The sequence below is a fragment of the Sus scrofa genome, chromosome 2, assembly GCF_054392235.1.
Source record: "Sus scrofa isolate SSC_HxYL_T2T_F1_AM1 chromosome 2, Sscrofa_HxYL_maternal_Yorkshire_Landrace_v2.0, whole genome shotgun sequence".
Lineage (NCBI taxonomy): Eukaryota > Metazoa > Chordata > Mammalia > Artiodactyla > Suidae > Sus > Sus scrofa.
In genome coordinates this window covers 87,000,654-87,116,191 of record NC_139384.1, presented here as the reverse complement: position 1 = coordinate 87,116,191, position 115,538 = coordinate 87,000,654, and the positions used below count along the sequence as shown (strand labels likewise).

Genomic DNA, 115,538 nt, shown 5'->3' with positions numbered 1-115,538 from the left:
TCTGGGACCCCTCTCTATGCAGGGGTCTGAGGACAGGTGGGGCGGAAATCACAAGCACAGTCTGTGTACAGAAAGGTGCCTGCCTCTCTGGGACCCCAGAGAAGTCCTGGTCCAGATCCGCCGCGGCCACTTCCACACCCAGTACTGTCTTGGAAACAGGGAGCCACCACCCTCCCCTGGCTCACTCTAGGACCCGAACCCCAACCCTCTTCTGTAGGGAGAGTAACCCGATACCTGCAATTGTGCTGAACTTTCCTGGGGGGTTGTGGACAAAGTCCAGAGCTTGCGGAGCCCCAGGAAAAGCACACTAAAGTCAAGAAAGGGAAAGGAACTTTAAAATTTTTAATCTTTAATTTGTTTTCACGTTTTTCCTTCGTTTTGCTTCCAAAAGGAAAGGAGAGCGTAGCTCCGTTGCCTGTACATTGTCCACGCCCCTGGATGAGGGGCAGGTCCCAACGCCTGCCTACCGGCTGCCTGGAGGGCAGTGCTTGGGGAGCCCGGGGATTCACATGCAGCCCCCAGCGCCGGGGCGAGGTCCGGGCGCCGCCTTATCGCTGAGGTCCGTTAGGCTAGGTGCGCTGGCTGGGCAGCTCCTGGGAGATGAAGCGGCGTAGGCGCTCCAGGTACTGGCTGTAGAGCTCGATGTCGTTGTGCCCAGCGCCCTCTACCCATAGGGGCTCCACGGCCTTGGGGCAGCGCTCGTAGAGCGCCAGCCCATGCGAGAAGTCGATCACCTCGTCCTCCGTGCCGTGGATGATGAGCACCGGCGACGTGATTTTGGACACCTTCTCGATGCTGCGGGGCGGGGCACGTTAGGCCTCCGCGCCCCACCCCCGCCGAGGCCCCACCCCTGAGCTCCGCCCCCCGCCCTCAGATCCCGCCCCGCGCTCACTTGGGGAACGCGTCAAAGCAGTAGGTCTTCTTGGTGTCAGGGAAGGCGACGCGCATGCCCGAGGTGAGCGGGGAGTGCAGCACCACCGCGGCGCACTCGTAGCGCGAGGCCAGGTCCACAGTGGGCACAGTGCCGATGCTCTGCCCGTACAGGACGATGCTGTCCGGGCTGATGCCGTACCTGGCAGCGGTGGGGTCTGGATCAGCTGTGATGCCACAGGCACACACCCCTCCCACTGCCCGCCCATTCTCCACGCAGGCTCCAGGCAATAGGGTCAGGCCCAGGGACCCTCCCCTGCCCCCAACACCGAGGCAGTCCGCTCATTTGGAAGGCAGAACCCGGACAGGAGTGAGGGAAGCTGGCCGATCACCACCCCAGGCCGCCTGGCTGTACCCTCAGTTGCCACAGGTCACACCTGGCCAGTGCCCCTGTGAGGAGAGTTGAGAGGCATTGAGGTGCACTGCACTGTAGTTCCTGGGAGCGGTCCCTAGGGCCTCGCCTGCTCCTCCTGGCCACCCCCCACCCCTACACACACTTGGCCAGGGCCACATGCAGGACCTGCTTGGGCCCTTCCTGTTCCTGCTGTGCGGAATTGGCCAGTCCCTCCTGGTGGCCCTGGAAGGGGGCACATCTTCCTCCCAGCACCCGCACCCTCACCCATCCCTGGCCCTGGGAAATAGAGGCAATCATGTCCTCTGATGTCTCAGCCAGTTTGCAGCCCCTCAGGTGCTCAGTACAACACTGAAGGACAGGAAGAGCTGCTCCCGAGGGAACAGTGGGTGGCCACCACCTCCTTCTCTGGGCACCTTCCCTACAGAGTGGCCAGGTTATAGGCACGACTCCCATATCCAGACCTTCCCTCCCCTGGTACAGCTGATCCAGCCCTACGACTCCCATGTGCCCTTTCCTGACACAAAGACCCCCCCTCACTACCCTCCCAGCGCAAGGGTCCTCCCTGGCCTACCTTTCACACACCCACAGCCCTGACCTCAAAGGGCATCCCCTCTTCCCAGCGGCCAGGGAAGGTCTGCGTCTCACCTGGGCAACCCACCTGGGTACTCGGGGGCCATCTTCACTGTTTCCACTACCAGGCCTTGCAGATGCCACCTGGCCTTGTGCCCACCACCCTGGCCACTCTTCCCCGGCCTGCTTCCAGGTTTGCAATGACCACCACTGTGCTGGGCACCAGTGCAGTCCTATCAGTCAGCTCCAGGCAGGGACCCCCAGCTGCCACCTGGCTCTCTCCCCCTGGATAAACTCAACAGCTGCCGGATGGCATGGCTCTTCTTTCCAGACCTTCCCAGCCCCAGGTCACTTCTTGGACCCAAGTCTCCTATCCTCCTGCTGACTCTGGCTGTTGGGGATGAGAGACCAAGTCTCCGGAGGTCAATGCTGACAGATGACAGAGCTCAGAACCCTCACCTACCAAGAGGTAAGATTCTGCCATCCGGCATTCCCGTCATGGCTCAGCAGAAACAAATGTGACTAGCATCCAAGAGGATGCAGGTTCAATCCCTGATTTCACTCAGCGGGTTAAGGATCCAGCGTTGCCATGGGCTGTGGTGTAAGTCGCAGATGCGGCTCAGATCTGGCATTGCTGTGGCTGTAGCATAGGCCAGCAGCTACAGCTCTAATCAACCCCTAGCCTGGGAACCTCCATATGCTGCGGGTGCAGCCCTAAAAATAAAAAAAGATTCTTCCATCGACTCCCAGACAGTGGGGACAGGCTGAGGCAGCTGAGCGTGGACACATACCTGCACAAACCCACCAGCATGGGTCCCCAGTGTCAGGGCGGTGCCAGGAGACCCTGCTCTCAAGGCCTGCCACAGGGACTGCCTGGTGCATCACTACAGCAACCATGCCCCGTCTCCCCAGGGCAGGCTGGCTCTGGTCCCCGCAGGAGCTGGTTGCCCAAGTCAGCCAGGCAGGCCAAGATGGGGCTATGCCGAGCAGGCAGTGTGTGCCACCTCCGGGAAGTGGGGGTCAGGTGATCTCCCTACAGATCAGAATAGGTGCAGGGCCACACTGCACTATACCCAGGGAGGACCCAACTTCTGCCAGTTGACAATCCCACCAGCTACCAGGGCTGCGCTGGGTAACGAGCTGCCTAAAAGAATCTTCCAGGCCCAGAGGAGCCCCACCCTCAGGATAAGGCCAAGTTCCACAATCAGAAGCCTGAATCAGAGGCCTGGCCCCACCCTGCACCCCAAGTGCTCCCTCAGCCTCGGCCTCCCAGTCCTTTTACACAGCCTTCACACGCCACCGCTGGGCCCAAGTCCTCTGCACACCACTCCCTCCAGGCAGAGCCTCCACCCCCAGAGGGATGCCTCCAGGCCCTGTCCATGCCCCTGCCCAGGCAAGAGGCTCCCAGGAGGGGCCAACCCCAGGGAGGTGAGAGGACAGCCAGCCTGCCTCCCTGCACACCAAGCACGCCTGTCACCATGCAGGGGAACATAGGTCAGGCCTCACCCTGAGGTCCAGTGTGGCCACAGATAGGGTCCCTCTCCTGCAGGGCCACCGACCCAGGCTTCCTCCCTCCCTGGAAGGCAGCCCCAGTGCCAGTATGGGTACCTTCAAACCACCAGTTTCACCCAGTCCAATCACCTGTGAGGAGCCGTGCTGCTTTCCCCCCCGCCCCCCGCGGTGCCATGCTCACCTGGTACGCAGGGCCTGCCAGGCAGCATCAATGTCGGCGTAGAGGTTCTTCTCCGAGGGCTTGCCAGAGCTGACGCCGTAGCCGGAGTAATCATAGGAGAAGATGTTGCAGTTGATGCGCGTGCCCAGGCCGATGTAGAAGCTGCTCATCTGGCCCAGGTCCACTGCATTGCCATGCGAGAAGAGAACCGTATATCTGCGGGTGGGCGGTGGAAGCACAGGTCAGGGGGCAAGGGAGCAGGGGCGGGGGAAGAGGTACCCACCAGGAGAGACAGAAGGGCATCAGGCTTCAGCCCGTGAAAGAAACCACAAGGACCTAGTCAGGTTCTCAGCACAGGTGGAGCGCCAGCACGAGCTCAGGAAGCCACAGTGCCCATCACAGCTAAGATGCCTATGCCCCTGGGCAGCAGCTGCCTCTCCTCTGGAATCATTCCTTTCGAAGGGACTCTGACAGCCCTGAGGAGGGCGGGCACCTATGTCTGCTGCACAAGACAGCAGCTTTCTGTCACCAGGACTGCCCACAAGTGAGGCCAAGCCCTGTTCAGAGGGCTGAAGCTCCCCTCCTAGAGAATGACCACGCCCTCATTTCTGCCTTGGGGCCCAAGGCAGCCCTGCAAGGCCCGCATGCCCAGGGCAGGTAACCAGGCTGGTCCTAGCCGATGGACACTTCCAGAGTCTTCCTCCTCTGGTGCCACTGGCCCCCACCCAGCCGAGCCCAGCCCAGTCCAGCCGAAAGGTAAAAGCCTGCCCTTTGGACTCAATCCAGAGCCAGAACCCGGCTGGTTTGAGGGCAGAAGCACCTGGAAGCCCCCACCTCTGCCCCACAGTAGGAACAGGGAGTCAGACTTGGCCCAAGCTGCCAGCCAGGCTACAGGTGCCCCAGCCTCAAAGCAGGTGCTGAGGCCTCAATGGGGACCAAGAGCCCTGGAGACCATCCCTGGGCAGGTAAAGACTGAAACCCGGAAGCAGGAGGCTCTATGGTGAGCAAATGGCATGACTCAGCCACTAGAAGCCACTTTGCTATGGGGTCTTTTCATCCCAAGACAGGCTGCCTGTGGCAGTTCCTTGGTGGCCAGGGGCGGATCTCATCCACTGCCCCTTGAGCAAGAAAAATCCTGGGGGCATCCACTCCGCCAGATGGGCTCATGCAAGCTCTGGTCCTAGCAGGGCACCAGCCAAAAGGAGATCCCTGAGGACGGAGCATATCCCGGGCCTGGATCTCACCTGGCGCCTGGCACGCAGCGCACGTACATGCAGGAGATGCGGTTGCCGCGGCTGCTCTTGGTCAGGAAGACCTCGATGGTGTCCAGCTCACGCTGGCTGTACTGGAAGTCAGCGCGCTCCATCAGGTGGAGCTTCCAGCGCCCAGGGGTGCCAGCTGAGGCCCGCAGGGTCCCCGAGGGGGCGGCCCCAGCCCCGCCGGGTCCAGGTTCCGGCTCAGGCATCAGCGAATAGGTGGGCTCCGGAGGCAGGAAGGCGAGCTTGGCAGCAATGCGGCCAGGACAGGGCGGGCAGCAAAAGAGGCAGCAGAGCTCGGTCACTGACAGGCCATTCATGGTGGGCACCAGGCCCTGGGGCAGGCCTCACCCGGTGGGGGACGGGAGAGGGTGCTTGGAGACAAGGGCAGGGGGCAGGGCACCCCCCAGCCACCGCCCCAGACAAGAGCCCCGTTAGGAGGCTGCAGCCCAGCCCCATTGCGGTCCAAGCTGAGCCCTCAGGAGCCTCGCAGCCTCGTGTGTCCATGTTGTGCAGAGGGAGAACCTGCAGAGGAACAGAAAGATGTGGGGTCCCTGGGGTACCACTGGGAAGGCAGAACATGTCCCAAGCCCTCAGCTTCCCCACAGTGCAGTCTCTGAAGGCTCCGCCTGCCACCACAGACCTTGGGCCCAGCCTGCCCTCCTTAGGGCACCAAGACCTCCCCAGCAACCCCTTCTGCTAGCTTTCCTCATCATCAGGCACCAATGCCTGCAGGCTGTGCTGGGCCATCAGACCTCCAGGCCACCCAGCTCTCCCCAGCAAAGGCCATGCTCCAGGCTCAGAGAAGCCCTATCACCCCCAAGGTCCCTCTTCATCTGCCACCCCCGGGTGACGCAGCTCAGTCGAGGTGAGGACAGACTGCTGATCAGAGGGACCCTGGAGCAGGCTCCCAGTGCCAGGCCTCATGTCCACAGACAGGAGCCCAGGCGGAGGAAATACAACAAACAAAGGCTCTGCAAACAAAAGCAGGATACATCTCTAGGCTGGGAAGGCCCAGAGCTCAGACAATGGCTCTCTCCTGTGCTCGGGGCCAGGCCTGGGGGTCAGCCGGCTGAGGTAGATCATGGGAGCCTGGGACTCCTTCCCAACCCAGAGGTCTGTGGCCTGGGGCAAGTGGCTTCACCTCCCTCGGCCTCAGCTTCCTCAGCTTCCTGGTCTATCAATGCAGACACCACTCTTGTCACAGAAACAAGGAACAAGATGAGGGGTAAGTGGTGGAGAGGACATGGCTCAGAGGAATGTGAGTCCTCCCTTCTGCAGAATGTTGTGAAACACTGTCTTAGACTACAGCTAGATCACAAAGGGAGCTGGCAGCATGAGACTGGAAGAAACTACAATGATTTGAGAAAAACCTACTCATTTACTCCGTTTTCCCTGCAGGCTGGAAGAGAGGGAGACACGCTCACAGCTCAGCACCAGCAGCAGAGCAGCTGAGCGCACTGCGTGTGGGGGCCATAGCGTTAGAAAACCACTGGACCAGGGCCCTGGGAGTCAGAGTAGGTCCGTACAGTCTGAAGCCCAGAAACACACCTGCTCCGTCCAGACCTGTGATCTGAGACCAAGGGCTGCACAGAGCCACATCCCACAGTCGCCAGGACTCCAGGCACATGGAGGGGAGTTGGCGGGGGAGGCAGCAAGAGCCACAGCGAGGACACGAATGGCCTCCTGGAATCCCCAGACTCCCAGGGGGATGCTGACTTTAGATGCAAGTACTTTCAGAAGGCAGCATCCATCATACTGGTTCCCAGGCAAAAGTGAGTTGGCCCCCTGAGGACACATGCCAATGCCAAGGGCATTCTGGGTTGTGACAACTGGGAAGGCAGGTACTAGCATGGAAAGGGTGGAGACCAGGGATACTGCTCAACACCCCACAGCACACAGGACACCCTCCCTCCCGCTCCAGAGAGTCAACCAAACTGAGTTTGCTCAAACATATTTTCAGAGGTCCAGGCCCCAACAGGTGACACTCCACAGGTGCTTTGGTGGCTTGGTCTAGAGTTTGGGCAGCACAGAAGGCTCGTTCTGAGAAGAAGGCCTGGCTGAAAGCCAGTGCACAGGAAGGGGGCCCCCAGCAACCTGAGGATGAACAGGAACACCAAAGTGGACAAGGCCCACTGACCAAGCCACAAACCCAGGTGTCAACCTTGACAGCTCCCTGCACCCTCAGATCCGCCCATCACAGGGCCTGCTGACTCCATTCTCCCCCTCCCACAGTCACCTGGTACATGCACAGTCTCCTTTCTCGCTGGTCCACTCCTTGGCCACCATCACCCCCACCAGAGCATTCTCCCCCAAACAGCCAAAAGATCTTTTCACAACACAAATGTGATCATGCTACCTTCTAGGGTGGCCCAGTGGCCCCACTATTATCAGGATAGATATCAAATCCTTCTCCACTGACCTGCCAAGTCATCAAGGGGCTTGGGGCCGACCTCCCCAGCCTCACTCATCTTGTACCTTACTCTCCCCAGGTGAGCCCCACTGCCCCCTCCTGCCTCAGAGCCACAGCCCACCTGGTTCCCCAATCTCACTAGACAGCTCTTGCCCCTTGTCCCACCCACCATTCAGATCTCCCTGTCAGCGCTGCTCCAAACAGGGTCAGTACCCCTGCACACTGTCATGGTTCCAGATCTCTCTCTGCAGTTCATATGTTCATGTTCAACCATATGCCCCTCAAACCAAAGAGAAACTCCATGAGGGCAGGGCCACTATTTGTTCTTGCTCAATGAAATGGCCAAAGGACCAGGGCAAAGGGGAAAACTACAGTACAGTACACCACGTCTGACAGAGAGGAGGAATGGTCTCTTTAGCCATGCAGACCTGGGACCAACCTTCTGCTGTCTTTTATGGATGTCACTGACTGCGCCTCAAGAGCCAGGCTCGGGCTGGACAGAGCACACTCAGGTGCCTCACTCACTAGGTAGGCATCGCTGGCACCCAGAGCCTAGCAATTCCATCCCAGGTGGCAGTGTCATAAGGAACAAGACAGAACCAGACAACTGCAATACTTCAGGCCGACCTAAATACGGACGACTGTGATGGCACCTCACCCAGCCAGTCAGGGTGGGAAAGCTGCAAGGAAGAAGGTGCCCTCTGAAAAGCACAGGGCAAATGCCAGGTGACAGAGAGCAGGGCTGAAGGCAAGACCCAGTGGTAACAGCAAGTTCTAGGAACTGTGGCTCCAGAGCTAGAAGGACACTGGGAAGAAGAGGTGAGCAGGGGAGTCCTGGAGAGAGCCAGGGCTGGGTCAGGCCGCACCCGTGAGCCCTGCTGCAGTTTGGACTTCATCCTGGAGTGATGAGGAATCCTGAAGGAGTCCTAGGTGGAGAATGTACCCCATGGATTAAGGGCTGTGAACGTGCCCTGGCTGCATCCTGGAGACAGGAATGGAGCAGAGGCTGGGAAATCTGCCTAAGTGTCACTGCCGGCCAAAAGACGCCTGCGAAACGGCAGAGGTGTCTTGGAGACGTTAAGGAAGCAGGGCTCCGCTCCCGCTGATGGAGAGGGCCCGGGTGTCGGGCTGGGGGACCGGTTCGCGGGCAGAGGCAGAGTCCGCGGCTCGGACGGGGCACTCCCCGAAAGCAAGGTAGCGTCTCCAGGACGGTGGGCGCACACCGCAGGTCGGAGGGCTGAACGGACAGCGGACCGGGCTCTGTCGGACTCTGTCCCGCGATTCTCAGGCCTGATCTGAGGGTCCTCCTCCCGGACCGCGGCCGCCCAGTGAGTGAAGGCTCTCGGGGGCGTCGGGCCGGGCTGCCCTGGCCTCGCGGCCCGCCCCGGCTCCCCAAACGGCCGCAGGAGGCACTGAGACCTCGCTGCACCGCCGCACCCGCCCCTGCCTGGCACTCACCGCTGCGGCCCGCGCCCCCCGGCCCCGGGGCCGCGCTCCATGGCTCCCGGCCGCCCGCCCTTCCGTCAATCCCTCGGCGCCCCGGCCCGGTTGCCTGCACCGCCACGGCCGCCGCTCCCCCGCGGGCGGAAGTGAGCCTCACTCCTGCCACCGCCCCGGAAGTGACGCGAGGTGCGCGCGAGGGACAGGGGCCGGGGGCCGCGCGGGGCGCGGGCGCGAGGCGCGCATGGGGGGAGGGGCCGCTTTCCTGGGGAGCAGGGCAAGAGTAGTGGGCGGGGACCTGGTGGGTGGGCGGGGACCTGGTGGGTGGGCGGGGACCTGGTGGGTGGGCGGGGACCTGGTGGGTGGGCGGGGACCTGGTGGGTGGGCGGGGCCGGGCAAGTTGGACAGGTTTCCGGTGGAGACACAATTCACTGGTTCCTTTACTCATTCCCAGGCCAGTACTAGGGTGAGGCAAGGGAGGCACTCGTCTCCGAAGCAAAATTTACAGGGTGCCAAAAAACTTCTTAAGATGAAAAAATTTTTTCTTTTTAGGGTTGCACCCGTGGCAGCAGAGATGCAACCGCGGCCTACGCGACAGCAACACCAGATCCAGATCCGAGCTGTGTCTGCGACCTACACCACCGCATATCCTTAACCCACTGAGCCATTCCAGGGATCGAACCCACATCCTCTTGGACACTGGTCGGTTTCCGTACCACTAAGCCACAAGGGGAACACCGAGATAGAGGAGTTTCTATCGTGGCTCAGTGGAAATGATTCTGACTAGTTTCCATGAGGATGCGGTTTGATCCCCTGCCTTGCTCAGTGGGTTAAAGATCCAGTGTTAACTTAAAATAGATTTACAAGGAGATCCTGCTGAATAGCATTGAGAACTTTGTCTAGATACTCATGTTGCAACAGAAGAAAGGGTGGGGGAAAAATGTAATTGTAATGTATACATGTAAGGATAACCTGACCCCCTCGCTGTACAGTGGGAAAATAAAGAAAATTATTTTAAAAAAATTAAATACATTAAAAAAAAAAAAAAGATCCAGTGTTGCTGTGAGCTGTGGTGTAGGTCACAGAAACGGCTCAGATCTGGCGTTGGCTGTAGCGTTGCTGTAACATTGTTGTGGCTGTGAATGTAGCCAGTGGCTACGTCTCCAATTGGACCCCTAGCCAGGGAACCTCCCTATGCCGCAGGTGCGGCCCTAAAAAGCAAAATAATCATCATCATCATCATCCTCATCCTGGGAATTCTTGTCGTGGCTCAGAGGTATTGAATCCAACTAGCATCCATGAGATTGGCCTCGCTCAGTGGGTTAAGGATCCAGCATTGCTGAGATTCAATATGAGTCACAGACATGGCTCAGATCCCACGTTGCTGTGGCTTGTGGTGCAGGCTGGTGGCTACAACTCCAATTCTGATACCAGAAAGATGATAACAGAATCCGGGTTCTTATTCACGGCAGTGGAAGAATGAACTCCACGAACAGAGGCAGTAAGCAAGCAAAGTCTTTATTAAAGGAAAGCAAACAGCTCCCAGGGTTTCTGGGAGGGGGGAGAGGAGCCCCCTTTCTCTATTGTCCTATAGATTTTTTTTTATTCCTTAAAGATGGGGGGGGGTACCAACCTTGGGTCCAGAAAGATGTGGTTTTCTCCCATTGGCCTTGTTTAATTACCTGCAGCAGTCCTTGTCCAATAGGGTCTTAGGCGTGTAAATATCCCATAAATCTCGTAGTTTCTTTGCCCTTTTCTTCCCGTAAACTGAGTCACAGGGGATTAGGGATTAGTGTCAATCCGGGCGTAGGTACACTCCCTATAGCAAACAAGGCCTGTGGGGATGTTACTCCCTGGAGTCCTTAAGCCACAAATGTTAATCAATGGCCATATCAAAGAATGCATCAAAGCCCATGTTCCTACACTGACTACCTGAATTAATATTCTGCCTCAATTTGACCCCTAGCCTTGGAACTTCTATATGCCACAGGTTCAGCCCTGAAAAACAAACAAACAAAAAAACCAAAAAAACTTGAAGGCGTTCTTATTGTGGTGCAAGGGGAACGAATCCCACTAGTATCCATGAGGATTTGGGCTTGATCTCTGGCCTTGCTCAGGGGGTGGGGGATCCAGTGTTGCAGTGAGCTGTGGTGTAGGTTACAGACTCAGCTTGGATCCCACGTTGCTGTGGCTGTCATGTAGGCCAGCAGCTGCAGCTCCAACTAAACCCCTAGCCTGGGAACTTCCATGTGCTGGGAATGTGGCCCTAAAAAGACCAAAATGACATTTTGTTCACCATGGATTCTTTTGCACTGTTTTTTTTTGACTTCCTTATTTGTTGTGCCTGAGGCAAAGGCCCTGTGCTCCTCACCCAGCCCCTCCCACTCAGCTCACCCTGCCGGAAGTGAGGCAAAGGTAGAGCTGAATGAGGATGAGGGTTGGGAGCAAAAGAGCAGTATGATTGAAGGTGACCCAGGAACTGAAAGGATGAAAATGCAACCTGACTCTCCCAGAACCCAGGAAGTTAATAAGAAGCTCTAAATGCCCTCGAATTCCAGACCCTGTTCCCTATAGGTAAAAGATCATACTTTTTGCTGTTTTAGGGCTTGCTTTCTGCTCTGTACAAAACTTTGTGGAAGGGGAAAAACAGGCCCCTGAGTATGTGCCTCTATGCTTGAAACTTCTTGAAACTACTTGAGATAACAGGGAAAGGGTTCCTAACTGCTTGTTTGGCTTCTGTAAACCTGCTTGCATAAGATAAAAAGAGGAGAAGTCAATCGCCTAACCGACCCCAGTAAGATCGGGCGTGCCACAAAATGTTGAAAATTCTGATAAATATATCTTGGCGACAACATGTCTCCCCTGCCCAGGAACAGGCACAAACATGTAACTCCAAAACAATTTAAATTAATTGGTCCACAAAGCGCAGGCTCTCGATGTTTTAAAATGATTGGTTTGTGAAGTGCGGGCTTTGTTGTGAACCCCATAAAAGCTGTCCCGACTCCGCACTAGGGGCCACAGTCCTCTACCCCTGCGTGGCGTATGACTGTGAGCCCCAGCGCGCTTGGAATAATCCTCTTGCTGTTTGCATCAAGACCGCTTCTCCTGAGTGATTTGGGGTGTCGCCTCTTCCGAGTCCAGACGAGGGGGATTTTCCTTCTGCTGGCCTTTCATTTGGTGCGTTGGCCGGGAAACCCCGCGACCACCCCTCACACCCAAGAACCGACTTGGAGGTAAAGGGATCCCCTTTGGAATGTGTGTGTGCGTGCCGGCCGGCGTCTCTGTTCTGAGTGTCTGTTTTCGGTGATGTGCGCTTTCAGTTTGCAGCTGTCCTCTCAGACCGTAAGGACTGGGGGACTGTGATCAGCAGACGTGCTAGGAGGATCACAGGCTGCCACCCTGGGGGACGCCCCGGGAGCTGGGGAGAGCCAAGGACGCCTGGTGGTCTCCTTCTGTCGGTCAGAGGACCGAGTTCTGTTGTTGAAGCAAAAGCTTCCCCCTCCGCGGCCGTCTGACTCTTTTGCCTGCTTGTGGAAGGCGCGGACGGGTCGCGTGTGTCTGGATCTGTTGGTTTCTGTTTCGTGTGTCTTTGTCTTGTGCGTCCTTGTCTACAGTTTTAATATGGGACAGACGGTGACGACCCCCCCTTAGTTTGACTCTCGACCATTTGGACTGAAGTTAAATCCAGGGCTCATAATTTGTCAGTTCAGGTTAAGAAGGGACCTTTAATTCTGAGATTATCCTGGCTGTTAAAGCAAATATTTTTCAGACTGGACCCGGCTCTCATCCTGATCAGGAGCCCTATATCCTTACATGGCAAGATTTGGCAGAAGATCCTCCGCCATGGGTTAAACCATGGCTAAATAAACCAAGATAGCCAGGTCCCCAAGTTCTGGCTCTTGGAGAGAAAAACAAACACTCGGCTGAAAAAGTCAAGCCCTCTCCTCATATCTACCCCGAGATTGAGGAGCCGCCGGCTTGGCCGGAACCCCAATCTGTTCCCCCACCCCCTTATCCGGCACAGGGTGCTGCGAGGGGACCCTCTGCCCCTCCTGGAGCTCCAGCGGTGGAGGGACCTGCTGCAGGGACTCGGAGCCGGAGGGGCGCCACCCCGGAGCGGACAGACGAGATTGCGACATTACCGCTGCGCACGTACGGCCCTCCCATACCGGGGGGCCAATTGCAGCCCCTCCAGTATTGGCCCTTTTCTTCTGCAGATCTTTATAATTGAAAATCTAACCATCCCCCTTTCTCGGAGGATCCCCAATGCCTCACGGGGTTGGTGGAGTCCCTTATGTTCTCTCACCAGCCTACTTGGGATGATTGTCAACAACTGCTACAGACACTCTCCACAACCGGGGAGCGAGAGAGAATTCTGTTAGAGGCTTAAAAAAAAAAAAAAAAAAATGTTCCTGGGGCCGACGGGCGACCCACACAGTTGCAAAATGAGATTGACATGGGATTTCCCTTGACTCGCCCCATTGGGACTACAACACGGCTGAAGGTAGGGAGAGCTTGAAAATCTATCGCCAGGCTCTGGTGGTGGGTCTCTGGGGCGCCTCAAGACGGCCCACAAATTTGGCTAAGGTAAGAGAGGTGATGCAGGGACCGAACGAACCTCCCTCGGTATTTCTTGAGAGGATCATGGAAGCCTTTAGGTGGTTCACCCCTTTTGATCCTACCTCGGAGGCCCAGAAAGCTTCAATGGCCCTGGCCTTCATAGGACAGGCAGCTCTGGATATCAGAAAGAAATGTCAGAGACTGGAAGGGTTACAGGAGGCTGAGTTACGTGATCTAGTGAAGGAGGCAGAGAAAGTGTATTACAAAAGGGAGACAGAAGAAGAAAGGGAACAAAAAAAAGCGAGAGAAAGAGAGGAAAGGGAGGAAAGACGTAATAAACGGCAAGAGAAGAATTTGACTAAGATCTTGGCTGCAGTGGTTGAAGGGAAAAGCAATAGAGAAAGAGAGAGAGATTTTAGGAAAATTAGGTCAGGCCCTAGACAGTCAGGGAACCTGGGCAATAGGACCCCACTCGACAAGGACCAATGTGCATATTGTAAAGAAAAAGGACACTGGGCAAGGGACTGCCCCAAGAAGGGAAACAAAGGACTGAAGGTCTTAGCTCTGGAAGAAGATAAAGACTAGGGAAGACGGGGTTCGGACCCCCTCCCCGAGCCCAGGGTAACTTTAAAGGTGGAGGGGCAACCAGTTGAGTTTCTGGTTGATACCGGAGCGAAACATTCAGTGCTACTACAGCCATTAGGAAAACTAAAAGATAAAAAATCCTGGGTGATGGGTGCCACAGGGCAACGACAGTATCCATGGACTACCCGAAGAACAGTTGACTTGGGAGTTGGACGGGTAACCCACTCGTTTCTGGTCATCCCTGAGTGCCCAGCACCCCTCTTAGGTAGAGACTTATTGACCAAGATGGGAGCACAAATTTCTTTTGAACAAGGGAAACCAGAAGTGTCTGCAAATAACAAACCTATCACTGTGTTGACCCTCCAATTAGATGACGAATATCGACTATATTCTCCCCTAGTAAAGCCTGATCAAAATATACAGTTCTGGTTGGAACAGTTTCCCCAAGCCTGGGCAGAAACCGCAGGGATGGGTTTGGCAAAGCAAGTTCCCCCACAGGTTATTCAACTGAAGGCCAGTGCTACACCAGTGTCAGTCAGACAGTACCCCTTGAGTAAAGAAGCTCGAGAAGGAATTCGGCCGCATGTTCAAAGATTAATCCAACAGGGCATCCTAGTTCCTGTCCAATCTCCCTGGAATACTCCCCTGCTACCGGTTAGAAAGCCTGGGACCAATGACTATCGACCAGTACAGGACTTGAGAGAGGTCAATAAATGGGTGCAGGATATACACCCAACAGTCCCGAACCCTTATAACCTCTTGTGTGCTCTCCCACCCCAACGGAGCTGGTACACAGTATTGGACTTAAAGGATGCCTTCTTCTGCCTGAGACTACATCCCACTAGCCAACCACTTTTTGCCTTCGAATGGAGAGATCCAGGTGCGGGAAGAACCGGGCAGCTCACTTGGACCCGACTGCCCCAAGGGTTCAAAAACTCCCCGACCATCTTTGACGAAGCCCTACACAGAGACCTGGCCAACTTCAGGATCCAACACCCCCAGGTGACCCTCCTCCAGTACGTGGATGACCTGCTTCTAGCGGGAGACACCAAACAGGACTGCTTAAAAGGTACAAAGGCACTACTACTAGAATTGTCTGACCTAGGCTACCGAGCCTCAGCTAAAAAGGCCCAGATTTGCAGGAGAGAAGTAACATACCTGGGGTACAGTCTGCAGGACGGGCAGCGATGGCTGACGGAGGCACGGAAGAGAACTGTAGCCCAGATACCGACCCCAACCACAGCCAAGCAAGTGAGAGAGTTTTTGGGGACAGCTGGGTTTTGCGACCTTAGCAGCCCCACTCTACCCACTAACCAAAGAAAAAGGGGAGTTCTCCTGGGCTCCTGAGCACCAGAAGGCATTTGATGCTATCAAAAAGGCCCTGCTGAGCGCACCTGCTCTGGCCCTCCCTGACGTAACTAAACCCTTTACCCTTTATGTGGATGAGCGTAAGGGAATAGCCCGGGGAGTTTTAACCCAAACCCTAGGACCATGGAGGAGACCTGTTGCCTACCTGTCAAAGAAGCTCGATCCTGTAGCCAGTGGTTGGCCCGTATGCCTGAAGGCTATCGCAGCTGTGGCCATACTGGTCAAGGACGCTGACAAATTGACTTTGGGACAGAATATAACTGTAATAGCCCCCCATGCGTTGGAGAACATCGTTCGGCAGCCCCCAGACCGATGGATGACCAACGCCCGCATGACCCACTATCAAAGCCTGCTTCTCACAGAGAGGGTCACGTTCGCTCCACCAGCCGCTCTCAACCCTGCCACTCTTCTGCCTGAAGAGACTGATGAACCAGTGACTCATGATTGCCATCAACTATTGATTGAGGAGACTGGGGTCCGCAAGGACCTTACAGACATACCGCTGACTGGAGAAGTGCTAACCTGGTTCACTGACGGAAGCAGCTATGTGGTGGAAGGTAAGAGGATGGCTGGGGCGGCGGTGGTGGATGGGACCCGCACGATCTGGGCCAGCAGCCTGCCAGAAGGGACTTCAGCACAAAAGGCTGAGCTCATGGCCCTCACGCAAGCTTTGCGGCTGGCCGAAGGGAAATCCATAAACATTTATACGGACAGCAGGTATGCCTTTGCGACTGCACACATACATGGGGCCATCTATAAGCAAAGGGGGTTGCTTACCTCAGCAGGGAGGGAAATAAAGAACAAAGAGGAAATTCTAAGCCTATTAGAAGCCTTACATTTGCCAAAAAGGCTAGCTATTATACACTGTCCTGGACATCAGAAAGCCAAAGATCCCATATCCAGAGGGAACCAGATGGCTGACCGGGTTGCCAAGCAGGCAGCCCAGGGTGTTAACCTTCTGCCTATAATAGAAACACCCAAAGCCCCAGAACCCGGACGACAGTACACCCTAGAAGACTGGCAAGAGATAAAAAAGATAGACCAGTTCTCTGAAACTCCGGAGGGGACCTGCTATACCTCAGATGGGAAGGAAATCCTGCCCCACAAAGAAGGGTTAGAATATGTCCAACAGATACATCATCTAACCCACCTAGGAAATAAACACCTGCAGCAGTTGGTCAGAACATCCCCTTATCATGTTCTGAGGCTACCAGGAGTGGCTGACTCGGTGGTCAAACATTGTGTGCCCTGCCAGCTGGTTAATGCTAATCCTTCCAGAATACCTCCGGGAAAGAGACTAAGGGGAAGCCACCCAGGCGCTCACTGGGAAGTGGACTTCACTGAGGTAAAGCCAGCTAAATACGGAAACAAATATCTATTGGTTTTTATAGACACCTTTTCAGGATGGGTAGAGGCTTATCCTACTAAGAAAGAGACTTCAACCGTGGTGGCTAAGAAAATATTGGAGGAAATTTTTCCAAGATTTGGAATACCTAAGGTAACAGGGTCAGACAATGGTCCAGCTTTTGTTGCCCAGGTAAGTCAGGGACTGGCCAAGATATTGGGGATTGATTGGAAACTGCATTGTGCATACAGACCCCAAAGCTCAGGACAGGTAGAGAGGATGAATAGAACCATTAAAGAGACCCTTACCAAATTGACCACAGAGACTGGCGTTAATGATTGGATAACTCTCCTGCCCTTTGTGCTTTTCAGGATTAGGAACACCCCTGGACAGTTTGGGCTGACCCCCTATGAATTGCTCTATGCCCCCCCCCCCCGGCAGAAATTGCCTTTGCACATAGTGCTGATGTGCTGCTTTCCCAGCCTTTGTTCTCTAGGCTCAAGGCGCTCGAGTGGGTGAGGCAGCGAGCGTGGAAGCAGCCCCGAGAGGCCTACTCAGGAGGAGACTTGCAAGTTCCACATCGCTTCCAAGTTGGAGATTCAGTCTATGTTAGACGCCACCGTGCAGGAAACCTCGAGACTCGGTGGAAGGGCCCTTATCTCGTACTTTTGACCACACCAACAGCTGTGAAAGTCGAAGGAATCCCCACCTGGATCCATGCATCCCACGTTAAGCCGGCGCCACCTCCCGATTCAGGGTGGAAAGCCGAAAAGACTGAGAACCCCCTTAAGCTTTGCCTCCATCGCTTGGTTCCTTACTCTATCAATAACCACTCAAGCTAATAGTAAACGCCTTGTGGACAGCCCGACCTCCCATAAACCCTTATCCCTCACCTGGCTACTTACTGATTCCAGTACAGGTATTACTATTAACAGCACTCAAAGGGAAGCTCCCTTAGGGACTTGGTGGCCTGAGCTACATGTCTGCCTTCGATTGGTAATCCCTGATCTTAACACCATGTCCACACCCCCCGATATACTCCGTGCTTACGGGTTTTATGTTTGCCCAGGACCCCCAAATAATGAAAAATCTTGTGGTAACCCCAGGGATTTCTTTTGTAAACAATGGAGTTGCGTAACCTCTAATGATGGATATTGGAAATGGCCAACCTCTCGGCAAGATAGGGTAAGTTTCTCTTATGTTAACACTTATACCAGCTCTAAACAATTTAATTACCTAGATTGGATTAAACAGAAAACTACCAATTGCTCTCCTTCAGACCTGGATTACCTGAAAATAAGTTTCACTGAAAAGGGAAAACAGGAAAATATTCAAAAGTGGATAAACGGTATGTCTTGGGGAGTAGTGTACTATAGAGGCTCATGGGGAGGAGAAGGATCTATTCTAACTATTCGCCTCAGAATAGAAACTCAGATGGAACCTCCGGTTGCTGTAGGACCGAATAAGGTATTAGCCGAACAAGGACCTCCAATCCAAGAACAGAGGCCATCTCCTAATCCCTCTGATTTCAATACAACCTCTGGATCAGTCCCCACTGAACAGTTGGGCCTTGCTTAATTAATAGGTTTGTTGCCTTTGTTAGAGAATGAGTGAATGCAGTCCAGATCGTGGTACTTAGACAGTAGTACCAAGGCCTTCCAAGCTAAGGAGAAACTGACCTTTAGCCTTCCTAGTTCTAAGATTAGAACTATTAACAAGAGAAGAAGTGGGGAATGAAAGGATGAAAATGCAACCTGACTCTCCCAGAACCCAGGAAGTTAATAAGAAGCTCTAAATGCCCTCGAATTCCAGACCCTGTTCCCTATAGGTAAAAGATCATACTTTTTGCTGTTTTAGGGCTTGCTTTCTGCTCTGTACAAAACTTTGTGGAAGGGGAAAAACAGGCCCCTGAGTATGTGCCTCTATGCTTGAAACTTCTTGAAACTGCTCCTAACTGCTTGTTTGGCTTCTGTAAACCTGCTTGCATAAGATAAAAAGAGGAGAAGTCAATCGCCTAACCGACCCCAGTAAGATCGGGCGTGCCACAAAATGTTGAAAATTCTGATAAATATATCTTTGGCGACAACATGTCTCCCCTGCCCAGGAACAGGCACAAACATGTAACTCCAAAACAATTTAAATTAATTGGTTCACAAAGCGCGGGCTCTCGATGTTTTAAAATGATTGGTTTGTGAAGTGCGGGCTTTGTTGTGAACCCCATAAAAGCTGTCCCGACTCCGCACTAGGGGCCGCAGTCCTCTACCCCTGCGTGGCGTACGACTGTGAGCCCCAGCGCGCTTGGAATAAAAATCCTCTTGCTGTTTGCATCAAGACCGCTTCTCCTGAGTGATTTGGGGTGTCGCCTCTTCCGAGTCCAGACGAGGGGGATTTTCCTTCTGCTGGCCTTTCAGAACCTCTTTGAAGATGGTTAGGGCAGAACTTGCTGGGAGGAACAGAAGCAGAGGCTGGACCAGCCTCACCCTTGCAAGCCTCCGCCCTTTGCAGGGTGCCTTTCCTTTGGCCTGTAAGCCTAGTCCAGCTCAACCTCTCCACCCCCCACCCCTCCTCCACCCTGTAGGCAGCCCCAGCCCCTCCCCTCCCCAGGGAGTCTAATCTTCAGCTTCTTTGCAGAGATAAGCCTCCCAGGCCAGCCCTCCCCTACAGCCCCATTCCTGGGTCAGCTGGCTAGAGAGGACTCAGTCTCAGGAATGGACACTGTCCAGGGGTGGTTTCCAGCCTGTTTCCTCTGGCTGCTTGCCTGGGACCCAGCTGCCTCCTCCCACAACTATGAGCCCTAGGGGGCCGTCGTGGGATGTTCCAGTCCCCCCCAGCCTGGGCTGCCCCCCTCTAGGCTCCCGGTATCAGCTGTTCTGCTGAGGTCCAAAGGTCACAACTAGGGCAAGCTCCTTCCAATTTCCTTGTGCCAGAGCAGGAAGAGGCCTGTCCACAGTCTCCTTCCCTGGCCCCTTCTCCATCTCCAGCCCCTTCCCCTGGACTAGAAAGGGCCAGAGATGTGGCTGCACCAGAGCTGAGCTCCACCAGGACTGAAATGCCCCAAAGAGAATATCTGCAGACCTGCCCTGAGCAGAGTAGGGGGCAGGTGGTGGACCCAGGAGGTGGGGGTAGGCCCAAGTCTCCACTCAAATATGACTTGCCCTGCTCTCACCTAGTTGCCCCACTGACCAAAGGCGCTGCTGTGAATGTCCCAAGGTCTCAGAAGGTCAGTAACTCCTCTCTCCTCCCTATCCCAGAGCCCCTGCTTGGTGTTGGCCCATTTTTTCCCACCTCTTTTGCCCCTGTTCTCTGCCCCAGCCCAGCCAACCTTGCCAAAATTGTTCCTACCCCAGGGCCTTTGCACGTGTGGTGGCCCTAATAGACACAGGGCTGGCTCCTCCTCCTCTTCAGACACTCACTCTAATATCACCACCTCAGAAAGCTCTCCCTGACCACTGTTAGAAATTACAATAACTCTGGCTCCGGTCGTCAGTGTCAGAAAGTGAGACAAATGGAGTTCCCATCATGGCTCAGTGGTTAATGAATCCGACTAGGAACCATGAGGTTGCGGGTTCGATCCACAGCCTTGCTCAGTGGGTTAAGGATCTGGTGTTGCCATGAGCTGTGGTGTAGGTTGCAGGCATGGCTCGGATACTGTGTTGCTGTGGCTGTGGTATAGGCCGGCGGCTACAGCTCCGATTCGACCGCTAGCATGGGAACCTCCATATGCCGCGGGAGCGGCCCAAGAAATGGCAAAAAGACAAAAAAAAGAAAGAAAAAAGAAAGTGAGACACGTGGACAAGGAGAAATCTCGACAAGGCTCTTTACTTCTGCAGAAGAGAGCGGGCACTCCAAAAAGTGTGTGTGCTAAAGAAAGGATGCTCCCCTATTTATCCCTAACACAGGTGATGTACCTGTCCCCTTCCCACTGGTCAGGTTAGGGTGCACACTCTTCCCCATAGGCTAATTTGAAACAAATTGTTACTGGGAGAAGAAGGAAAGGGGAGGGGTGGGGGTCACAGGAAGGTGAAACCAGAGCAAATTAGAGTAATCAAGATTTCCTTTGATAGAAAAGACATTATGTTACTTTCCATACCACCCCCCACACAAAAGTCCCCACCACACACCCAATTTATTTTCATCATAGAACTGGCTATCAGGAGCTGCTGCCATGGCTCAGCAGGTTAAGAAACCAACAAGTGGAGTTCCTGTCATGGCTCAGTGGTTAACAAACTGGACTAGTATCCATGAGGACACAGATTTGATCCCTGGCCTTGCTCAGTGGGTTAAGGATCTAGTGTTGCCATGAACTGCGGTTTAAGTTGAAGACGCAGCTCGGATCCTGCGTTGCTGTGGTTGTGGCAAAGACCTGGGGCTACACCTCCGATTCAACTTCTAGCCTGGGAACTTGCATATGCCTGCATATGTGGCCCTAAAAAGACAAAATACCAGAGTTCCCATCAAGGCTCAGTGGTTAATGAATCCAACTAGGAACCATGAGGTTTCGGGTTTGACCCCTGGCCTCGCTCAGTGGGTTCACGATCCGGCATTGCCATGAGCTATGGTGTAGGTTGCAGACATGGCTCGGATCCTGTGTTGCTGTGGCTCTGGCATAGGCCAGTGGCTACAGCTCTGATTCGACCCCTAGCCTGGGAACCTCCATATGCCTCGGGAGCCGCCCTAGAAAAGGCAAAAAAAAAAAAAAAAAAAAAAAAGAACCCGACTAGTATCATGAGAAGGAAGCTTTGATCCCTGTTCCTGCTCGATGGGGTTAAGGATCATGCGTTGCCGTGAGCTGTGGTATAGTTCGCAAATGTGGCCTGGATCTGGCGTTGCTGTGGCTGTGGCGTCTACGTCTCCAATTCCATCCCTAGCCTGGGAACTTCCATAGGCCGCACATGCGGCCCTAAAAAGAAAGAAAAACAAAACAGAAAAAGAATTTGCTGGAGTTCCCATCATGGCTCAGTGGTTAACGAATCCAACTAGGAACCATGAGGTTTCGGGTTCAATCCCTGGCCTTGTTCAGTGGATCAAGGATCTGGCATTGCTGTGAGTTGTGGTGTGGGTCGCAGATGCGCTCGGATCCCCGCGTTGCAGTGGCTCTGGCGTAGGCCAGTGGCTACAGCTCCGATTGGACCCCTAGCCTGGGAAACTCCACATGCCACTGGAGCGGCCCGTGAAATGGCAAAAAGACAAAAAAGACAAAAGAAAAAGAACTTGCCATCACTTTACTGTTTCCTTGTTTATCATGTCTTCTCCATATTCCATGGGCTCCAAGTTCTCCGGGGCAGGAACCGAGGTTCTTGTCCACCATGGGCCCAGCTGTCCCCATGCTGCCTGATGAATCAATGGATGCATAACACATGGGAGAGGGTTAATTCCCAACCCAGAGGACGGCTCTTGAGAAGGTGGAAGGGGGCTCCATGAGCTTTGGGGTGTTGCCGGCAAACCTCAAGCCAGGGTGAGGTGCTGTGCTTTTCCTCTCTCCTGTCCTGAGACACTCAGCCCAAAAGGAAAATAACTTGATGACAGTAACCAGTGATCTTAAAAACAGTCCCACCTGGGAGTTCCCGCTGTGGCGCAACGGGATCAGCAGGGTCTCTGCAGCGCCAGTACCCAGGTTCCATCCCTGGCCTGGCACAGTATTAAGGATCCAGCGTCACCACAGCTCCCATGTGAGTCTCAGCTGTGGCTGGGATCTGATACCTGAACCAGGAACTCCACATGCTGCAGGGCAGCCAATAAATAAACAAATAAAACAATCCCACCTGGAGCAGTGAGTTCCAGCCCTGTGCTGTCCAACTTGGAGGCCAGCAGAGCTCTCACACCTATTTCAATTAAATTGAAGGAGTTCCCCTTGTGGCTCAGCAGAAATGAATCTGACTAGTATCCATGAGACCGCAGGTTCAATCCCTGGCCTCACTCAGTGGGTTAAGGTCCAGCATTGCTGTGAACTGCATTATAGGTCGCAGGCAAGGCTTGGATCTGGTGCTGCTGTGGCTGTTGTGCAGGCCAGAGGCTACAGCTCCAATTCGACCCCTAGCCTGGGAACCTCCAAATGCCCTGGGTGCGGCCCTAGAAAGATAAAAAATTAAATAAAAAATAAATTAAAATGAATTAATTCCCTGGTGCCTCAGTGGGGTCATCATTACCACTTCTGTGGCTCAAGTTCAATCCCTGGTCTGTCATTTCCAAATGTACAGGCAGGGCCAAAAAAAAAAAAAAAATGCAGCCCTGAGGTATGCAGATAAATACAAGGCTGTTAGTCTTTTTATATGACTTTATGGGTTTTTGGGTTGTTGTTGTTGTTTTGGTTTTTTTTGATGTGTTTGTTTGGCACAGAGATTGAATTTGCACCACAGCAGATAAACAAGTCACAGCAGTGACAACTCTAGATGCTTCACCTGCTGAATTTGACCACGGAACTCTCGATTTATGTTTTTACGGGCAATATATTTACATAGTTCAGAATTCAAAGAATTCTTATGAGGATGTAGGTTCGATCCCTGGTCTTGCTCAGTAGGTTAAGGATCTGGTGTTGCTGTGAGCTATGGTATAGGTTGAAGATTCGGCTTGGGCCTGGCTTTGATGTGGCTGTGGTGCAGACCAGCAGTTGCAGCTCCAATTCAACCCCTAGCCTGGGAACCTCTATATGCCAAGGGTGTGGCCTTAAAAAGACCAAAAAAATTTTTTTTTCAAAGGATTCTAAAATGCCATGCATACAACATCTTTCTCCCAGTCCTATTCCCCAGGAAATGGACAACCTAATTTCAAAATAGCCAAGATTTCCAGTTGCTCCTGTTTCAGTGCCGAAAGTCTCAGGCATCTTGGTCTCCTGTGAGCAGGTGTAAAGAGACCTTCCCCACTTTTCTTTTTTTTCTTTTTAACACACAGAGTGGCTTTCAGCCACACTGCACCGATGGTCCCTTCTTCCACCTTGCAATCACCTCATGCAACCCCCAGGGACTGGCCCACTGACCATATACTCAGTTCCCTTTTAATGGACGTGTAGGTTGTTTCCACAGTAGGTGAAACAAAAACCACGTGGGGCACATCCCACTCGTGGGCACGACTGGCAGGGAAGATCCCAATAAGAAGGTTCACAATCAGAGCTCCTGTCGTGGCGCGATGGAAACAAAACTGACTAGGAACCATGAGGTTGAGGGTTCAATCCCTGGCCTCGCTCAATGGGTTAAGGATCCGGTGTTGCCGTGAGCTGTGGTGTAGGTCACAGATTGGGCTCAGAGCTGGCATTGCTGTGGCTGTGGTGTAGGCCGGCAGCTACAGCTCCAATTTGACCCTTTGCCTGGGAACCTCCATATTCCACAGGTATGGCCCTAAAAAGACAAAAAAAAAAAAAAAAGATTCATAACGATGCCTCCAGGAAACAGAGAAATGGTAGGTTCCTCCTCTAAGAAAAACACACCATGGTGGGGATGGGAGGACACTGGGAAATGAGGTTATGGGTGATTTTTTTCCTCTTCTTCACATTTGGATGTGTCTTCTGAGTTTTGCTGGGCAAAGGATGTTTCACTGTTAGGATTAGCCAGAAGCTGAAATACAACTAGATGGGTAAACAAAGACTGTCTATTAAAAATTAATGTTTGTGGGGAGTTCCCTGGTGGCTTAGTGGGTGAAAAATCCGGTGTTGTCACTGATGTGTTTCAGGTTCATTCCCTGTCCAAGGAATTTCTGCATGCCATGGGTGTTGCCTCTGGGGGGGGGGGCATTTCTAGGGCTGCTTCTATGGCATATGGAGGTTCCCAGGGTAGGGGTCTAATCAGAGCCGTAGCCACCAGCCTACACCAGAGCCACAGCAACGCGGGATCTGAGCCACATCTGTGACCTACACCACAGCTTACAGCAATGCCAGATCCTTAACCCACTGAGCAAGGCCAGGGATTGAACCTGCAGCCTCATGGTTCCTAGTCAGATTCATTAACCACTGAGCCACAGTGGGAACTCCGGGTGTTGCCTTAAAAAATTTAATGTTTGTGCTTCTTGGTAAAGATCCAAAAGAATTGAAAGCAAGGACTCAAACACATACCTGAACATGAATGTCCATGGCAGCATGATTCTCAGCTGCCAAATGTAGAGGCAACACAAGTGGACCAAGGGATGAACAAATGTGGTCCATCCACACAGATTATGACTCAGCCTTAAAAAGGAAGGGGATTCTGACACCTGCTTTAAGGTGGCTGGACCTCGAGGACGCGATGCTCAGTGAGAGAACCCAGACACAGAAGGACAAAGACTGTTGGATTCCACTCACATGAGGTCCCTAGAGGAGTCAGATCCACAGTGACAGGAAGGGGATGGTAGGGCAGCGGCTGGGGGAGGGGTGGGGGAGTCAGTGTTTCATGGGGACAGAGTTCCAGTTTGGGAAGATACGCAAGTCCTGGAGATGACAGTGGGGATGGTGGGGCGACAATATGCGTGGGCTTGATGCCACTGGGCTGTGCACTTAAATGGCGGAGATGGTGAATTTATGGTGTGTGTATTTTAGCACAGGAATACATGATAAAATACATGAATAAAACTTTGTGAAACCAGGAGGTGGGGGGAGAGCTTCAGGTGGTTGGGGCAGTGCCGGCGTCATGCACTAAGACCCATGCTGTTACCCTGGGCCCAGAACTCAGAAGGGCCCCACCTGCACTTTACCGCTCTCTGACTTGTGTCTTGAAATTCCTAATCGTATTTGAACAAGGACATCTGTATATTCATTCTGAGCTGCGATCTGTACGAGGTGCAGCCAGTTTTGGTTTGGGGTACAGACAGGGAGGCAGGCCCAAAGTCAGGGTCTGGGACCCTGGACTTGATGGAGAAACACCCCAGGAGGCAAGTTTGTCCTCGCCCCAACCCCAGGGGAGAGAGTGAGACAGAGTCAGGAAGTGGGCTTCTCACATAGCAAGGAAGGAAATGGGGGGGGAGGGGGCTCCTGAAAATAGCACCACTGCTCACCCAGCTGATTGGGGGTGGGGGTGGGGGAGGGGAGCTTGGCCAGAGATAGGAGACCCAGGGGACTTTTCAGAGGAAGCCCCCTCCCAGAACCCAGCCCCCTTCTATACAGTCAGACCTAGCACCCACCTACCCAGCCTCAGAAGTTGGGTTTCCAAGCAAAGAGATGCCAGAGAGCCACCCTGGCAGCTTGGATTAGGGTTCTTCAGAGAAATAGAACCAGTAGAATATATGTGCGAAATACAGATAAACGGTTGTACAGAAAGAGATGTAGGAGTTCCCGCTGTGGTGCAATGAGATCTGCAGTGTCTTGAGAGCACTAATTTGATCAGTGGAAGCAGGTTCAATCCCTGGCCCCACACAGAGCATTAAAGATATGGTGTTGTAACTGCTGTGGCAAGGGTTCAATCCCTAGCTTGAGAACTTTCACGTGTCACTAGCACAGCTGGAAAAAAAGAAAAGAAAAGAAATGCACACAAATATATACAAGCCCGTACTCTGTGACCTCCTTCCAGTCCCATTCTTGGCACCCTCTTAAGAGGCTCCCTTCTGCCCTGTCCCAGTTCTTCCCCTCTGAGAGGTCACCAGTGGCTGAATTTCATCACCATTGACGCATTTTGCCTGATTTTATACTTTGTGTGAATGGAGTCCCACAACTGCTTCCCCCCTACATGCTTCATCACTCCACACTGTGGCCCTGAGGTGCAGTACAGAGTTATGTGCTGCTGGCACTCGCCTTTTTCTTTGCTGCATAGTATTCCACCATGTAAGCACATCACCAATTCTTTTTCTTAAACAAAAATTGTTTTGACTGTACCTGCAGCATGTGGACTTTCTGGGGCAGAAGGTGGAGCTCCTGCTGTGACAATGCCCTCCTTAACCCGCTGCTCCAAAAGAAACTCCAAGAATCTGCATTTCTAAAGGACCTCAGGTGATGCAGGTGCTGCTGCTGGTAGGGATCCCTTTTGGAGACACTGCTGTCTCGCCACCCCGCCTCAAAGAGAGCGGCCTGGAGACAAAAGCTGCCTCCTTCTGATGCTAAAAGCCAGAGATGGTGAATGTGGTATTTGGGGGAGGCATTAAATAACTGCAATTCCTTATCTGGCCTGAAGCCAGGGATTCAGACCTTGCGGCCTTTGGTGGGTAGGTGGCGCCAGTGCTCACTTGATCCTTGGAGGGTTGCGAAGGGGTGCCCGGCTCACTAGAAGTTGCCTGGGCGATCCCATCCCACTTGCCCACTGAACAATAATAACGTGGGCCATTAACATGCATTGAGCTCTCACTGTGGGCCAGGCAACGGGGATATCACCATAGACAAAATTTCCAGCCATTGTGGAGCACTCTAGATAAATGAGATATCACCAGCTGATACAAACACTCGAAAGATAATAAAATACAAAGTGGGCCAGAAAAAACAGCGAGTACTAGAGATGGGGGTTTGGCTCTGACCCTCCCACTCCATGTGGCCAGGGATTTGGGGAGGGTCATTGGGAATGTGTGCCTGGTGGAGTGCATTTCCAGCCTCCTGTCATGAGAAGAGTTGCAAAACTCAGAAACAAAGGTTTGTGGTCTTCCTAGCTGTGCCAGGACCTACTTTTGGCTAAGCTGGAGTCCCAGTGGACAGCTAGGCAGAACAACTTGGGATGTGAGTGGGGGAGGTGCACACAGAAACCTATCCTATTATTTTATCAGTTAAAATAATCAAAAGGACATGGTTGTAATGCAAGAGAGAGAATTGGGTGGATAGGAGACTGCATCTTTAGACTGGGTTACCAGCAGTACTATCTTATGGAGTTTTGGGATTTTTTTTTTTTTTTTTAGGGCCACATCTGCAGCATATGGAAGTTCCCAGGCTAGGGGTTGAGTCAGTGCAGCATCTGTGACCTACACCACAGCTCACAGCAACACCAGATCCTTAACCCACTAAGCAAGACCAGGGATGGAACCCACGTCCTCGTAGTTACTAGCCAGGTTCATTACCACTGAGCCACCACGAGAACTCCTAGAGTTGTTGGAAGGACTAATTGAGATGACATCAAGAGTTTATTTTATTTTATTATTTATTTATTGACCATGCCTGGGGCATGCAGAAGTTCCCAGGCTAGGGATCAAATCCATACCATAGCAGCGACAATGTTAGGTCCTTAACTGTTAGGCCACCAACTCTTGATATACAGTGTTTAGAAGTGTGTGTGGTTCCAAATAAGTGCTTAGTAAATATTAACTACTCTTCATTATTATTGCTATTTCAGCATCTGAGGCCTCAGAATGCAGAGAACCAGGTAGGTTATAATTGTGTATAAACTAAGGGTTAAAAGGTTGTGAGCAAAGAGGTTGGGTTTTAGAAATTTGTGACATTTAGGTTTGCTTTATAGAAACAAATGGTTTCCGGTCTGGGGGAATTGCCAGGTGACAGATGGTTGGCAGCCGATCGTGCGGGCGCGCGCGCCATGGAGCCCTCTTAGAGTCTGGGTAGGTAGACAGGGACTCACTTATTGGAAGTGTCCTGTAACCTCCAGGAAGCAGAAGACAGCAACTTTCCCCTGCTTGTCAGGCTCTAGCAGCCTTTAATCTGACTTCCCTGGGCAGTTGAAGGAAGTCCCCCCAAACCCATTTACAGGAAGATCTCCACAGAGGCGGGAAACACCTGGGGCCCATACAGCTGCCCATAGCAACCTCAGAAAGTCAACAGGATGAAGAACCTAACGGACAAAAGCTACACAACTTGGCTCAAGGAATGTTGATTTTGGCCCCAGCCCTGGAAGATAGCAGACACTTGGAGGGCAGCCCACTTCTCTCAGGACTCGTTTTCATTTATTGACTGACGACCTTGCAGCCCAGGGCTTATGGCTGGCAGCTGACCCAGGCTTCTAACTGACTCCAGCACTCTTTGCTGCTCATCTTACAATCAGGGGGGACCGATTCCATCTCTTTGCTGCCTTTTGGTGCTGGACATTAACCTACCATCATGAATTTTGAGGGTCAACATTACTTGTGAGAGGTGCTAGATGATGAACAAAAGGGACAGTATGAGTCAAAACTCTTGGTCTATAAAAGACACAAGTCACAGTTGCTGTTGTGTCTCAGTGGGTTAAGAACCCGACATAGTGTCCATGAAGTTGAGGGTTAGCTCCCTGGCCTTGCCCAGTGGGTAAAATACCCAGTGTTGCCCCAAATTGTGGCATAGGTCGCAGATGTGGCTTAGATCTGGTGTTGCTGTGGCTCTGGTGTAGTCTGGCAGTTGCAGCTCCAATTCAACCCATAGCCTAGGAGCGGCCACAGGTGTGGCTCTGGGAAAAAAAAAAAAAAAAATGCTGAAGTCATGACTCAAATTAGCTTAAACCAAAACAGAAAACACAAGAAAGCCCAAGGGCTATCTGATTCTGGTATGGCTGGATCAAGGTGCTTAAACAATCCTGTGAAGCCACAGACTACTCTTTCTTTTTTTTTTAGGGCTGCACCTGTGGCATATGGAGATTCCCAGGCTAGGGGTCTAATAGGAGCTGTACCTGCTGGCCTAGGCCACAGCCACAGCAACGCAAGATCTGAGCCACACCTGCGACCTACACCACAGCTTATGGCAACGCCGGATCCTTAACCCACTGAGCAAGGGCAGGGATCAAACCTGCATCCTCATGGATACTAGTCAGATTCATTCCGCTGAGCTACAACGGGAACTCCATGGACTACTCTTTCTTTCTGTGGTCTGTCCTCTTCTGTTTTGGCTTCATTCTCAGACAAGCTCAACTGTTGGGTGACAAGAAATGACTCCTGGAAGCCCCAGGCTCCCACCTTATGGCACCATGAGAGACTCTGCTTTACATTCAGATAAAGTCCTAAGACTTGACTCTCATTGGCCCAACTCAAGTCACATGTTCATTCCTGAAGCAATCACTGTGGCAGGGTGGAAATTCTCTGATTGATGGGGCTAGCTGATAACCTAGAACCACAGGCATTCAGAGTGTGAGAGAGATAGTTCTCCACAAACACTGGGGTGCCCTGTCCAGAAGGGTGTACAGGGTCATAGGTGGGTAGAACACAGACACCACTTACAGGTGCCCAGCCTTTGTGGGACTTCCAGGAAGGAGATGTCAATCCATTTCTATTCCCACTCCAATCCTAGTCCTGGAAACATAAGCACAGACAGCTCCCACATCATACTAATCTGTGACTGATGCTGAAGAACATGGAGGTGTTGGAAGGCCCCTGCCCTGTTTATTGACTCATCCATCATTGGCCACCTGGGTTGTTGCTTCCAGGTCTAGGCTACTGTGAGTAGAACTCCTATGAGCATTCCTGTGAAAGTTTTTTTTTTTTGGTCTTTTCAGGGCTGCGCCTGTGGCAGATGAAAGTTCCCAGGCTAGGGGTCGACTCAGAGGTGCAGCTGCTGGGCTATGCCACAGCCACAGCAACGCCTGATCCAAGCCTGCTGATGGGAGCCACATCTGTGACCTACACCATGGCTTGCGTGGATCCTTAACTCACTGAGCGAGGCCAGGGATTAAATCCACATCCTCATGGATACCAGTCGCGTTCTTAACCTGCTGAGCCACAATGAGAACTCCTTCTGGACAAGCAGTTGAATCCCTGTTTGTTTTTTGTTTTGTTTTGTTTTGTTTTTGTCTTTCTGCTATTTCTTTGGGCCGCTCCCGCGGCATATGGAGGTTCCCAGGCTAGGGGTTGAATCAGAGCTGCAGCTGCCAGCCTACACCAGAGCCACAGCAACGCGGGACCCGAGCTGCGTCTGCAACCTACACCACAGCTCACGGCAACGCCTGATCGTTAACCCACTGAGCAAGGGCAGGGACCGAACCCGCAACCTCATGGTTCCTAGTCGGATTCGTTAACCACTGCGCCACGACGGGAACTCCTGAATCCCTGTTTTTAATTCTTTGGGGTATATACCTGGGAGTCAATGCCTGCCTCCAGTTTCACCTCCTCTGCTGTATCTATGCCCATGGCTAGGTGGTACCAGAGCACAAGTGATGCCCCTGTACTAAGCAAACAGTTGTTCTGTGTTGTGCGCCCGGCTCTGCCCCCTCCACACTGCCTCCCCTCTCCCAGACTGCTTCTCTCCCCCACTCAGCGCTGTTCTTTGGATGCACTGACTTGGTGCATGACTTCCTCAGGAAAGATTTAGTGGGCCTTTGTTGCTTTTCCTCCCCAAGGTGGAGTTCTTTGTGTTGGCACAGATATGCACGTTATAGGATACTGTATGGATAGCATGACAGTAGGGTCCCTGGACTAGGGGAACTCATAGGCAGACGGGTGGGTTGGGGGCCTGCCAGCATCTCTCAGTCTGCAAAGAAAGGATTTCAGAAATCTTGTCCGTTCCTGTCCTGAAAGGAGATGAAGGCGGCAGGCAAACAAGAGGTAGGAAGAAAAGGATCATTTCTTTTCTCTCCTTTTCTTTTTTTGGCTAAGACCTCAGTATACAGAAGTTCCTGGGCCAGGGATTGAACTTGGGCCACAGCTGTAACCAGAGCAACAGCAGTGAAAATGCTGGATCCTTAACCCACTGAACCACATGGGAACTTCATGAGTTTTTCTTTTCTTTATTTTTTTTCTTTTTCTTTTTTTTCTTTCTTTCTTTTTTTTTTTTTTTTTTTTTTTTTTTGGTCTTTTTGCCTTTTCTAGGGCTGCTCCCTCGGCATATGGAGGTTCCCAGGCTAGGGGTCTAATCGGAGCCGTAGCCACCGGCCTATGCCAGAGCCACAGCAACACAGGATCCGAGCCGCGTCTGCGACCTACACCACAGCTCACGGCAACACCGGATCCTCGACCCACTGAGTGAGGCCAGGGATCGAATCCACAACCTCATGGTTCCTAGTCGGACTCATTAACCACTGCGCCACGACAAGAACTCCCAAGTTTTTATTTAGAAAAGAAAAAGTAGGAGTTCCCGTCGTGGCGCAGTGGTTAACGAATCCGACTAGGAACCATGAGGTTTGCGGGTTTGATCCCTGCCCTTGCTCAGTGGATTAAGGATCTGGCATTGCTGTGAGCTGTGGTGTATGCCAGCAGCTACAGCTCTGATTAGACCCCCTAGCCTGGGAACCTCCATATGCTGCAGGTGTGTCCCTAAAAAGACAAAAAGACCAAAATAAATAAATAAACAAACAAATAAATAAAAGAAAAAGAAAAGAAAAAAAAGAGAGTGACCAGCTTCAAGCAGTATGATTTCCTGGAGTGCTTTTTTACACAGGAATAGATGGGCATGCCAGGCAATGCTTTGCAAATTAAGATGAGAAACACATGGGGTTGGACTCTCAGAGGCCTGCAGGGTTGAAGAGCTGTGCTGCAGTGGAGACTCCAGGAGAGGTCTCCCGTCCAGCCACTCTCTTCCAAGGGTAGACCTTTGTGGGATCCTGGCAGGGGCACTCCTAGGTTCTTGCAGGAGTGGAATAGGGAGAAAATGGAAAGGTAGAAAAATTTCCCTCTTCAGGGTCCTTTTAGACCTAAACCTTTCTTCTTGCTTAGCAGTGGGGTTAAACTGGGGTCTTCCTTACAGTGGACATTTGCCAGTCTGTTTCGAGGGTGCCTTATGCATTGTAGGGTGTTGAGCAGCATCCCTGGCCTCCAAGTTTTGCTGTCAGGAGCACCCCTAATCCTAACAACCATAAATATTCCTAGACAGTGCCCAGGGTCCCTTGGGAGTGGTGGTACCTATTGCTCCTGGTTGAGATCTGGCTTACACCTGTTTAACTAGGATGAATAACTGAATTTGCTGATAAAATAAGCTTGTTTTGCCTTGGAGTCAAGAGGTCCCCTTTGCCTACTGTACAGATGGAAAAATGAGACTGGAGTCTGCGGCCCTAGAGGATAATTGGAACCTGACCGCATCCAGGTATCTAGGGACAGCCCCTCTGGAGCCACGTGGCAGCAGCAAACTGGACTCAGGGAGTGACTACAGCGGGTGTCGTGTGCCCCTCTGACTCAGTCTCTTCACTCTGCTGATTTCCCAAAGGGCCTCCAAGGTTCGACTTTTCCCGGCCGTCCAGTGGGTCTCGAACCCTCGAAACAGAGCCAGCCCCGCTCTAGCGGGTCACCTGAGCGGCGCATAGGGGAGAGGCGGAGCGAGGCGGCGGCGAGCGCGGCCTTGTGGGGATTGTAGTCTCGGCCCCGCCTTCGCCTCGCGCCGACCCCGCCCCTGGAACTACGCTCCCGTCGTGCCCCGCAGCGCCAGGCGGTGGTGGAGGCGGGGCAGGTGGGCTGGTTGCTAAGACTTGGTGAAACGCCGCGCTCCTGCCGGTATCCTCAGGTAAGCACCGGGTCTCGGGCTCTTGCGACCCAGGCTTCCGAGGAGGGCGAGCGGGGGGGGGGGGGCGGGGGGCGCGGCTGCGGGGACATCGTTTGCGCGGGGAGCGAGTGGGTAGCCAGGCCCTGTTTCTGCGCGCCTCGGGCGGGAGCTGGCAGCGACGCGTGTACGCGTGCGCGGAGGGCCGTTGGGCCGCGGGGACGCGGCTCTCCGCGCGCATCTACGTGTTGCGCGTGCTTCTGCCCCTGCGGTTTGTTGTGAAGACCTGGTGCCGCAGCTGCTTTCGGTGCGCCCTTCCCTCGTGTCATCGCGGCCAACCCTCTGCCTCCTTAACAGCTTCCCACCTTCCTTGGGTGAAAGGCCTCAGTCTTTCTGAACGTCCTAAACCGTGACAGTCCTTCCTGTTTCTTACGGAATGTGTGAGCGGGCAAGGCCTTCTTAAGTTCTAGCCTCGCGTCTCTCCCACACGCCACATGCCCGAGGTTTTTGAACTTTCCTGCAGAAGCCTGCTTTTAGGGAGGCGATTGTCCGCAGGTAAACACGCAAGTTATCCCATTAAATTCGAGTTTTGCGTTAATAACGAATATATGTGTATATGTTTTTTAGTGTATTTCCTAAAGATTGCATGGGACACACTTTTGATAAAAATTATCAGCTCAGTGACTGTGGCATAGGCCAGTGGCTATAGCTGCGATTCAACTGGGAGCCGTCGTATGCCATGGGTGTGGTCCTAAAAAGAAAAAAAAAATTATCAGCTCACTTGGCATTTGAATTTATCAGGGTGAGACCCCCACCCCCACCCTGATAAATTGTTTTCTGGAGACGCTATGCAGACTTGGTGGCCTTCCACCAGTGGGTGTGGTGGAGACTTCAGTACTGGATGTCTCCAGCACCCTCTGCACAGGACTCCCCACCCTGCCTCATCTGCCGTCCAGGCCCAGCTGTGGGTTACTCTCTCCCAGGAGCCTTCCTGGAGTCTGCCTGCCACAGTCAGGACTGGGCCCCTGAGGAGCTGTGCCCCAGAACAGGGCCATGCCTCGCATGGATTTTTGCACTTTCTGCCCCTGACGGCATGGTAGTGGTGGATCCTGTTTCACTGAGTGGGAAGCTGGGTTGGGGTCAGGACAGGTACCCTAGGTCTTAGCCAGGAAGGTGCGGACTTGGGGAGGACGTGAGGCAGGGCCCGGACACAACTAGTGGTGAGATAAGGCCTCTCTCTGGGATTGGGTGTCACCTGCAGAGCCTCAGCTCACTGAATAAGCACCCTATCCCTACTCCTCCTGGAACCCTGGGTGCAAGTGCCACAGGAATTCCTGAGCACTGGATGAGGAGACTGGCTCTTAAGGGCCTGGCTTGCTGGTCCAGCAGACCCTCCAGGGGCTTCCCCAATGCAGTGAGCCCTCCCTGGCAGTCCATGCCTGCAGCAGAGGCTGCAGCTGTCAACGTAAACTCCCTAGCTGTAGGCAGAGGGAGTTGGCCAAACCCAGGTCAGGGCTGAGCTGGGCAGGACCAGTAGAGAGCGCAGCAGGGAGGGGTGTGGGGTTTTGAGAACAAAAAGAGGAACAGGTCAGCCTCGGACCATGTTTAGGTATCTGGAGGTGTTTAAGCAAGTCGTGGATGTGGGTGCTGTTCCCAGATGGGCTGCTCCCTTTGTTGAGGGGGGGTCACTCTCTGCAGAACCTGCTTCTCATCTGTAAAAGGGGCTCAGGACACCGATCGTACAGGGCTCAGAGGGCAGAATCAGGGAGCTCTTGGCCACCTGGCCGAGAGATCAGATCCTGGCTCTGCCCTCCTAGCCAGTCCCTTGGCCAGTAGGAAGCCGATAGCCCTAGTCTCCCTCTGGGGTCACTGAATGGAGTTGGGGAGCCCAAGCTCAGAGGTATGAGGACATGCTGTGGGTACAGCACCAGCCTTGGTCAGGAGGTGCTGGGCCTTGTTTGGGGTCTGCTGACCTAGCAGATGTCCCCCCGTCGCCAGGAACAGCAGCTTTACTGAGATACGATGCACACACATTGTGTGGGTTACCCACTTAAAATCTATGTTTTAGCATTTTTAGTATATTTATAATGTGTGACTATCATCTAATTCCAGAACATTCCACCACCCCAAAAGGAAGCTCTCTTCCCCCATCACCAGTCACTCCCCTTCCTCCTCCTCACCAGCCCCTGACAACTAGGAACCCACTCTTTGTTTCCGGATATGCCTGTTCTGGGCATTTCCCATCCATGGAATCCCACACTGTGTGTCCTTCTGTGTCTGCTTCTCTCACTGAGCATCGTGGTCTCCAGGTCTGTCCACGTGGTAGGAGTGTTCGTGCTTCTCTCCTTTTCAGGCTAAGTGATGTCTCATTGTGTGGAAGGACTGCATTTGGTTTTTCCATTCATCTATCAGTGGATGTTTGGATTGTGTCCACCTTCAGCAAAGCAAGCTGCAAGCCACATCTGTGACCTACACCATAGCTCACGGCAATGCCGGATCACTAACCCGCTGAACAGTGCCAGGGATTGAGCCCATATCCTCATGCGTACTAGTCGGGTTCGTTACTGTTGAGCCATGACGGGAACTATTGTTCACCTTTTGCTGTTGTGAATCGTGCTGCTGTGAATGTGCGTGGGCAGGTTTCCGTGTGGATGTGTGTCTTCACTTTTCCTGGGCACATACCTGGGAGAGGAGTGGAGTTCAACTGGTGCCCTCCTGGGTTTTCATTCACCCTCCCCTAGGAGCTGGCGTCCTGGCCAGCAGTGTCCTGGTGGCAGCCTCCTTTATCTGTTGCTTGCTTTGTTTTAATCAGATAGGGGTTGCACTCTTGAAGGGACAAATGGGACTGTGTCTGTCTTTTGCCTGGGAGACAGTGGGAGCTTTTGTGGTCTGGAGCCGGCCATAGCCTCCCCGGCACAGTGTGTACCGGGAGCAGATTTGGAGCTGCACTGTGGACCCTCCTGAGGGCCCCGCCTGGCACAGGGGTCATGGGTGCCCGAGGGACCTCTCCACGCTTGCTACTTCTCAGAACTGCCACCAGCACCCATTCCTGTGTTCGCCAAGCTTGTATGGCGAGCTTCAGACAGGTGGTGGTGGGCAGGGACCTTGTGTGCCCTCTGGGGAGCCATGGGTCAAGGAGTGAGACAGGAGCATCTCAGCAGTAAATCCCCAGTAAATAGGAAGTGATCTCAGCACTTCCTAGTTCATGGGGATGAGACGGCAGGGGCTGGTCCGCTGCCAGACGCCACCAGGGTGCTCTAGTTGGTGTGGACGGGCAGTGGCCCCCAGGTTTTCTGCGGTTGTGTGAAGATGATCTGTCGTTCATCTTTGATGCCAGCCAAGGCAATCCTGGCTGTAGGAATGTAACGCCAGGCATGAACGTAACAGGAATTTTTTAGAAGACACATTTTTTTTTTGTCTTTTTGCCTTTTTCTTCTCCTGGAGCATATGGAGGTTCCCAGGCTAGGGGTCCAATCAGAGCTGTAGCCACTGGCCTACGCCAGAGCCACAGCAACGTGGGATCTGAGCCACGTCTGCGACCTACACCACAGCTCACGGCAACACCGGCTCCTTAACCCACTGAGCGAGGCCAGGGATCGAACCCGCAACCTCATGGTTCCTAGTCGGATTTGTTAACCACTGTGCCACAGTGGGAACTCCCAGAAACCATGTTTTTGAAAAGTGCGAAGAAAAACAGGTGGAATGAATCTCAATAATGCATTTCTTTATCCCGACACCTGCAGAGTATACCCACTGTAGCAGGTAGTCAACACAATCGTCTTGGTTTCCGTGGGGAGCTGATTCCAGGGCCCTTTGAGGATAGCAAAATCCGCCGATGCTCCAGGCCCTTGTGTAAGATGGTACAATTGGTCCAGCGTGTCCATGGATTTCCTGTGGATGCAGAGAGCCGAGAGCTGACTGTGGGAAAAAACCTATGAGATGGTTTACATTTTTCTTGTACTGAGTCTCTGAGGTCAAGTGTGCATTTTCACTCATGGCACATCTCAAAGAGAAAGGGGAAAAAGCCACCTAAGCAAGGGTGAGTTAAGCTCCGTACAAACCAAGCGTTAGTAGGACGTGAGTAAGAGCATGACCGCTGCTGCATAGCACTTGGGCTGGAGCTCTCGGACCACCCTCCAGACGCAACACGCTCCCGGACCCACCCCTCCAGCTGACCAGGCCTCCCACAGCCGAGGATGATGCTCTGCTCCGGTCTCTGTCTCCCACAGTCAGAACCATACCGAGGATGGACCCCGCCCTGGGCATCATGGAGCTGCGTGGGGATGTGAAGGCCGGGAGCCCTGAGGGAGAGCTGGCATCGTGGGAAGCCCTCCCAGTCCTGTCTGAGCAGCAGTCGGGGGACGTGGAGCTGGTACTGGCCTACGCTGCACCTGTCCTGGACAAGCGCCAGACCTCACGCCTCCTGAAGGAGGTGTCAGCTGTCCACCCGCTGCCTGCACAGCCTCATCTTAAAAGAGTGCGTCCCAGCCGAGACCCTAGCCGCCCACACACGCTGGAGATGCTGCTATGCCTGGCGGGGCCAGCCGCAGGCACACGATCGCTGGCCGAGCTCCTTCCGACACCAGCCGTGGACCCCTGCGGCCTGGGTCAGCCCTTTCTCGTGCCCGTGCCTGCCCGGCCGCCGCTGACCAGGGACCAATTTGAGGAGGCGCGCACCCACTGGCCCACGTCCTTCCATGAGGACAGGCAGGTGACCCGAGCCCTGGCCGGGCAGCTCTTCTCAGCGCAGGAGCGAGCTGTGATGCAGGGCCACATGGAACGGGCTGTGTGGGCGGCACAGCAGGCGGCCTCCAGGGGCCTGAGGGCTGTGGGGGCAGTGGTGGTGGACCCGGCCTCGGGCCGTGTGCTGGCCACAGGCCACGACTGTAGTGGCACGGCCACCCCCCTACTGCATGCCGCCATGGTATGCATTGACCTGGTGGCGCAGGGCCAGGGCCGTGGCACCTATGACCTCACACACCACCCTGCCTGCTCCTTTGCCCCAGCTGCTGCCCCCGAGAGTGTCCGTGTCGGCTCTGTGCGCAAACTGGAAGAGGACATGGATGGCCTTCCCTATGTATGCACCGGCTATGACCTGTATGTTACCCGTGAGCCCTGTGCCATGTGCGCTATGGCCTTGGTGCACTCGCGTGTGCGACGCGTCTTCTATGGGGCACCCTCGCCCGATGGTGCACTGGGCACCCACTTCCGCATCCATGCCCGGCCTGATCTCAACCACCGCTTCCAGGCCTTCCGCGGTGTGCTGGAGGCCCAGTGCTGCCAGCTGGACCCTGATGCGTAGGTGCCTGGCTCTGGACTTCCTCAGCCTCCCTTGCAGTCACCAGGGGCTGCTGTCCCACCACAGTTTAGAAACACTTGCCTCCCAGCCTGGAGCCCACACGCACTGTTCCAGCTGGCTCATGGAGCGCATTCCTGCCTGGATGAACCCTTCCCTGGGTGTGAGCATGGCAGGTGTCCCGCCAGGCCATGTAGCTGGGCGCCTTCAGACTGGAGCCCCCGGGTCCACTGGGATCGTGTCTTCTTTTCTCAGGTGTCAGGTATCAGCTCTTATGTGTGAAAATAAACAAGTTAAAACCAGGTTGGTGTCTGTTGACAGAGATGTGAGGCCGTGGTGGCTAAGGGTCCCTGGGTTCGCTGGTTGCTTTGCTGACAACTGGGTTTGTATAGTAGGCGGCGAGCTTCTGAGCCGAGTAGGCAGAGCAGGGCCTCCAGAGTCTGGAAGGCTGTGGCTGGACTCCGATGAGAAGTCCCATCACCCTGGACCCAGCTGACTAAGGCTCCCTCCAGGCCACCCACTTCCCATCCTTCACAGAGGCCAGAGGGCCAGGTGGGGGTCTGCCACAGCATGGTTGGTGCTGGAGCCTGTGTATGTGTGAGAAATTCAGGGCAGCCATTTGTCCTCCCACCAGATGTGTTTTGACTGACCAGGTGCGGCAGGGCCCTGAGACATCCCTGTGCTGAGCCATCCTGGAGCCCCAGCCAGAGGATGCTCATGTGGGCAGGGCATGTGGGGGGCTCTCCCAGAGCTGGGATGGTGGGCAGGCCAGTGAGCTACTAGGCCTGCAGTCAGCAGGGCAGGGCTGGGCTGAGGATCCCCATGGGGCCCTTGCTGAGCAGGGGCCAGGGACAGGCCTGAGGAACTCCTGGTCACTGGAACCTTCTCACCTGGACCACCGCTAGGCATGGCTTCCTCACTCCCTCTGGTGCCAGGCATGACCATGTTGCCTGGCCCATTTCCTGAAGCTGGCATAGTCTGCCTACAGGTCCCTTGATTAACTGGTGAATCCTGCTCAGTTACACACCATCGTGGTACCTCTGTGAGAGGCTGCTCTGTGACACCAAGCTCTTGGGCTCCAGGGCAGGGCTGCTGGGTGCGAGGCCTGTACCTGGGCATTTCACTTGGGTTGTGATGGGGTCCTTGGCCCTGTAAGACCCTCAGGAGTGAAACCCGCAGGCCAGAGAGGTTGTGTGATTTACCCGAGGTCACACAGCGTTCGTTGAGTGTGGACTTAGTTCTTGGTGACTCAGTGACTCCTCGTGGCCTTAGGAGGCCCTCAGAGCCACCCATGGATAAAGGGGACATTTGGGGGCCGGGAGGATGAGAAGGCAGGGGGTGGTGGTGGGAGGAGTGTCTCTGGGATCCTGGAAACATCCTAGCTCTGGCCCGGTGCCTCTTCTCCCATTGGTGTACAGGCTCCCAGGAGCCCTGAGGTGAGGAGTTGATTAGGGTCACAGATTTGGGGCTGGGCTGGTGTTTGGATCAAGAGCCCAGACACCCCTGTGAATGGTCTGGTGGTTAGGATTCTACCTGCAACAGCTGCCTAGTCCTGCAGCTTGTGTTGGGGTCACCAGCAGCCGTGGGGACCCCCTGACTGTGTCTGTCTCCCCTCCAGGTGGCAGCAGGCTTCCACTCCGCCCTGTCGTCACTGTGGAAATGTCAGGTGAGTCTTTCCCCTGACTGGCAGTGGGGGGATTACCAGCTTCTTGGTCCCTCTGGGAACTGCCCAGGTGGCTGGATGCACTGTGGCCCCCTGCAGGCACAGCCTCGCTCTCCTCCAATTTGGGTGTTGGGGTCTCCCTGGGCATGGGCCAGATGACAGGGAGACACGTCTTCACGGTGATCATCTGGCAGCAGAGAGCCTGTGGGGTGCTGCTCAGAGGCCAGGAAGAGGGTGGCTCTGGGGAGCCAATGGTGCTGTGCTGTGTGTGGGTGGGGCAGTGGCCCCTGTGGGTCTGTGCAGGTGCTGCCATGGCAGCATGTACGCCAAAATGGAGCCACACGGAAACACCCACGGCCTCTGTGTGGGGATGGTGTGCACAATATGACGTTCCATGTTTCAGAGCTTGAAGTCCCACTTCTGAGACCTGGGAACATGACCTTAGACCTTATTAGAGATTTTATGAGGTCACGTTGGTCCTAAGACAGTGTGACAGACGTCCTAAGAAGGACACCTGGACACAGACACACAGAAGCTGTGGAAGAGGGAGGCAGAGGTGGGATGTTTCCACAAGCCCAGGACTCTGGGGTCCCAGAAGCTGGAAGGGGTGGGAAGCACCCTCCCCTAGAGCCTCCGGAGGGAGCGCGGCCCCACCACACCTGGATCTTGGTCATCTGGCCTTTAGAATGGGACAGGATACATTTCTATTGTGTTAGTTTAAGCTCCCCAGTCTGGTCATTTTTGATGCCACTTTCCCCACTGAGTGCATGCGTTCCGAGTGCCAGGACCTTCCCTGGCCTTACAGGTGTGACTGTTCCAAGAAATCGCCACGAATGCAGTGATTTACACAGAATCAATGCTCTCACAGTCCTGAGGTCAAGGGTCTTATTTGGGCATCACAGGGCTAAACCCAGCCCTGGGCAGGGCTGGCTCCTCTGGAGGCTCCAGGGGAGAGTTGGTTCCTCTTTTCCACCTTCTGGAGGTGCCGAATCCCTGGCTCTCAGCCCCTTCCTCCATCCTCACAGCCAGCAGCTTGGCATCTCTTCCGACTCCTCCTCCAACCCTCCTGCCTCCCTCTTAGGAGGACACTGTGTCAACACTGGGCCCCCAGCAAATCCATGGGTCACCACCACCTCAGGGGCCTTCACTTAACCCCACCTGCAAAGTCCCCTCTGCCATATGAGGTGACATATCCACAGGTCCTGGATCCAGATGGGGATGTCCTTGGGGGTGTTACAAGCTGATCATAGCCTGAGTTTTGTCCCTGCTCCCTGTCCCTGCAGGAAAGGAGAACAACTTCCCCCCGCTGCCCAAGTTCATCCCGTTGAAGCCCTGCTTCTACCAGAATTTTTCTGATGAGATCCCCATCGAGCACCAGGTCCTGGTGAAGAGGATCTATCAGCTGTGGCTGTGTAAGTGGGGGGGATGGGGGGTTCCCATACTACCCCAAGACCCAGGCCCTGGAGTGGTCCAGGCCAGGATGCTGCTTGGGCCCGGGTGCTGAGAGGGTTTTGTAACAAAGCTCCTTTCTGATAACTCCTGTTCCTGGGTAGCTGGGTGGCTGGGCGGGACCCCTGCCCCTTCTCTGGCCCTGCGCTCTTGGGAGCAACTCCCCAGGAATGGGAGGAGTGTCCCGGTTTAGCTTTCCTCCTTCCCCCAGTCTACTGCGCCACCCTGGGCGTCAACCTCGTCGCCTGCCTGGCCTGGTGGATTGCTGCCGGCTCTGGAGCCAACTTCGGCCTCGCCTTGGTCTGGCTGCTGCTCTTCTCCCCTTGTGGCTACGTGTGCTGGTTCCGGCCCGCGTACAAGGCCTTCCGGTGAGTCTGGTGTGGGCAGCCCTCAGGGAGTGTGCATGCTGACAGTCACCTCAAAACCCAGGCCACTACTGTACAGCACCGGGAACTGTGTTCTTGTGTTAGAATATGATGGAAGGTAATATAAAAAAAGAATGCGTATAGGCATTCCTGCTGTGGTGCCATGGGATTTGTGGCATCTCTGGAGCACTGGGACATAGGTTCAATCCCCAGCGTGCCCCAGCAAGTTAAAGGGTTGGGCATTGCAGCTGAGGCATGGGCCACAGCTGTGGCTCACATCTGATCCCTGACCTGGGGTCTCCATATGCCACGTGTCTAGGGGAAAGAAAAAAATAATATATGTGCATATATGTGGGTGACTTTGGTGAGAGTAGAAATTGAAGGAACGTTGTGAATCAACTATACTTAAAAGATTTTTTAAAAACTGAGGGGAGGGAATTCTCTGGTGGCTCAGCAGGTGAAGGATCTGATGTCGTCACTGCTGTATCTTGGGTCACTGGTAAGGCATGGGTTCAATCCCCGACCCAGGAATTTCTGCATGATGTGGGCACAGCCAAAAAAAAAGGGGGGGAGTGGGACCCCTCACCTCCATGTTGGGTGCCATGTGGGACTGCACCCTGGCCTGCTGCCCTGGCCCACACGTTAGCACTGGCCCTTGCTCTTGTCCAGTTTGGATGAGTTTACGTCAGGTACAGATGATGGCTCATGAGTCAGATCCAGCCACTGTCTTTTAATAACTTGGAGGTATACTTTATGCAACTCATCTATGTGACAATTCAGCATTTCCAGTATCTTTACAAGGTTGAACAACCATCACCTCTAATTCCGGAACATTCCATCTCCCCAAAGAGAAACTCTGTCCCCATCAATAGTCACCCCCATCACCTCCCCAGCCCCTGAAAACCAGGAACCCACTCTCTGCGTCTGTGAATGTGCCTGTTCTGGACGTTTCCCATCCATGGAATCCCACACTGTGTGTCCTTCTGCGTCTGCTTTTCTCACTGGGCGTCATGGTCTCCAGGTCTGTTCACGTGGTAGCAAGTGTCAGGGCTTCTCTTTTTCAGGCTGAGTGATGCTCCTTGTGTGGCAGGACCACACAGTGTTCTGTTGATGTGCGTTTGGATTGTTGCCCCCTTGTGGCTCCTCTGAGTCTTGCTCTGTGAACATAGGCTCCCAGTCAGCCCCCTGCTACTCAGCTGTGTGCCCCTGGGATTGGTCCCTGAATCCCAGACTTTCAGGCTGAATCAGAGGGGGTCCCTGATGCCCTCTTGAAGGCAGGAACCAGAAACTCACTCTCTAGTGCTGAAGATAAAGGGGTTGTTGCTTGAGCCCCCCAGCTGGCTCAGGTGAAGGGGCATAGGATCAGGGACCCCTGCAGGCTTTGGACACAAGGCAGCTCTGCCTTCCCCACTCTTCCTCCCGCACTGGGTCCCTTCCTTCATGAGCGGCCTGGGAGAGTCCCCCTACAGCCCTCCCTCCCTTGTCCAGGGCAGCAGACCTGGTTCCAGCACAGAGAGCATCTTGAACCTGATGTTTACCTCCCAGATTGACCCCTGATGACCGTGTGAAGGCCACGTGCCATGTGCGTGTGGTCAAGACTTCAGTTCCAAGGAAGGTGTCTTACATTCCCTCCGTGAGGGATGTGTCGAGCATGGCGTCCTCGGAGGAACCGCACGGGGCCCTCATGGTCAGAACCTGAGGAGGAAGACGTCCTAATCGCCACCCCGTCTCATTCTCCTCATGCCATGGTAACGGCTATTTTCCTTCCTTCCAGATCTGACAGCTCCTTTAATTTCATGGCGTTTTTCTTCATCTTTGGAGCCCAGTTTGTCCTGGCCGTCATCCAGGCCATCGGCTTCTCAGGATGGGGCACATGGTAAGCAAGGGCCCCAGGAGCCCTGATGACCGTCCCCTATGATACATGTTCACTGTGGAAACATGAGTCCTGCTGGTGCGGGTGGAACACTGTGATGAGGTCCCCAGCCCAGACCCTGACGGCTGGAGGAGGGGTGACGTTTCTCCCTGCTCCGTTAACCCTCCATGGAGGTGCCAGGTCCTGGCATCTGCTCCAAGGTCACTGGGGCCCCTGTGTGGTAGTCCTGCCCACTTTCTGTCAGCTTGTGCAGGGCCACCTGGCTACAGCTGCCCAAGGGGGACCAGGGAAGTGTGGTCACTGTTGTGTCCTGTGGGTCAGAGAGCAGCTGGAGGGCCTGCCGCACCGTCTTCTGTTTGTTTGTTTTTGGGGTTTTATACAAGGCCGCAGAAACAAATAACTCCGGACTTAGTGACTTAAAATGAAACAAGCTTATCATCTCACATTCTAGAGGTCAGAGGCCAACTTGGGCCTCATGGGGCAGGTCTGGTTCCTCCAGAGGCTGCAGGGGAGATTCAGTTCCTCCTTTTCCAGCTTTTGGAGGTGCCGCATCCCTGGCTCACGGCCCCTTCCTCCATCCTCACAGCTGGCAGCATGGCATCTCCCATCTCTCTGTCTCTGACCCTCCCTCCTCCCTCTTATGAGGATCTCGTGGTGACACTGGGTTCCCGGGGAATCCAGGGTCACCCTTATCTCAGAGGCCTTCACTTAACCCCACTTGCAAAGTCTCTCTGCCACAGGAGGTGACACATTGCAGGGCCCTGGAGCAGAGTGTGGCACTGTGGAGCCTGCGGGTCTCAGGCGTCAGCGTGGGGCGAAGATCGGGTGGTTTCCCTTCCCGCCCTCTGTGCTGCCACGCTGTCTCGATGACTTCTGGTTAAGGTTTCCTCTAAAGTATCAGGGCTTCAGAGCTGAGAAGTTGCTGGGTCACGCCCTCGAGCATTCTTCCCCTGGGTGGGTTTTCTAGCTCCTGGTTGCGGGTTCCTGTTCCCATTGATTTCGTGGTCTCTGTCCCTGTCACCTTGCCATGTCCTTGGGCATGGCCACCAGGTTACTTGGACCCCCCCCGAGCAAAGCATCTCCCTGAGTTCCTGACGTTGCTCTCTCTGCTCATGGGGAGCAGATGCTCGGTGTTGGCCCCAAGTGCTGGATTTCCTCCTGGCCGACGGCTTCCTAGGTCTGGGTCTGGGGTCCCCAGGACTCACCCCAGGTGCAGGAATTCACTGCAGGACCCCCAGGATTTGGCAGATGGTCATCCTCCACCCAGCACGGCCGAGACTCCAGACTCTGGGAGCAGAGCAGGTGCCTGTGTAGACCCTGTTTTGGCATTGACGGCATAGGGACAGGGAGCCCTTAGGTCTGATTCCAGGTGCCATGGTCCCATGCCTGCCTTCAGCCCCCTTCTGTCCTCCGCCCCCACCACCCAGCTTTTCTGGTAGAACCGGGGGTCTGTACCTTCCCTGGTGGCCCAGCCTGCAGAAAGGGAACAGCAGGAGCTGACTCCCTTCTAGGGGGGCAGCTCACCCCAAAATGTCCTCTCTGTGAAGTGGAGAGGAGGGTGAGGGTGGTAGTGCTGATAACAGTATAGTAACAATAACACCCCTGCTTGTGCAGGTGCATCTGAGCAACCCCTACCCCCACCCCATGGCTCCAGGCTGCTCCCTGTAAAGGAGTCTCCCAGCCCACTCCTGTAGACAGGGACAGGCCTGGGTGGGGGGATGGGGCTTGGGATTAGAGACCTTTGCTTCCTGCCAGTGTGGGAAGCAGCCCCAGCTCTGGTTTCTTGGAGTGTCCCCTATGATGACCTCTTGGCTCCGCAGAGGCAGGAAGAGGAGACGGGGCCCAGCCCATGGCCTCCTGGGGGGGCACCAGCAGGGACTTGGGGCCCAGGGGCTGCAGCCCTGCCCGACTGCATTCACTGTGACAGGCCAGCTTGTCCCTCCCCTGCCTGAGGTCCGTCATTGCTTGAGGTCTCCCTTCTCCAGGGTTTTGCCCTCGGTTCCTTCCTTTTCAGCTCAAGGTAGCTGCAGTCCTGCAGGTCACCTCCAGGGGGTAGCTGCCCATGCTGGGGTCAGTGGTTTCCGGTGGCGCTAAGGGGATGCTCCCAGCCTGTCCTGGGCCCGCGAATCTGTCATTGTCTGCTCTGCAAACACTTCTCTGTGAATCCGTAAAGGAGAAGGACTTTTTTCTTTTTTTCTTATGGTCGTACCTATTGCATGTGGCTGCTTGATGTGGCTCTGGTGTAGGCCAGCGGCTACAGCTTCGATTAGACCCATATGCCGTGGGAGCGGCCCAAGAAATGGCAAAAAGACCAAAAAAAAAAAAAAAAGAAATGTCTTACATGTAAAAGACCATGATGCTCTTTTGCACTTGGAAACCAACAGTGACCCCAGTACCACAGATGCTGACATGTGTCAGTACTGTCCGCTTGTGACCTTTCCACGGGGGCTGCATAGAGGTTCTCAGAGCCAGAGCCGGCACTGCCCTCCACCCCAGTGCCCTCCCTGCCAGCATCTGACACTGCCTCACCATAGCTGCGTGGGTACAGTGCTCTGACACCCTCAGGCTTCATTTGAGCTTCCTTAGCATTTCCCAGAAGGTCCTTTCCCCTTCAGGCTTCCTTGTGGCTTATTAAAATGTGGCCTTAGTGGTCAGTTCACATCAGACTCAGGTGAGGTGTACACGTTCCTTGATCCGGGGTGTCAGTTGCCCTGTAGTTCCCACCGAGGGCTCTACTGTTATGCCTTCACAGCCCAGGAAGTCACACTTTGTTTTTTTGGGGGGCTATGCCTGTAGCATGTGTAAGTTCCTAGGCCAGGAATCAAACCCATGACATAGCAGTGGTGCAAGCCACTCAGTGACAACACAGGATCCCTTTTTTTTTTTTTTTTGTCTTTTTAGGGCCTCACTTGCAGCACTTGGAGGTTCCCAGGCTAGGGGTCGAATCAGAGCTGTAGCCGCCAGCCACAGCCACAGCCACAGCATCGCCAGATCCAAGCCACGTCTGCCACCTACACCACAGCTCATGGCAATACCAGATCCTTAACCCACTTATCGAGGCCAGGGATTGAACCCGCAACCTCATGGTTCCTAGTCAGATTTGCTTCCACTGTGCCACAACGGGAACTCCAACACAGGATCCTTAACTTGCTATATACTACCAGGGAACTCCCCAAAAGTCACCCTTTTAAGTGCATGACTTGGTAGTTTTTAGTGTATTTACAAGGATACAGGTACATCTCCTGTATCTAATTCCAGAACATTCTACCTCCCTAAAAGGAGACCCTGTCCTCATCAGAAACTCCCACCCTCCCCAGCTCCTGACAACTAGGAACCCACCCTCTGTCTATGTGGACCTGCCTGTTCTGGACATTTCCCATCCATGGAGTCCCACACTGTGTGTCCTTCTGTGTCTGCTTCTCTCACTGAGCATCGTGGTCTCTAGGTCCGTCCACGTGGTAGCAAGTATCGGGGCTTCTCTCCCTTTCAGGCTGAGCGAGTCTCCATGTGTGGAGGGACTGGTGCGTTGTTCATCTATGGGTGGACATTTGGGTTGTTGGTACCTTTCTGCTGTTGCTGATAGTTCTGCAGTGAAGGTTCTACAAGTGCCTGTGTGGTGTGGATGTGGTGTGTTTTCATTTCTCTCAGGTACACACCTGGCTGACACGGCCCAACCCTCCCACAGCTTTTGCAGGCTATGTCCTTGTGCACGTTCTGTCCCCATCTCCCTGGCTTTAGCCCCTCCAGCTCCTGGCCCAGCAGCCCTGGGGGAGTACCTGGTGCCCCTCATCCCCTCCTCAGCCCTCATCTGCAGGCCTGTCATCCTCTTTGCCTGGCCTGGCAGGTGCAGCAGGTATTCACGTGACCGTCTGTGACTGATCGAGGCTCATTTATCCCCGGCTGCTCCTGAGCCCATTATCCTGGGCAGTCAGTGAGGTGGTTTTCTGGAAGCTCCAGCTGCCAGTCCCTGCTGGGCACATCTGAAAGCTGGGGCTTTGGAGCAGCTCCCTGTTCTACATCCCCATCCTCCCCAGCAGCTGCGATCCCTCTTGTTCGGAATGCCAGATCCCGTGCGAGATTATTTTTCCCCAGGGCGACGCTCTCGCAACCCTCCCCCTGCCCAGGAGCCCACAGGACAACATTCAGTCACCCCTGGCCCTGCCCAGCTGCCTGCCCAGCACCCGCCCAAGCCCCTGGCTGCCCAGCTCTGCTCACTCCCCTCAAAGTGCAAAGCAGTGTGCACTTATACATGAGAAGGTCTCTCCTGGCATCACAGAAGGGGCAAGGCTTGTGCTCATATGTGCATGTGCACACGGGTCATATACGTGTGTGCCTACACACGCATGTTTTTATAAATACTCTCTGGCAGGATCCGTAGCAGAGGAGCTCACTGATTCCCTCTGGGCTGGGCGGGGGTTGGTGGGAGAGAGACTGTTTATTGTGTATGTTTTCAAGGTTCTTGAATCCTGAACTGCATGGCTTTATTACTTGCTAAGGAAAAAGAGTCTCAAAAATACTGTATTTCCTGCCTCCACTCCCAGAGGCAGACATGGAGAGAAGGTGGGTTCGTCCATGTACCGTCTCAGGGCATACCCACTGACCCTCAACTTTCTCTTGTTTCATGTCTCTTTAGTATAACTTGTGTTCGTGTTGTTCCCAGCCAGTGGATGTTTAGCTTATCCCCAGCTTTTCCTTATAACAAATAATGCTATGGCATAAATTCTTAGAAGTAAAACAGGCGGAGAAGGAATAAGTGTGTAAGTCTTGTTATAGGTCGGGCCCCATCACTGTCCAGAGCAGAAGAGTTTTGGACTTCCCTGGTGGCCTCCCTAAGGATCCAATGTTGTCACTGCTGTGGCTCTGGTCACTGCTGTGGTGTAAGTTCAGTCCCTGGCCTGGGAGCTTCTGCATGCTGTCAGCAAGGCCAAATAGTACAGTTTGCACCTCTGTTCCCTCACACTCCATAGGTGCCAGAACGATGGTGGAAGAACATTACCTTTCCTCACTTGCACGTCTTCCTTGGTGGGTCTGAGCACCATTTCTTAAGTTTACTGGTTTCCTGATAGTCCTTGTGTGAATTGCCCATTTCTCTCTGTCATTCATGTTTTTATTTTTACGTATTTATTTATTTTTTTAAGGCTGCACCCATGGCATATGGAAGTTCCCAGGCTAGGGGTCTAATCGGAGCTACAGCTGCTGGCCTACACCACAGCCACAGCAATGCCAGATCCAAGCCACGTCTGTCACCTACACCACAGCTCACAGTAAGGCTGGATGCTTAACCCACTGAGCAAGGCCAGGGATCAAACCTGCAACCTCATGGTTCCTAGTTGGATTTGTTTCTGCTGCGCCGACAGGAACTCCTGTCATTTCGTCTTTTTTTTGTTGATTCTTCAGAGCTCTTTACATAGGTGGGATAGCAGGTAACTTGTCTGGTATTTGCACTGGCTCCCATGTGCCCTCTCGTCCCTTGCAGTGGTTGGCTGGCAGCGATTGGGTTCTTTCAGATCAATGTCGGGGCCGCCGTGGTCATGCTTCTCCCCGCCATTATGTTCTCCGTGTCGGCCGCCATAATGGCCATTGTGATCATGAAGGTAAGTCCTTCATCCCAAGATGTACAGCTTCTCAAGCATCCTGACCCCTGACCTCCTATCCCTCGGGGCTCGTCTTATCCCTGTTTTGCACTGCGGTCTGTAGGCATCAGCCACGTGAGAGTCATCCTGGGACCACATGGAAAGTGATGAGGCTGATGATGTGTCCGCCTAGCCTTCCCAGAGGTGACTGTCTTGTCCATCTGCCTCCTGGGCGCCCAGCAGCACTGCATGGAGAAGCCTGCCCTGTGTTTTTGTCTTTATTTCTTTTTTTAGGGCCACACTTGCAGCATATGGAAGTTCCAGGCTAGGGGTCCAATCAGAGCTGCAGCTGCCAGCCTACACCACAGCCACAGCAACGCAGGATCTGAGCTGCATCTACAACCACAGCTCACGGCAACATCGGATCCTTAACCCACTGAGCAAGGCCAAGGATTGAACCCACATCCTCATGGATCTTAGGTTCATTACTGGTGAGCCACAAAGGGAACTCTGGCCCTGTGCTTTTGAAAGTGGGGTTCTGAGTACCTCCTATCCTCCTTGCCTCAGGATCCCAGCTGTTTGGCAGGTTCTGAGGCCGTGCCCTGGGCCTTCTGGTTCCCCCATGTTTGACCCCAGTGTCGTTTGTCTGCATGGAGGACCCCAAGGGCTAGGAGGAACCAGCGGGAAGTAGACCCCCCTGGAGGCTTGAAGAGATGCCAGACAGAGGCTGTGGAAGGGGCGGGGGCAAGTGCAATTCCGCCAGGAACTTAGCACAGACGGAGAACTAGAAAGCAGTCAGGCCGCAGATCCCTCTATGCAGGGAAGGGGCTGGAGGTCAAGCATGTGCCCAGAGCAGAGCTGACCCCATCAGGGTCCTCAGCACCTCCCAGGCTTGGGAGTCCAGCAGGAGGCAGCTGCACAGACAAGCCCTGCCTCGGACATGAGGGGGTCTCTCCACTGTTCTGCTTTCTCTATCCTGCAGGTGCACAGGATCTACCGAGGCACTGGTGGAAGCTTCCAGAAGGCACAGACAGAGTGGAGCACGGGCGCCTGGCGGAACCCACCATCTCGGGAAGCCCAGTACAACAACTTCTCAGGGAACAGCCTGCCTGAGTACCCCACCGTGCCCAGCTACCCAGCCAGTGGCAGCCAGTGGCCTTAGGGGGATCCCAGCTCCTCCTCCCTGTCCACTCTTGCTGCCCTGGGTTTGGTGAGACCCCTGCACAGCTGGGACAGCAGGCCCCAGGGACTCTTGGGGACCTGGGCACACCATCATCTCATCTCCAAGAGCAGAGCCCCTTGTGGGCCCTGTCCACGAGTTGCCTGGCCTCTGCTGCCCTGCAGAAGGACACCCTCTTGGTTCCAAATGCATTTGGCCACTGTGACGTTTGCTGTGCTGCAGCTGCGTCCTGTCCCCTTGGGGTCTCAAGGGCAGATCCGGGCTGAGGACTCTGAGAAGGGCTCTGGCCTGGTGTCCATCCCCCCATCCACTGTCCAGGCAGTTGCCCTCAGCCTGGGCCCAGGCAGAGGGAGGCCTTCCCAGCACCAGGCTCACCAGGCAGTGACTTGATGTGTAGCCAGGTCCTTAATGTTTGTTTGTTTTTGCCTTTTTTAGGGCCACACCCAGGCTAGGGTTCTAATCGGAGCTGTAGCCGCTGGCCTACGCCACAGCCACAGCAATGCCAGATCCAAGCCATGTCTGCGACCTACACCACAGCTCACGGCAATGCTGGATCCTTAACCCACTGAGTGAGGCCAGGGATTGAACCCACAACCTCCTGGTTCCTAGTTGGACTCGTTTTCACTGCGCCATGACGGGAACTCCAGGTCCTTTTTTTTGTTTGTTTGTTTTTCTTTTTTTGTCTTTTGTTTTTTTAGGGCTGCACCTGTGGCATATGGAGGTTCCTGGGCTAGGGGTCGAATCGGAGCTGTAGCCGCTGGCCTACACCACAGCCACAGCAATGCCAGATCCAAGCCATGTCTGCGACCTACACCACAGCTCACGGCAATGCTGGATCCTTAACCCATTGAGTGAGGCCAGGGATCGAACCCGCAAACTCATGTTTTCTAGTCAGATTCTTTTCTGCTGCGCCAAGATGGGAGCTCCGGTCCTTGATGTTTTTGACATCAAGCAGAAGAGCCTGCAGGGAGAGCCAGAGGCCCATTCACTCTCCGTGCCACGATCTGAGCTTCTCCCTGTCTGTCCGTCCATCCATCAGCCAGCTTGCCTCCAGCCTCCATGCCTGTGTCCATGCTTGTTCTAGGATACTCTCTTCTCCATGGCAGGGGTCTCAGAGCTGGGACCCTCAGGCTGGACCTCATTAGACCCAAAACCGGGGTGACCCCTTGTAGGGGGAAGGGGAGCCACTGACCTGTCTCTACTTGATGGGAACAGGAAGATGGGGCATCTCCATGGAGCATAGACTCTTGGCTGCCATGCACACCCCACCCCCACCCCTACCCACCCCTGCTGCTTTGGGGACAGCAGTTGTTGCTTCTTGGGAAAACAAGGAGATGTGACAAATCTGTGCCTTATTGACAAGCCATTCCTCTTCCTTCCCCCTTGGTCCTTCCAGCTCCTTTCTGACAAGCAGCCAGCACCTTTGTAAATGAACGGGCTCCCTGACTGCTGCCCCTCGGCTCATAGTGGCCCGGCCTTCAGGGCAGCACCAGAACTTCCCAGAGGCCTCCCTCCATGCCTGTGTCCACTGGCCTGGCTGCCTGAGCTCCACACCCCATGGTGTCTGAAGGTGGCCACAGCCCGCTCCTGGGTCTGGGCCCCTGACAGCCAAGGCCCCCCGGGGATGAGAAAGCTGGTCCTGTCAAGTCTCAAGCTGGCCTCCCTCAACCAAGGTGTGCGCCGTGCTCACCCAGGCACTGCTGGTAATGGGCTGCAGACCAGGTGTTGGGGTTTGCATGCAGCTCCCACCTCTACCCCTTGCTCCTCGCTGTACATCGTGCTTTTTGTTACGTGAAAATATCCAGGAAATAAATCCGTCCTTTCTGCATCAGGTGAGCCGCCATGAGGGCAGTTTGTGGCATGTGTTTTCCCTGCCTGGGATCCCAGGGCACAGCCTCTGACATGATAAACCATGACCAAGCTGTGTGTCTGGGCCCACAGCCTGTCTACGTGGCCAGATGCCCAGCATTGGGTTGGCTCTGCCTGAGGCCCTGCCCTGAACCCTGTGTCCATGCACCCCGGTGCCGTTTCTTCAGTTGCCACTTCCATCGCTTCGTTTTCTTCATGCTCAACAGCTTTCATTTGAAAAAGGAAATTTGTGGAAAATGAGATGCCAGTGCCACTTGCATAAAGGAGACATAATGGGAGAAGTGGCTGAAATATGGACAGCTCACTCTGCAGAGGCCCCCAGCCCAGCTCATGTGTGGCTCTGGTGGCAGAGTGGACACCTGTGTGGACCCACGAGGGAGGGTGGTAGGTCTGTTACTCACAGGATGCCAGCGGAATGGCATTAACTCTGCAGAGAGAAATCAGATGAAACCCAAGGCAAATGGCTTTTCCCCCAAGTTCATATGAAGTCCTCACCCCACACCTCAGAATGGGACTGCTTTGGGAAGAGGGTCTTTGCACAAATGATTCGCCAAGGGGCTGTCACACTGGAGCAGGTGGTCCTAATGTAGCAGGACCAGTGTCCTATTAGAGGGGACCTCCAGGAATTACCTGGTGGTACAGTGGGTTAAGGATCCGATGTCACTGCTATGTCATGGGTCTGATACCTAGCCCGGGAACTTTATGCTGCAGGTTCAGCCAAAAATAAAAAGGAGGGGATGTTTGACAGACACCAGCAGGGACCACATGGAGACAGGCAGAGACAGCATGATGCTGCTATGAGCCAGGATTGTCTGTGACACTTGGAGGCTAGGAGAGAGCTGGGGGGATGGGGCAGGCTGTCCCTCTGCAGGAATCAGCCTGTTACACCTGCTCTCTTGGGCTCTGCCCTCCTGAGCTGGGAGGGGATAAATGTGAAAGCCATGCAGCTGCCCCTCAAATACTGAGGAAGAATATCAGGGATATGAGGAGGTTGCAGGTGCTGGGCTGTAGGGAACACGCCTGGGGCATGGAGAGCAGTGCTGGGGTGGGCAGGCAGGCAGCGCAGATGGAATTTGAGGCCTGGATAGGAGGTTGGATGGTGGGCACTTGGGTCTGGGGACTGGATCCGTGCTGTTGGCTCAGAGATGTAGGATATGGGATGGGATGGAAGTGAGAGAGGTCCAAGGCGAAGTCAAGAAGGGGGCTGACTGCTGGAGCAGCCATAACAGGACCAGAGACCCGGGCCCTAAACAAAGGTTTCACCCATTATAGCTCCAGGCCTAGATACCCGGGGTCCGAGAGGTCCCAGGGAGGGTCCTTCCTCGTCTCCCAGCTCCAGGCTGTGCCTCTGTCCTCACAGCTCCCTCTAGTCTCAGACAAGGACACCATCCTGGGATCCAGGGCCCATCCACATCCAGTTATGATCTCAGCTTCCTCCTTACCTTTATTGCATCTGAAAAGATCTCATTTCCAAGTATGGTCTCGGGTTCCAGGATGTGGGGCCACCACTCAGCTCCTCTGGGGGACCTTGGCCATCAGAGCAGGAGGAAGAGCAGAAGGTAGCCTGATGTGGGCACATCTGCCAGCCAGGCCCTGCCAAGGCTGTAGTGAGGGGCCTGGCTGCTTAGCCCAGGAGCCCTTGCACCCTGAAGGCCTCAGTTCCTGCACAACTGCCCCTCATGGGTCCTTTTGGCCTCAGTTTCCCTTCTGTGGCTCATGGTGATCAAAGAGAACTCCGGTCCCAATCATGGGTGAGCTTGTGGTGTCAGGCCTCACCTGCAGTTGAACACTCTCTTCCATTGGGGTTGGGGTGAGGGTGCTGGCTCACCCTCAGAACATGCATGTCCAGGAGTTCCTGTCGTGGTGCAGTGGTTAATGAATCTGACTAGGAACCATGAGGTTGCGGGTTCCATCCCTGGCCTTGCTCAGTGGGTTAAGGATCCTGCGTTGCTGCGGCTGTGGTGTAGGCCGGCAGCTACAGCTCTGATTAGACCCTCAGCCTGGGAACCTACATATGCCGTGGGAAGCGGCCCTAGAAAAGGCAAAAAAGACAAAAAAAAAAAAAAGCATATCCAAGGCCTTGTCCCACTGGGGGAGAGGCCAGGCTGCAGAGAGGGCTAGTTCAGTTCAATTCGACAAAATGCACTGGGGCACCTGCTTGTACCTATGGGCTGGCACCAGACACCAGGACGCAGCCCTGATCCCATCCTGAGGTGTCTTCATGGAGCTGCCTCTTAAAGGGTAAAGGAGCAGAAGGGGGCGCTTCCTGCCTGTCTCTTCCCGGAAATCCACAGCTATTTGGGATTTACTTGGAGGCTGGGATGTTGTGTGACTTTCTGGGATGGGGGAGTGGGGTAGGGGGCAATGGAGAGACTAGCACATCCTCTTTACAATGTTCTTGTTATTTCATCGAGAATCCCAAAGGGGCTGTTTGCCACCCCATCTTTCCCAAATGGTGTCCTCATGATCAAAGCCAAAAGGAAGCAAGAACATGTGGACCACATTTGAAGTGGGTTGAAAAAGAGGAAGCTTGAAAGGCTGTTTGCTTTTTCAAAGATCTCAAGTGATTAGAGAGATATATATTCATTTGAGGCAGGAGGTCCTGTGCTGGCAATTCTTTATTCACTAATTCATGGACTCTCATAATGTACCCAAGGGGGTTATTGTTAGTTATAACTTAGAAGCAGAGGAGGACCAGAGGGGGTCAGTGACCTACCCATAGTCACACAGCCACTGGGTGGCACAACCCAACCCCAGCTATGGCCTTTCTACATTCTTTTTTTTTTTGTCTTTTTGCTATTTCTTGGGCCGCTCCCGCGGCATATGGAGGTTCCCAGGCTAGGGGTCTAGTCGGAGCTGTAGCCACCGGCCTACGCCAGAGCCACAGCAACGCGGGATCCAAGCCGCATCTGCAACCTACACCACAGCTCATGGCAATGCCAGGTCCTTAACCCACTGAGCAAGTGCAGGGACCGAACCTGCAACCTCATGGTTCCTAGTTGGATTCGTTAACCACTGCGCCACGACAGGAACTCCCCTTTCTACATTCTTTCAGCTGCACAGGCCACCCTATCTTTTACAGGATCAAGGCTGGAGCTTCCTTTTAAGGCTCAAATATCTCTGGAGAAGAGGCCACCATGTCCCCTGCTCCCCTGGAAGCTGAGCAACTGAAAGCAGATTTCCTTAAACATTAAGAATGGAGGAGTTCCTGGAGTTCCTGTCACAGCTCAGTAGAAACGAATCTGACTAGTATCCATGAGAACACAGGTTCTATCCCTGGCCTCACACAGTGGGTTAAGGATCTGGTGTTGCCATGAGCTGTAGGGATAGGTTGCAGACATGGCTCAGATCCTGCGTTGCTGTGGCTGTGGCATAGGCCAGCAGCTGTAGCTCTGATTGGACCCCTAGCCTGGGAACTTCCATGTGCCACACCTTTGGCCCTAAAAAACAAAAACAAAAAAAAAAAGAAGACACAACCATACAAAATCTACAAGATGTAGCAAAAGCAGTTCTTGGCGGGGAGTTCATATCAATACAGGCCTTCCTCAAAAATCAAGAAAAATCTCAAAGAGTGTATAGAGGAGTTCCATGGTTAATGAATCCGACTAGGAACTATGAGGTTTCGGGTTCAATCCCTGGCCTTGCTCAGTGGGTTAAAGATCACTGTTGCTGTGGGCTGTGAGCTGTGGTGTAGGTTGCAGACACGACTTGGATCCTGCTTTGCTGTGGCTGTGGTACAGGTCGGCGGCTACGGTTCTGATTCGACCCCTAGCCTGGGAACCTCCATATGCCACAAAAGCAGCCCAAGAAATGGCAGGATTAAAAAAAAAAAAAAAACTGGATAGAAGAGGAGAGTTGGACCAGGGAAGTCTGAGGAAGTAAAACCTGGAGTTCTCCAGAATCTGGGAGGATTGTGGAGTTGTTTCATTCATTTATTCACCACACACCGTGACCACACAGACTGAGTGCCTGCTGTGTGTGCCTACAGACCCAGCAATGAGCAAAACAGATGTGGTCTCTGGTTTGGTATGGCTGGTGGAGGAGGGTGACTTGAAACAAACACACTCCTTTATGTTAAGGCTCAGGTTGGAAGGGGTCAGCTTGTACCGAGAAAGGACAATGGGGGAAGAAGCTTGGGCTTCCTGGAGGTAGTGACATTGCAAGTGGAGCTGAAAGAGGAGAACTGGGTCAGAAGAAGCCCTAAACTGTTGCCATTCTGCCATCTCCTTCTACTTTAATTCTCCTTCCCCAAATTTGTCTGCTGGACAGCAGGACAAAAATCAGAGACCATGCAATCTTCCATCTGCCAAATCTAGCTTTTAGCCTTTAGGGTCTGGCCCTTGGTCACTCTGCTCCAAGCAAGCTTATAACACCATCTGAAACGGTCATGTCCATTTATTCACTGTCCTGTCCATCCCCTCGCTCAGGACTGAGAACTCGCTGGGAAACCGTGCCAAGAGTTTAGCTCACCATTCTATTTTCAGAACAGCTGGCAGGCATTTAATAAAGACGTGAATGGATGAGTTTCCCTCAACACTAAAAATGCCCCGCAGGAGGCACGCGGGCCACGCGGGTAGGCCCTGTCCTGGGTGATGCTGGGCCTCACTGCGGGGTTCTTGCCAAGCTCCCCCTACCCAAGCTTTTTCTAGGTCCAGGATGGACTGACAGTACATGAGCAAGTACTCTACACTGCACTTGTTGAGCGTCAGCTGCTTGCTAGGGCCTGTGCTCAGGCGGCAGGCCCAGGCGGAAGGTCCAGTTGGACCAGTGCCTTGAGTGACACCCTCCTTGGCTCCTCGATTATGTCACAGCTCCTTCTGGCTCGGAGAAGCACCGCCCCGTCGCTAGCCTATCACTCTACACAGCTCTCCCCACCCCAACCAGCAAGTCTGCCGCAGGACTCCCCGGAAGTTGGCTTATCCACGCGCTGACCACGCCCGCGGCACCGCCCGACCGTGACGTCAAGTGGCGAGACCTTGACGCCACAGAAGCGCGGTGGGGCGGTGTCTCAGTGACCAGCCACGCGTCTCCATGGCAACGGCGGGGGCGGGCCAAGACCGCGGGCCAGAGCCCCGCCCCCCAGAAGGGTTGACTGGGGACCGCTCCTTCCCCGTCCGTGCGCGCCCTCCCAGCCGCGCACCTCCGGCGGTCCCCCCGGCTGCGGCCCAGCCACCCTGGAGCAGCCGCAAAGCGTGGCGGCCGTCGCGCAGTGTCGCCCGCTGCCGCAAAGCGGCGGGCGCGCCGCCGGGTCCCGCCTCGCGCTGTGACGTCACGCGCGCGCCCTACGGCCTCCGGCGGCTGCGCAGTGGGCGCCAGGCCCTCCCCCGCGACGCTGGCGGCGTAAGCGCGGGCCGCGGGCGACGCTGTGAGACCGGGGCGAGCCGGGCGCCCGCGCGGCGGGGACGGCCCGCGCCCAACATGCGGAGGCCGGCGCCGACGGCGCGGGAGCGGGGGCCCAAGCGGGCGCCAGAGCCGGAGCGCGAACAAGGTCCGGAGCGGGGGCCCGCGCCGCGCTGCTGAGGGAGCCCGGGCCGCCCAGCCCGGCCGCCCGGCCGCGGGGCCACGGCCACAGCCACAGCCACAGCCACGGCGGAGGCCGTCAGGTAACGACGCGCGCGCCCTCGCCGGCGGTGCGGCCACGCGCCCCGGTCCTGCGGCCCCACCCCCACGGATCCTTGGATCCCGCCGCCCGTACACCCCGCGCTTCGGACCCCCGCATCCCGCAGACCCCCGGTCCCCCGGCATTCCCGCACCCCAGGGGCCCCCAGAATCCTAACTCTGCTCTTGTGGAACTGTGCATTCCCGACTTTGCTCTCCCACTGACCCCTAAACTGCGACCCCACTGCACCTATGGCCCACTAGCCCCCACACTCTGGACTCCAACCCTTCTCCCCTGTACTCCAGACCTTGCCAGTGACCCCCAAAATCAGGCCCTGCAACCTCTCGTTCCCACTCATCCGCACACTACAGACCTCACAGCTCCTTACTGATTCTTCATTCCAGACCTCAGTATTCTTCATTCCAGACCTCAGTATTCCAGACCTCACTGTTCCCTCGCTCCAGACTTTGTTGTCCTCCACTCTCCCTCAGTCCCACCCCTCCTCCCTTCTTCACTGCTCCCTAGTGCTCAAGCACACTGTCCACTTCCCATGTCCTTCTATTCCTCCAGCTCTCTCTCCTGGGCCCATGGCTGCTGCCTACGCTGCCGCACACTTGCCCCTTTGTGGCTCTGCAGGATTTGGGGGTGAGCCGGGGGCTGGGGGCAGAGGGGAGGAGCAGCAAGAGGGGTCTGGTCTGGAGGATCTGTTTTGGGCTGCTCAGGAACTCCTGGCTCTCGCCTGGCTGCGCCTCCCCCTTCCGCCCTCGCCACCGGCTTTGTTTTCCGGAAACACTTCAGATGGGGGGGGGGGGTGTAGCGTCTGTGCCCTGCCAGGGACAGCACTTCCCCTGTCTTCTCTGCCCCAGTTTTCTCAGGGGACACTTTCACGTTCAGGGCTGGGGGCCTTAGAGAAAGCCCTGCTGTGACGTCTGGGGCATCATCCTGGGTAGGCTTTGGGCAGCTGGGTTATTCCCTTGGCCTCCGGATGGCATTGTTTGCAGGAAACAGCCTGGAGGGTTCTGTGCACGTAGGTGGAGTCCAGTATGTTCTCCCCTGCCCCCTCCACCGGGAGACCTAAGCTTGGTCAGTGTCTGGGACTCTGAGGTGTCCACATATTCATTCTGTGGGGCCTCAGGGGCCCTCTCTGCCTTCTCGGGACACAGATAAGCTCAGTTGGCATTTCCCAGCCTCCAGAGACTTCTGTAGCTCTGGGCGTGAGAGATGAGTGGGAAAGTATAGGGGCTCTGATCTGGGGGGCAGAACTGACTGTAGGAGGATTGATCTGATAGTGAAGGGGGTGCTTGCTGGGGCTGGAGGCAGCCCCTGAGAACAGACTGATCTGGACTGCAGGTTTGAAAGGGGGAAGTTTGTGGTTGTCATCAGGAGCTTGTTTTTCTATGTTGTCTCTTCACCAAATTGTGGCCTGCTCTGGGCTCTGCAGGCATGTGGATGGGTGGATGGGTGGGGGCTGAGGATAGCACCCACAGGTGCACACATCAGGGCCCCAGATGTTCATTTCCGCCCCTGCAGTGATGTCTGTGGCCCTGCCTCCAGAGAACGGAATTAAGGAGGCCGCATGGAAGTGGTGGGTGTAGGTTGAGTCTCCTGCTGCCGGGGATGGGGGCAACTGGCTCCTGGGCTAGGGGGTCAGTTGTGTCCACTGCATTTGGCATTGGAGGGAAGAAGATCTGAAGGAGCTGATGGACCCTCATCCACACAGTAGTGGTCAGGTACGCATCTGACATTTCTGTGTGCAGGTGGCTCTCAGGTCTTCTGGGTTTCTTTGATTTCCCTGAAGCAGGCTGGGAATGGGTGTCTCAGTACCTGGCTCTGAGCTGTGACAGTAGACCTCTTTGCACACCGACTACTCTGAACCTCCTCCTTTTCACTACGTAGTAATTATCTCTTGGTTGCAAGAGGAAGTAGGTGAGGTTTTGTTTTTGTTTTTGTTTTTTTTAAACTGAAAGCTATCTTCTCATCCCAGCTCTGGGGAAGCCAGCCAGCCAGCCGAGGCATTCAGGACAGCTGCAGGGCCACCTGTGTCCTTGAGGATTTACTGGTGGGTCTGAGCAAGTGCTTAGGGTGGGCCCAGTCCTTGCAAAGCTACACTAGGGACAGTGGCATGTCTAGTGGACATCCTGAGTTACTACAGAGCAGTCCCAGGCCACCTCAGCAGGAGGGTTTCTCTGTGTGGTTGTGGGGTGGTCGGGTCTCTTCTCTGGGTGGAAACTTCTTGGGTCTTTCTCCCTTGAGGTCCTTGGAGGCCTTACTGGGAGACATTACCAGGCTGCGGGCTGGGGAGGAGGCTGGCTGGGGCGTCATGACCGGGGTGCTAGCCTTCATCAGGGTGGGGGGAGTGAGCCACTTTTGTTTTAACCCTAATGGGAAACAGGCCCTTGTGAAGGAACCCTGTGTGCTGGTTGGGGTCATGTCAATGTCAGTGTCCATTGTCTGCTTAGGGCTGTCAGCCTGATGGGGGCTTTGCTGTCGTGATCTAGGCAGTGAGTGCGCTCACCCCGGAAAGTTCTGGCCACTGGCTTGGAAAGGTTCCCTTTGGGTGGTGTTTTTCCATGCCTGAGACCAGGCCTCATAGGTGTGGCAGGTCTCCCCTTCAGGCAGCTTCACCCCTGCCCCTCTCTGTTCATGAGCTTTGGAGGGCTGTGCTGGGTGACCTCCCTCCCTCTAAGTTCCCGTCCTACAGACAAGATGGAGTAAGGCCTCAGTGGTCTCTGGTAGAAGGACCTGGGGTCTGCCGAGGCCGGCCATGGACCTGTGATCCTGGGGACGCCTGTGCCCACTGGCCAGAGCCTGAGTGGAAAAGTGGTGGTGGAAGCACCCATTCCTTGGGCTCCTATGGCCCGCAGGGGCCTGTGAACACCTATCCTGTTTCCCTCCTGCTCTTTCTTCCACGCAAGGAAGGAGGATGGGAGGGACTCTCAGGGAGGGTAGTTGATGGTGGTACGTTTGTTCCTTCTCAGAACCCCAACGTCCCCCTGGATCTGGGCCCGCAGTGCCCAGTCCTTTCTCATGCAGCCCTTCCTGTGAGTTTCTTCCAGCAAGCGTCAGGAGTTAGGTTGCTTGGTGGGATAGGCCGAGGTACACAGTCCTCTTGCAGCTTTTATCTGCTTAAATTCCAGAGGACCAGTCCCTCGCTTCGCAGTGGGAGACTGAGCCTGCAAAGCATGCGAGTGCGAGGGGTCCTGGCGGGCACAGGGACAGGGGCCCCTCACTTGGGCAGTGACCAGGGGATAGGAGGACAGTCTCATTGTGCCTAAGCCTGTGGGGTGAGACTTCTCTTCCCTGCCGCTCCCCCCAGCACCGTGAGGCTACACTGCATCCTGGGAAGAGTAGAGCTGCCTGCTCTCCTTGCGGTGGCTCAGAGCCTCCCCTGCCAGGGTGCCCCATCTGGCCGAGGTCATGCGGGGTCATCCTGGGTCATGGCGGGATCACTGTTTACAGTAGAAATAGATGTATGCTGTTAGGTGTTGCAACCTTTCATTGACCTGTGATGTACTTTAGAGTTTTAAGAAGTTGCGCTTGATGGTGACTCCTCAGTTACCTAGAATCTCCTCCCTCCTGGAGGTGGTGTTAGCCAGGCTTGGTGTGATCCTCTGGAATGACTGTCATCTTCCCTCCCTCTGAGGACTTGGGGTTGCAGGGCAGCAGTGCTCATTGTGGGACCTCGATTCAGAGGTCACCTGAGATGACAAGCATTTGAGGGGCTCTCCCATAGTCATGTGCCCTTGCCATGGTCCCAGGGCCAGGCTGGTGGGCACAGTAGGGCTCTGCTGGGCGCCCGGGAGGTGACCCAGCCAGGACTGCAGGGCAGGTTGGTGGAGTGTGGGCTGAGATTAAGAACCCCAGGCAGAAAATTCTGGAAAGACCAGGTGCTTTGGGGAGAGAAGGGGTGGAGGGTGGTGGGGGGAAGGTAAGTGGGAACAGGCACCTGAGGGCACTCTTCCTTGCTGCTTCTGGAGTCGGCCTAGGTATTGTTCTGGGCACTGTACTGAAGACTGGTGTCCTTACAGAAACTTCAACACAGTGGGCTAGGCTGCAGAAGGCTGGCTTGCCCTGCAGCCAGCTGCTTGTGTTGCTTAACATGGACGGGCCAGGAGGTTTCGGATCAGTGCAACAGCCCCCAGAAACCCTCGTGCTGCCCCTTTTCCCCCCGCCAGCTCACACCAGCAGGTGGCAGTTTGGGGCACGCTCAGCCTTGGCCTGGGCCTGCCTTCCCCGCCTGCCCTCCCCTGGAGGGCCATAGTCATGGGCTGCCTTTTCCTTAAGCCTCGACCATGAATCTAGTGGGAATTTGTGTCAGGGACACTTCCTAGACCCACCTCTCCCCTTGTCACTGTGGACGACACCATGGATGTTGGGCCGGTCATTCTCTAGAGCAGCCCTAGTTGTGATGACTGCAAATGTCCCTGGTGTTGACAAGTGTTGGGGAGAAGGCACTGTGGTGAGCTGCAGCTAGGGACCTGTGGGTGCCTGTCTCAGGGCTCCCTGCATGCATCTCTGGGCCCCCACGGGCCTGCCTTTGCCCCCAGGAATTGAGAGTGTGGAGGCGGGTGGGAGGGAGCCAGTGGGCGGAGGCCTGGGGACATACAGCACATCTGGACCTGAAACTGTCTCATCTGGGTGGCCTGCCAGGGTTCCCTGCGGGCACTGTCTTCCCACTCACCTCGGGCCACCCTGCTGTCCTGAGATGATCCTTTGCTCCTTCCTGGTCTCGACCCTGCCCTCCAGGCTGCTGCTTGGGAGACCTGGGCCTCCTCTGCAGGTGTTGCAACCCTGGGGTTGCATCTGTGGCTGGTGGAGGGTGGGGAGCCAGTTAGGAGACATCTCCCCTAGTGTTTGGAGATTACCGGGCCGCAGTGGATGCTCCTTTCCCTCCCTCCATAGCTGCTCCCTGGCTCATACCCCTTGCCTGGTGCCTCTCATGCCGGGCTGCTTACCTGTCTGAAGTGGTCACAGCACTGCCGCCTTGTGGGCAGTGCAAGTGTTTTGGAGGCACAGGTATGTCTCAAGATCCCGAGCAATGCCTGTGGCCCAGCCTAGCCCCCAAGGCACATAGGACTCTGCCTTGTGGAAAGTGGAAAGCTTGCCACTGCCTGTGTAAAAAGCAGAAAGCGACAGGTGATGTCCTGTCCATTTTGTTTGACTTGGTGTATTTGAGGTGTGATCAAATGTTTAAATACATCTTGGTGTGAGACGGTGTATGTCCTTCTTTTTTTGAGTGTGTGTCTTATATAGGCATGGCTCATCACCATTTGGAAGCTAAATGTTCATTGGAAATCTTGACTTTAACAAATATGGACTCGAGTAGAAAACATCAGTGCTCTAGAGACCCAATGAGAATCCTGTGGGAGGCTGTCAGCACTGCTGTTATGCGAAGCCAGATGTTGCTATTAAGAGTGCAGGGTGGCCAGTGAAATTGTAGTTTCAGGCAAACCACTAGAAATTGCTTAGCATAGGCGGGAGTTCCTGTCGTGGCTCAGCGAAGACGAATCTGACCAGTACTCATGAGGTTGCGGGTTCGATCCCTGACCTCGCAACCTCATGAGGGTTAAGGCTCCAGTGTTGCCCTGAGCTGTGGTGTAGGTCACAGACTCGGCTTGGATCTGGCGTTGCTGTGGCTCTGGCATTGGCCAGTGGCTGCAGCTCCGATTGGACCCCTGACCTGGGAACTTCCACGTGCTGTGGGTGCAGCCCTAAAAGAAAATAAATTGCTTAGTGTAAACATGCCCCAAATAGTGTGTGGGATATACTTGTGCTAAAACTTTTTTATTGCTTATCAGAATTTCCTTGTTAACACGGTACCTGTTTTTATCTATGTTTGGGCACCCTAGGCTGGTGTCAGCCTGCTGTCTGGGCTCAGGGAAGGTGGGCTGCGGTATGCGGTGGGTGCTGGCCGAGGAAGTGTGGGGTGGAACCTTGGTGATGAAGTGGGGGTGTTCCCAGCCAGCTGCAGGCCCTGCCGTGGCCACGCCTCTCATTGTCTGGGGCAGGCCAGGCATCTAGTGATTGCACCCTCTAGGCAGCAGGGCTTCTGCATCTCTCCGCTGATCTTGGGGACCAAGTTCTGCTTGCTCACAGGCTGAGCTGCCGCGTCTCTCTGGGCCTCCTGATGCTGAGCTAGGTGCCCCAGGACCTGGGGACTAAGCCTGTGCTGGGCAGTTGTGGTGGGACCTCAGCCCAGGGATGCTGGGAAGGACTGAGCTAGAGGCAGTGAGTCAGCCCTTCCTCCCCTCCCCACCTTCTCACTGGTTTCTGCGTCTTTTACTTCCTGTGGGCACACACCTCTCTATTTCTCTGAGATATTTACAGCTGTGTCTGTCACAGAAGCTGCTTAAACCCTGGGAGCAGGAGGTGTGGCTCTGGCAGCCGCCCCGCAGGTCAGACTTTGATCTGTGTTGGATGAGCCCTGTTCTCTGGGCCTCTGCCAAGCCCTGCTCTCCGTGCCCCTCCAGATAGCTTTGCTGAGGTCCCAGGCTTGCCACTGTCTCTAGTTGGGATACAGTGCACCAACCATAAAGCTCACTAGGGAGTACGTCTTGGTGGTTTTAATCGTGCAGCCATCACCTCTAATTCCACAGCACTCCATCAACCCAAAAGATTGGAGATCTCGTGGCCTTAAGCCCTGGAGGGACATACAGGGAGGAAATGAAAGGCTCAAAGCCCTTAACAACCAGGAACCTACTCTCTATCTCTGTGGATGTGCCTGTTCTGGATGTTTCCCATCCATGGAATCCCACGCTGCGTCCTTCTGTGTCTACTTCTTTTACTGAGCATCGTTGTCTCCAGGTCGGTCCATGTGGTAGGGGTGTTGGTGCTTCTCTTCTTTTCAGGGCTGAGTGATGCTCCCTTGTGTGGAGGACACGTGTGTTTATTCACTCTTCAGTTGACGGACATCTGGGTGGTATGTGCCTCTTGACTGACATGAGTTGTGCTGCTGTGGACATGCAGGTGTAGGTTCTGTGTGGACGAGTTTTCAGTTCTCCCAAGTGTGCACCGTGGCTGGATCGCATGATAACTCCATGTCTAACTTTGGAGGAACCGCTGACTGTTTTCCGTGGCATTTGCACCATCTCATGTTCCACCTGCCGTGGCTGAGGGTCCTATTTCTCCACGTCCCCACCGGCTCCCCCTCCAGGGTCTGCATCCTGGCCTCACACAGTGTCTCTCCTGTCCTGGGTGGGGTCTGACCTTTTATCTTGATATCTCTGCCTCCTCAGTCTGTGAACTCTGGCCAGTTTCTGGAAGACTCTTTTCCCGCTGCCCTGCACTTTCTGGAATGCCAGCTGTGTGGAGCATGTGGGCGCTGCAGCTGGTCCTGCCCTTTGATGTCACAGACAGGCCGGCCTCCCTTGCCTGCCATTCTAGAGTGACTGATAGGCCCACGGGGCCATGGGTACAGGCCGTGTGATACCCCAGGCCGCTGCCTTGTTCTCGGTGTTTTTCAATAGCAAGACACTCCCACGTTGAGAAAAACAGACATGACGGCAAAGCCTAAGGGATGTTTTTGAAAAGTCACTCAGAACCCAGGAGATGGGCACTACTCACACCTGAGTGAGACCCTTCCAGTTGCCTGAAGAGCAGGAGGTGTTTATGAGTGGGGTCCGGCCACTCTCTGTAGACCCTCCCCCTTCAAGAGGCTGTGCCCCACGGCCCGGTGCTCCCACTGCTGTGGACAGAGCACCACTGCTGCCTGTTAGCCTCCAAGTGGGGTCACGGTGCACCAGCTTCAGGTGAGGGTTGGGGTTGTCTGGGAGGGAGGCCTGTAGGAAAGCCTGAGGAAGCTCCAGGTGGGACACAGGTGCCAGGGTTGGGCAGGGGCTGGCTGTCCCTCCTGGAAGGCAGCTGCCTTGTGCGGCAGCTGAAAAGAGGGCAGAGTCCTTATCCAGGGACCTGCTGGCCCTGGGGCACATGTATGGGTGGGGAGCCAGTCTGGACTGGCTGGGTGGGTGACACTCCATCTGCCCCAGTGAAGCTGGGGAGATGGGCAGTATTGTTTTCTGGTGGGTTTGCAGGTGCTTTGGGCCTTTCATTTCCTCCCTGTGTGTCCCTCCAGGGCTTAAGGCCACGAGATCTCCAGCCCGTGTGTCTGCTGGCACTGCCCTTCGCACTTGGAGGCCATTCACGCTCCTGAGGGTGGTCCAGGCCACTGGCCCCAGGCTAGAGGATGTGGTGAGAACTGCCCCTCACCTTTCCCTCACTGTTCTCAGGAAAGTTGGCCCCTACTTGCAGGGGGCAGGATGGGATTCCAGGTGTGGAGTGGTGGGGGAAATGCCTCTGCCCTGTGGGCACACGCTCTGTAGGCTGCACATCTGGCTTCCTTGCTGTGCAAGGAGGTCCTCCCTCACCTGGCTGGGGGGCCGGGTTTGCATCAGTGCAGGTGCCCTGCCCCCATGCTCTGGCTGGCTCCTTTTTATCTCTGATAGTCTGAGAGGCAGAGGCCAACTGAGGCTTACTGAGGCCTTAGCGTTTCCTCGTTCTCTGCCCTTCGTTTCTTCCACCTGTGTGTTCCTTCACCAGATGGTCACTGTGTTTTTGCCTGGGACCACTACTGTGCCCTTGAGGAGCGTGTTTAGTGGCTCAGGCGTGCTGTCAAGGCAGTGAGCATTGTGGTGGAGGTTGAGGAGCTGGGCGGTGACCTCTCTGGGTGACATGTGTTAGGAGCGGAGCAGGTGCGGAGGTCCTAAGGCAGGAGCCTGCCCACCTGTCACCTAGATCATGTGGGTATCAGGGAGGTGACTCCCAGAGGAATTGGTGAGATATTTCTTTATATATTTATATATTTATTTATTGGTGAGATTTTTAAAAAATTAAATACACTGTTTTAGGTCAATTTCAGATTTACAGAAGAGCTGAGAAACAGTTTCTTTTGGCCCTGTGAATAGTCACTGTCGTTCACGACTGCCTTAGCCCCAGAGCTGACATGCCAGTGTTGAAACGTCATCCTTAACCAGAGTCTGTGTTTTCCTCCATTTCCTCTCTGCCCCAGGACCCCCGTGACATTTGGTTGTGTCCCCCCCAAGTGTGACAGTCTCACCATCCTTCCCAGGGATGTCCCCAGGCTGAATGTGTTGGGGTTTTCTTGGGATTGCACTGGGGCTATGTGTTATGGGGGTAGGGTGGGGAGACCTCAGGAGAAGTGCCCTTATCACCCATCACCACGCCAGGGGTCTCTGCTGCTGCCTTTGGCCTGCCCTCCTGGCTCTTTCCCCTTTTTCCCCCTTCTCTCCCATTCTGGAGTCAGAAGTCACAGGCTCCAGCTGAGGGTCCTTCCTGCCTCTCCCAGCTTCCAGTAGCTCCAGGTCCTTTGTGGCCCATAGCCACCTGTCTTGTGTGTCTCTCTCTCTTCTCTCCTCACCAATTTCCACTGGACGCACCCTGATTTACAAATACAGTCACATCCTGGATTCAAAGGAAGGGTGGGAGGGTCTTTGGGGGCACAGCTCAGCTCCTCCCAGGATGGATGCTCGGTAATGGGCCTGAGCACACCAGGGCGGGGCTCACCCTCCATATGAAGGTACGCATGGGGCCTTGGCTGAGAGGCTGTGGTAGGGCCGAGGGGAGAGGCCAACGGCTGCCATGTTGGAAGTCTCCAGATCTGCTTCCTCTAGGATGGTGTGCGCCAGCCCTGGGCAGTGCTGAGCTCCTGCCCCATGCCTGGTGCCGCTGAGGGCTCTCCTGTGCATTTGGCTTCTGCTAACTGGCGATTCTCAGGCTGGGCAGTGCGCGAGCGCGAGGGCAGGATAGTCAGTCCTGGTGTGTGGCAGGGTCCAGTCCCGTCTACCCCTCTACCACCGGTGTTCCAGTGCAGCAGCTCTGTATGTCCCAGGTACCGTCCCAGCGTCCAGGTGTCTCTGCCGAATGCTCCTGTGGAAACACCTGGTGACTGCTGGGTGTGGGGCTGAGGCTGAGGAGCTTGTTTTGGGAACCTGGCCTCTTGCTGTGGAAAGGTTGCAGGGAAGCTGTTCTGAGTCCCCTGATCCTCTTGGGCTCACCTGTAAGTTGGCAGCACCTGCGTCTCTCTCCACACCTGCTCTTCATGACCATGACCACCCACACCCCCCAGCGTGATGTTTGACTACCTTCTAGAAGTGCTTTTCTTGATGGGTTGTGGGGTTCTTCTCCAGCAGGGTCTGGGCGGGAGCCCTGCATATCCTCTTGGGGTGGTGGGCCAGCTTGTGCCACACAGGGGCCTTTTCCTCATGGTTACTAAGAAATGACTTCAGGCCATATGTTCAGTCATCGTTGGTGGTTTACCTGGCAGCCTCTGGAAGGGGAGGTGCCCTGGGGGAGGGTACCCCCTCCTCTACCATTCATTTAGGGTGTAAATCAGTGTGTTGTGACCCCATTTCTGCTTAATTCATCTTGATGATGACCTTGTCCCAGGGGTCACTCACCATTTTAGGGCCTCTTCCTTCCTCTCTGCTGTCATAGCACGTAGCAGTGACCTCAAGCGTCTCAGCTCTGCCCTGGGGTCAGCATGTCTCCAGAGTTCAGGTCGCTCTTGGAGAGTGGTGCATAGACGCCTACATCTGGCACTCGGGGGCCTCATAGCTGCTGGGGTGCTGTGCCCTGGGCCCAGGTGACTCCTGAGGGAGGGACGCATGTGTCCAGAGATGCCCAGAGGCCGCAGCCAGGATCGCACCAGAGTCCTGGCACCTCCCAGGTGGCACCTGTGGCAGAGTCTGCAGAGCACTTTGGGGCCGGCCTGCTCCCAGGGAGGCAGGCTGTCTGCCTCTGCCCTAGACTTGCCCTGGTCCTGGGCTGGGGCTGTGCCCATGATGTCAGCCAGGGACTGTGACATCACTGGGTGGAGACGGTCAGAGAAGGGGGTTCCTGGAGCCTCCACCAGGGGACCTGGCCCCTGGCCCTGACAAGATGGAGGACCTCCAAAAGAACATGGCAGGTAGCTCACCTGATCTGGAAGGCAGCACCAGGGGCTGCCTGGGGACTGGCCTGGGCAGCGAGGGTGGCCTGATAATGAGGGTCTGGCTGGAGCCTACTCCCCTGGAGGTCCTCCCTGTGTGGGGGTAGTTCTGAGTGCCCCTGGGGGGAACTGGGCCCATTGTTTGTGTTGAGACTGCCTTTGTTTTAGGGCCCGGTGAAGGTTCTTGGAAACCCTCCACCGTGATTATTTTTAGCTCCAGTGCCTGGATTTCAGAGACACCTGCTTCCACATCTCCCCAGGTGTGCTGAGCCTGCTGACTCCTAGGCTCCATCCCTGCTCCCCCCAGGCCAGTGTGAGACTCGCTCCTGCTGCCCCCTCTCAGGTCCTTCTGGCCTGCACATGTCCCAGGAGAGGACTCAGAATCCCCCTGTGTGTGGGTGTTGGGCGTCCCCCCAGGGCACACTGGGGGTGGCAGCTCTTGTTTGTGGGGTGAGCAGGGGCTGGCGTCTTGGGGCCTGCCCCTGGGAGGGTCAGGGTCAAGGGCTTCTCACCGGCTCCCTGGTGCTCACTGTCCCCTGCAGGCAGTGACCCACATGGTGGCTACCCGCCTGCTCTGCTGTAAGGGAGCTGATGGGGCAGATATAAAGCAGTGCAGATGGCCACGTGAGTGGTGAGTGGTGGTCAGGGCCTCTGGTCTTGCATTGGGGGCTGCGTGGGCCAGCTCCAGATGGGGCGTACACACTCTAGAATTTCTCCTTTTGTGCCTGGTTGCTGCCCCTCTGCAACTGCTGGGACCACAGTGGACACCAGGGCTTGGGGTCCAACACAGGGCACTGGATGTGGGCTGTGCCCAGGCTCTTGGGTTACATGGGTCCCTGCAAGGGCCTCCTTACCCTCACCTGCCACTGCCAGAAGGGTGTGGGAGGGCCCTGCTGCACAGTGTGACCAGGAGGATGGGCCTGCAGAGTGGGGCTGGGGTGGTCCCCCGGGTGGGGCCCAGCTCGCTGGAACTGAGCCTGAAGTGTAAGCACTCAGTTAACAGCAGGTGTCGCCGATGTCATGTTAGGCTCACCCAAAGGACCTGCCAGACCTGGGGCTTCCTTCCATCCTGTAGGGGCTGGGAGTGAGGATATGTGCTAGGGCTTTGAACCAGCCCCAGGGCATATGTCTCTTGGCTTGGTGGCTTTCAGAGGGAGGCCCTGGGGGCCTAGAAGAGTTTGCTCCCAGGGTCATGAGGCCAGGCAGACAGGATGGTGGTGCCTCTTTGGTGTGGGACGTAGACCGGAAAGCGGGGATCATTGTCCAGAACGGAGGCCAGCCAAGGCAGGCATGGGGGCTGCTATGTGCCGACAACCAGGGAAAGGCTCCGGGAGGGGCCCCTCTTGTCGTGGGGCCACAGAGGCAGGACGTGGACCGGGAGGCTGCACCCCAGTCTGTTCCCACTCTTGTCTGTTCCTGTGTTTGGTGTCCCTGGTGACCAAGCCCACCTGGTCACTACATTGGCATGTCTCAGGTGTGCTGGGAGAGGCTTTCCTGTCACTTGGGAAACTCTTGTGTCCCTTTGCCCCTCGTGTGTCTCGCCTGGCCTCGTCTGTGTGGAGACCACCCTCAGGTGCTCTTTCTGGACCTCTGTCCACACAGCTACCTTCTTGCTTTGGTGTGTCCACCTGTGGGGACAGCCCCTCAGGTGTCCTGCTGCTGGAGTCTGCCTGTCACTGTGCTGACTGCTTCCTTTGGTTGTGCCGTGTATGGGTGGGGAGTGAACAGTGGGCATGCAGTGGGCATCCTCCGGAGATAGCAGGACCAGAGGGGGAATGCAAGTGTCTCTTTATAATCTGAAATTCACGTGGCTGACGCGCTGGTGTGTTTCCACGGGCCTTTATGTGTGTGTGTGCACAGCATGTGTTTTTAATTACTTTCTGATGGGAGAGAAAACCCGACTGGAAATCACTCCTAAGCATCTGTTAGCAGGACAGTGCATAGATTTCTCTGTCCTTTCAATGGGGAGTCTGGGGGGATGTCAAAGGAGTGAGGATAATACATACAGGTGTGATGTCCAGGAACGAGAGGTGCCCGCTTGTGTGCTGGTGTTGAGGCAGTGGACCTAGGGGCACAGGGCACCAAGGGCTGTGGCTTCAGTTTTCTGACTTTTCTGAGTTTTTACCAAGTATGTGCATTTTCTATAAAAATCCCATGCCAGCTGGTTGCCATTTCAGGGAGTGCCCCTTTCAGCCCCAAGTGGCCTGTCAGCAGCCCCAGAGCCGAGTCACGCAGGCTCTACCCTAGGCCCCTAAGTGCACCCCCCCACCCCCTTCCGTGGCAGCTAGTCCTGGCCCTGCCTCCCCTCCATGCCTCACCTGCTGGGTGCCTTTCCTGTGATCCTTTTTGCACCCACAGTCACTTTTTTTTTTTTCCTTCTATGGCTGCACCCATGGCACATGGAAGTTCCTGGGCCAGGGATTGAATCCAAGCTGCAGCTTCGACCTACACTGCAGCTTTGGCAGTGCTGGATCCTTTCACCCACTGCACTGGGTTGGGAATTGAACGCACACCTCTGTAGCTACCTGGGCCACTGCAGTCAGGTTGCTAACCCACTGTGCCATGGCGGGAACTCCTCCACTCACTCATTTAAATAAGCATGTCTGGCCCCTTCCCTGTGTCTGGCACTGGTCTGGGGGCTGGGGTGCTCTCTCAGTCCAGTGGGGGAGATGAGTCCCTGGAGGTAAAGTGGGAATGGTTAGGGAAATGCAAATCAGAACCCCTGCAAGATCCTCCTTCCCCCTGGGACAGCTGTACCAGAGCTGGGAGGATGCAGAGAGTGAGGATGGGAGTAGAAGATGGGGCAGCTGGCAGAGAGGTATCCTGGCAGCTCCTCTGACGATTAAAATAGAGTTTCCACCGGACCCAGCAGTTCCAGCCCTAGGTATGTGCCCGAGAGGAAGGCAAGCACTCGTCCTCATGGAAACTTGTACACAGATGTCCACAGCAGCACAGTTCACTGCAACTCAAAGTGGATCCAAACCAGGTGTCCTTCAGTGGATGAGTGGATCCCTCCACACACAGCTGTGAAAAGGAGAGAAACACTCACTACCATGTGGACAGATCCCCGAGACCCCGAGGCTCAGTGAGAGAAGCAGACCTAGAGGGACACACGGTGTGTGACTCCACGGATATGGGAAATGTCCAGAACAGGCATATCCACAGAGTTAGTGGTTAGTTGTTGTCAGGGGCTGGGGAGGGTAGAGTCAGGGTGAGTGTTGATGGGCTGGGCTTTCTTTTTTTGTCTGTTTTTGTTTTTTCTTCTTTTTAGATCCACACCTGCATCATATGGAAGTTCCCAGGCCAGGAGTCGAAATGGAGCTGCCACTGCCAGCCACGGCCACAGCCACAGCAACACCGGATCCTGTAGCTGTTGGTCTACATCACAGCCTTGGCAACACTGGATCTAAACTGCACCTTGCAGCAATGCCAGATCCTTAACCCACTGAGTGGGGCCAGGGATCATATCCGCATCTTCATGGATACTAGTTGGGTTCTTAACTCACTGAGCCACTATGGGAACCCTCTCTCTTCTTTTTTTTTTTTTTTTTTTAACCCCAGTGAATTTTATTATAGTTGCACAACCATCATCACAATCTAATTTTACAGCATTTCCAACCCAAACCCCCAGCCCATCCCTACCCCCCTCAGCTTGTCTCCTTTGGTTAACCATAAGTTTTTCAAAGTTTGTGATTCAGTTTTTGTTCTGAAAATAAGTTCATTGTATCCTTTTATTAGATTCCACATATAAATGAGAACATATGATGTTTGTGTCTCACTGCCTAACTTCACTTAGCATGATCATTTCTACATCCATCCATGTTACTGCAAATGCCATTATTTTATTCCTTTTATGGCTAAGTTAATATTCCACTGTGTATACATACATCTGCTTTATCTACTCCTCTGTCGATGGACATTTAGGTTGCTTCCATGTCTTGGCTATTGTATATAGTGCTGCATTGAAGATTGGGGTACATGTATCTTTTCGAACCATGGTTTTCTCTGGATAGATGCCCAGGAGTGGGATTGCTGGATCATATGGTAGTTCTATTTTTAGATTTTTACAGAATTTCCATACTTTTTTCCATAGTGGTTACACCAGTTTACATTCCCACCAACAGGGTAAGGGGGTTCTCTTTTCTTCACATTCTCTCCAGCATTTATTGTTTGTAGACTTTTTTTTTTTTTTTTTTTTTTTTTGGTCTTTTTAGGGCCACACCTGCAGCATATGGAAGATCCCAGGCTAGGGGTTGAATTGAGCTGCAGCTGCTGGCCTATGCCACAGCCACAGCAACTTGGGATCCGAGCTGCATCTGTGGTCTACACCACAGCTGACAGCAATGCTAGATCTTAACCCACTGAGCAAGGGCAGGGATCGAACCTGCAACCTCATGGTTCCTGGCCAGTGTAAGGGGGTACCTCATAGTTGTTTTGATTTGCTTTTCTCTAATAATTAGTGATGTTGAACATCTTTTCATGTGTTTTTTGGCCATCTGTATGTCTGTTTAGATCTTCCGCTCATTTTTTGATGGGGTCATTATTTTTTTTGGTATTGAGCTTCAATGGGTGATTGTATATTTTGGAGATTAATCTCTTTTCAGTCACTGCATTTGGAAATATATTCTCCCATTCTGTGGGTTGTCTTCATTTTGTTCAGGGTTTCCTTTGCTGTGCAAAAACTTTTCAGTTTAATTATGTCCCATTTGTTTATTTTTGTTTTTATTGTTGTTACTCTAGGAGGTGGATCTGAAAACATACTGCTGTGGTTTATGTCAGAGGGTGTTCAGTCTATGTTTTCCTCGAACAGTTTTGTAGTATCCAGGCTTATATTTAGGTCTTAAATCCACTTTGAGTTCATTTCTGTGTATGGTGTTAGGGAGTGTTCTAAATTCATTTTTTTACATGTAGCTGTCCAGTTTTCCCAATACCACTTATTGAAGGGACTGTCTTTTCTCCATTGTATATTCTTGCCTCCTCTGTCATAGATTAGTTGACTGTAGGTGCATAGGTTTAATTCTGGGCTTTTAATGCTGTTCCACTGATCTATATTTCTGTTTTTGTGCCAGTACCACATTGTTTCCTTGTTTTTGTTTTTGTTTTTGTTTTTCTTTTTAGGGCCACACTTGCAGCATAATGGAAGTTCCCGGGCTAGGGATCAAATTGGAGCTACAGCTGCTAGCCTATGCCACAGCAGCATGGGAATCTGAGCTGAGTCTGCAACCTACACCACAGCTCATTGGCAATGCCACATCCTTAACTCACTGAGCAAGGCCAGGGATCCAGCCTTTATCCTCATGGATCCTAGTTGGGTTTGTTAACTGCTGAGCCATGAAGGGAACTCCAGTACCATACTGTTTTGATGACTGTAGCTTTGTAGAATAGTCTGAAGTCAGGGAGCCTGATTCCTCCAGCTCTTATTTTTCTTTTTCAGGATGGTTTTGGCTATTCTCCATCTTCTGTGCTTCCAAACAAACTTTAAAATATTTTGTTCTAGTTCTGTGAAAAATGTCATTGATAATTTGATAGGGATTGCATTGAATCTGTAGATTGCCTTTGGTAGTGTAGTCATTTTGACAACATTGATTTTTCTAGTTGAAGAGCATGGTATATCTTCCCATCTGTTTGTGTTCATTTTTGATTTCTTTTATCAGTATCATATAGTTTTCAGAATACAGGTCTTTTGTCTCTTTAGGTAGGCTTATTCCTAGGTATTGTATTCTTTTTGATGGCAACAGTAAATGGGATTGTTTCCCTAATTTCTCTTTAGGGAAAGAGAAATCTTTGTTAATATACAAAAATGCAGTCGATTTCTGTGTATTAATTTTGTATCCTGCAACTTTACTAACTTCATTGATGAGCTCTAACAGTTTTCTGGTAGGGTCTTTAGGATTTTCTAAGTAGTGTCATGTCATCTGCAAACAGTGATAGTTTTACTTCTTCCTTTCCAATTTGGATTCTTTTTATTTTTATTTTTATTTTTTTTGTCTTTTTGCCATTTTCTTGGGCCACTCCTGTGACATATGGAGGTTCCCAGGCTAGGTGTCGAATTGGAGCTGTAGCCACCGGCCTACGCCAGAGCCACAGCAACTCGGGATCTGAGCTGCGTCTGTGACCTACACCACAGCTCACGGCAACGCTGGATCCTTAACCCACTGAGCAAGGGCAGGGACCGAACCCGCAACCTCATGGTTCCTAGTCGGATTCGTTAACCACTGAGCCATGACGGGAACTCCAGGATTCTTTTTATTTATTTTTCTTCTCTAATTGCTGCAGCTAGGACTTCCAAAAAATTATGTTGAATAGGGTGGCAAGAGTGGACACCCTTGTCTTGGTCCAGATCTTAGGGAGAATTCCTTCAGCTTTTCACCATTGAGATGATGTTAGCTATGGGTTTGTCATATATGGCCTTTACTATGCTGAGGTAGGTTCCCTCTTGCCCACTTTCTCTAGGGTTTTTATCAGAAATGGGTGTTGGATTTTGTCAAAAGCTTTTTTTGCATCTATTGATAGGATCATATGAGTTTTATCCTTCACTTTGTTAATGTGGTGTATCACACTGATTTGTGTATATTGAGAAATCCTTGCATCCCTAGGATAAATCCCACTTCATCATGGTATATGATCCTTTTAATGTATTGCTGGATTCTGTTTGCTAGTATTTTGTTGAGGAATTTTGCATCTTTGTTCATCAGTGATACGGACTTGTAGTTTTCTCTTTTTGTTGAATATTTGTCTGATTTTGGTTATCAAGGCGATGGTGGCCTCATAGAATGAGTTTGGGAGTGTTCCTTCCTCTGCAAGTTTTTGGATAAGTTTCAAAAGGGTAGGTGTTAACTCTTCTGTAAATTTTTGTTAGCATTTGCCTGTAAAGCCATCTGGTCTTGGACTTTAGTTTGTTGGAAGTTTTTTGTCTTTTTACCATTTCTTGGGCCGCTTCTGCGGCATATGGAGGTTCCCAGGCTAGGGGTCGAATCAAGGAGCTGTGGCCGCTGGCCTACACCAGAGTCACAGCAACGCGGGATCTGAGCCACATCTGCAACCTACACCACAGTTCATGGCAACGCTGGATCCCTAACCCACTGAGCAAGGCCAGGGACTGAACCCGAAACCTCATGGTTCTTGGTTGGATTCATTAACCACTGAGCCACGAAGGGAACTCCCTTGTTTGTTGGAAGTTTTTAAATCACAGTTTCAGAGTTCCTGTCGTGGCACAGCAGAAACAAATCTGACTAGGAACCATGAGGTTGCATGTTGACCCCGGCCTCATTCAGTGGGTTAAGGATCCGGCGTTGCCATGAGCTGTGGTGTAGGTTAAAGACTTGGCTCGGATCCAACGTTGCTATAGCTGTGGCATAGGCCAGCAGCTATATCTCCGATTAGACCCCTAGCCTGGGAACCTCCATATGCCACAGGTGCAGCCCTAAAAAGCAAAAATCAATTAATTAATCACAGTTTGAATTTCAGTACCTTTTTTTTCTTTCTTTTTAGGGCTGCACCCACTGCTTGCAGAGGTTCCCAGGCTAGGGGTCGAGTTGGAGCTGCAGCTGCTGGCTTACGCGACAGCCACAGCAACGCAGGATCTGAGCCTTGTCTGCAACCTACACCACAGCTTATGGCAACACTGGATCCTTAACCCACCGAGCAAGCCCAGGGATAGAACCTGTATCCTCATGGATACTAGTCAGGCTCATTAACAGTGAACCATGATGGGAACTCCCGTCTCTTTTTCTTGATGAGTCTGGCTGTGTTTTTTATTTGTTTTTGTTTCGGCTTTTTTAGGGCTACACCCGCATCATACGGAAGTTCCCAGGCTAGGGATCGGAGATGCAGCTGCTGGCCTACACCACAGCCATAGCAATGCAGAGGAATCTGAGCCATGTCTGTGACCTATACCACAGCTCACGGTAACACTGGATCCTTAACCCACTGAACAAGGCCAGGGATTGAACCTGTGTCCTTATGGATACTAGTCTGGCTTGTTACTACTGAGCCACAACAGGGCCTTATCAGTTTGTTTTTTTTTCTCTTTTGTCTTTTTGAGGGCTGCACCTGTGGCACATGGAGGTTCCCAGGCTAGGGGTCCAATCAGAGCTGTAACTGCCAGCCTACACCACAGCCACAGCAACACCAGATCCAAGGTGTGTCTGTGCCGCAGTTCACAGCTATGCTGAATCCTTAACCCACTGAGCACTGAGCGAGGCCTCATGGTTCCTAGTCGGATTCATTTCTGCTGCACCATGATGGGAACTCCCAGTTTCGTTGTTCTTTTCAAAGAACCGGCTTTTAGATTCATTGATCTCTTCTGTGGTTTTCTTCATTTCTTTTTCATTGATTTCTGTTCTGATCTTTATGATTTCTTTCCTTCTGCTAACTTTGGGTTTTGTCTGTTCTTATTTCTCTAGTTGCTTTAGGTGTAAAGTTAAGTTGTTATGTCTTTGTTGTCATTTGCTTCTAGGTAGTTTTTAATTTCCTCTTTGATTTCTTCAGTGATCCATTGATTGTTTAGTACCATGTTGTTTAGTCTCCATGTGTTTGTGTTTTTTGCAGTTTTATTTCTCATTGATTTCCAGTCAAATAGCATGGTGGTTGGAAAAGATGCTTGATATGATTTCGGTTTTAAATTTACTGAGACTTGATTTGTGGCCCAGAATATACTCTATTCTAGAGAATGTTCTGTGTGTACTTGAAAAGAATGTACATTCTACTGCTTTTGAAAGGAATGTTCTGTAAATATCTACTGAGTTCATCTGGTCTAATGCATCATTTTCGGGGGTTTGGGGTTTTATTTATTTATTTATTTATTTGTCTTTTTAGGGCCGCACCCACAGCATATGGAAGTTTCCAGGCTAGGGTTTGGATCAGAGCTATAGCCACAAGCCTACACCACAGCCACAGTAATGCCAGATCCAAGCCATGTCTGCAACCTATACCAGAGCTCATGGCAACATTGGATCCTTAACTCACTGAGCAAGGCCAGGGATCAAACCTACATCCTCATGGATACTAGTCAAATTTGTTTCCATTGAGCCACCATGGGAACTCCTAGCTTTCTTTTGATTCCCATTTGCCTGGAATATTTTCTTCCATCCTCTCACTTTCAATTTGTGTGTGTCCCTAGAACAGAAGTGGGTCTCTTGAAGATGGCATACATATGGGTCTTTTTTTTTTTTTTTTAATCCATTCAGCCAGTCTTTGTCTTTTGGTTGGGGCATTTAGTCCATTTATATTTATGGTAATTATTGGTATACATGTTCCTATTGCCATTTTGTTCATTGTTTCGGATTTGTTTTTGTTGGTCTTTTTTCTTCCCTTCTCTTGTTCTCTTGTGATTTGATGAGTATCTTTAGTGTTGTGTTTGGATTGCTTTTTCTTATTTGTGTGTGTGTCTCCTGTGGAATTTTGGTTTGCAGTTACTGTGAAGTTTTGATATAAGAGTCTGTATATATAAGATTGTTTTCAGTTGTTGGTCTCTTATTTGCAAGTGCATCTCCAGTGTCCTGCATTTGTACCCTCCTCATGGTTTCTGCTTTTTGGTAGCATATTTGTGTGTGGATGATTTCCTACCTTTACCATATCTATGCCTTTACTGGTGAGCCTTGTCATTTGCAACATTTTTGTTTCTAATTGTGGCTGTTTCTTTCCACCTAAAGAAGTTCCTTTAGTATTTATTGTAAAGCTGTTTTAGTGGTGCTAAAGTCTCTTAGCTTTTTCTTGTCTGTAAAGCTTTTGATTTCTCCTTCAAATCTTAATGAGAGCCTTGCTGGGTAGAGTAGTCTTGGTTGGAGGTTTTTTCCTTTCATCACTTCAAGTAATTTGTGCCATTCCCTTCTGGCCTGCAGAGTTTCTGCTGAAAGATCTACTGATAACCGTATCAGGGTTCCCTTGTATGTTATTTGTTTCTTTTCCTTAGCTGCTTTCAGTATGTTCTCTGTCTTTAATTTTGATCGTTTGATTAATATGTGTCTAGGAGTGTTCCTCCTTGGGTTTATTTTATGTTATACTCATTCTGCTTCCTGGATTTGAGTGAGTGATTTTTTTCCCATAATAGGGAAGTTTTTGGCTGTTAACTCTTCACATATTTTCTGTGGCCCTTTCTCTCTTTTCCTTCTGGCACCCCTATGAAATGGATGTTGGTGCTTTTAAAATTGTCCCAGAGTTCTCTTAGACTGTCTTCTTTTCAATCTTTTTACTCTTACTTGTTTCATGTCAGTGATTTCCACCTTGCTTATTCATTCTTCTTTTTTTTTTTTTTTTTTTTGTCTTTTGTCTTTTTGTCTTTTGTTTTTTGTTGTTGTTGTTGTTGTTGTTGCTATTTCTTGGGCCGCTCCCGCGGCATATGGAGGTTCCCAGGCTAGGTGTTGAATAGGAGCTGTAGCCACCGGCCTACGCCAGAGCCACAGCAACGCAGGATCCGAGCTGCGTCTGCAACCTACACCACAGCTCACGGCAACGCCGGATCGTTAACCCACTGAGTAAGGGCAGGGACCGCACCCGCAACCTCATGGTTCCTAGTCGGATTCGTTAACCACTGTGCCACGACAGGAACTCCCTTGCTTATTCATTCTTATGTCTCCTATATTCTGCTCTTGGTTCCTTCTAGTGAATTTTTTGTTATTGTATTTTGCATCTCTCCTTGTTTAATATTTAAATCTCTTTCTTTGCTAAATGCGTCTTATAATTTATCAGCATTTACCTCCAGTTTATTTCCAAGAATCTTTACTATCATTGCTCTAAAGTCTTTTTATGGAGGGTGATAAATCTCCAGATTACTTTGCCATTTTTCGTTTTTTTTTTTTTCTTGTTCCCTTATGTGAGTCATAATTCTTTGCCTTTTCATTTTGCATAGGTTTTTGGCGTGATCTTCTTTTTGCAGACAGTAGGGTTGTAGCCTCTCTTACTTCTGATGTCTACTGCCCTTGTGGCTGAAGTTGGTACAGGGGCGGGGGGTGTTGCTGCAGGCTTCCTGCTGGGAGGGACTGGTGTCTGCCCACTGGTAGGTGGAGCTGATTCTTATCCCTCTGGTGGGTGGGACTTTGTCTCTGGGTGTGATCAGAGGTGGCTATGTGCCTTGGGGGTCTTTAGGCGGCTTGTTTGCTGTTGAGTAGGGCTGTGGTCCCATTTGGTTTGTTGTTTGGCCTGGGGCTTCTCAGCCCTGATGGGTGGGGCCAGATTTTTCCAAAATGGCCACTTCCAGCAGAGTTCACACCGATGATTATTCCCGAGACCTTTGCCTCCAATGTCCTTCCCCCACAATGAGCCAGAGTCACCCGCTGTTTTCCCCAAAGAGCCTCCAAGAACCACAGACAGGTCTGACTCCGATTCCTGTGGAGTCTTTGGTTTGCCCTGGAACCAGTGCACCAGTCCAAGAGTGGGGTCTCTCTTTCCTCCAGTCCCATGGAGCTCCTGCACACAACCCCCACCTGCCCTCAATGCCAGATGCTCCAGGGGCTCCTCCTCCCGAATCCAGATTCCCAGGAGTGGGGACCTGACGTAGGGCTCAGAACTCTCACTCTCATGGGTGAGCCTCTGTGATATAGTTACTTTCCAGTCTGTGGGCTGCCCATGCTTATATCATGTAATTGCTCCTCCTAGGGTCTGGGTATTGCCTCTTCTTTGTCTTCTGGAAGAGGATATCTTTTTTTTTTTTTTTTTTTTTTTTTTTTTTTTTTTTTTTTTTTTTTTTTTTTTTTTTTTTTTTTGTCTTTTGTCTTTTTTTGTCTTTTGTTGTTGTTGTTGTTGCTATTTCTTGGGCCGCTCCCGCGGCATATGGAGGTTCCCAGGCTAGGGGTTGAATCGGAGCTGTAGCCACCGGCCTACACCAGAGCCACAGCAACGCAGGATCCGAGCCGCGTCTGCAACCTACACCACAGCTCACGGCAACGCCGGATCGTTAACCCACTGAGCAAGGGCAGGGATCGAACCCGCGACCTCATGGTTCCTAGTCGGATTCGTTAACCACTGCGCCACGACGGGAACTCCCCTTTTTTTTTTGATAGTTTCCTTCTATTTTGTTGAAAGTTGTTTAGCAGCTGGTTGTAATTTTGTTGTGTTTGTGAGAGAAGGTGAGCTCCAGTCCTTGACTCTGCCATTTTAATCCATTTTTTGTTTTGTTGTGTTTTGGCCACACCCACAGCATGTGGCAGGTCTCAGGCCAGGCCTGAAAGAGCCTCATAGCAGACCCCAAGTGCTATAGTGACAATACTGAATCTTTAACCCACTGTGCCACCAAGGAACTTCTGTGGTTTCTTTTTGGAATGTTCTGGAATTAGAGGTGATTGGTGCACAGCTCTGCAAACATAAATCATTGTTTAATAAAAACCATTGATCTGTCTACTTTATTTATTTTTTTACTTTGGTTTTTTGGCCACACCCGCTGCACGTGGAAGTTTCTGGGCCAAGAATCAAACCACAGCTGTGGCAGTGCCAGATCCTTAAACTGCTTCACCACTTTCTTTTTTTTTTTTTTTTTTTTTTTTGTCTTTTCTAGGGCCGCTCCCATGGCATATGGAGGTCCCCAGGCTAGGGGTCTAATCGGAGCTGTAGCCACCAGCCTACACCAGAGCCACAGCAACGTGGGATCCGAGCCGCGTCTGCGACCTACACCACAGCTCATGGCAACGCCGGATCTTTAACCCACTGAGCAAGGCCAGGAACCGAACCCGCAACCTCATGGTTCCTAGTCGGATTTGTTAACCACTGCGCCACGACGGGAATTCCCCTGCTTCACCACTTTCTGAACTGTCCACTTTAGAAGGGGATTTTAATCTTTATTTTTGGCCACGCCCATGGCCCATGTGGTGGTTCCTTGGCCAAGGATCCCACCGGTGCCACAGCAGTGACCCAAACCACTTCAGTGACAGAGTTGGATCCTTAAACTGCTAAACCACTATGGAACTTCTGTTCTGTGCTTGGCATTTCTTGTGGGAAGTTTCTGCTGCTATGGACGTGCCCTGGGGAGCAGGGCTGAAGTCTGTGGGAGTTTGTCTTTGATAGAAAACTTAAGATTATCATCCTTTCACAGAGACCCGCCTTTGGACTAAACCCCAAGTACTCTAAAGGGGCTCTTGCTGTGTTTCCCAGTGTACAGATGGAAAGAGGGCAGCCCTTCAGGTCCCAGCCATGCCTGTGACCTCCTGGGCTTGTCATCCCAGAGGCCCTGTGCCATCGCATGTTCTGGGCAATGCCTGGCTTGGGGATCCTCACGGGCCCCCTTTTCTGCATCTGGCCCCTGTTGCTGATGGACATGCACATCGCACACCCTCACCTCCTCCGGTCTCTTGTCCACCAGAAAATGGCCCCCAAAGCCAGCCAGGCCTCATCCCTGCCTGACCAAAAGCTTGAGGCAGCTCTGGCAGCACCTTACCCAGCAGGGTCTGCCTGCTGGGCACCCCAGGAGAGGAGAACTGGTGGGGCCCACTGAGTCCCACGGGTGCTTTTGTCACCATGCACCTTGATTGGTTGGTGTTTGTTTTTTTGTTTGTTTGTTTTTCATTTTGTCGAGGAATAGTTGATTTACAGAGTCGTATGGCAGCTAAATCTTCACTTCAAGGAGGAAGACCTAGGAGTTCGCATTGTGGCGCAGTGGTTAATGAGTCTGACTAGGAGCCATGAAGTCACGGGTTGGATCCCTGGCCTCGCTCAGTGGGTTAAGGAGCCAGCATTGCCATGAGCTATGGCGTGGGTCGCAGAAGCAGCTCGGATCTGGCCCCTTGCTGTGGCTCTGGCATAGGCCAGTGCCTATAGCTCCGATTAGACCCCTAACCTGGGAACCTCAGTATGCCGTGGGAAGCAGCCCTAGAAAAGGCAAAAAGACAGAAAAAAAGGAAGACCTAAAGTAGAGCTGCAGACAGTTCCTCTCCAGGGCTTGGTGCTGTTCACAGCAGAAGGGCTGCCGCCACAACCCAGTTCTAAGTTTACTCCTGAGGCGTCAGGCGGGGACAGGCAGGTGGGCTGCAGAGGTGGGATGGATGGACAGAGTCAGCTGGGGTAAAGCGATGAGCACGACTTGAGTTTGGAGTATTTCCTCTTTTTAATGTAATTATTTCCAATCAGTTTAACACTTGACTCCCAAATTCCTGGCATTGAGCAGCCGTCACCCTGCAGGTAACTGTCACAGGCAGGGAGTGACGTTTGGAACTCTGAGATGGCCCAGGTGGAGGCCACCTCAGGTGGGGATGCCAGCCTGCTCTTGTCACTGCCCTGGGCTCCCAGGCTCTTCTTCATGGTCTACCCTGGCCTCAGGAGGCTCCTCTGGAGCTGCAGGCTTGCTGTCCTTTTCAGAAAGGGCAGGGCTGGGCACTGTCCTAGGTGGGGTGGGCACTGCTGGCAGGAGGAGTTAGGTCAGCTAGGCTGCCCCTGGTTCACTGGTGGTCCCTCCACAGCACTCCATGGGGGGCTCCAGGTACCTTCAGGGGTTTGCATGAGCTGCATTCAGGCCTTTGTCACCACCCTAGTACCACCGCCCACTGGCCCCAGGAGGGCTGCCCTACCTGGTAGTGAGGAATGGCCCCTGCACACCGTGGCCTGTGCCCACTGCCGGGTGTGAGGCCACAGAGCAGCCTGACAGATTTTAGAGGGGTTGGGGCGGGGGATGTTATAGGAGCAGATTCGTATTTTCTTTCTAAAAAGATTCCTGTGACTTTGGTGTAAAAGCGGCCAGAGGGGACAGAAGGAGACAGAGCTTGTGGGAGGGCACTGTTACTGTGGCCAAGAGGAAGGGGATGACTTGAGAGGCCAGGCCAGCAGGTAGGGGAGAGCCCCCATCTGTCTGAACAGCAGGGTGACTGGCTCAGATTGGGGTAGGAGAAAGGATGAGCCAGAGCCATAGACAGACCTGGGTTGCTTCTCAGGGTACCTGCCCTGAATGTCCCGATGCCCCAGCTTGTTGGCTGGCCTTCCTTGCAACCCAGGGGTGGTTGGGGTGCCCTCAGTTCTTTCCACAGCTTCAGCTTTGTGGAGAAGAGGCTGGGCTGGAGCTGCCCAGCAGCACATACCGCCCATGCCCAGTCAGGCTGGGAGCCCACCCAGTCCCCTCGGGGCCTCCATAGCCTCTCCCGCCCCCTGGCTCTTCACGGACCTTGCTAGCCCACCTGACCACAGGTCTCAGGCTCCTGAAGCCAGGCCCGGGGACTTTGATGCCACCTCAATGTTTGGGTGGGTGTAGGATGGAGGAGGGTCCCCAGATCAGGGACAGGACCTATCTCCTGGCCTTGGGTGCTCTCTGCTCTTCTCAGGAACAGTCCCAATGGCCTGGGGCTCCCCACCTGGCTTCAAAGTGCTAGAACCTGTCTCACTTGATTGGGTATCTTTTTTTTCTGCACGGCCATCCTCTGGCCCCAGAAGGTTACAGGCCGCAGAGATCTTTCCAGAATGTGGTCCTGCCCCTGGAGCCCCCTCTTGGCATTGCTCTCAGTTAATGTCCTGTTCTGGGTCCCCCTTCCGGGCTGTGCTCTGGATCCCAGGGTGCTTCCCAGGCAGGCAAATCACAGCCTTCTAACTTGTGCCTCTGTTTTTCCACCAGCCAAGCACCACGAGATTTGAACCTTTGGGACCTGTCAGCAGCATGTGTCCTCCCCTGTTGTGCGACCCCAGGGCCACCGAGATGAATGCCATGGCCGGGCCCTCCCAAGCGCCCGCGTCTCACTAGCAGGGGCCCGCCGGGCGCCATGGTGTGCTAGCCCCGAGAGCCGCCGCGACCGCAGGTCTCCGTGGAGCCGGGATTTGCACGGCAGCATAGTCACCGTGGAGAGGCCAGGGTACCACAAACTTATGGATTTTGACAAGAAAGGAGGGAAAGGGGAGTCGGAGGAGGGCCGGAGAATGTCCAAGGCCGGCGGCCGGACCAGCCACGGCGTCCGGAGCTCAGGAACCAGCTCGGGGGTCCTGATGGTGGGCCCCAACTTCCGGGTCGGGAAGAAGATAGGCTGTGGCAACTTCGGGGAACTCCGGCTAGGTGAGCCCCGCCCATTCACTTTGGGGGACTTGGTGGGGGGGAATTGTTGGGACTGGGGGCACAGGTAAGTGGGTATGAATTCCTGCTCCTCCAGAGGAAGCCGTGCAGGAGGGCTGGACCAGGGCTTGCATATGTGTCCAGGGATATTTGTGTTGGGGCTCCAGGCCCACCATGCTTGGGAGGGCCAGCGCAGGTGTCCAGGTGCATCTCCTCCTCAGCACTTAGTGTTTGGGAGTTGTGGGCAAGAAAGCCCCCATCCAACGGTCAGTGCCCACTTTTCAGCCAGTGTTGCTGGTGTCTGATGTGCTCAGTGGTCCCGCAAGGCCAGGTGGAGAGGCTGGTCCTAAACCTGAACGCTGACCACTTCAGAAGCGCTGGGGTTGGACTTGGGCAGCAGAGCCTCCCTGCCCCAGGCTCTGGGTTTCTGAGCCAGTGGATTTTTCGAAGGCCAGGGCCCAAACTCTGCTGATGGGAGGGGTAGGAGGTACGGGAGAAACAGGGCCCCTCCGCAGAGCATGGGGCCCCACACATCCAGCCTGACCTGGACCCATGGTTGGCCAACTCTTTAGCTTCTCCTGGTTGGGGTCTCCTGGACTGGACTCTGCTGCCCCATTAGGGTGTGCACAGATGTGTGCTCACAGATGTACGCATACACACAGGTAGGCACACACATACTCACGCCCCTGGGTCCAGTCCTATCCTACAGCTTGGGGCCATGCTGTATATAGCTTTGGGGACCCAGATGGTTGTCCTGGGGCCAGTCATTGGCACTGGGAGTAGCAGCCTAAGCAGCACAGGTCTGGATCTACAGATGGCTGAGCATGCATCGAGTGCTGTAGGGGTAGCAGTTTTTAGGTTAAAACCCCTTTTTAGAAGTAAGTTGGCTCCATATCCGAGGATGCGAAACCCTTGGGTACAGAGGGCTGAGTGTATTTGTTCTACTGCACCGTTTATGTTAAGGGCTTGAGCAGCTGCAGATTTGGGTATTCATGGGGGCTTCTGGAACCATTCCCCATGGATTCCAAGGGACAACTATGTTCCCTTCAGCCTGGCTCCTTCTGCTCAGTGCATGTTGTTTCCCGTGCATGTAGTCAGTTGCCTTTTGTTATTCTGACCATTTGTATGATTGCACCCCACTTGTTCAAGCATCCTCCTTCTCAGGGACTTTCGGCTGTGCCCAGACTTGGGGTGTTGTGAATAAACCTGTGCTGAGCATCCTTCTTCAGGTCTCGAGAACGAGGGTTTTCATTAAAGTGCTGGGTCATGTGTGCTTATGAGAAACCACCAGACTAGTTTCCAAAGTGGCCATAATGACTTTAAACTCTCGCAGACAGCATGTGAGAGTTCTGGGTTTCCTCAACAACACTTGCAGTTGTCAGGCTTTTCCATTTTGAGCATGTTAGTGGGTGTAAAGTGGTGCCGCATTGTGGATTTTATTTGCATTTCCCTGATGACTAATGTTGAGCATTGTTCCCTGGTATATAGCATGTCTTGTTTTCTGGCAGTTTCAAAAATTTTCTTTTTATCTTTGGTTTCAGGTTTTGATTCTGACTTGTTTAGGTATGGTTTTTGTTCTCTTTATCCAGCTTGGGGTTCATTCGTCTTCTAGGATCTGTATATTGACATTTTTTCATTAAATTTGGGGAAACTTTACCATTTTTCCCTCAAAATTTTTTTCTGCCTCTGTTTACTGTCTTGTCATTCTCATGCTCCAATCACACATCTGGTAGGAGTATCTGATGCTTCCCACAAGTCCCTCAAGTTCTTTTCAGTTTTCTTTCAACCCATTTTCTTTTTTCAGTCTAGATAGCTAGCTTTTATTGCCCTATTAAAGGATCACCCTTCTTTTTTTCCTGCAGCATACGATGTATGATTTGATACAGCCACTAAATTTTTCATTTCATACACGGTATTTTTCATTTCCATTTGATTCTTCTATTTTTCTGTTGAGATTTCCCATCTGTTCGTTAATTTTTGTCTTTTCATTTAAATCCTCTAACATGCTTGTAGCTATTTTTATTTTTTATTTTATTTTTTAAAGACCAAGTTCATTTTGAAATTCCCGTCATGGCACAGTGGTTAACGAATCTGACTAGGAACCATGAGGTTGCAGGTTCGATCCCTGGCCTTGTTCAGTGGGTTAAGGATCTGGTGTTGGCGTGAGCTGTGGTGTAGGTCGCAGACGCGGCTCGGATCTGGCGTTGCTATGGCTGTGGTGTAGGCTGGTGGCTACAGCTCCAATTGGACTCCTAGCCTGGGGACCTCCATATGCCACGAGAGCAGCCCAAGAAATGGCAAAAAGATTTAAAAAACAAACAAACAAACAAAAAAAACGAAAGTCATTTTATTGTTTTCTTTTTGTGGTCGCCCCGTGGCATATGGAGTTCCCAGGCCAGGGATCCGATGCGACCCAGGCATTTTGCGACCTATGCAGCAGCTGAGGCAACGCCAGATCCTTCATCCACTGTTCAGGGCCAGGATTGAACCTGCATCCCAGTGCTCCCAAGACTCCACCAACCCCATTGCACCACATCGGGAACTCTGCTTGTAGTGATTTTAAATGCCAGTGTCAGAGTTCCTGTTGTGGCTCAGCAGTAACAAACCTGACTAGTATCCATGAGGATACAGGTCAGTCCCTGGCTTTGCCCAGTGGGTTAAGGATCCAGCATTGCCATGAGCTGTGGTGTAGGTTGCAGACACAGCTTGGATCCTGCATTGCTGTGGCTGTGGCGTAGGCCAGCAGCTATAGCTCCAGTTTGACCCCTAGCCTGGGAACTTCCATGTGCCTCGGGTGCAACCCTAAAAAGATTTTTTTTTTTAATGGATTAAATGCCAGTGTCTTTGGTGCTTTTGATTGTTTTTCTTTTGTATGTTCTTGTTCCTTTTCTCATACATCTAGTGATGTCTTAGTATATATCACCAGACTGTGGATGCCCTATGTGAGGTCTAGATTGTGCTTCATCCTGGTGACTCATCTTGACTCCGTCAGGGACTGGTTTTCAGCTTTGATCAGGTGGGCCGCAAGCAGACACGACTCAAGGGATGGAGTCGCCCCCTCCCAATGTGTGGGCTTTCTGGGTGCTCAGGAGTTCAGGGAGGCTTCCATGCTCTGTATGGCTGAGACTCCAGCATCTTCCTGCCTTCTGCAGCCCCCTGGCATCTCCCTTCTGCTCACAGCCCCCCTGGTGTTGTCCTCTGTCAAGCTTTGCAGACTTGTCTTTGGCACGCACTGCTTAGCTGAGCATTGGTGAGGCTTTTGGAGCTCAGAGTACCCGACACAGATTTCAGATGCCCGCATACGCACACCCATGTACTCACTTGAAACCCAACGGGACTCCAGGACTTTGGCTCCCCCAGAATTCATGTGTTCAGTCAAAACACAGTGTTTCTTCAAGGAGACACAGAACAGGATTGCCAGTTGCCAGAAAGGGTCAGTAAGACATCATCAGAGTTTAAAATAATCTGCCTATCCAAGAACACTGTTAGGAGCACACCTCAGACTGGGAGGCGATATTTGCTGAGCAACATTGGACAGAGCACTGGGATCCAGGACACAGGAAGGGACAACGACTCAGGAATAAAAAGATAGACCCTGCAGTTAAAACTGGACATGAGAACTGAATAGACATCTCTTAAAAGCAGACGGATAAATGGCTGGGGGGGCACGGAGGGTGCCTCGTCTCTTCAGCCCCAGGCAGTGTGGCCCACAGGACACCTGCTATGCATGTGTAGCTCAAGCCAGCCAACCCACTGAAGAAGTGACCTGGCTGCCTGCGGAAAGGCCCATGTGCAGTGTTCAGTAGTGGACACTGGAAACAGGCCGGGTGTGTCCTGGGTTGGGGCAGGATGCACCTGGGCAGGAAGCCAAGGGAATCAGAGAAAGCGTGGCTTTGACTCCTTGGGAGGTGAGGTGGGATTGGCCAGGAAGGGGCAAGGGTGAGGGGATACCCTCTGTGTTGATGGGTCAGGGTGGCATAGGGGCACAGATCTGCCAAAGCTCATCAGTTGCTGTGCATTTCATAGGTAAATGTTGCCTGCCAGGGGAGAGAGGACTAGGTATATGTTGAACTCATTCTGCAGGCCGGAGTCTTGGGGGGCAGGGTACTGATGTCTGCAGCTTTGAAAGGCCTCAGAGATGAGGTTAACGGGTGATGGGTGTGCAGCTGGGCGACAGGACAGAGCACATTGTGAATTGTGTGATCCAGGCAGCTCACTGCACGCACTTCTTCCTGTTTCTTTGTGTTTAAATGTTCTTGATAAAATGTTTGGGGGAAACATGCCTACATTTTAAATCAAGAGCCAGGACCAGAAAGAGCTTTCTGCCCAGCTAACGGGTGTCTGTGTCTCATAACCTAGGGAGTGGAGTCTGAGGTGGGACCCATGCACTCACCCCCTCCAGACTATGGCAATGAATGGAAGCAAAGATAGAGAGATTGGAGGGAAAGAGAGAAAGCTGTGGCCTGTCCCGGGTGGCAGGATCACGCACGCACATGCACATGCAGAGCCGAGTAATGTCTCAGGACACCTAGAAAGGAATTAGCTTATTTTAGTAAGGCTGCTGGATATACTGACACATTAGCTCTATTTGTCTGCTGGAGCAACGATTGGAAAATACAAATTGGAGAATAGTAGCAATCATAAGAGCGCCAAAACCCATCAAGTACTTCCAGAATAAATCTCCTGAAGGCTGTACAGCTCTCGACACTGAGCGCTATGAACGTGGCTGAGAGAAGTGAAGCAGTTCCTGAAATGTGGACAGCTGGTTCCTCTGCAGACTCTGTGACACCCTGCAGGTTGCTGGGGAAGCTGACAAGCTGACTAAACTGTGATGGAAACCGACCAGGGCTGAGCTGAAGACCCCCACACCAGGCACCACAGTGATGAGACACTGGGACGGGACAGTGACCGGGTACTGACTGATGGGCATGAGGGCCCTCACCTTGGCCTGTAGGGTCATACACAATGGTGTCTCGGCCACTGCATGGGTGGGATGGGACTGCCCAGCCCAGGTATCACCCAGACATCCCACTGCAGAAGGGTGGAGAGTAATCTGGGGCCTCTTCCCATACAGGATCCTCCCAGGGATAAGACCTGGCTGCATAGGGACTCAGGCATAATGTTGTGGCACGCTGGCCGGGGGCCGTGTTGGTGCTCAGACCCAGGAAGGCATCTGAGGGTGCAGGCAAGCCAGCCTGCGAGGGGCCGAGATGATGATGCAGTGTGCACGGGCGCCTCACAAACATGCAGAAGGGCCCAGGTGAACCTGCAGCCCCTGAGTGACACAGATGGTCACCTAGCAGCAGTGGCTACACTGAGGTTTGGCCGATGCTAGGAACTGGTTTTAGGTGAAAAGCTGAACTCCTCCACCAGGTTCTGGAGCTCGTAGTTTTGTAGCTTGGTGAGGTCAGGTGTGTTGGCTCAATCTCCATAGGCACCTGGAGGTCTGCATGGGCTAGCGATGGGCCAGGGAGAGACCTCCTGCCCCAGGCATGTCTTTCTAACCCAGGGATGCAGGTTATGCCGTGGGCCTGCTGAGCTCTGCTGCAGGATCCCACAGAAAGGATCCTGTAGAGGGCTTGGCAGCAGCCCCTTGATTGGGCAGAGGCAGGGTTGGCCATGGGGGGCAGGTGCCTGGGGGAGCTCACAGGGCTGGAGGAGACAGTGGGAAGGCAGGGTGGGGGCCCAGGAGACAAAGGTGTGTGGCAGATGGGGGTGCCCACAGTGGGCAGGGTTGCCTTGCGGGCATCCTTTTCCCTCCCAGGTCCAGGAGAGCTGGGCCAAGCTCAGGGTGGGCTACTAGGGAACAGGAGGTGCCTCTTGGAGGGGTGGGTCATGCGGGTCTCCTGCGTGCTGGGGTCCTGCCCACCTGACCTGATGTGCCTCTCCTCCCACAGGAAAGAATCTCTATACAAATGAATACGTAGCTATCAAATTGGTGAGTCTGGGCCCTGACCCCAGCCCCCAACCTGGGCCGGCCCCTTGCTGGCCACCAGCAGAGGCTGTCCCCATGGCCTGGATCCCACGTGGGAGGAGGGCAGGCCTGCACCCTTGATAACGTCCACTGTTGCCCTCGCCCCTCCCAGGAGCCCATCAAGTCCAGGGCGCCGCAGCTGCACCTGGAGTACCGCTTCTACAAGCAGCTCAGTGCCGCAGGTACCCTGGAGCTGTGTGTGTGTGTGTGGGGGTGCGATGGGCGGCCCACTTGGGCATTGGGCATCTCCTGAGCCTGAGTGTCCTCTGCCCTCAGAGGGCGTCCCTCAGGTCTACTACTTCGGCCCATGTGGGAAATACAACGCCATGGTGCTGGAGCTGCTCGGGCCCAGCCTGGAGGACCTGTTCGACTTGTGTGACCGCACGTTCACGCTCAAGACGGTGCTCATGATCGCCATCCAGCTGGTGGGGCTGGGGAAGTGCCGGTGGGGTGGGGGCGGCGAGGGGCGGGGCGGGAGGGAGAGGCTGCGAGGGGGCGAGGGGCGGGGCATATGGAGAGAGACGGGGCAGGGGCTGGAGGGCCGCCCAGGAACAGCTGAGGCCTGTCCACAGATCACGCGCATGGAGTACGTGCACACCAAGAGCCTCATCTACCGCGACGTGAAGCCCGAGAACTTCCTGGTGGGGCGGCCGGGCACCAAGCGGCAGCACGCCATCCACATCATCGACTTCGGCCTGGCCAAGGAGTACATCGACCCCGAGACCAAGAAGCACATCCCGTACCGCGAGCACAAGAGCCTGACGGGCACGGCGCGCTACATGAGCATCAACACGCACCTGGGCAAGGGTGAGCTGCATGCGGGCTGGGCGGGGTGGGTGTGTGTGTGTGTGTGCAAGGGCCGGGCTGACCTGCTGTCCCCCCCGCAGAGCAGAGCCGCCGTGATGACCTGGAGGCGCTGGGCCACATGTTCATGTACTTCCTGCGTGGCAGCCTGCCCTGGCAGGGGCTCAAGGTGGATTGGGTTCTGGGGTGGGGGTTGGGGGCTCCCTGCTGGTGCTAAGGCGCTGACCGCTCTCCCTCTTACCCCCACAGGCAGACACGCTCAAGGAGCGCTACCAGAAGATCGGGGACACCAAGCGGGCCACGCCCATTGAGGTGCTCTGTGAGAGCTTCCCAGGTGAGAGGCGTTCCCCCATCCCCTGTCTCTACACACCCCTGTCCAGGGCTCCCCGCCCTAGGTGGCCCCTGTGCCTCTCTGACCTCCAGCCCTGTCACTCCGCAGAGGAGATGGCCACTTACCTGCGCTATGTGCGGCGCCTGGACTTCTTTGAGAAGCCGGACTACGACTACCTGCGCAAACTCTTCACCGACCTCTTTGACCGCAGTGGCTTCGTGTTTGACTATGAGTACGACTGGGCCGGGAAACCCCTGGTACGTTGTCGAGGAGGGGCTGTACGGGATGGGGGTCTAGTGGGGGTGTGTGGGGGGGGGGGTCGGGGGAACGGCCTCTGGGCCTCAGCTGCGTCCTGCCCCCTTGCAGCCCACGCCCATCGGCACGGTCCACACCGACCTGCCTTCGCAGCCTCAGGCTCGGGAGAAAGCCCTGCTTCATAGCAAAAACCAGGTGAGCTGCTGTGCTAAGGATCCTCACAATGGGGGGTGGCAAAGCGAGGACACATGACTCCCCTGCCCCCTCTTCCCCACCCAGGCACTGAACTCCACCAATGGGGAGCTGAATGCCGATGACCCCACCGCTGGCCACTCCAACGCACCCATCACAGCCCCTGCAGAGGTGGAGGTGGCTGATGACACCAAGTAAGGCCCCCCACGGCAACTGGCGGCAAAGATCCCCTGGGCCGCCCCCTCACGCCCAGCTCCCCCCTCCCCCGCCCATCCTCCATTACCCTCCCAGCCTACACCACCTCCCGCTCTGTGTCTGCCCCTTCCAGGTGCTGCTGTTTCTTCAAGAGGAGAAAGAGAAAATCGCTGCAGCGACACAAGTGACCCTGGGCTGGTGGCCCCTGAATCCTCTCACTGCAGCCCCTCGGGGCCAGCTTGTCCACGGCCGTGTGGCCACAGCCGGATGCAGACTGCAGGCCCGGCAGAGTTGCCGCCCCCCCCCACGTGGGGTCACTTCTTTCACATAAGACTTTGGTCGAGATTTTTACACCTGTGTCTAGTCCTTCCCTCCAAGAGCATTAACTATTTAAAACAAGGAACAGAGAAAACCAGAGCGGCCGCCCTGCCCTGCGCCCGCCTGTGTCCACTGAGTGAGTAGTGCGGCCCTGCCATCCAGCCTGCCGCCCCGTTAGTGTCATAAAGTGCAGCTTGTCTCCCTCGATCCAAAGGCCGTTTTCTCGAGGGGGCGCTGTGGGGCGTTGCTGCTGGGGGTGAGTCTCCCCTGGGCCTCCCCAAACCAAAGGGGAAGGTGGGGAGGGGATGGCCCCCAACCAAAATGCTGCACCAAAGCCTGGGCCGGCGGGCACGGTCCGAGGGATGTCCTGCCGACCTGCTCACGAAGCCGTGGGACCGGAACTGGGGGCAGCCACCTCGTGGCCTGTGGGCGGCACAGGCACGCAGGCTCCTTGTGTCCGCTCTGTGCTGCCAACCAAGCGGTGGAGACAAGCGCCTTAAAGCCTGTCCCAGCCCCGCAGGTGCGTGTGGAGTGGGCAGCTCCATGGGTGTGGTCCCTGTGGTCCTCTGGGGGCCCGGGTGCTGCACAGGCAGAGCAGCTGGGGGCTTCCCCATGGTGTGTGCGTCTAGGTCTTGCTTTAAAAAGTGTACAGAAATGGCACTTCCGTTTCTCCGATGCTTCCTGGAAGCCATAGAACTTAGGGGCTTTTTTAAAAAAATAAAGGAAAATGAAATCAGTTCCGAATGTGGTGTCCAGTCTTTCCCAAGGAGCTTGGCTGAGCCAATGGCAGCTCAGATACACAAGTCTCTGGGAAGGGACAGCTAGGAGGTGGGACAGTTTGGGGAAGGAACCAGGTAGTGGCAGACCCCTTGCTCAGGGGACAGTTGGAAACAAAAGAACAGAACTAAAGTGAATGTAAGAACCAGGTTTGGTTTATGTAAGAACCAGGGTAGGGAAAACAGCCAGTGAAACAGAAACCATAAACGCGGGAGCTAAAAGGACCTGGTTCTTTGCCTGAGTCTATACAAGCGCACAAGTGCATTGAAACCCTGACTTAGATAGCTTCCCTTCCAGGAGCAAAAACCTTCCAGCTGTCTCTGGATGATTGAGTCTGGAGCGAACCCAGCAGCACGAAGTGGGGGCCTCAGTCACAGCAGAGGAAAATGATCTCAGTAGCTTTGGACTGATTGTGTGTCCTTCAGCATTTGTATGTTGCCACCAAATCTGCCGTGGGACGGTGTTAGGAGGTGGACCTTTGTGATGGGTCCAATGCCCTCCTGAGAAGAGGAGGAGATCAGAGCGCGCTCTGCTGTGTGAGGACACAGTGGGCAGGCGGTCATGCAGGGACCGGCCACACTGATGTTGGACTGCAGCTTCCAGAAGAGAGAGCAGTGCTGTGTGTGGTGGTATTATCGCAGCCCCAGCTGGCTAGCAGGACACCCGTGGCAGCAGTCCTCAACACAGCGTAACAGGTTCCGTAAAATCCCCAAGTCCCCATGGGAGGCTGGCCTCCCACTACCCTTGACCCCCGCCCCTCATGTGGGAGCAACAGCAGGGGGCTGCCAGCACAGTGGCCAGAAGTTCACAGCACAACCAGAACAAGTCCCACACCCCCACGGAGCAAGCCCCAGCCTCCTAGGGAGATGGCATGAGGCCAGTGAAGGGCAAGACTGTCCCCAAAGCATCAGATGCGAGACCATCGTGGGTCAGAAATCCAAAACGAATGACGGACGTGGACAAAAACAGACGCCAATCAGATTCGGGAAGAAAAGGTAAGAGCAAATGATTCTAGAAATGAATAAAGCACAAGGGGCCTGAGGCTCCAAGGAAAATTTGAGAAGAGGCCTGGGAAGCAGGAGATCAAGAGCTTGGAGAGGTGAGGCAGATGGTGACTGTGAGGGGTTGGGGGTGAGGAGGAGGCTGTAGGCTGTGTTGGCCTCTGAGCCAGTACTTAAAGCTATTGCTGAAGGAGCTTTCTAGAGCGAGTGGGAGAGCAGCCGCCCCCAAGGAGTGTCCTTGCAAGGCTTAGATTTTAAAGTGATGACCATGCTCAGGACCTGCAGGCGGAGACAGAAGCATGTGCTGGGGTTGAGATCCGGGCGTTGCAGCCTTTCCGGAAGCTGGCGAGACGGGTGTGAGCTGCGGCTTCCCCAGGCCTCCAGGATGGCCTTCAAAGCACCAGGGCCATGCAGGGTCAGCAGCAACCCTATGGGGACAGGACCCAGAGCATTGGCTCTGTCACAACTTTGATGATAAACAACAGGGTGGAAATAGAAGGCGGTCCCTGTGTTCGTGCCCACGAGGTTTGTGCACACGACGCTGTTTCCACTGCCCCCTCTCATGCTATCTCTTGCCTTTTATTTCACTTCTAACGTTTGTTACAAGCCCACAGTTCCACGTTGTTATATTTGCTTTATATGGTCGAGTCTTTCACAAACTTGTAAAAGTTTTCTGTGTTTTCCTGTTCACACTTCCTACTGGCCTTGGCTGCCTCCTGCCAACTGCAGGCCCATCTGATACCCCCCTGCCCCTTCTGCCTGGAAAGCTCCAGGTAATGCGCCTTGGACTGCGGGCTCATTGGCAACAAATTCTCTCAGCTTTTTGGTTGCCTGGAAATCTGTTTTGCCTGTGTTCATACAAGGTGTTTTCTGTGGGAAGGGGATTCTCACTGGGCAGGTGGCTTGGGTTTGGCTTTCTTGGCTTACTTAGTGCTTCAGAAAAACTGTTCCTTCCACTGTTCCTGATGGCAAATGAATAGGCACTACTCACCTCTGCAGAAGAAGGTGCCCGTGGCCGTGGTTGTGCCAAGGTGCCTGGCCAGGTATTGGACCTGTGGGACATCACCAAGTCCTCAACCACCAGGCCACCAGGGAACTCCTGGAATGTGCCCCTTTTGTCTGGCTGCTTTTTATCTTTGTTTTGAAGTTTTTTACTCTGATGTGTAGGTTTCTTTCTTTTTAATTGAAATATAGATGATTTACAATATTGCATTAGTTTTTAATATATAGCAAAGTGATTCTATGTTAGATTCTTTTTTAGATTTTTTCCATTGTAGGCCATGGGAGTTCCCACCGTGGTGCAATGGGTTAAGAATCCAACTGCAAGAGTTCCCATTGTGGCTCAGCAGTATCAAACCTGACTATTATTCACAGGATGTGGGTTCTGTCCCTGGCCTCGCTCAGTAGATTAAGGATCCAGTGTTGCCGTGAGCTGTAGTATAGGTAGCAGATGCAGCTTGGATCTGGCATGGCTGTGGAGTAGGCCAGCAGCTGCAGCTCCGATTTGACCCCTAGCCTGGGACCTTCCTTGTGCCACAGGTGTGGCCATAAAAAGAAAAAGGATCCAACTGCAGTGGCTTGCCTTGCTATGGAAGTGCAGGTTCAATCCCTAGCCTGCTGCAGTGGATTAAAGGATCTACTGTCGAACGGCTGCAGCATAGGTCACCCCTATGGCTTGGATTTGATTGCCAGCCCAGAAACTTCCATATGCTGCAGGTGGAGCCATTAAAAAAAGAAAGAAACCGTTATAGGTCATTATATGATATTGAATATAGTTCCTTGTGTTGTTACATATTTTACGTATAGTACTGTGTATATGTTAATCCCACACTCCTCATTTATCCCTCCCCTCTCACTTTCCCCTTTGGATACCATAAGTTTTCTATGTCTGAATTTGTTTTGTAAATAAGTTCATTTGTGCTGTATTTTATTATGTTCACATATAAGCAACATCATATGATCTTTTCTTTGACTTAATTCACTTAATAGGATAATCTCTAGGTCCATCCATGTTTCTGCAAGTAGCATTATTTCGTCCTTTTTTATGGCTGAGTAATATTGTATTGTATATATATGTACGACATCTTCTTAATCCACTCTTCTGTTGGTGGACACTTAGGTTGCTTCCATGTCTTCGCTGTTGTAAGTAGTGCTGCATTGAACATTGGGGTGCATGTATTTTTTCCAATTATGGTTATCTAAGGATATATGCCAAGAAATGAGATTGCTGGATTATATGGCAGCTCTTTAGTTTTTTAAGAAACCTCCATACTGTTTTCCATAGTGGCTCCACTTTTTACATTCTCACCAACAGTGTAAGAGGGTTCCCTTTTTTCTACATCCTCTCCAGCATTTGTTATTTGTAGAGGGTTTTTTGTTTGGTTGGTTGGTTGGTTTGGTTGGTTGGGTTTTTTTGCTCTTTAGGGCCACACCCGCAGCATAGGGATGTTCAGGCTAGGGCTACAGCTGCCAGCCTACACCACAGCCACAGCAACATGGAATCTGAGCCATGTCTGCAACCTACACCACAGCTCATGGCAACGCCAGAAGATCTCTGACCCACCGAGCCAGGCCAAGGATCAAACCCACATCCTAATGGATACTAGTTGGATTTGTTTCCCCAAGCCATGAGGGCAACTCCTGTTATTTGTAGACTTTTTGGTGATGGCTGTTCTGACCAGTGTGAGGTGATGCAGCATTGTAGTTTTGACTTGCATTTCTCTAGTAATTAGTGACATTGAGCATCTTTTTATGTGCCTTTTGGCTGTCCGTGTGTCTTTGGAGAAATGTCTGTTTAGGTCTTCTGCTCTTTTTTTCTTTTTTGGCCACATATGTGGCGTGTGGATGTTCCCGAACCAGGGATCGATCCCCACGCCTCAGCAGCGACCGAGCTGCTGCAGTGATACCAGATCCTTAACCTGCTGCACCATAAGGGATCTTATGTCTACTTCTTGTTTGAGTTTGCTTTTTTATTGAGTTGTTTGAGCTGGTTTTCTTTGTTTGTATCCTGCTGGATGTTTGCTGAGCTCTTAGATTTGAGTTGATAAATTTCCTGCTATTATCAAATATTTGTCTTGCCCATTTCCCTCTCTTCTCCCCCAGGATTCCAGTTGCCTGTAGGTGGGACTCTGTGGTAAGATCCCACAGGTCTCTCCCACTGTGGTCTAGTTTTCCCTTTTCCTCTCTAGGCTTCAGTGTGGGTAATTTTGACCTGTCTTTGGATATTGTGTTGCGTCTGCCTATAAGCTACCCAAGTCCAGAATATTCTGTTCAGATGTTTTTTAGTTCCAGAATTTCCATTGTTTTCTCTTTGTAGAGTTTCCATTTCTCTGTTGAAATCCTCCATCTTTTCACATAAACCAGATGGATTTCCCCAGACAGCAGTCCTCGTCAGGCAGCTTGTGGAGGGGTCTCTTAATTCTCCAACTGGGAGTTGAGCTGGCTAGTTGGGCTGGTTTCCTCTTTTTATTTTTTTTTTTATTTATTTTTTTTTTGTCTTTTTTTGTCTTTGTTGTTGTTGTTGTTGTTGTTATTGTTGCTATTTCTTGGGCCGCTCCCGCGGCATATGGAGGTTCCCAGGCTAGGGGTCCAATTGGAGCTGTAGCCACCGGCCTACACCAGAGCCACAGCAACGCGGGATCCGAGCCGCGTCTGCAACCTACACCACAGCTCACGGCAACGCCAGATCGTTAACCCACTGAGCAAGGGCAGGGACCGAACCCACAACCTCATGGTTCCTAGTCGGATTCGTTAACCACTGCGCCACAACGGGAACTCCCTGGTTTCCTCTTTAATCAGCTTCGGTTTTAGTGCAGATAATCACAAAATTCATTTATGTCTTCACCCGCAAGCCCCACATTCTAACAGATTTCACACTGCTTCTCCAGCCTGGCTGGCTCACCACCCAGTGCGAGGCAGAGTCAGTCTCATGGGAGACAGTCTACCAACTCTCCCAGCTCTTCTAAGGCTATTCTGCCAGTCCACACAGCCACCAGCCCTCACCTGGCTCCCCTTCCCCAGAGAGTGCCCTGCCCACAGCAGCTCCCAGCCCCACAGCTGCTATTGGGGGCCGCTCACCATCCTCCTTCACCTGGAACGCACTTCCCTCAATGGAATTAGTTCCTGTAGATTTCTTGGTATCCATAGCTTCTTGATGTATTTTAAATTATATTTGGTTATTTTTTAAACATACAATGAGGGCTTATTTGCAGATATGAATATATGGTTATTCTAATTTAGGGTATGTGATGTGATGGTCTCATGTACATGTACATCATGAAATGATCAGACAAGGTAATTAACACACCCATCACTCACATGATTATGCATATGGTTTACTCTCTTGGCCAATTTCAAGTATAATATACAGTATTATCAACTACAATCACCACACTGTGCATTGGCTCCCTAGAACTTAGTCATCTTGGAATTGAAAGCTCATATCGTTTGATTTCATCTTTAGGCTCAAGTTTAGGCTCCACATATAAGTGAGATCCGATGATATTTATTTTTCTATCTTTGGCTTATTTCACTTAGCATTCATGTCCTCCAGGTTCATCCATGTTGCAAATGATAAGACTTCTTTCTTCTTCTTTTTTTTTTTTTTTTTTTTTTTTTGTCTTTATAAGGCTGCACCCACAGCATATGGAGGTTCCCAGGCTAGGGGTCAAATCAGAGCTGAAGCTGCTGGCCTACACCACAGCCACAGCAACTTAGGAACTGAGCCTCGTCTGTGACCTACACCAAAGCTCACGGCAACGCTGAATCCTTAACCCACTGAGCAAGGCCAGGGATTGAATCTGTGTCCTCATGGATACCAGTCGGGTTCGTTAACTGCTGGGCCATGACGGGAACTTCCCCCAGAACTTTTTTTTTTTTTTTTTTTTTTTGGTCTTTTTGCCATTTCTTGGGCCGCTCCTGTGGCATATGGAGGTTCCCAGGTTAGGGGTTGAATCAGAGCTGTAGCCACTGGCCTACCCCAGAGCCGCAGCAACGCAGGATCCAAGCCATGGCTGCAACCTACACCACAGCTCACGGCAATGCCGGATCCTTAACCCACTGAGCAAGGCCAGGAACTGAACCCACAACCTCATGGTTCCTAGTTGGATTCGCCAACCACTGAGCCACGATGGGAACTCCCAGAACTTATTTTTTAAGGCTGAGTAATAGTCTGTAAAATACACACACAGACACACACACACATACACCATATGAAAATAAGGAACTATTTTGAACTGAATGATACTGTGCTTATTATATACCAGAATACAAACACACCTATTTTTTTGGTCCATTCATCCATCAGGGGACACTTAGGTTGTTTCCATGTCACACTATTCACTGTAAATAGTGCTGCAGTGAACATGGGGGTACAGAAAATTCTTCAAGACAACTGATCTCATTTCCTTTGGCTATATACCCACAGGTGGGATTGCTGGATCATATGGTAGTTCTATTTAAAACTTTTTAAGGAACTTCCATGCTGTTTTGCACACTGGCTATACCTACATATGATTTCTGTAATGACTCTGTCCTTTTTCTTTTTCTTCGCCATACCCGTGGCATGCAGAAGTTCCAAGGCCAGGGATTGAACCCTCATCACAGCAGTGACAACACTGGACTCTTCACCTGCTGAGCTACCAGGGAAGTCTGAATGTGTTCTTTTTCTAGTTTTAACCAGCTAAAGCTATGGTCTGCCATCACAGTCTATATCCTAATCAGAAATTGAACCTCTTTTATTATCTCTTGAATGTCTATAGGATCTGTAGTGGTGTCCCCTTCTCATTTCTTTTTTTTTTTTTTCTTTCTTTCTTTCTTTTTTTTTTTTTTTTGGTCTTTTTGGTCTTTTTGCCTTTTTCTAGGGCCGCTCCTGTGGCACATGGAGGTTCCCAGGCTAGGGGTCTAATCGGAGCTGTAGTCGCCAGCCTATGCCAGAACTACAGCAACATGGGATCTGAGCCTTGTCTGCGAACTACACCACAGCTCAAGGCAACGCCAGGTCCTTAACCCACTGAGGAAGGCCAGGGATTGAACCCGCAACTTCATGGTTCCTAGTTGGATTCGTTAACCACTGTGCCATGACAGGAACTCCCCCTTCTCATTTCTGATAATTAGTCTTTTCTCTCTTTAAAAAAATTTTTAAAAACATCAAATAACCAACTAATGGTTTGTTTGTATTTCATTTGTTTTCTGCTTCATTTTTAGTCTCATTATTTTGTTATTTCTCTTGTTTGGGGTTGAACTTGCTGTTAATTCTCTATTGTCTTAAGATGAAATCTTAGACCATCTATTTTAAACCTTCTTTTCCAATCTGTGAATAAAGTATAAATATCCCCCTCAGTTCTGCTTTCACAGGATCCTCAAATTCTGTTAGAGTTACAGTATCATTCAGTTCAAAATAGCTCCTAATTTCCATATGGTTTCTATTTTAGCCTATGTTTATGTTAAAGTATTTAATTACCAAACCTTTGGGGATTTCTTATTAATTACTGTATGGTTGATTCCAGTTTGATTCCACTTTAGTCAGAGAACATGCTCTGCAGGAGATAAATTATTCTTGTTTAGACCCGAATTATGATACAGTGACCGATTGTGTCATTGTTTCCTGTGCACTGGACAAGAACTTGTGTTCTGCAATTGCAGGGAGTAGTGTTTTGCATATACTGACCAGGTCAAGTAATGTTATTCATGTTGTTGAAATCTTCATGATCTTTTCTGATTTCCTCTGTCATTTATAGAGAGGTGTGATGTCTCTCTTAGCCATGAATATAGATTTGCTGATTTTGCCTATAGTTTTGTTCTGTCATCTCTTTAAATCTTCTCTTTCTTTGTTGAACATTTATTGTAATTACTGAGCTATGCCTCCAGTGGTTTGTTTTTTTTTTTTTTTTTTTTTTTTTTTTGAGATCTTGGATCCTTCTTACTATCATTACTCTAAAGTCTTTCGGAGTTCCCATTGTGGTTCAGTGGCAACAAACCTGACTAGGATCCATGAGAACGTGGGTTCAATCCCTGGCCTCGCTCAGTGGGTTAAGGATCTGGTGTTGCTGTAGCTGTGGTGTAGGCCAGCAGCTGTAGCTCCAGTTCAACTCCTAGCCTGGGAACTTCCATATGCCGGGGATTTGACCCTAAAAAGCAAAAAATAAAAATAAAGTCTTTTTCATGTAGGTTGCTTATGTCCACTTCACCTAGCTGTTCTGGGGTTTTGTTTTGTTTCTTCATCTGGAGTGTGTTTCTCTGCTATTTCATTTTGTCTAGGTTTCTGTGCTTGTGGTCTCTTTTCTGTAGGCTGTAGGGTTGTAGCCTCTCTTGCTTCTGCTCTCTGCCCCCCTTGTGGCTGAGGTTGGTTCTGGGGCTTGCTACAGGCTTCCTGATGGGAGGGACTTGTGCCTGCCCACTGGTGGGTGGAGCTGAGTCTTGTCCTGGTGGGTGGGGCTGTGTCCCAGGCTGTGATTAGAGGTGGCCTGTTGGCTGATGGGTGGGGCTGTGTTCCTGCCCTGTTTGTGGTTTGGCCTGGGGGCTATGCCTGCAGCTGTGCCAGATTTTTCTAAAATGGCATCCTCCAGGGGAGCTCACATTCTCTGGGGCCTCTACCTCCAGTGTCCTGCCTCCACAGTGAAACGCAGCCAACCCCTCCCTCCCCAGGAGATCTTCCAAGAACCACAGGCAGGTCTGACCCAGATTCTTATGGAGTCTCTGCTTTGCCTTAGGTCCCAATGCACATGAAAGCCTGTGAGCACCCTCCCACAGTGGTGTCTGTTTTCCCCGGTCCTGTGGAGCTCCTGCACTCAAGTCCCACTGACATTCAAAGCCAAATGCTCGATGCTTCCTCCCAAAGCCAGATACCCAGGCTGGGGATCCTGATGTGGGTTTGGAACTCTCACTCCTGTGGGAGAGCCTCTGTGATAGGGTTATTTTCCAGTCTATGGGGTTGCCCACTCACCAGGTATGGGATTGCTTTTTTTGTCTTTTTAATGGTCACACCCACAGCATATGGAAGTTCCCAGACCAGGGATCGAATCTTAGCCACATGTGGAAGTGCCATATCTTTAACCCACTTTGCTGGGCTGGGGACTGAACCTGTGCTTCAGCAGCCATCCAAGCTGCGACAGTGGGAGTCTTAATCCATTGCGCCACAGATTGGAACTCCTAGGATTGCTTTTATCATGAAAGTGCCCTCCCTACCATCTCGTTGTGGTTTCTTCTTTGTCTTTAGGAATAGGACATCTTTTTTGTGGTCTATCTTGTTGATGGCTGTTCAGAAATAAGTTTTTTGTTTGTTTGTTTTTGCTTTTTAGGGCTGCACTGCGCATATGGAAGTTCCCAGGCTAGGGGTTGAATCAGAGCTCTACCAGCCTATACCGCAGCCACAGAAATGCCACATCTGCAGCTGACACCACAGCTCATGGCAATGCCAGATCCTTAACCCATTGAATGGGGTCAGGGATCCAACCCACATCCTAATGGGTACTAGTCAGGTTCATTTCCACCATGCCACAGCGGGAACTCCTCTAGTTTGTTGTGATTTTGGTGTTTCATGAAAGGAGGTGAACTCAAGTCCTGCTCCACCATCTTGTCTGGAATCCCTTCTTGTCAACTCTCTTTTTTTTTTTTTAGGGCCACACTCGCACATGATGCAATGATGCATTAGGGCATATAGAAGTTGCCAGGCTAGGGGTCCAATCAGAGCTACAGCTGCCGGTCTACACCACAGCCACAACAACACAAGATCTGAGCTGCATCCGTGACCTACACTACAGCTCATGGCAATGCCGGATCCTTAACCCACTGAGTGGGGCTAGGGATCGAACTCACATCCTCATGGATACTACTCGGGTTTGTTACTGCTGAGCCACAACGGGAACTCCTATAACTGACCCTCTTATTGAGAAATGTTTTAACTTTGAGTAACACTTACTGCCTTAAGGTTTACTTTGTCTGATGTTGATGGAAATACACCAACATTCTTTGGGTTATCATTTGTATTGTATAACTTTTCCATCTTTTATCTTCACTCTTTCTGTATATTTATATAATTAAAGTGAGACTTGTAAGTATCGAGTGGTTTAGTTTTGGTTTTGTATCCAGTCTCAACAGTCTTTTTTAAGTAGAGTGTGTATTGTGATTCTTAATACAGCTGAGCTTCTGTCTACCATCTTGCTGTCCATTTTCTTTCGACTCCATCTCTCCCTTGTCTTTAATTTCATTTTTGAAGGGCACAGAATTCTAGTTTGGTAGTTCTTTTTCTTGGCTGCTTTTAAGACTTTTTCCTTTGGTTTTCAGCAGTTTGACTACACGTTTTTTCCTCTTTTATTCTACTTTGGATCACTGAAATTTTATTTTTCTCTTTTTAGGGCCGCACCCACAGCATATGGAGGTTCCCAGGCTAGGGGTTGAATTGGAGCTGTAGCTGCGGGCCTACACCACAGCCACAGCAACGTCAGATCCAAGCCACATTAGTGGACCTACACCACAGCTCATGGCAACGCTGGATCCTTAACCCACTGAGCAAGGCTAGGGATCGAACCTGCATCCCCATGGATGCTAGTCAGATTCTTTTTTGCTGAGCCTCGACAGGAACTTCTGGATCATTGAAATTTTAAAATATGTGGGAGTTCCTGTCGTGGCGCAGTGGTTAACGAATCCTACTAGGAACCATGAGGTTGCGGGTTCAGTCCCTGCCCTTGCTCAGTGGGTTAACGATCCGGCGTTGCTGTGAGCTGTGGTGTAGGTTGCAAATGCAGCTCAGATCTGGCATTGCCGTGAGCTGTGGTGTAGGTTGCAGACGCGGCTTGGATCCCGCGTTGCTGTGGCTCTGGCGTAGACTGGTGACTACAGCTCCAATTCGACCCCTAGCCTGGGCACCTCCATATGCCGAGGGAGCGGCCCAAGAAATAGCAAAAAGACAAAAAAAAATGTGGATTGATATTCTTACTCAGTTTGAAGTTTTTTTTTTTTTTTTGTCTTTTCTAGGGCCACACCCACAGCATATGGAGGTTCCCAGGCTAGGGGGTCAAATCAGAGCTGTAGCTGCCGGCCTACACCACAGCCACAGCAACACTGGATCCCAGCTGTGTCTATGACCCACACCACAGCTCATGGCAATGCCAGATCTGTAACCCACTGATGGAGGTCAGGGATCAAACCCCAAAAATCTCATGGTTCCTAGTTGGATTCGTTAACTGCTGAGCCATGATGGGAACTCCCTTATTTTAAAGATTTTTAGCCACCATGTCTACATTCTCCCTCTTTGTCTCCTCTGGAATTCCAGGTTAGGCCCTCCTAAAGTTTGTTTTCTATGTATATGAGTCAGTTTCTGTTTTATAAATAGTTTCATTTGTATCGTTTTTTTTAGATTCCACATATCAGTGATATTATATGACATTTCTTCTCTGACTTACTTCACTTAGTATGATAATCCCCAGGTCCATCCATGTTGCTGCAAATGGAAATATTTCATTCCTTGTGGTGGGTGAGTAATATTCCTGTGTGTGTTTATCCATTTAACTTTTAGTAGATATTTAGTTTGCTTTCCTATCTTGGCTATTGTGAATAGTGCTGCTATGAACATGGGGGTACATTTATCTTTTCAAATTAGTTTACATCTTTTTTGGGTATATGCCCAGGAGTGGGACTGCTGGATCATATGGTAGTTCTATTTTTACTTTCCTGAGGAACCTCCATATGGTTTTCCATAGTGGCTGTACCAACTTATATTCCACCAACAGTGTAGGCGGGTTCTCTTTTCTCCACACCCTCTCCAGTATTTGTTATTTGTAGACTTATTAATGATGGGCATTCTGTCTGATATGAGGTGGTACCTCATTGTAGTTTTGATTTGCATTTCTCTAGTAACTAGCAATGTTGAGCATCTTTTCATGTGCCTGTTGACCATCTGTATGTCATTTTTGGAGAATTATCTGTTCAAGTCTTCTGCCCACTTCTTTTATTGGACTTGGACTTTTTTTTTTTATGTTGAACTGCATGTGTTGTTTGTGTAGGTTGGAAATTAATCTCTTGTTGGTCATATTGTTTGCAGATATATTCTGTCATCCTTAGATTGTCTTTTCATTTTGTTTGTGGTTTCCTTTGCTGAACTAAAGCTTTTAATTAGGTCTCATTTGTTTTTTGTTGTTGTTGGTTTTTTTATTGTCTTGTTGCCATTTCTTGGGCCACTCCCGCGGTATATGGAGGTTCCCAGGCTGGGGCCAAATCAGAGCTGTAGCCACCAGCCTACGCCAGAGCCAAAGCAACTCGGGGATCTGAGCCACATCTGCAACCTACACCACAGCTCACGGCAACGCCGGATTCTTAACCCACTGAGCGAGGCCAGGGATCAAACCCGCAACCTCATGGTTCCTAGTTGGATTCATTAACCACTGAGCCACGACGGGAACTCCTCATGTGTTTATTATTCTAGGATACAGATCCAAAAAAAATATTGCTGTGATTTATGTCAGAGGATGTTCTGCCTCTGTTTTCCTCCAGGAGTTTTATAGCATTGTCTTACATTTAGGTCTGTAATCCATTTTGAGTTTATTTTTGTATATGGTGTTAGGGAGTGTTCTAATTTCATTCTCTTACATGTAGCTGTCCAGTTTTCCCAGCACCACTTTGTTTGTTTGTTTGTTTGTTTTTAGGGCTGCGCCCTCGGCCCATGGAGGTTCCTAGGCTCACGGTTGAATTCAAACTGTAGCTGCTGGCCTACACCACAGCCCCAACACCACCAGATCTGAGTCATGTCTGCGACCTACACCACAGCTCATGGCAACGCTGGATCCTCAATCCACTGAGTGAGACCAGGGATTGAACCTGTATCCTCATGAATACTAGTCAGATTCCTTTCCGCTGAGCCACAATGGGAATGCCTATTCCTAGGTTTTTTACTCTTTCTCATGTGATGGTAATTGGGGCGGTCTCCTTGATATCTTTCTGACATTTTGTTCATGTGTAGAAATCCAACAGGTTTCTGTATGTTGTTTGTATCCTCAAACTTTACTGATGAGCTCTAGTAGTTTTCTGGTCCTGTTTTTAGGATTTTCTATGTACAGTATCACATCATCTGCAAATAGTAACAGTTTTACTTCTTTCCAGTTTGGATTCATTTTTATTTTCTTCTCTGACATAACTAGGACTTTCCAAAACTATGTTGAATACAAGTAGCAAGAATGGGAATCCTTGTCCTCTTCCTGACTTTAGAGGAAATGGCTTTCAGCTTTTCACTATTAAGTATGATGTCAGCTGTGGGTTTGGCATATATGGCCTTAATTCTGTTGAGGTATGCTGTAACTCCAATTTCTGAAATACGTCTGGGTCTGTGTCCATTTTCTGTTTTCTCTCTTGCTGTGTAATTTCTGAGCTGGTGAGGACATTGTCATGGCAGCTAGCAGTGGCTGCTGCTACTGTTGTCTGTCTCCAATGACAGATAGCTATGATTATCTTTGGCAGGGAGATAGTCACAGCAGCTCACCATGACCCTGCACAGCCACAGGTCCCAGGATGGAGCACAGATGTCTCCAGGGGCTGTTCTGCCAACTCCACCATCTTGTTGCCTCTTTCTGCCACATCTCTGCTCCTGCTCATGCCCACCCCGCAGTTACCCTGATGCCATCATCCTGTCCTGAGGAGGCAGCCCTAACTGCAGTGGCCGCCCTGCCCCCAGGACCGGCTGCTCTTCAGGCTACACTGAAAGGTAGTTCGTGCCCTACCCCACTCCTTGGGTCCTCCTGCAGTGTGGCTGGTCTCAGGAGGTGACGCGGACCCTGAGGGCCAGAGCTCAGGGCACAGAGAGGGTCTCACCAGCCAGCCCGTCCTGGGTCTGGATCATACCTTATCCAGTAAGATGCCTCATCCTCCCGCAGACTGCCTCTGGCTGCTACTTGTTCCCAAGTCCTCACTGTACAGGATCTAGTGTGAGTGTGAAAGCAGGAAGTCCCTGGAGCAGACCAGCAGGTCCTCTCTGGGTGCAGCCCCATGTCCAGGGGCACAGCCAACAAGACCCCTGCATAGCTTGTGCACCTGCAGAAAGTGCCAGGAGGATCCCACGGCTCCACCATGTGGCCAGCACCTGCTGATGGCTGTGCCCATACTGCCCACCCTCCCTGGGCTTCCCTGTTCCTGCTTAGCAGGGGCACAGCGGGGACCCAGTGGTCTCCTGCAGAGGTCAGAAGGACTGGGGAGGGTGGAGGGTCCCCACCCACCAGGAGCTCCATATGATCTGGATGCCCCGAAGGTGAGAAGTCCACACAGGGAGACAGGCCCTCTCCCGGGGCGGGGTGGGGGGAACAGCTGCAGGGTCCCATCCCTCCAACTCCAACAGGAAGCAGCACATGGATCAGGGATGGTATGTTTCTTTCCTTTATTTAAAAAAAAAAATTGGGAGAGCGGTGTGACAACACACCTTCCATGGCTTCGGGGAGGACACAGGCTCCAGATGGGAACATGGGTGGGAGGGGCAGTACCTGCGGGTGGGGGAAGGGCTGCACCCTCCAGCACCTCTGAGCAGAGCGCCCACCTGGGGCCGGAGGTGGGCCAGCCAGGACGCAGCCACCAAGACTGGCCCGCAGCATTGCCCCTCCCAGGTGGACAGGGCTGCTTCCCGTGTCCATGGCTGTAGGGCTGGGAGGGGCGTCCAGAGGGGCTGGACAGGGAAGGTCCTTCACAGGGGCCCGCTGGCTGGGCCTGGGCCTGGCAGGAAGCTGGCCTGCAGGACCTCAGAAGGGCTCAGGCCCGTGTCCCAGGGAGGGTCAGGGTGGCCTGAATGTCCCCGGTGAACAGACCAGAAGGAACACAAGATCCCACCCACGTACTAGGGCCCCGCACGTGGTCTCCTACCAGAGAAATGGGGATCCGAGATGCATTGCCATGTGCAGCTGAAACAAACATGAGGCGACACCCTACACCAATCCTATGGTCAGGCAGCCAGTCTGGCAACCCTGAGCTGCAGGGGCAGCGGGTAGACCCTCGGCTCAGGGTGGGGTCAGGCCAGCCCTGCCCCTCGAGTCCTGAGGGATTGTCTCCCACCACCCGCCTGCCCACCCCGCCACCTCCGGGCTTGTCAGAACAGGCAGCCAGCTCGCCGGTGCCCAGAAACATGGCAGGGAGCACACGGCACGTGGGGTGCCGGGCACAGCGGGGTTGGACGGCCTACTTGTGCTGGGTGGTCAGGGGCCTGGCACCCCCCCTTGGACGTGCTGGGCCAGGCAGCCTAGGTGTAGAAGATGACCTCGGGGATCTGACCATCCTCCACAGACGTGCCGTTGTTGTTCCCAGCCGCATAGCAGAAGGTGAAGCACGTCTTGGCCCCCGTTGTGGGCGACTCATGGGTTACCTTGCGTAGGCCCTTGGTGCCGTAGTGGGAGTCAGGGCCCTGTGGGGGTGGGGCCCAGTGGGTCAGGGAGGATGCGCTGCATGTGACAGAGTGAAGCCCCCCCTCAACCACTAGAGGGTACAATGGACAGTCAGGGTCCTGGGTAGGGGTCAGAAATCAGAGTCTGGGTTGGGGCTAGAGAAGAAGGTTAGGGTTTGGGCTCTGGTTGGGGATCAGGGTCAGGTTTGGGGCTGGGGTCCTGGGATCGGAGCCAAGAGCCAGGGTCCTGGGTGGGGGGCGGGGTCAGGCACACCTTGAGCGTGGCACATGCTGTGTAGTTGACGTTGGGCAGAACCTCCACCGGCTCCTTAAACATGACCCGGAAGGTGCTGGCAGAGCCATCACAGCTGAAGCCTGTGTCGTTCTGGCCCAGAACTGTGTTGCTGTCAGTGTGGATGATCTGAGGGCAGAAGCCAGGTACTGCTCATCAGGGTGGTCCTGCCCAGGTGCCCACCTGCATGACCCCACGGAGTCACAACCGAGGGCAGAGCCACACCCCCAGGCCCCGCAGATGGAGGGTCCAGCCTGTGACCAAGGAGGCTGGGGGCAGGGGGAGGGACCGCCCTGGGTCTCGGGGTCTCCAGAACATTAGTCTCACCTTGTGGGAATAAACAGGAGCAGAGCCTTGACTGGGAGGGAGGGAGCGGAGGGGAGGGCGGGATCTGCAGGAGAAGAGGAGGGGCGGGTACCTGGATGTTGACTTGGTAATCCGTGGGCCCGTGGATGGAGCCATAAAGTCCAAAGCCAACCACGAAGATGCGCTTGTTGACGGAGAACCTGACTCGGCCAGAGGAGGGAGCTGCTGAGCTACCTGACCTGTCCTCAGACGCAGTCCCTGCCCCCACCCCCGGGATGCCCGCCCAGGTCCCCAGCCTTGGCACCGCACCCCCAGGACTCCATTCCCCTCCTACACTGTCCCAGCCCCACCCCTACATCCCTGCCCCTGCGCACCTGATGCGGTCGCTCGTGCCACTATAGCCCCAGCGGCTCTCCACCTGCTGGAAGCGGTTGATGCTGCACTCCTTCCCGCGGAGGCAGCAGCGTGGCCGATCAATGAAGTCCACGCGGGGCTTGGGGTTGACGGTGAAGTGCAGGAAGAGGCTGACCACCTCGCGGTCCACGAGGATGCCCGACTGCGCGGGCCCTGTGGACACAGAGGGTGGGTTGGGAAGGTTGGGGCAAGCCCCGAGTGTGTAGAAGACACCGGGAAGCAGGGGATCCAGCACCTTGACGACTCAGCATCTTTCAGACCTGACACGAGATCTGCAAAACGTCATGGGTCCAAGCAGCCCTGGTGGGGCGGATGACCCTTCTGCCCTTGTTTGGGCAGGGGTCCAGCGCAGACATGGGGCCAATGCTAATCCGCCAGCTAATTGGGCAAAATCCCCCTTACCACCCCAGGTCTCCCAGCCTCCACCAGGACCTCCCCAGGTGACCACTGCTGGCCCACCCAGCAATTGCCGCCCATCCCTGGCACCTACAGGGACAGGGAGATGCCAGCCCCCAAGACAGGCCCCAAGCCAGTAGCCTAGATGTACCAATGAGACCTTGACAAGGAGGCCACAGGCCAGGGAGGGCAGGCGGTTCTGGGGCCGCTCAGGACTAGAGCCTTACATGCAGCCCAGTCAGCCACCTGGTCGGTCACCTGTACCAGGACAGGGCACTGAACACAGGCCTCAGCGGCACCATCCTCACTTTACCAGAATCACTTACTCCACCAGCTTTGAGTTCATTTCCGCCGCCCGATGGCTACAGCTGGGCCCATGGCCCCACAGCCCCACATGCACACAGATCTTAGCAACAGGGAAAAGAGATTTCCACAGATCACATGAGCAATTAAGATGCAAAACTGAATAGACTTTAACCATCTTTTTTTTAATCTCTGCAGAGAAAATGCAGAAAGAAAAACACATCAGTCCTCAGTCATGACGCACTTAGCCGGCGGGGTCTTTGGGGGAGTTTTCCCCAAATTTCTACTTTCCTGGATTTTCAAGTGGAACAGAATAAGCAGAAAGAGCATTCTCTGCAACAAATGACAGAGCTGAAGCCCCATGGGTACCACCCCAGAGTGACAGGGCAGGGACCCAGCTCACATTCACTAGATACACATTCCAGGTGCTTGCAGGCTGGGGGGGATGGCACTTCCAGATGACCTGAGACCCTGGGGGCTTTGGTGGCCAGGTGGGCTGGGGACCGTGAGGAGAGCAGTTTGGGGGTGCACGCACCCAGTCAAGTCTGTTTCAAATCAAAGAGGGTTAATCTGTACAGTGAGTACCCCCAACTGGTGTATGGGAGACACACTCAAATATTCATTGGTTTGCTGTTGCTTGCTAAAGCTGGCAACCCTCAGCATTCCAGGCCAGTATGGCCTGCGGTCGGCACCATCCAGAAGATTGATGCCAAGAAGAGGCCCAGCCAAGGGGAGGGATGCCAGGTTGGCCAACATTGCCACACAGCTCTCCCACGGAGAGGGAGACAGTCAGGGATACCCCCACCTGGGCCTGAACACCAGCCCCTGTAGCAGTGGCCCCCACAGCCCCCTGTAGCCCCAGACACTTCCCACCCCTTCACAGGGCTCAGCAAATATGTGGGTGCCAGAGCCCAGCCCCCGGGTTGTAAGCCAAGATGGGGACCCTCAGGGCCTGGTGCACTCAAGCACACGCGGTGGACACTGAGACATGGAGGGTCGGAATCTGTGGGCGCTCCCAGCTTCACAGTATCGAACCCGGTCCAGGCTTACAAGAACACAGCAAGTGTGTCATCAGCACAGAGAAGCTGTCATGGGGTTCTTGGGTGGACATGGCCAGCGCCAGACCCACTGGGGCAAGGCCAAGGGACACAGACTGAGTCACACGCATGGTCCCTGGGGATCAGGCTCCTCCTGAGCGTTCCCTCGGCCCTCTTGACTGTTACCTGCAGCAAACTCCTCGATGGTCATCAGCGGGAAGCGGATGAGGGCCAGCGCCTTGCCCAGAACCTTCCGCTTGTTCTCAGGCGTCACCTGCAGCTGCTGCCGCTGACACTCAGCCTCGGACCAGCGGACCACGGCATTGAACAGACGCACCTCCCGGATGCCCAGGGTGTCCCGCTCCAGCACGGCCACCAGCGTGTCTGCAGGGAAGGGCTGTCAGCGGGAGGTGGTGGGGTCTCTACTGGACAAGTGTGTCCCCCAAGCCTGCCCCAGCCCCGCGGCCTCACCTAGGTCAATGTCAGTAAAGCCCTCCGCCGTGATGGCGTCAGCCGTGTTCTTGTCAATGTTCTCCAGGCACAGGCTGGCGAGCTGCGGCTCATCGAAGAGCCTCGCCTGGTTGGGGGAGAGCATGTCAACAGCCAGCCCAGACCCGTCCTGGCTCCAGAGTGGTCACGATTTCAAGTTCCAGGAACCAAGGTTTCCCCAGGGTATCTGCCGAGGGTCCAGGGGGATTTTCTTCCTTGAGGTTCAGAGAGTCAGTGACCACTGCCTGGGGCCTGCACCTCTAAAGCTGGGGCACCTGGCAGTTTAGGCCCAGTCCCCAAGTAGGGGCCTTGAGTGGGGCAGGAGCCCTAGGAGAGGGCTGAGAATGAGTACAGGACAGGGCAGTGCTGTGCCTCTGACCACATGGGGGCCAGGGAGTGAGAAGATTCTGGTGCCTTCTGCCCAGGAAGCTGTTAGACAGCTTGACTCCCACACCCTTCTGCCTAGGGCCTGGCTGGGGGCTGGGACCCCCAGGGGGCTGCCACTCTCAACAAATGGCCGGTAGTGGCCCCCACACAGCTGTCCAGGCTCTGGCCCCTGAGAGTGGCTCAGCAGTCTGGGCCAAGGCCCAGATGTCACCTCTGCGAGGGGTCTGTGGTACCATGATGACACCTGGTTGCCGCCCTGTCCCTGCCACCTCCTAGTCCCCAAAGTGGTACCAGCCCCACTGCAGCCAGCAGGACCAAATAGCCCCAAAGGGGGCCCTCTAACGAACACCTTTCTCCTCACACCTGATTCCTGCACAAGGGCACCAAAGTGCAAGTAGTAAACTTGGCTGACTGAATGGCATGGGCTATTCTGCCAACAAGCTGCCCTACATGAAAGGTGACCTGGGAAACCCCTAGAACTCACTGAGGTGCCTCCAGGGGCCAGGCCAGGGGACGAGGTGAGGGAGACTCTCACCTTGGCGCAAGACTTAAGGGGCACCTAAAACTCAGCAATCCCCCCACTGGTCCTCCCCTGCCCCTCCCTGTGCCCTCAGCCCACCCTAGCCGCACATCCTCCCCAGTCCTGGCGCCCGCCCCAGCCCAGCACCTGTGTGAGCAGCATGAACGCATTGTCAGCCCTCAGATTCTTCTTCAGGAACTCCACGCAGTGGGCCTCGAGTGCCGGCACCGCGTACTTCTTGGCGGTGTACAGAGTGGTCATGACCGTCTCGGGCCCGATCTGCACCTCATCCGAGTACAGAAACCTGGGGGTGGACACAAGCGTGAGCACAGCCCCCCAGCCCCCACCCCCTGAGGAACCATCCAGCATCCGTGGCCCTCTGACCTGTGGATCTGACCCGGCAAAGGCCATTACCCGAGAAAAGGAGCAGAGCTAAACCGCCCACCTGCCAACAGCAGGAAACATGTCTACACAGCAGGCGGGGATCTGTCCGGCTCCTCTGTGAGCAGCAGGGTATTTGCCCCAGGACAGGGAGAGGCTTTGCTTGACCCAGCTGTGAGGTGCAGACACTGGTGGACGCGGTGACCACCCGCCTTTGCCCAACTCTGCATGGTGTCTTTAGTTGGGTCGATTACAAAGTCACCGGGAAAATGGTGCAGACATGGAGAAATCAAGACTCCTGGTGCCCCTCAGGTGGGAGCACCTCGGAGGCAGCCCTGGGTGCCAGGTCACTCCTCCATGTGCCCAGAAGTGATTGCCTGGGTGCACAGCAGCAGGAACCACTCGAACAGCTTGAGTGTCCGTGCACGGGCACCATGGACACATGGACATGCAGGGCGGGACAGAGGAGCCCAACCAGGAGGAGCCCAAAGGGTGAACTCCTGGAAGGTGCCCGCTCTTCTGGGACTCAGCCCCTTGAGAATGCACAGGAAAACCACACAACAGTGGCTAGTGTCCCTCAGGGTCAGGGACAAAGAATGACCACCAGTGTCAGCAGTGCTGAGGGGGAACCCTGGAAAGGGACAGGCCAGGGCACGTGCAAAGAGACAGTGTCCACTCTCTCAGGAGCAGCCGTGGTTATCAAAACCCCAGAGATAGAGAGAGATGGAGAGAGAGGACAGGGAGAGACACGGAGATGGAGATGAGATGGGCTAACAGCCTTCAACTCCAGGTCCTACCAAGCTTAGGCTAAGGCAGAGCTTGGCTAACTGCAACCAGTCATTTGGTTTTGGTTTTGATTTTTTTTTTGGGGGGGGGGTCTTTTTAGGGCCTTACCCACAGCATATGGAGGCTAGGGGTCAAATTGGAGCTGTAGCTGCCAGCCTACACCACAGCCTCTGCGACCTACACCGCAGCTCACAGCAACGCCAGATCCTCAACCCACTGAGTGAGGCCAGGGATCAAACCTGTGTCCTCATGGATACCAGTCAGATTCGCAGATTCGTTTCTGCTGAGCCATGGTCGGAACTCTTTTTTTTTTTTTTTTTAAGCAGATGTGACTTTTACATTTCTATACTGTTTTAAAATTATGGTAAAATGGGAGTTCCTGTTGTGGCGCAGTGGTTAAGAGAACCCGACTAGGAACCATGAGGTTGCAGGTTCGATCCCTGCCCTTGCTCAGTGGGTTAAGGATACAGCATTGCCGTGAGCTGTGGTGTAGGTCGCAGACATGGCTCGGATCTGGCGTTGCTATGCCTCTGGTGTAGGCCAGTGGCTACAGCTCCAATTGGACCCCTAGCCTGGGAACCTCCATATGCCGCAGGTGTGGCCCTAGAAAAGACCAAAAAATAAATAAATAAATAATTACGGTAACACATAACATAAAATTTTCTGGGAGTTCCCATTGTGGCTCAGTGGTAACAAACCCAACTAGTATCCATGAGATGTGGGTTCCATCTCTGGCCCCTCTCAGTGGGTTAAGGATCTGGCATTGCCATGAGCTGTGGTAGAGGTTGTAAACACAGCTCGGATCCTGTGTTGCTGTGACTGTGGCTGTGGCATAGGCTGGTGGCTACAATTCAACCCCAGCCTGGGAACTTCCATAGGCTGCTTGTGCGGCCGTATAAAGCAAATAAATAAATAAATAAATATTTTAAATTTGCTTTTTTTTTTTTGGTGTGTGTGTGCCCACACTCATGGCATGAGGAAGTTCCCAGGGCCAGGGATCAAAAACCCATGCCACAGTTGCAACCTGTGCCACAGCTGCAGCAACATCCCATCCTTAACCCACTGTGCCATGTGGGAACCTCCCCATTTTAACCATTTTATTAAAGTGCTCAGCATTAAGTACATTCACACTATTTTGCAACCACCAGTCTCCAGAACTTTTTCATCTTCCCCATGAAACACTGACTCCCCCTCCCCTCCCCCAGCCCCAGGGCCCCCCATCTACTTCCTGTTTCTGTGGATCTGACTCTTCAGGGAACTCACACGCATGGAATCAGATAGTAACTTTCGCGCCTGGCTTATCTCACTGAGCATCACGTCCCCAAGGTTCATCCATGTTAAAGCAGGTGTCAGAATCTCTTCCCTTTTTTTTGTCTTTTTTTGCTTTTTCTAGGGCTGCTAGCAGCAGCATAGGGATGTTCCAGGTCAGGGATCAAATCCAAGCCACAGCTGTGACAATGCTGGATCCTTAACTCACTGTGACACAGTGGAAAGTTCTGGATGTTTTTTCCGTTTTTTTTTGTTTTGTTTTGTTTTGTTTTTGGCCTAACCTGCAGCATACAGAAGTTCCCTGGGGCCAGGAACTAAAC

General features: G+C 53.1%; 5 protein-coding genes and 1 long non-coding RNA gene across 19 annotated transcripts in view; 4 read left to right on the top strand and 2 right to left on the bottom strand.

Annotated features, from left to right (window-relative positions):
• Window positions 1–332: 332 nt before the first annotated feature.
• ABHD17A (abhydrolase domain containing 17A, depalmitoylase) lies at window positions 333–8,787 on the bottom strand. 2 transcript variants are annotated; one of them, XR_014837914.1, is made up of 5 exons: window positions 8,655–8,787; window positions 4,772–5,308; window positions 3,549–3,743; window positions 893–1,320; window positions 333–795 (listed from the first exon to the last, which is right to left on the bottom strand). XR_014837914.1 is itself a non-coding variant. In XM_003122999.7 (5 exons), exons 2-5 carry the CDS (start codon window positions 5,101–5,103, stop codon window positions 570–572), a joined length of 933 nt encoding a protein of 310 aa, XP_003123047.3. In that variant the 5' UTR covers window positions 5,104–5,308; window positions 8,655–8,787; the 3' UTR covers window positions 333–569. The 2 variants fall into 2 exon arrangements, 1 of the variants encoding a protein (XP_003123047.3); XM_003122999.7 differs by having other exon boundaries at window positions 893–1,072.
• A 2,862-nt stretch (window positions 8,788–11,649) lies between these two features.
• Window positions 11,650–18,825, top strand: LOC110259374 (uncharacterized). 3 transcript variants are annotated; one of them, XR_014837926.1, is made up of 4 exons: window positions 11,650–11,869; window positions 12,895–13,140; window positions 14,280–15,706; window positions 16,541–18,825. It is a non-coding gene; the product is annotated as an uncharacterized LOC110259374 (long non-coding RNA). The 3 variants fall into 3 exon arrangements; XR_014837924.1 differs by lacking the exons at window positions 12,895–13,140; window positions 14,280–15,706 and having other exon boundaries at window positions 16,977–18,825; XR_014837925.1 differs by lacking the exons at window positions 11,650–11,869; window positions 12,895–13,140 and having other exon boundaries at window positions 13,297–15,706; window positions 16,977–18,825.
• Window positions 18,826–32,634: 13,809 nt separating this feature from the next.
• On the top strand, window positions 32,635–51,913 carry ADAT3 (adenosine deaminase tRNA specific 3). Its single transcript, XM_085013524.1, has 8 exons — window positions 32,635–32,707; window positions 36,913–38,234; window positions 39,598–39,645; window positions 40,926–41,054; window positions 41,303–41,459; window positions 43,231–43,332; window positions 48,806–48,923; window positions 49,885–51,913. Exon 2 carries the CDS (start codon window positions 36,930–36,932, stop codon window positions 37,983–37,985), a length of 1,056 nt encoding a protein of 351 aa, XP_084869650.1. The 5' UTR covers window positions 32,635–32,707; window positions 36,913–36,929; the 3' UTR covers window positions 37,986–38,234; window positions 39,598–39,645; window positions 40,926–41,054; window positions 41,303–41,459; window positions 43,231–43,332; window positions 48,806–48,923; window positions 49,885–51,913.
• Window positions 32,635–51,913, top strand: SCAMP4 (secretory carrier membrane protein 4). Of its 8 annotated transcripts, none has more exons than XM_085013544.1 (8): window positions 32,635–32,707; window positions 36,913–38,234; window positions 39,598–39,645; window positions 40,926–41,054; window positions 41,303–41,459; window positions 43,231–43,332; window positions 48,806–48,923; window positions 49,885–51,913. In XM_085013544.1, exons 3-8 carry the CDS (start codon window positions 39,639–39,641, stop codon window positions 50,062–50,064), a joined length of 693 nt encoding a protein of 230 aa, XP_084869670.1. In that variant the 5' UTR covers window positions 32,635–32,707; window positions 36,913–38,234; window positions 39,598–39,638; the 3' UTR covers window positions 50,065–51,913. The 8 variants fall into 8 exon arrangements, with proteins under 8 accessions (XP_084869670.1, XP_084869668.1, XP_084869669.1 ...); XM_085013542.1 differs by having other exon boundaries at window positions 41,285–41,459; XM_085013543.1 differs by having other exon boundaries at window positions 36,913–38,241.
• A 5,352-nt stretch (window positions 51,914–57,265) lies between these two features.
• Window positions 57,266–93,249, top strand: CSNK1G2 (casein kinase 1 gamma 2). Of its 4 annotated transcripts, none has more exons than XM_021084209.2 (12): window positions 57,266–57,554; window positions 84,016–84,447; window positions 90,342–90,382; window positions 90,531–90,600; window positions 90,695–90,843; window positions 90,991–91,225; window positions 91,306–91,391; window positions 91,472–91,556; window positions 91,662–91,810; window positions 91,920–92,003; window positions 92,088–92,194; window positions 92,329–93,249. In XM_021084209.2, the coding sequence occupies exons 2-12, from the start codon at window positions 84,264–84,266 to the stop codon at window positions 92,381–92,383; spliced, it is 1,245 nt and encodes a 414-aa protein (XP_020939868.1). In that variant the 5' UTR covers window positions 57,266–57,554; window positions 84,016–84,263; the 3' UTR covers window positions 92,384–93,249. The 4 variants fall into 4 exon arrangements, with proteins under 4 accessions (XP_020939868.1, XP_084869642.1, XP_084869643.1 ...); XM_085013517.1 differs by lacking the exon at window positions 57,266–57,554 and adding an exon at window positions 89,241–89,356 and having other exon boundaries at window positions 84,286–84,447; XM_085013518.1 differs by lacking the exon at window positions 57,266–57,554 and adding an exon at window positions 89,222–89,356 and having other exon boundaries at window positions 84,286–84,447.
• Window positions 93,250–107,631: 14,382 nt separating this feature from the next.
• BTBD2 (BTB domain containing 2) overlaps window positions 107,632–115,538 on the bottom strand; it is a 21,386-nt gene continuing 13,479 nt past the window's right edge. Inside the window, exons 3-9 of the mRNA XM_021084208.2 lie at window positions 112,930–113,086; window positions 111,858–111,963; window positions 111,573–111,770; window positions 109,611–109,803; window positions 109,349–109,436; window positions 108,913–109,059; window positions 107,632–108,659 (exon numbers count right to left, since the gene is read on the bottom strand). Of these exons, the coding sequence (XP_020939867.1) occupies window positions 108,498–108,659; window positions 108,913–109,059; window positions 109,349–109,436; window positions 109,611–109,803; window positions 111,573–111,770; window positions 111,858–111,963; window positions 112,930–113,086 (1,051 nt within the window). The 3' untranslated portion in view covers window positions 107,632–108,497. The remainder of the gene's footprint in view (window positions 108,660–108,912; window positions 109,060–109,348; window positions 109,437–109,610; window positions 109,804–111,572; window positions 111,771–111,857; window positions 111,964–112,929; window positions 113,087–115,538) is intronic.

Excerpts from the sequence above, each read along its gene's own strand:
- CSNK1G2 (XM_085013516.1), top strand. The coding sequence starts at position 84,264 with ATGGATTTTGACAAGAAAGGAGGGAAAGGGGAGTCGGAGGAGGGCCGG. Across the intron at positions 90,383-90,530 it reads AATACGTAGCTATCAAATTG|GAGCCCATCAAGTCCAGGGC; the intron begins GTGAGTCTGGGC and ends CGCCCCTCCCAG. Across the intron at positions 91,811-91,919 it reads ACTGGGCCGGGAAACCCCTG|CCCACGCCCATCGGCACGGT; the intron begins GTACGTTGTCGA and ends GCCCCCTTGCAG.
- SCAMP4 (XM_085013538.1), top strand. The coding sequence starts at position 33,178 with ATGCCCGAGGTTTTTGAACTTTCCTGCAGAAGCCTGCTTTTAGGGAGG. Across the intron at positions 41,460-43,230 it reads CCCGCGTACAAGGCCTTCCG|ATCTGACAGCTCCTTTAATT; the intron begins GTGAGTCTGGTG and ends CCTTCCTTCCAG. Across the intron at positions 43,333-48,805 it reads TTCTCAGGATGGGGCACATG|TGGTTGGCTGGCAGCGATTG; the intron begins GTAAGCAAGGGC and ends CGTCCCTTGCAG.
- ADAT3 (XM_085013524.1), top strand. The coding sequence starts at position 36,930 with ATGGACCCCGCCCTGGGCATCATGGAGCTGCGTGGGGATGTGAAGGCC.
- ABHD17A (XM_003122999.7), bottom strand. The coding sequence starts at position 5,103 with ATGAATGGCCTGTCAGTGACCGAGCTCTGCTGCCTCTTTTGCTGCCCG. Across the intron at positions 3,744-4,771 it reads CGCTGCGTGCCAGGCGCCAG|ATATACGGTTCTCTTCTCGC; the intron begins GTGAGATCCAGG and ends GCCCACCCGCAG. Across the intron at positions 796-892 it reads TGCTTTGACGCGTTCCCCAA|CATCGAGAAGGTGTCCAAAA; the intron begins GTGAGCGCGGGG and ends CCCGCCCCGCAG.